Source organism: Fundulus heteroclitus, chromosome 12, assembly GCF_011125445.2.
Source record: "Fundulus heteroclitus isolate FHET01 chromosome 12, MU-UCD_Fhet_4.1, whole genome shotgun sequence".
Taxonomy (NCBI): domain Eukaryota; kingdom Metazoa; phylum Chordata; class Actinopteri; order Cyprinodontiformes; family Fundulidae; genus Fundulus; species Fundulus heteroclitus.
Window position 1 is genome coordinate 24171763 of NC_046372.1, and position 144179 is coordinate 24315941.

General features: G+C 40.6%; 5 protein-coding genes across 6 annotated transcripts in view; 3 read left to right on the forward strand and 2 right to left on the reverse strand.

The window, feature by feature from the left end:
- Positions 1-1688: 1688 nt before the first annotated feature.
- slc25a25a (solute carrier family 25 member 25a) lies at positions 1689-9570 on the reverse strand. The gene is made up of 10 exons (XM_036144331.1): positions 9409-9570; positions 7755-7881; positions 7583-7670; positions 6720-6831; positions 4700-4858; positions 4162-4314; positions 3961-4068; positions 3711-3878; positions 3475-3625; positions 1689-2695 (listed from the first exon to the last, which is right to left on the reverse strand). The coding sequence occupies exons 1-10, from the start codon at positions 9568-9570 to the stop codon at positions 2508-2510; spliced, it is 1416 nt and encodes a 471-aa protein (XP_036000224.1). The 3' UTR covers positions 1689-2507.
- Positions 9571-19683: 10113 nt separating this feature from the next.
- Positions 19684-65331, forward strand: LOC105928158 (protein FAM102A). The gene is made up of 12 exons (XM_036144332.1): positions 19684-19827; positions 19921-20234; positions 51679-51799; positions 53868-53897; positions 56518-56634; positions 57976-58022; positions 58847-59001; positions 60128-60238; positions 60975-61170; positions 61964-62085; positions 63260-63329; positions 64410-65331. The coding sequence occupies exons 2-12, from the start codon at positions 20092-20094 to the stop codon at positions 64453-64455; spliced, it is 1158 nt and encodes a 385-aa protein (XP_036000225.1). The 5' UTR covers positions 19684-19827; positions 19921-20091; the 3' UTR covers positions 64456-65331.
- A 28662-nt stretch (positions 65332-93993) lies between these two features.
- Positions 93994-96934, forward strand: LOC105928180 (C-X-C motif chemokine 10). 2 transcript variants are annotated; one of them, XM_012865323.3, is made up of 5 exons: positions 93994-94200; positions 95074-95191; positions 95352-95432; positions 96044-96103; positions 96648-96934. In XM_012865323.3, the coding sequence occupies exons 1-4, from the start codon at positions 94137-94139 to the stop codon at positions 96099-96101; spliced, it is 321 nt and encodes a 106-aa protein (XP_012720777.2). In that variant the 5' UTR covers positions 93994-94136; the 3' UTR covers positions 96102-96103; positions 96648-96934. The 2 variants fall into 2 exon arrangements, with proteins under 2 accessions (XP_012720777.2, XP_012720778.2); XM_012865324.3 differs by lacking the exon at positions 96044-96103 and having other exon boundaries at positions 94061-94200.
- Positions 96935-102453: 5519 nt separating this feature from the next.
- On the reverse strand, positions 102454-125539 carry cnot6l (CCR4-NOT transcription complex, subunit 6-like). The gene is made up of 12 exons (XM_036144333.1): positions 125366-125539; positions 120552-120673; positions 118736-118922; positions 115451-115536; positions 115202-115291; positions 115002-115070; positions 113284-113441; positions 111444-111598; positions 111203-111354; positions 110041-110268; positions 108955-109157; positions 102454-104187 (listed from the first exon to the last, which is right to left on the reverse strand). The coding sequence occupies exons 2-12, from the start codon at positions 120661-120663 to the stop codon at positions 103966-103968; spliced, it is 1662 nt and encodes a 553-aa protein (XP_036000226.1). The 5' UTR covers positions 120664-120673; positions 125366-125539; the 3' UTR covers positions 102454-103965.
- Positions 125540-126993: 1454 nt separating this feature from the next.
- mrpl1 (mitochondrial ribosomal protein L1) overlaps positions 126994-144179 on the forward strand; it is a 20053-nt gene continuing 2867 nt past the window's right edge. The window contains exons 1-8 of the mRNA XM_012865336.3: positions 126994-127093; positions 128808-128916; positions 128997-129264; positions 132078-132161; positions 133297-133368; positions 133463-133574; positions 136862-136962; positions 138723-138804. Of these exons, the coding sequence (XP_012720790.2) occupies positions 127063-127093; positions 128808-128916; positions 128997-129264; positions 132078-132161; positions 133297-133368; positions 133463-133574; positions 136862-136962; positions 138723-138804 (859 nt within the window). The 5' untranslated portion in view covers positions 126994-127062. The remainder of the gene's footprint in view (positions 127094-128807; positions 128917-128996; positions 129265-132077; positions 132162-133296; positions 133369-133462; positions 133575-136861; positions 136963-138722; positions 138805-144179) is intronic.

The window sequence follows — 144179 nt, forward strand, 5'->3', positions numbered from 1 at the left end:
AGTTTGGGGTCCGATTGGACCTTAAACAGCAGACGGTCCTGAAGGAGTCCACCATGAACCAAAGGGAGCCTGTTAAAGTCAGGACAGATAATCCTACAGCTTTACAGCTTAAAAGGAGAGTTTGTGTTTAGAGATAAAAAAAAAAAAAATCTGCATTTCTAGGTTGAATTTCTGGTTTTAACATCCATGAGAATGACTAGATTTTTCTTTTAGGAATGATCAGAAAACAGCAAAACTAAAAAAGCTACGGTACAGAGGATGAAATATATTAGATCAGTTTCTTAAACATAACGTGTTTATTACACCAGCTTTGATATTTATGAACTCAGAGCAAACGGTGGCTGAAAAACGAGGAAACCAGGCTAGTTTAGAGACGGCTCCAGCAGTTGTCAAGGCAAGGCAAATTTATTTATATAGCATAATTCAGTACAAAGACAATGCAAAGTGCTTTACATGATTAAAATATAGCAAAATAGAACAGAATAAAAGCAAGTAGGAATAAAATGTAGATAGAAAATAGAACAATAAAAAAAACACTAGTGGTGTTTCAGTTAACTAGAACAGTTGAAGGCAATCCTAAACAAATGTGTTTTTAATATTGATTTAAAGGAACTCAGGTTTTCCGCACCTTTACAGTCAGATTATCTTTAACCCGTCAGTGGACTAAAATAATCCAGAAATCCAAACGTGGAACAGAAAGTCGTCATGAGAGCCTTCCAGTGTTGTGAATATTTGTTTTACAGCTATTTTTATACTTTTAATTCACTTAAAGACAGATTATGGGAGGACTTTAGATAGTTTAAGCTTCTTTAATATTTTAATTATGAACCCTGAATGAATGTTTGAAATTAGATTTATTGTAAATTTGCTTTCATTGCAAATGATTTCATTTAAAACCCAAGAACAAAGTTTTTTTCCACTACTTCATTTAAGAATGTTGAACAGAAACAAGTTGCGTAACCTGGAGGACAAGAACCAGTTTTCCTCCTAGAGCAGCTCCTGTTTTTAGTTTTCCATTCCTGTTGGATACCTGAGATTTATTCTAGTATTTCTCCAGCTGTCAGCTTCTTTTTCCACAACAGATAAACATAAACATGTTTGTAGTTTTCAAGGTTAAAAAAATATAGAAACAAGCAATTCAAAACATAATTTAAGTGCAGCTTGGGCCACTTTATACTGTTTTTAGATCCAGACAAACACTGAATTCAAACTCAACCCTTTTATTTAACCAACTTTTTACCAAAACTGCAAGTTTTTAAATACATTATATTGCTGCTTTTCCATCCCTGTTAAAGTACCTGAGATTTATTCTAGTATTTCTCCAGTTTCTGTTTCCACTACAAACATGGTAGGAAAATAAAATAGAAAGGATACCAATAAAACAGAAATATTGATTAATAGATAATCATCAACCAATTCAAAACATAATTTAAGTGCAGCCTGGGCCATTTTATGCGTTTTTTTTAGCTCCAGAACACAATTAATTCAAACTCGACCCTTATTTAAACCTACTTTTTACCAAAACTGCAAGTTTTTACATATATTGTTAGGTTTTCCATCCCCATTAGGTACCTGAGATTTATTCTAGTATTTCTCCAGCTTCCGTTGTCACTACATATGAAAACTACAAACATGGAATTTATGTACAAACCCACAGAAAAAAAAAAAAAAAAAAGACAAACACAGACTTTATACAATTAGGTATTTATTTGCATCAAAATGGTCCATTAAAACAATACTTGGGCTTCCTTCTACACACAAAAGGTTCTCATCTTGCATTGATAAGTCATTTTTTCGGCCCTTCTAACGGTAATTAAAGTGCAAAATGCTGCTCATCTATTCCCAAACAAACATGTCAGTGAATCCATGATACATTTCCCTTGAACCTGAGGTGAACACCGTAGACAACATTCCTCTGAAAGGCACACACACACGTGCCAACAAACGTCTCCGCTCTGAAAATAAAAGCTCCACCGCGCCGCTAGTTAGTGTCTGACGGACGTTAAAGGCGATCGTCCGCACCGCCAAGTAGAAAAAGCACTATCGGTTCGTTCTCTTTTTTTTTTTTTCCTACTTAAAGAGAACAATAAATACAGTAGCGGTGAAAATAAATAGTCACATTCATTCATTCAGGACGGGGTGGAGAAGTTAAGACAGTTTGTGCAAAAAAAAAATCTTCTCGTTTCTCTCCAGAGGCAGAACTACGGAGCGCGTTAATGCTACACCTACAACAGCTTCACGTTTCACAGAAAACACAAACATTTGGTCCTTTTCAGCATTCAGTCGCCTTTCTCCTCTCAGTCTCTTCGTATAAATAGCAGCGATCGTCGTCGTCTCGCCGCCCTGAGCTCACAGAGTCCATAACTTCCTGCTCAGCCGTACGCCAGCTGACATTCACAGAATGAGACGGCCGCACGAACCACCCGAGGATTCCTAACGCGGGCCCTAGAGTTTGGAACAAGCAGAAGTACGAGGCGGTGGGGTGGTGGGGTTGTTATCGGGGCGTTTTAGCGCGATGTAACCCCCAGCTGGGACTTCAGGTGCTCGTACACCACGTAGCTGATGCTGACGGCCGGGATGACCTTCAGGAAGTTGGGGGCCAGGCCCCTGTAGAGCCCCGCGGGGCCCTCGTTCTGCAGGATCTGCCTGAAGACGCCGCTCATAGACGTCTGGTGCTGGTTCCCCTCCGTCACAGCTGCCAAAAAAAAACCAAGAACAATTAGCCTCAAGCTGCTAAACGTCGCTCAAAAAGGATAAAAATGGACCCGGCAGAACAATAACAGCTCCCAGGAGGCGGGACGATTTTGGAAAATAATCTAATTGCGATTTTTTTTCTTAATATTGTGATTTTTTCCCCAGTTTAATTTATCATGTCTTTTTAAACATATACAAACAACAAATCAATTTGTTTCTGTTCCTCGCTGTGCAGATTAGTTGCTAAAAGACCCACAGCATCTAAACTCAGAGCAGAAATGATTGCGTTCTGCCTACGATATATTTCAACCAAAATTGCAATTGTGACTTTTCTCTGCATTAACCACAAGCAACAAAAATGGCCTCTAAATAAAGATGTTTGTAAACAAGACTATTTAAAACAAGAACTTTTAATGTTTCTATTAATCAGAATATTATTCAAGAGAACAGCTTTTAGTTGATTTGGACGTCAATCCTTGTTGAACATAAAGTGCAACCAACAAGCAAGTCTATGTATTAAACTGATTGACCTGTACTTAATGCTATGTATGATTATATAAACTCTAAAATAAGTAATAAAATTAGATTATCTCACTGCTGCAACTGTCTTCCCTTCCATGTGGAGGCAAACCCACTTTAAACATTTTACCAACACCTAATGGACGTGTCTAATTCCCTAATTGTTACATAGCCAAAAATTGTAGACTCTGATTTGGAAATTGCGTTTTTTTTTTTAAAATCATGATTATATTGAAAAAGCGATTAATTGTCCAGCCCTACCTTGAGCCTGCATGCGGGTCCGGACCAGAGCCAGAGGGTAGCTGGCGAGCTGACCGCAGGTGCTGGACACGGTGCCGCAGGCCAGCAGGACGACCACGCCGGGGTCCGTGGCGTTGGCGCCGTACTGCTGCAGGTAGCTGTTCTTCAGCGTCTGCAACCCAGAGGCGGGAGGATTAACACCCGGATTAACACATAAAACCCACCGGAACCAGAACCAGACGGACGGACGGACTCACCTCGTACACGGCCAGGTCGATGCCGGCGTAGGGGATGATGCCCAGCATGTTGGGGACGTAGCCCTTATAAAACGCGCCCAGGCCTTCCCGCCTGAAGATCTGCTTGGCGCAGTCCGAGATCCCGGCGTACTGACCCGTTCTCCTCAGGGCGAGACGGGTCTTCAGAACCTGAGAACAGAGACGGGTCATTAAAGGCGGCGCTCCAAAGCTGCGGCGTGCAGCAGCGTTAAATAAATAAATCGATGCTCACCTCCATGGGGTAGATGGTGCTCTGGGCGATCACGCCGGCCAGAGAGCCGGCCACGAATCTCTCCACGATGCTCAGCGTCTCCTTATCGCTGCCGATCAGACGCTTGATCTGCAGAGAGAGAGAAAAAAAAAACACGTCAGTGAACGAGGAACAAACCGGAGATGCCGGTTCAGACGCCACGGACGGAGCCGCTGCCGGTACCTGCTCATAGGCCATGAACTTCAGGGCCGACTCGGGGGCGATCTTGATGACGTTGACTCCGTTGCCTCGCCACAGCGACCGCGTGCCGCCCTCCTTGATCATCTGCGTGAGTCCCGTCATGAGGCACATGTTGTTGGTTCGGGACCCATAAACCTGAGAGGAGGTGGGGAGGAGAGAAACATCCAGCAGGTAAATAACTTTAATTTAAACCGAGAACATATCAACAGGCCGTAAAACACGGTGGGGAACTGGTTTCTAATCAATGAAAAGGTCAAAGTCAGCTTTCTCTGACGTAAGCGGAGCTGCTGACGCGTCACGCTGGGCACAGGCCGTCCCTAATCTGCCCCATGGCAGGAAAACTTTGGAGCCAAGGGCGCGCCGCCCGCTGCTGAGCCCTGATTGGCTGACGGCGGACAGAGAATCAGAGCGTGGACTCTGCTCATCCAGCTCTTACACACCGACGGTTAAACTTTAACTCCTTTACGGTTTCCAGATAACCAACGGTTGAGCAACGGCTCTCTGGGTCGGTTCCTCTCACCTGCATCATGACTTTGAGGCGGTCCAGCGGGGCGGTGCAGGTTCTGGAGACGGCGCCGGCTCCTCCGCCTGCGACCAGATGCCTCCACCACATCCCCGTCTGCTTCTCCTCCGTGGTGAACTCGTCTGGTACCATCAGGTTCTCCCCCACGTCAAATATCTGCCAAGAGAAAAACAAGATTCATTCAAATTAATTTTAGAGAAACATCAAAAAAATCAGCCAAAATAATAAAAAAAAAAGACTCACTGAAGATTCACTGAATGACTCAAATCAGGGGTGAATCACATCTCCCGCTATAAATCATGACATCTAGGGCTGAACAATTAATCACATTTTCAATATAATCGCGATTTTAAAAAAAACCCAATTTCCAAATCGCAGAGTCTGCAATTTTTGGCTATGTAACAATCAGGGAATTAGACGCGTCCATTAGGTGTTGGTAAAATGTTTAAAGTGGGTTTGCCTCCACATGGAAGGGAAGACAGTTGCAACAGTGAGATAATCTAATTTTATTACTTGTTTTAGAGTTTATGTAATCATATATAGCATTAAATACTGGTCAATCAGTTTAATACATAGACTTGCTTGTTGGTTGCACTTTATGTTCAACAAGGATTGATGTCCAAATCAATTAAAAGCTGTTCTCTTAAATAATATTCTGATTACCGGTAATAGAAATATTAAAAGTTCTTGTTTTGAATAGTCCTTGTTTACAAACATCTTTATTTAGAGGCCATTTTTGTTGCTTGTGGTTAATGCAGAGAAAAGTCAAAATTGCAATTTTGGTTGAAATATATCGTAGGCAGAACGCAATAATTTCTGCTCTGAGTTTAGATGCTGTGGGTCTTTTAGCAACTAATCTGCACAGCGAGGAAACAAATTGATTTATTGTTTGTATATGTTTAAAAAGACATGATAAATTAAACTGGGAAAAAATTGCATTAAATCGCAATATTAAGAAAAAGAAATCGCAATTAGATTATTTTCCAAAATCGTTCAGCCCTAATGACATTTGTTAGCAAATGTCGACCAACCTGACTTTAAGAGGCTTAAATCTTAGCGATGTGGTAAAATTGGAGCTTTTTCAGAATATTTTTGTTTCGGGTAGCTAAGGGCGGCCATCTTTGCTGCCGTGACCTCCGAGGCTCCTTGGAGACACGGGATCCGGTGAGCGGGGAAAACCTGAGTCAGCATCCAGGCAGACGAGTCGAGCCAAGAGGCCACGACACAGATCAGGATTTAAAATGATTGACGGGATTATTACGAGGGCTTTGACGCAGATTTTTAATTCAGGTTCCTCGAACGGGAGCGCTTAGATGTGCAGGACGGCTTTCTTTAAGACGATCAAGGTCAGGAACCGTCTGCTTCCGGTTCTTAAAATCGACTCTGATCCTTTTAGCCGGAACCTGAACTGTAAGCAGAGCGTTCTGTGGACAGTAATCACAGGAGGAAGGGAGGAAAAAAGGCAATAATGAGGCGAGAATTTTACTCTGTTGCCTATGAACCCGTGACCGCTGTCAGGATTTACTGTCCACATACTTCACAGAGGGCTCGCCAGTAACTCACAATGTTCTTGGCCCTCCTGTTAAGGGTCGCCTGGCTCTATTCTCGGCTCCGGCGCGTCTTCACACGCCTAAAATAACCCCCAGCAGGAGCAGAGCAGCAGGTCTGCGCCGGTTCTGACTGCTGCCCTCATTTACATAACAGCTCAGCAGGTTGGAAGATCTTCCCAACATAATCCCCACGTTTCTTCCCATGGGCCTAACGGGGCTTAATGGTGACGCATTACCTGTGCAGACTATGATCTTTTTGCTCATCAGCGCCCTGCATGTCGCAGAAATCACCCTGATTGATTAGCTTAGCCTGAACGATAATGTACGAACGTAATGTGGCTAAAAACGAGTCACCTGAAAACTTATCCAACATGGGAAGAAGCAGCTCTTTTTAGGAATTAATTAGTTAAATTAACACTTGAACTGCTTTGCGTTGTTAAAAGTTACAGGCAGAATGATGAACTAACCGTGGAGTGTTTCCAGTAGAGGATGATCTCAGGAATGTTCTCGGTCTTCTCCACCGTGGCGTGTTTACTCCAGTCTTTACTGCCGATCGTTATCATGCCGTTCTTATCCATACTTTAAAAAAAAGAGACAAATATTAGAGTCTATAGACGAGGAAAAAGAGCATCTAGAGCAGGGGTGTCAAACATACGGCCCGCGGGGCGGATCCGGCCAATTTAGTCCGGCCCTGTGGCTAAATGCATTAACAATATAAAAAAAATAAAAAAATTCTTCCAGTGTCCTGTCTGGCAATAAGATGCCACAAAGAGCTCATCAGATTTGACTTTCACAAGTGGACAAGATAAAAGGAAGAGAATGATAAAACAATTATTGAAAAAAACATTGAAAATATGCGGTCCTATATTGTCCACGAGGGGCGCTGTGTTTTAATTAGCAGATTAAGCTTCAGGTGTGGAAAAATTCAAATCATTTCTTAATTTTTATCTGTCTGATGTATTTTGTCATGCAGGACAGTGTTTTTAAGTTCCAAAAAATGTGAATAAATGTTTTTCAACATTGTATAATCACTGTGATCAGTTCTTATGCATAATGCACAAGTAAATGTTTAACTGAGTAAAAGTATTGTTGAAATTGCACATACTTTGCTTAAAAACGCTGAGGTTATTCATAATATATTGTGTAAAAGTGAAATTAACTTAATATAAAAATCAACAACAAGTCCACATTTATTAGTTCTATTTAATCTTGCAATGAGTTTACTCGTGTGGCCCTCTTGAGATCAGATTAAGCTGAATGCGGCTCCTAAACCAAAATGAGTTTGACACCCCTGATCTAGAGGGAGGAAAAGTTGTTTTTTTATTATTACCTCTTAAGGACGGTCTCTGCATGCTGCAGGGAAATATGGACGCCCAGGTCACGGAGAGACTGCATCAGCTCTTTGGGGTCGATGCGGCCTAAAAACAGAAAGGAGGCGATAAGAAGTTGCTCAGTCAGAGCGAAACAAAAAGGCCAAAGCATGTGGAAGAGCGGCTGCACACCTGCATTCCTCCTGTCCAGACTCTTCACCACCAGCTTCATGTCTTTCTCGTGGTCCTGCAGGTAGTGGACGAACTCCTCAAAGTCCAGCTGCCCGCCCGCCTCCTTCTCTTCCCTCTGTAGACTTTTCTGCAACCACAGGTTAGGAGGTCAGGTTAGGAAACATCTTTTAAAAATCCAACTTTAACTTCACAAAACAGAGGCAACGCGCCATCTTGCAGGAACATCCAGAGCCGAACCGTTCGGTGAAACTAGAACCGGCGGATCGAAATGTACAGCATGTCGGACCGCTAATAAGTCGTGAAACTGGAGATTTCAGGGAGTCCCTGCGTCGACATGCAGCTCTCCTTCGCCGCCATCTATCTTTAACGGGTCTGGATCGACCTGCCAACCTGTTTTAATCGCGTCTGGCCTTGGGCCTGCTGAGCTATAACGGGGACGGCTAAGCTGGCTGTACTCCAGGCTGCTGGATGGGGCAGATATGTGACCCGCAGACCAAAGAGCGCAGGCATATGACTGTAACCATACCCTGCAGGGACATTTCGACCGGGCCCTGCAGCTCCTGCAAAAAAGCACGAGAGGCATAAATCTGAATCAGGACACGCCGCGGCATTGATTTCAGGACTTTATACAATATCGCTTATGTTCTGCAGGCCATTAATCTCGTTATCTTCAGATAGAAACTCAATAATGTGAGTCAGGACCATAAAAAAAAAGGAGCATTTCAAATTAATCATCTTCAACCCCATCTGTAGAAAGTATTGTTTCACTTTATACCTTCGCCAAAAAGATTTAATTTAACTGTACAAATGCATGTGTGGGACAGTAAAGCATTTGTAGCAAAGCAATAAAGTTTGTTTTTCGACTATCCAAGCAAACGAAACGCCTTAATTTTAAGTGTAGATGCACCAAAAAAAGGTCAGATTTTAATATTAAAAGCTTTGTGAAATAGTCCAGTTAATCAAGTAGTTTATGATTTCTTTACCTCGTCATTATTATAAACAAAAGACAATGATAAGTCATTTTCTAGATATTATCAGAGTAGGTGTGTGTAGAAAATAGCAGATAGGTGAGTAATACGGCCAGAAGCTGCGTGAAAAATTTTAAGTATGAGAAACATTTGTACAACAATAGCTGTAATAATAATAATAATAATAATAATAATAATAATAATAATAATAATAATAATAATAATAATAATAATAATAAAAAATTCCAGTGACTTTTGGGGGCATTTTAGCCTGAGAGGGAGGAACTGGCCTGACCCCGATAACCCGCTGCAGAAAATCCTCTTTTCCGCGAGGAATTTCCCGGTTAAACGAACAAATGTGACGTTTTTAATGGGTCGTTATCAAAAGGAAACCACATTTAGTTGAAAAGTAGCGAAAAGTAGTCACAATTTTACTTAAAAACCCCGATTCAGACCGTTTCATTACTTGTATTGGAATAGTTTTGTATGAGCTTTGACGCTGTGAATTTTCTAGAAACCGGGTCTTTTCCGCTTTGCGGCCTGCACTTCCGCCCGCCCAAATAAGGGCTTTGAAAAATGAATGTAAATCTAAAATCAGAATATATATGAAGTATACTCAGTTCTAAAGCGGGTTTCTTGTGTTTTTTAGTTAAAGTCAGAGAAACAAGTGTATAACTGCGTCGTACCTTTCTCCATTTTTGGTAGGTGGACAACTCCTCGGAGGGCAGGAACACGCTGAGTTTGTTGAACAGCGACTTGAGCTCCGACGGTAGTCCGTTAGATTCGAAGTATTCCACTTCCACCGGGTCCGAGTTTGACACGGGGACGTAAAGGCACAGGCCCAGCATGCTTTGCTTCGATTAATTTAAAATAAACTATAATAAATAGATAAATAGCAATCCGCGGCTTCTTCCTGCGCGGTCTGATACCAAATGCCGGTCACACGCTACACCGGCTTCTAAAGAATGTCACGAGGCTCCGCCCATTCCAGGAATAGCTGCACGTAATTGGCTAACCCCACCCCCTGGGAGACGTCACGTTACTACTAGCCAATCGTTGAAGCCCTCCATTGATAGAAGGGGGGCTGAGTCAGATGACGGCGGAAGGGGACCCCTATCTTGCGTAAGAACAGCGGAATCTGTTGACCAATCCTGTCATAGCTTATGGCTGTCACGTGAAAAATTGACCAATCAATAATTTTTATATGCCGGTTTAAAATGTGATTTAAAGAAGCTGCTTTGCACTACAAGTCAAAAAAGAAATGAGATAAAAATAAGACAGATTTAGGCCTAATAGTAAGTCTAAAATTAAATAAGGGGGAAATTATTGTTTTTGCATCAAGACAATTCTAAAAATATCTATATGATCTACAGATAAGATTATTACAAATGAAATGTTAGTTATTTAAATATGCTTTTCTAAATAGCTTTTAAAAAATCCAAACTACCAATGAATAGGTTATTTTTACTATTCAAATTAATAACATAAAGTTGGCTTTATCTGAATTATTTATGCATTTGAACAATTATGTATTTGAAGTTGTTTTTCAGTTTCTTACTAACAGTAGAACACTTAAAAGATGACACACATCCAAAATCTAAGAAGAAGCCCAAAACAGTACAACCACATTACTGCTGAGCTAATTACTTACTGAACTCCCCAGTGTTAAATTAAAACTCCAAAGTTTGAATTCTTTTCTATTTGTACTTTTTAATTTTTATTATTATAGTTACCCAAGTGAAAAGTTCCATCATTCTTTATCTACCAAAACAATATTTTACAACACAAAAACAACTAGGACTGTACAATGTTGCCAAAAAAACATAATTGTGATTGAGATTTAATTTTGACTTTTCTCTGCATTAACCATAAGCAACAAAAATGGCCTATAGATAAAGATGTTTGTAAACAAGGACTGTTTAAAACAAGAAATTTAACCGTTTTTTTTTTTTTTACTAATCTGAATATTATTATTCAAGAGAATAGCTTGCTGAGTTAAACATCAATCCAACTGAACATAAAGTGAAACCAACAAACAAGTTTATGTATTAAACAGTTTGACCAGAACTCTATGCTGTGGTGAGACTCCTGAAATTTTCTGGTAAAAAGTAAAAGTGAAAGTGAAATAAACTCTAAAATAAATAATAAAGTTAGATTATCTCACTGCTGCAACTCTCTTCCCTTCTACGTGGAGGAAAACCCAGATTCCGTCTGTACAGTCTTTTAAATCCCTCCTAAAAACTCACTTTTTCACTTTGGCTTTTAATTTCAGTTAAGTTTGAGACTATCGGAGCAATTAGGTTGAGATGTTATATCATGTAGCTTTCTTTTATTGGATTTATATTTTAATTGTTTGTGTTGGTGTTGATTATCTGACAGCATTTATTTTCATTTGTTTGCATTGCACTAGTCTGTAGTGATTCATACGCGAAGCACTTTGGTCAACTTTGTTTTGTGTTAAATGTGCTGTATAAGTAAAATTGACATTTGATACTTATTGGATGATTATCCAGAGCTCTGATTACCCCGTATGTTCCTAACAGAGCACTTCGCTCTCAGACTGCAGGTCTGCTGGTGGTTCCTAGAGTCTCTAAAAGTAGAATGGGAGGCAGATCCTTTAGCTATCAGGCTCCTCTCCTGTGGAACCAACTCCCAGTTTTGGTCCATGAGGCAGACACCCCGTCTACTTTTAAGACTAGGCTTAAAACTTTTCTTTTTGACAAAACTTCTAGTTAGAGTGTCTCATGTTACCCTGATCTACCTCTATAACTATGCTGCTATAGGCTTAACTGATCTGGGCTAATTGACTGGTGACTGAGGAGACTGAGCTGATTGGATAGTGGCTGATTCAAGAAAAGTCTGGAAAAGTCCAAAAAAAAAGAAAAATAAAAAAAAAAATCATGACACTACTGGTCTCTAAAAGTATAATGGGGCCTTTAGCTATCAGGCTCCTCTCCTATGGAACCAACTCCCAGTTTTAATCTTTCAGTAAGACTCCAAGACGAGGCTTTAAACTTTGATTTTTTGACAAAGCTTGTAGTTAGATTGGCTTGGGCTTCTTTGAGGACTGTTCTCCTTACTCTGTGATTTTCACTCTAAAGAGGGGATGTATTTCTGCTTATTGTCTTTAAGTTGGTTTTCTCTCTCTCTCTGTTAAATTTCTATTTAAAACATCCTTCTGGCCCGTTACTGTTTGTTTTTATCTCTTTTCTCTTCGTTAAGCTGATGCAGATGGGTTTTTTTAAGGTTTCCTACAATTATAGCAAGTGACTCTTTATCTACTGTATGTAATACAAGCAGGGTGCTTCCATCCAGGGAACAAACACTAAATAAATGACATTACAGCGAACTCTGGAACCTCTCAGAAATGTGGGTTTGGTTGTTTTCTGTGAGGTGTTGTTGTGTTTGTTGCTGCGGTTCTGTTTGTGTTTGGCCCTGATGCCAGCATGCTCGCCCGATGAAGGTTGTTGCAAGTAAACTGCGTCACGAGAAAAATGGCCGTCTGAAAACAAAGGGGGGGAAAAAAAGAAAAGGTGCAGAAGAAGTGTCAGGAGGTTATCTGAACAAGTCTCTGCATGTGGTTCCAGCTTCAGTGAGGCCTCATGATGACCGCCTTCCTTTACTTTCTGCTTCACTAGTTTACCTTCAGGGAGTTTCTCAGTAAAACTTTCATCTACCCACTATTACCTCGTATTTACACCTTTCCATCAAGTTGCGCCTCACTTCATTTCTGGGAATAACTTGCAGATTAATCACTGTTATTGAAACAGTACAAAAGTCCTGCTCCACCCTCGTTTCTTCATATTATCCCCAAAGCCGCCCGACTTTCTCGTAATCTTTCCAAGATACTACACATTCATGTCAATTTTCTTTACTAAGAAATGTACTCTGAGGATAAAAACACAGCTGGCCATTAAGTTATAGATTACTACTGCAGAATTTAATAAAATAAAACAGTTTTAACAACACTCTTAAGAAAAAGGTAGGTAATTATAATTTGTTTGTATTTGTGTCAGTGACATAGAGACAAATCGAGCCGTCCACCACAGATAAATGCTGTGGTGGACAACATTTGACAAATGTTGACTTGGGTCCTTAATGATTAGAGCGTCATTTCAGTCTCTCTTCATTTCCTGTTTCCAGCTGGTTTTATCCTCACCAAATTTCCCTGAGATGCATGCAGTGCTCACACATGCAACAGAAACCTTTTGCTGCACCTTCTGAAGGACGGATTTGATCAAAAACATATGAATCAAAAGGAAAAAAATAACAACATATGCTCAAAACAACCTCAATTAGTTGCCTTATGCCTTATGTGATGTCATCAGGCATGCAGACTTTGAATGTAGTTCTTTCGAGGGTAGATTTTGTTGTGATTAAATAAGGATTCACAGCAGAAATAAGGAGAAGTGGCAGACAACCTAAAACTTCCTATGTTACAAATAATATCTAATTTAATGTCAATTTAATGAAAAACTATTGCTTGTTTCTTTAAAATGTCTTCCTCAATAGATCTCCAAGCTTTATAAAGGTCTACTACTCTCTAAATTAGTGTTTTGTCCGGATTTTTCATAAAAAAATGTATTAAAATTATTTAAATTTTTAACCCCAGATTTTCAAAAAGGCCCTCAGAGCGCAGGACCCCCAGAAGAACCAACGAAGGGTAACAAACCATATTGAGCTATCCCTGAAACACCCAGGTCCAGGTATGGATATCCCAGAGGCCTCTGGGGTATCGACACCTGGACCTGGGTATGGTTTTAACATTTGGAGCACACTGTGCAAAAATGTCATAATGTTTAGAAGTAAACTTGAAACTATAAAAGTATGCAGGAAACTAAGAAATCATTGACCAAGATCGTTTTTAGAATAACATCAGAAAAGTATTTTTGGAAAGAAAGTCTTAAGAAAAGACGGACGACGCCAGACTTCCTGTTACTGGACACATAAACGAGAGAGAATCATCAGCCGTGGAGCACCGGCAATAAGGATCATTAGAACCAGAAACCATTTTAACCTTTCTTAAACGGGTTAAACCCAAGGACTTTCTAACTGCAAACAGTCTGAATCAGCGGCGGTTTGATGACGGTTTGTCCTACATGGGCAGCTGCCCAGAGCAGCATTAAAACGGGGGAGGCACATAAACACCGGCTAAAAGATGCTAACTCACCTGTCAGGTTACGCTGTCACTCGCTCTAAGGTTTCCTGCGTGTTGATTGGTTGTTGAATTGAACTGATTCTAAAGCTTCTCACCAAGAAGTTTGAATCTTCTGGGTCATATTTCCAAGAGCTCAGCTGAATCCACAGTGAGTGGCGTGACGTGACGGGCAGCTCGTGTTTGCCTGAAGGTTTTACCTTTCATGGTCATGTTAACTGAGGTTGGCTGCAGCGTTAGATCTGACAAGCTCTTCTTTATTCTGTCCCAGCAGCAAAGCAGCTAAACACCAAGGACTTTTCTCTATGTAAAAATATTAAACAAGTTTAAGGAAAGAAAAGCTTCTCAGATTCTTGAGATTTCCCTGAAACCTCAAATAATGTCTTCAAACCTGTTGTGGGGGCGTCACAATTTCTTCTTAATCTGCAATAAAAGCATTATTTCAGAGATTTTCTGTCTTTCAACTTTATTTTGCTTCTTTATAAAGTAAAATGAACTTGTTATAAACTGTTCACATACTGCATTACAAAACTTGATAGTCAGCAGTCAAAGTAAACCAGATTTAAACAGCCAAATCCTTTGATTTTAGCACTATAAAAGTGTTTTTGTGGCTCTTTATTGTAAAAAACAACTGTGGTAGAGTCAACACTGAATGCATATTACTAGAGAACAGAGTATAAGTTAAGCAGGTTGCAGGTTGTAAAGTTCATCAACACTGCAGTTAAATCCCTGCATGAAGACAAACATCTGTCTTTCTGCGTCAAACCTCAGAGGGCAGAATGGGGACAGCGGCTGGACTGTGTGCGACAAACAGGATTCAGGAGCACTTTAACCTGCAGGATCAGACAAACAAACCGCATCTAACAGGAGTAAAACAGGCCAGAGGTGAGGCGGAGAGGCGTCATCGCTCACAGCGGGACCTCAGTGTGCCACACTTCCTGGGAAAAACACTTTTATGGATGCCTAGTGGTTGCTGTTTGGATAGACGCTCATCAGGAAACGTTCACCCGGTTATCTCACAATCTGGGTCATAATGAAATCTAGAAATCAGCACCGAAATGTGACAAGGATCTGACCCTAACCCTGGTCTGCCATTAGGTTTAATGGCACTTTTTATAAAAGTGTAGTCTGAAAACACGAATGAGTCACTTTTCTATGAGTAATCGTATTCAGATTTAATTTAGAAATACGTAAATCTTTCAAATAATCCATAACTGTAATTTTAAATGTTGATCGTTGTTGTTCTGGAAACTGGACCTATCTCTATGATTCAACTGAATGATTACAGCATTGTAAAAAAAAAAAGTGTTAATCCCCTTAAACATTTCTTCTGTTGTTGATTTTTTTTTGGCACACTTACATGTTTCTGATAATGTTTTACTATCAGACAAAGATTCCTGAGTTTACCTTAGTAAACAAGAGCCAGTAAAATGATGATTTCAAACCCAATAAGTATTTTTTACACCTTTGATCACAACAACTACAGTCAAGCTTTTGTGATAACTGGCAATGAGAACTTTGAACCGATCCGTTAAGCAGAATTGCTTTGCTGAAGGTTGCGCCACCGACCTTATTTAAGTCCGGACTTTGACTGGGACACTAAATAGCTTTGCTACAATGAAAGAACTTGAAGACCAGATGTGACGGAAATCTTTTTCACACAAACCCCAAATGTATTCCACTGTATCATTCAAAAATAATAATAAGAGTGTTGTTCTTTTATAAGTCTTAAAATAAGCAAAAACTCATGAATACTGGAATTGTTAAGTATTTTTCTATATACAGGTAGTTTCACTGAGACACGAGAGACCTGTTGGCACATATTTAAAAACTCATACAGAACAACAATAGAAGAGTAATACAGTGTCACACAATGTTAAAAATAACAAATAAAAGTAACAATTATTTAGGAGCTTTCTGACATTGTTGAAAGATTCTTTAAACGAGTAATAAAACCACCAACAGACGTTAGATCTGGTAGATTCAGTTCCTGCTGAGGATGATTCCAGGTTGAAGGAGCAACGCAACAAAACTTTTGTTATCTAATTAATGTGCAATAATCTAATTAATACACTGGGCCACAACCCGTGCAATAATCCTGATGTAGTGACTTCTGCTGCTATCAACACCTGAACATATGTCAGTACACATGTATGTATGTATGTATGTATGTATGTACAAATGTATACACGAATGTATATGCACATATATACGTGTAGGTACGTATGTATGTATGTAGGCGTATAGGTAAATATATATATATATATATATATATATATATATATATATATATATATATATATATATATATATATATATATAATAAAAGTATGTATATATGTTTATATGCATATAGATCACTATGTATGTAAATAAGACATCATATGCCCATTCCTATTTCTTTTTGTATTTTTTTGTATCCTTTTTGATCCATTGTATATATGAAGATTCACTGTATATAACTGAATGCACCTTTCCTACTCTGCACCTCTGCACATCTTGTATGAACCGGTGTAGCAAGTGAATTTCTCCATTGTGAGATCAATAAAGCCCATCTTATCTCTTATCTTATCTTATAAAGCACTTTAAAAACAACACCGCTGACCAACGTGCTGTACACCAATAAACACAAATAAAATACAGAAATATAAAACTAATAGAAATAGATAAAAAAGAACTTCTCAAACTGAGTTAAAAGCCATGGAGAAATAATGAGCACACCCTCTCATGATTGCCAACTGCACAGTAGAGACTGGAAGACAGGAAGTTTGGTGCGTCTCTGGTGACCTCTTCTGGCTGAAGAACGCCACTGCAGTCACGAAACCGGCCCACTGCACTTTCTGAGGAAAACTTAAACAAGCATCCGTGCAGCATTTAACATAAAAATCATCTTCTTCTGACTATCCGTAAATACACTTTAGAAAACACGTTTTGACTAGTAAAAACTACATTTTGACTATCCTGAATGATACTTTGAGATGTCTGCATTTTGTATTCTGACGAGTAAGAAGAACGATTCAAGATATCTTCAATCACAATCATAATGCCCTTGGGCTGCACAGTGGCGCAGTGGGTAGTATCGAGCTCGGCATGTTACTTCTTCTTATCTCATTCACTGAAGGCCCGACTCACCCGGTTCGGAGATTTGGTAACAAAGGAAGAGACTAATTATCAGAGACAAACATTTAAAATATGCATATTTATTACCATTGGAACTCCAAGGGAGACAAAAACACCTACATTACCCGACATGTCACGGCATCGTCCTGTAAGCCCTTTGTCTGCAGAGCCCCTCCTGATGAGTTTGGGGGGCCAGACATTGAGGCTCCAGGTTCTATCTGCTCCGAAACATAAAGGAGACTGTTCTCCCATGGGTCTTCATGAAGTAAGGCTGATTCATCACCCACATGTCCTTTCAGGGGTCAACCCAGATCAAATGAAGAACCATAAACCAGCTTTCACCCCGTATCTGTTCCCCATAAAACTCTGCTTCTCTGTGCATGGCGTCTCAGCAGAGCTTAAAAGAATGTAATTGCAACGATCTTCCCCCTCGGTAGACTCCCCGACAAGGTAACTCTTTATGGATTAAAAATACAGGTGTAACACAAAAAAAGATTATATATTTCCATAACAGTAGGGCTGAAGGTCCAGGTTTAAGTCCTACCCCTGCTCTGGGTCTTTCTGCATGGAGCTTGCATGTTCTCCCTGTGCATGCGTGGGTTCTCTCCGGGTACTCCGGCTTCCTCCCACAGTCCAAAAACATGACTGTTAGGTTAATTGGGTTCTAAATTCTCCTTAGGTGTGAGTGTGTGTGTGTGAATGGTTGTCTGTCTCTGTGTTGCCCTGTGACAGACTGGTGACCTGTCCAGGGTGAACCCTGCCCCTCACCCATTGAATGCTGTAGATAGGAACCAGCAACCCTCAGGACCCCATTAGAGATAAACGAGTATAGGAGAATGGATGGATGGAAATGCCTTTTGAGAAGTCTCAAATGACGTCACCTGATTGGCAGACAGCAGTCACTTGCCTCGACTTTGTTGCACTAGATGTTGAAGATGTCTTCTGGTTGCAGACAATAAATCATCCGTGTTTCTTAATGCGTGTCGAGCACGAGCTGCAGCACTAAAAATAGCGTTAAAAACATGAGAATTAGCGCTGAACATACTGGATTTTGCTCACCCCTGAATAGCAAACGCCACTAAAGATGAAACTTTCCACCAAAAATGCCACATAAAAGGCATGTTTAGACTGGTCAGGATGATAATTCTAGATATCTAAAAAAAAAAATTCTCTAGATATCTAGATATGAGATATCTTGAAAGTAATTTTGACTAGACAAAAATACAATTCTAGATATTTAAAACATAGTTTTGCCTAGTCATTATTTGCTTTCAAGATATCTGCCATTCAATTTGCACTAGTCAAATTTTACTTTAAGATATCTTAAGATACATTCAAAATATCTTGAATAACAAGGTAATTTGAGATATCCTTAATTGGAGTTATGACTAGTCAGATCATAAACTGAGATATCTCAAATGTATCTTATGGCTAGCCATAAATTTAATTGTTGATATCTGAAATATATCTTTCAGATAGTAAGTAATGTATTGAAGATATCTTAAATTGGAGCCCCCATACAAACTAATGGTGCATCTGACGTTATTTAGACTATTTGTAAAAATGCAATTAGAGATATCTGGAATTGGTAATTTGCCCAATCAAAATATCGATACATATATTTTAATTAACTATTATGTCTAGTCAAAAATCTATTTTGGATATCTGGAACGTAAGTGAGGTGAAGCCAATTTTATGTTAAATCTCTCTGAACGTCATCTAAAGACGCCTCACATCTTCTCCATTAATTATTATTTTTGGTCTGATCAAGAGCAGAATGTCCAGACTGCTACACAGCTACACCGGTAAACTGATGCAAAGATATTGTTCCGCTTACTTTATGTTTTGAGCTGTTTTGTCTTTGTTTATCTTTTTTTTTTTCTCCCATTACAGGGCATTACCTCTTGAACATCACAAAGAAACGCTGTCCTGTTTTGTTATATACTTGCACAAAAATTACAATAAACTGATTTGATGGGATTTAAAAGAAAGATTCAGAGTTCCACTTAGACTTTTTAGCTCAATGGCTGTTGCGCTGACCCGGATAACTGAGAATTTGAGCAGACATTTAGCTCAATGCTGCCCTCTGCTCATCAGGTCCTTCATCAGCTTTCATATGAAGAAACATTCAGGATAAAAAAAAAAATAGGTTAAGGAAAAGGAAAGACTATAAAGACAAAACTACAAAAGGAGGAAAAGTTTATGTACCGGTAATACTCCTTAGAAACATCTCTTTCTTTATATTTAATCCAAGCACCCAGACTGTAATCTTTTAAAGTGGTCTTGATAAATGTTTTTTTTTCTTTTATACTTGAGCTGGTTTTCACACTAATTTTCACAGTACTAATCATTTTTGTCTGTTTTTTAAGACGCCCAACAACTAATCATTCATGGATGAAGGAAGCAAAATTTCAGGGGATTATTGAATGTTGTGTTGAGACAGAGACGTCTGAACAACATAGTTGAACTTTGAGCGCGGCGAGCGCGGCGCGCCGTGACGAATGTACGCGTTGCCATAGAAACCGCAAATGCGCTGCGCTGAACCCCGCGGCCAGCGCAGCGCAAATCGCTTCCTGTCTGAAAGGCCCTTTACTTTAAGGCCCTTTTACTCAGCAGAGCTGACAGTTGTTTACGTACATTTAGAATGTGAGCCTTTATTCTGAAAGGTCATAACCGGAAATCGGATAGCGCCCAGCGTTAGCTTGACGTAGTCCACGGATAACGGCAAAGTTTTCGCCGCAGAGAAAAGCGGAGCGAGTCGTCTTTTTTCGACACGTTAACGTTGCCGAACCGCAGCTGGTGGGTTTCAGAGAGGTCGACATGAATCCAGGTGAGCTTCTTCGGTCCTCCTCAAGCGCCATTTTCAGCGTTTTCTCCGCGCCCGTTGCGGTTCTTAACCGTTTAAATTTTATGTGTTTCCCAGATTTCAGCGCCGAGTCACGTCTGGATGAGAAGAAGCAGCGAAGTTCGGCCGAAAAATCCCCTTAAAGTGTCGACGGTTCGTTTTAGCTTCGCCTCTGTTTTTTTTTTTTTTTAAACCAGCGGTTCGTTTGGCCGGTTGTTTTTTTTTTAAGTGAGTTTCTACGGTGAAATCATGGCGTTCTTCGTGAAAAAGAAGAAATTCAAGTTTCAGACCCAGCTGACCCTGGAGGAGCTGACCGCCGTGCCTTTCGTTAACGGGGTTCTGTTCTGCAAGCTGCGGCTGCTGGACGGAGACTTCGTGGCTACTTCTACCAGGTAAAAAAAACAACAAAGATAAACACAAGAAAACTCCCACAGAACGCATAAAATGAGTTTAAAAGTCGTTTTCTGGTCTTCAGAGCTGGTTTAAACAGGTTCATGGTGGTTTTTATACTCACTGTTGCAGGTTTTTATCCAAATGTCTGAGCCATTCTGCTTTATTTTGTTGCTTTTGTTAATTAAACTGTTCCTAATATGATGCCCCTGTGCTCACCTCACACGGAGCAATTTATAAATTACTTAGTTATTTCTCTTTATGCAAAAAATTGAAAATAGAAATAAAATAAAAAGCTAGGAATGGGTCTATTGTAGGCCATTAACGAGTCATAATGAGCTGTCCCTGAAAGGATATTGAACTGAGCAATATAGATTTTAGTTTTACTGGCGCCTGGTAAATAAAATCTGGACTTTAATGAGAGCGTCAAGTCATTTTAAGTAAAGATGCTCAAGTCCAAGTCATTAGTATTCCAGTCGAAGTCCAGTCAAGTCTTTTCTAAAGTAAACGAGTCAATCTGAAGTCATTGAATCCACGACTGGTCTAGTCAAAGTCCGGCCGCTGCCAGATGCTGTTTCCCACCAGAAATGAGGAGAGTTTAAGCTCCTTTTCTAATAATATGACATTTTTCCTGAGGGAATTTTATTTTACTGTGTAGTTTGATTCAGAAGAGAAATATATATTTTTTCTTAATATAACTGTGGTTCAAAATGCATTTTAAAATGGATCAATCTTATTGCGTTATCTCTCGTTAGAATAAAAATATTAGTTTTTCTCCTGAAACCTTGGTGTTTTATATAATTCAGGTTACCACACACACAAACAAGAAAAACAATCCCTGAATTACAGACTGTCTGCCGTAGCGGGCATGAAGTGATTTTTATTCTCCGTTTGTTTCACACCACGGCTGCTTGAAGTCTTTGCAACAGAATACAGGGGGGAGGAAAAGTTTTTGCCACCTTCTTTTCTTTTATGTTTGTCGCTTCAAACTAATTTAAACATCAGACCAAGAGAAAAACAGATTAAGATGCCATTATAATATGGTGGCGGCGGTAGAGTCCTTCCGTTTGTGACGTCTAGCTAGGGCTGGGCAATATGGATTAAAAATAAAGTCTCTGGTTTTATTATACCAAATGCAGTTAATCAATTTTTCCCTCCTTTTTTGTTTCACAAAAAGAAATCCAAGAAATTATTTTTAAAACCTGCTTTTATGTTAAGCATAAAACTAAATCAAGTGCAACTAAATCCAAGCTGTGAAACAAGATGGCCGCCCTGCCGTTGTAAACAATGAAGATGTGGCTAAATGTTTGCTGCTGGTGGTTTTACACTGTGAGCTGAGAACGGGCTTCACTTCTATGGAGGACTTACTCTGACATATTCAAAAACAAATATAGAGATTATATAAGTATATAAAGAAATAAATACCTGCTCAGTAAATATACACGCATAAAATAAATACACAAACATACACCAAATAAATAAATGTAGGCAGCAGTTGTATTATACAATGAGACATACATGTAAATATCTCTTTTAATTAGCTTATTTATTTATTCCTCTTTTTAGTAATCACCTCATTTATTTATGTATTTTTCATTATAATTGTCAACTTTACTAATTACTTAGCTTTTAAATATGGGACGAATTTGCCGCATGAGTTAGGGAGTTCATCCTGCAATTGATAGGTTGCCGGTTCAATTCCCCGCTCAGACTGTCTCAGTTGTTGTGTCCTTGGGCAAAACACTTCACCTCTGTGGCAGCTTCTGTCAGTCCGCCCCAGGGCAGCTGTGGCTGCTAACATGGCTCACCACCGTCAGGGTGTGAATGACTGACTGTGATTTGGGGATGTTGGACTAGTTAAAGCCATTTACCATTAAAATGTATTTATTTCTGTCTATATTTTAATATTTTTGTGTATTTTATTATTTATTTCTTCCAACTCTATTTATTTGTTTATTTATGCCTGTCCTTTTGAATTTCTGTGTGCATTTTTTGCCTCATTATGCAAATGAGGAGGGCAATGAGGGCAGTGGCAAACTAAGATTATACAAAAATGTAATCTTAAAAAATTTTTTTATTGGAATTAATTGATTTAATTGATTCTACCTCTAGCTGAAGCGGTTTCTGCAGCTGGCCTAAAGCACACCAGCAAGTCCACCTCTGCATGGCTTTAGTAAACTAATAAGACGACTTCAGAGTGGCCTAGTTAAAGTCCTGAGCTGAATGTGGTTAGGATGCTGTGGTTTAATGAAAAGGTGGTTCATGCTTCAAACCCTCTAGCGTGGCTGAATTACAACAATCCTGCAGGGCAGAGTGGGCCAGAGTCACTAGTTGTTGTTGATGGTTGATTGCAGTTGTTGGTGCAGAGTGTGACCCAACCAGTTATCATGGATGGGGGCAGTTACTTTTTTTAAACGGCGCCATGTAGGTTTGGATTCTGTTTAACATCTTCATTTTGTGTTTTCTTTGCCTGATATTTCCATTTGTTTGGTCTAAAACATTTAGACAAATGTTTAGCTTTCACTGCGTCTCATCGTGACCCAGGGGTGTCACCTCTGATGGCAGCTGGTGGCGTTAATATTAGGGCCGGTCATCGATTCAGATTTCAAGAATCCATTCGATTCGAAGATTTAGAGTCGATTCTTTACGATCCAATCTCAAATTGAATTGATTCAGTTTAATTTTTATTTATACTGCACCAATTCACAACACACGTCATTTCAAGGCTCTTTCCAGAGTCAAATTCAATCAAATCATCCAACAAACTTGGTCATAAAGAAAACTTTTTGATCAAGTTTGCTAGTTTAAATTTTTTTTAGCTGTTACCCGAGTTGCATAACTGTGTAGTTATGCAACATATTGATACTAGTACTGTTGCCTTATTCCACCTGCAATCCCAGGTGGATTGCAGCTTACTCGTCGTAAGCTGTATGCAACGAAATTTCGTTCTGTGTGCACTCTGTACAAACAAAATGACAAAGTTGTCCAAGAATCTCTAAAATCTAAGATTAACACTCAACAGCAAATTAATAAAGTAATGGTAGTTAATGCTGGCTCACACATTTAACTTAACAGTAGAAAATGGCTTTTAAAAAAAATCGGTCTATGGTTATAGGAATCGATGTTTAGGAATTAATATAATCGATTCAGAATTGGAAAATAGATTTTATTTATTATTTTTATCTCCTTAGATCTCTGCTCATTTCATGGTGATATTTTAACATTCAGCCTCGTTAATCACCGCTCCAGTTGTTAATAGTTGCTCTGATTGAATATCTACGTTTACACAAGTCGCTTTTTCTGTGGCCCTTTGCTGACTTCTGGAGATGAACCAGCATCTGTATCACCTCAGAGCCATGTTCTCTGGTTTTTCCTATTTTGAAGGGTGACTAAATTAAATCATGACTTTCCCCCAGGAAAACCTCATGGTTTCCTAATTACACATTTTCTAGACCCTTCGATCAACTTCAAAACGTAAAACATGTGTAGATAAAATGCTTTAGAAGAATGACTAGGGATGCCTACATGTTTCCACACTGATTAAATATAAATTAGGTTTTCTGTGGGATAAAAGATGAACTTATTTAAAGGCTTTAAACACACATTCATCGGGGCGCCAATAAGTGGGAGAAAAGTTTCATCCAAGAACTCCACCTAAAAACGTCAGTCGCTGCAGGATAGTCTGGCTTGAAACGTTTGAGTTCTGTTTGTTTCTGCAGCTCAGGCGGCAGAACGGAGAACATTTGAGTCACGTTTAATGGCAGGGTGTTGTCCCGTTAAGCCGGCGCTCTGCCTGCCTGCGCCGGAGACTCGTGAACCTCCAGACACACTCAAAGCCAGCCTCTAAGGTCTGAGATGAACTCGGCTGGGAAGGTTTTTATCTCCTTGGCTCCAGATTTTCCTCCAATTAGATCCCAACATCTGCAGCTTTGAAAGTGTTGCTTTGGAAGATGTTCGTTCTGCGTCTGTTCTCAGATAAACGGACCCGCTGGGTGTGTCGGAAACGGTTTAATGTTTGCAACCCGACTCCAAATGAAGCTCCGGCACCGTCCCGGGCTTAGAAATAGAAAAGATGATTTATCTATAGTAAGTCTGGGTGATTAGTCTAAACGGGCCCCAAAACCTTTAGTTCTAGCTGGTTCTGCTTTCTTTTTAAAGCCGCTCTGAAGCACAGAACCAGGACTTATCCTCACCTGGTTCTGGTGATGCTGTCGGCGGGTTTTAATTTCCTCGTCTTCTCTACCAGGTTTGCTCTGAACAGATCTTCCTGTGTTCTAACTAAGGCTGGGCGATAAATCAACTTATCAGTTAATTAGAATTTATCATTTATGAAGATGTAACTTTTGAGAAAATTGAGATTTTATTTTTTTGGGCCTCCATGTAACTTTGCTCCAAATCAGTCCTGCACTGCAAAAACAGAACTTTAAAATAAGTAAAATGTTCTTAAAATATGTGTATTTGTCCTTGATTTGAGCAGGTAAATAAGATGATTTGCCAATGGAACAAGATTTTTGACCTTAAAATAGAAACAACTCATCTCCATCATCTTGTTTCAAGTGCAGAATGTCTAATTATCTTATATTAGGGGTCAAAAGATTTATTCCATTGGCAAATAATCTTATTTACCTGCTCAAATCAAGGACAAATACACTTACTTTAAGAACATTTTACTTATTTTTAGATCTGTTTTTGCAGTGTGAGAGGGGAAAATATTTTGGCAAAAGCATCAAATGTTGAATATATATTGTTGAAATGCTCTAAAGAAGATTTTTTTTCTAACCATAAGACGAGACACTTTATTTAGTTATTTTTATAAGTTTCCGTTACACAAGCCAAGTGTAGACTCAAACTGCCTCATTATGTAAAAAGAGCAAACAGTTTATTTTCCACTGTTTACAAAGGCAGAGCCGCCATCTTGTTTTGAGTTAACCAGCTGGTATTTGGTTACGCTCTGAATTTAGGTCAACTTTCAGGCAAGATGATTGCAGGGGGAAAAGCAAGTTTTTAAGCATTTTTTCTGTTTGTTTTTACAGAATGAAGGGGAGAGGGGAAAAAAAGCGAGTAATCGGATTTGTCGTAGTAAAATTATTCCTAGTTCTTACCGTTTTATCAGCCAGGATGAAGCTTCTCGGACTTATCACAGATCATCTCACCGACTTCTGTAGTCAGCCCATGTTTCAGCCATACAACCGTCGGCTTTTATCATTTGTTTATTTAATTTTTTTCATGTTAAGATTAATTTTAATCATGTTGAACCGCATGGTGGCGTCTCTTCTCTCATCATGTTTGAGATCTTTAGCTTCTTAACCACCGTGGGATGATGATGGTTACGGCGCAAAATGAACCCAGTTCACTCCAAAAAGGAAACTAAAAGAATCAAATTTTTTTTAAATGAGTGAATTTGTCCTTGATTTGAGCAGGAAAGTTTAAATAACTTAAAACAGGAACAACACATCTCCATCATCTGATTCCAACTGCAGTTTATCTGATTATCTTATTTTAGTACTCATTCCATTGGCAGATAATCTGATTTACCTGCTCAAATCAAGGACAAATACACTAATTTCAAGAAAACTTTAATTACTTATAGTTCCCTTTTTGCAGTGTTGGATTATAGTTTATTGAGTTTTCTGAACTTGACCCTTAGAATAGCAGTGGCTTTAGCTCCAGAATATTGTGTTGGTGAAGATTCTCAGTCATCCAGGTCACGATCAGTCCAAAAAAGGTTAAAAAATAAAACTATTTTATTCTGAATATTCAGAATAAAAGTTCAGTTTTATTTATTTTTTACTTTTTTGAACTCCAAAGTATTGCTGCTTTTGTTGTAGTTATTGTTGCTGTTAAAATCCTATTTTCTCTGTTAAACAGTTTATTTTCCATAGCTTTAACTGTAGACATTTGTACATATGTTGATTCTTGTGGCTTTTTCAACAAACTCGCCCCACTGAGCAAAAAACTGACCGGTGGTTGCTTGGTACCGGTTAGTTGTAGCGTCGACAGCGTCGACTGTGGCACCATAAATCAGAACCAGCTGAACTGGACCAGAGGAAAGAACCACTTTAACCAGAAGTTTGGTTAAAACATTAGGGTAATGTTTACAGTTTAAGTTTAACTGCTGATGAATGCTGTTTAAAGATCCGAAATGTCTACAAAACATTCAGGAACAATAAATAGGAGGCGGTGACCCTAAAAAATCTGTTTGCAAAGACGATAAAATGAGCCGATCCTTCACAGAACCCAAAAGTACGACAGAACAGACATTTCTAGTGATATAATACAGATGGTACTGAGCTGGTTCTCTGGCTGTGGAACCTTAACCGTTAATTACTGTTATTAATTATATTTTTTTCATTATAACCAGTTCAGAACTGTGTCTGGCACCAGCCTTGGTTTTGGGTGGGATACCCCCGACCATGTGGCTTCTAGGGTTGTACGTCTGGTTTGTGGATGCTATGGTCTGCTAACAATGACCCGATTCATTTAGAATAAATAGCTGAAAAGAAATTCATTGAACATATGATTCATCTTTGTGTCACGATCCAAAGCGATTCACGTGTTTTAGGGTAAAAACAAGCAGCAGTTTGATCCGTTTCAGTTTTAACTCGATGAGACAAAGCAAAGAAATGTTGCTACGCTGCTGAGGAACCTAAATAATAAAACAGCCTTCTACTAAAAGTCTCCTCTACCAGTCCTAGTGCTGTTTTATTAAACTCTGAGGCAAAGAGTTCAAACTTACCAGGCTGCAGATGTTCTTAAACACTCATTCAGTAACCCAGCTTTATAGTTTTTTATCCTGTGCAATAAATAAATAAAAAATAGTATTCAAAGACTTTTCTTTTATAAACATTTATTGTTGCTGCAAACTGGCACCAGTATCACTTCTAGCAGGTTAACTGTGATGACAGCGAGCTAGCTCAGCTGCACTGCAAAAAGGGAACATGAAGCAGGTAAAATCTTCTTGAAATTAGTATATTTTTGTTGATTTGAGCAGCTAAATAAGACTTTTTGCCAATGGAACGAGTATTTTTAACCCTTAAAATATGATAATTAGAAATTATTAGATAATTTAAGTGCAAAAATCTTATTCCATTGGCAAATAGTCTTATTTACCTGCTCAAAAAAGGAAAAATACACTAATTTCAAGAAACTTTTACTTACTTTTAGTTCCCTTTTTGCAGTGTGAGATTTCTTTTATGGACTCCGAGTCGAGTTATTGGTAAGAAGGACATGAAAAAAGCCGCTCTGAGCTTTTGTATCACGTTTGAGCCTGATGAAGGTAAAGCTGAAGAGCAGAAACGGCAGATTCACAGCATGGCGCCGTCTCCAAGTGTAATAAGGTTAGTTTTGTCTATTTATAGCTTCTGTTTGCATTTCAACAACCCCACCATCTTAACCTCGTCATTTTAATTGATGACACAGACCTTACTCAGAGTATAAACAGGAAAAATCTCGAAAGAGATAATTTGATATGTTTGATAAGAGCAGAGAGGAATTGTTGTGAAGTGGATCAACTTTTATCGTTGCTAGGACCAGAGAACTGCTCCATCTGGGGTGAAAACTGCATCGTTTCACATCTGCTCTTAACAATAAACTCGCATCTTGCCCGAGTCGATGAGATCAATTCATGTTAGCGTGGCTAGAGTTAATGCAGCACTTTGTATTTAGTTTTTTTTATGCATGAATTGGTTGTAGGGTGGCACTGAAAATAAATAATAATCACCCAAAGAAAAGTTTTTATAGGCGGTCTGAAAATCTGAAGAGCTGTTGGAATACAAAAGAAAGCAAAGTTGTTTTTTTTTACATAGTACCAGAGTCGAGATAAAAAAAATCTCTTTCCAGTTTTAGAACCATTGTTTTATAGAAATGCTGATTTTCAACACGTGTTTTTTCTCTTTGGTTTTAGTAAAATTAGAACATTAAACCAAGGGAGGCTAAGGGTGTAACAATACATTGATCCACACCGATGTATCGCTTAAATTATTAATGGGCCAATTGCATTAGTGTAAAATGAAAATGTCGATCATATCGTCATTTTTAAGATGCACGTTTGTTTTGAAATTCACAAGGCATGAGACTAAAGAGAACAGGTGATTTTATTTTTTTTAATTATTATTATTTGAAAATTAGAAGAATGTTGTTTTTGCTTAGAAATAAAATGGTCAAATCATTTTGTTTTTCATGAGTTGATATCAATGTAAATAATAGTGTTAGATGGACAGATATCGCATTATATCGATCGCATTGATCAGAAATTGTAACAGACTTTGTGATATCAGCAAATATCGTCATCCAGACGAGTCGATATAACATTGTATCGCGATAAAGCCGCTGATTTATAGACTAGGGCTCTGCAGTCTGTGGCTCTTTGGACCTTCCACAGCGGCTCTTAATAACTTTGGCTACAAATTATATTTTTATGTATTTAAATATAATAATGATAATAAATGCAGGTTTTATCAGTTTTTTTTTCTTGGATTAATTGCTTTTAGTTTTCATAACAGAAGAATCGTAAAAGTGCCAGTAATATTTAATTTTAAACCAATATTTTTTTCATTATGTTGGAAACTGATTTTTTTTTTTACATCGTTATCATTATCTTGCCCTAGATCAAGGGCCTGCAAACTTTAAAGTATAAAAAGCTATTTTTTCCACATTCCAGTTGAATTAAACTCGTTCAGAGCCGCAAATGTTGCCTGGCTTTTTGAAAAAAGACAAGTTCTAATTTTTGATAAAGATCTACTGTAGGAAATATGAAAGAAACGCCCTTTTATGTCTATTTTGAGGACGGGATGTTGATATTTGTGGATAATGTTAAAAAAAAGAAAATCATAGTTTCCAATATTATAAAAAATTTTAGATTTTTAAAATTAAATATTACCGGCAATTTTAGCATCATTCTGTTGTGAGAACTAAAAGCAATTATACGATGATGAACTTTATTGTCCAAAGGGAAATTTGTCTTGGATACAGACTCTGGCTGCTACATAGTCCAAAATATGTCACACTTCATTCACACATAAAAACACTACTATAGAATTTCCATTTTAAGAAAATAAATAAATACATAAAGAAAGTTACATTACATTCACAATAAAAAAAAAAAGCATAAAAACCCATGTTTAAAAAAACTGTTAAGACATAATGAATACATAACAGAAGCGTGTCAGTTTAGTTTATAATTTTGGATACCATTGCCTATTCCACTATTTACTGTTTGATGCCGTTTATTGCTTTAATGGAAAGCAGAACAAATGAGTTCTTATAGCATTATTCCAAGAAAAAACTGCTGAAACCTGCATTTATCATTACATTTAAATACCTTTTAATAAAAATCTAATTTCTAGCCAAAATTAAGAGCCGCTGTGGAAGGTCCAGAGAGCCACAGGCTGCAGAGCCCTGGTCTAAAGGGAAGGTGTGAGAATCAAGTGTCAGATATTCAGATATTCAGCTCATGTGCTCCAAATCTGTCAGGGAGTAAAACCCGTCTGATGAGACGTCTTACAGAACGGCGCTTCAACATTTACCACATGAAGCGGTTTGGTCGGATCCTTGCACAGCGTCACGTTTTCCACGTTTTCCCCCTCCCTGCCAAACGGTGATGTGGCGGTTATGTAACGCCTCTGATCTCCCTCCCGCCGCCGCTATCATCATCTCTGCTTCTGAAAACAAGGCGCTCTCAGAGGAGAAGGCGACGGCACGGGGAGGCTCACGCTGCTTCGTACGCAGGCCGGGGCTTATGTCACAGACGTGGCCTTTGTACGCCGGGCCTTGTTCTGGCCGTGGGTCGGCAGCGGCGGCGGCATGAAGGCGCTCCTCGTGTCCCGGTTGGCTGCGAGTCTGGATGGCAGCGCACACAGTCACATGTTGTGAATGTGACCCGCTGGTTCTCAGGGGAAGTTTGTTTGGCTGCTCTGATATCAGCCATCAGTGTCACTCACTCCACATAACACAGCTGCTGCTGCTGCTGCTGCTGCTGCTGCTGCTGCAGGAAAACGCTCCAGATTATCCCACCGGGCTCCTTCTGGGTGCTTTTTATCACTCCTGTCGTTTCCTGAGCTCCAAGGATCACAGGACTCGGTCTGAGTAATAATGAGGGAAATAAGAAGTGAAGGCAAAAAGAAATCACCAGAGATCATTTACTGAGGGGAAAATATCAAATGTAGCGTCTGCTGCATAATATCTGAATGTTTAAAAGCTCATTTATGTTAACTATGTTCACACTGCAAAAAACGGAACTAAAAATAACACACATTTTTTTTTAAATTAGTGCATTTATCCTTGATTTAAGCAGGTAAATAAGAGGATTTGCCAGTGGAATAAGATTTTTGCACTTAAAATAGGAACAACTCCTCTCCATCATCTTGTTTCAACTGCAGGATATTTAATTATCTTATTTTAGAGGTCAAACTACTCATTCCATTGGCAGATAATCTTATTTACCTCCTCAAATCAAGGACAAATGCACTAATTTCAAGAAACTTTTGCTTATTTTTAGTTCTGTTTTTGCAGTGCAAAATACAGCTGCCAAGCAGAACTACACTGCAAAAACTAATTTTCTTAAACTGAGTGTATTTGTCCTTGATTTAAGCAGGTAAATAAGATGATTTGCCAATGGAATAACATTTCTGCACTTAAAATAAGAACAGCTCATCTCTGTCATCTTATTTCAAGTGCAGTATATCTAATTATCTTATTTTAGGGGTCAAATACTCATTCCATTGGCAGCTCCTCTTATTTACCTGCTCAAATCAAGGACAAAGACACTAAGTTAAAAAAAAATTGACTTAATTTTAGTTCTGTTTTTTGCAGCGTACCTCTGAACCTGCCGACGGTTTCTCTCCTGTCCGGCTACATAAAGGAGTAATGCATAAAATCCTGATTCCTGAGTTTAGCTCACCGACCCACTTTTTGAAAACCTGCTCCTTTTTGATCGATCACTTCTGAAGTTTTGTTCTAATCCCGAAGCCCTTCTGTATATTTGTAACAATTAGTCATGAAACATAGTAATAAATTAGCCAACACTTCCATCCATCTCTCCAAATCTGAAGTCCCTCCCAGTCCAGAAGCTGTATTCTTCTAGTGGAGCTATCTCTATCTCAGTTCGTACTGGTTTAGTTCACTAGATTGGCCCCATAACACCGACCTCCCTGTACAGGAAGTCGCCTCCACCCTCTGAGGAGACTGAGGTCCTGCTGGGTCTGCAGACCTTTGCTCAGGACTCTGGGGGAGCCTCCGCTGTCCTCTACGCTGTCGTCTGCTGAGCCCCAGGCAGCACAGAGGGAGACAGGAAGTGACTGATCAAGATGGATAGGAGGGCCAGGTCTGTCCTGGGTGGCCCACTGGTCCCTGAGGAGGTGGTGGGGGAGAGGAGGTCGTTAGCAAAGCTCATGTCCATCATGGACCACACCTCCCACCCACCCCACTGTAGAGGAGCTCAGCGGCTCCTTCAGTGGCCGACTGAGACAAGTCAGGGCAGGAAGGAGCTAGAGCTGGGCGATAAATCGATTTAATCGATTAATTCAAATTTACAATTGTTTAAGATTTCATTTTTGGAAAATCTGGATTTTATTTTGCCAATACACTCATTGGGTTTCCATGAAGAGAACAGCATGTGATGCTGAATATATGTTTAGGCAAATGTATTGTCAAAATATTGTTAAGTGGAAACTTTTTTTTACCATAATACGAGGTACTTCATTTACTTATTTCCTTTTTTTTTACTTAGTTTGAAGTTCACAAGTGCAGTGAAGCCTGTTTTTAGCTCAATGTGTAATACCACTAGCAGCAAATGTTTTGTTATATTTTCATTGTTTATAATGGCACGGCTGCCATCTTGTTTTACAAGCATGTTTCACAGCTTGTTTTTAGTTGCACTTTGAATTCACGTCAACTCCCTGACAAAATGATTGACATAAAAAGCAAGGTTTTAAAATTATTTCTTTAATTTCTTTTCATGAAACAAAAAGGAGGAAAAAAATCGATTAATCGGATTTGGTATGATAAAATCGGAGATTTATTTTTTAATCCATATCGCCCAGCCCTAGAAGAAACGCCTCCGTAGGTCCTTCGTCCTCACCGCTGTCAGACTGTCCAATTGTTCTTTATTATAATTCATGCAATAACTCTATTTCCAAATACCTACAACCATTGTAACTTTAGCACATTACCTCCACTAAGTAGATAAAGTCATCATCTAATTTGCATATTTGTTTATACATTTGGGACCTTTTGGCTATTGCCAAGGCACAAAAGTGATTAAAAATAGTGATTAAAAGTGTTTTGAGCTACAAATGACCCTTACAAAATGATTTATGATTTTTAATCCATTGGCTGAATCCACGTTACATAAAACAAGATGTACCAAAAAGACATCAGAGGCACACAAAGTGAACGAGGTGAATAAGTGGTTGAAGCTGTGTGTGAATCAAATTCAAGGAATTATTGTAGTGCAGCAGTTTTAGAGACAAAATAGACTATTTTTTGAAAGAAAGAAGTAAAATGCAGCAACAAAGATGGATGTAGTCTCTAGTTTCCCTTCCCTCCTGAGAGCAGACAGGAAGGAGCAGGCGGTGTTGGTTTTTCAAAATAAGGTCAATTTTAACCTTTCATTATATTTCAATTAATTTCAGACTCTGATTATGGTTAGTATAAATAAGCAATATAGGCTATACATAATCTAGGATGTATATTCCACATGCTTTACATTGTTTTAACATCTATTTAAAACAAACCACTTTTTTCTGAAGGTTTCGCTGCTTTTATTTCACAATCAGTTACACATAGCAGAAATCCTCAACTCAACTCAAACTTTATTTATAAAGCACATTTAAAACAACCGGGGTTGACCAAAGTGCTGTACAGATAAAAGATAAAAACTGAATGCTAAAATACATAAACACAATGCAAAAAGAAAAATTGAAAGCAGATAAAATATAATAGGATAAATGTTTCAATTTAAATAAAATGTTAAAATATAATTTGACAAATGTCCACCTAGACTTAATTAAAAGCCAGGGAAAAGAAATATGTTTTTAGAGAGGATTTTAAAAACCTCCAAGGAGCCTGACGATCGAAATCCTGATACATCTTACTTTAGGAAGTTTATTTATTCTACATTTCTCACCTATTTGCACCTCTTGTTACCAGGAGCGGCCGTAGCGGATGAATTTCTCCGTTGTGAGATCAATAAAGTCGACATTATCTGAGGCAGGGCCCACCGTTCGGGGGAGGTTTGTTTCAGCTGCTTGTATCTAATCTGGTGTTGTTTCCAAATCTTATGACCGTAGGGGGATGTTGTAATGTTATTGGAGCAATAAGCCAAGAGCTTCAGCTTTCCTCCCTCTTCGTTATGACAGACCAGAACAAGCAAATTACTACAAACAAATCGCTGGCTTGACGTTAAAGAACACCCTGAGATGTTAACTCCCCCATGCTGAGGCAGAAATTCTTCCCTATCAACGATGAAACAGGAAAGCTGCTGAGAACGAGAGCTTTAGCGTTGGTAGAAGCTGCCTCTTCCAGGCTGCTTCAGGTCCAGGTTAAAGCTCGTTGTTTACAAAGGAGAGAAATATTCTTTACTGTCCCTCTGTGGCAAATGTCTGGTTTAAACGGAATGAAAGTCTGCAGACACAGAGCTAAAAATTATAACAATCCATTAAGAATAACGGACTGTACAGCAGAGACCAACAGACGAAAACAGGCAAAATGTAAAGATTTGACCCTAAGGTTCCCAATGCTGAGAGGAATTTTATCCCACATGAAGTGTATTTAAAGAATGGAGATATCAGCCCCCTATCAACGCAGGAGTCAGTCCGCGGCATCCAAACGGCCACATTCCCTGGTGGAAAATGTGTTTTCATTCTGTGCAGCTCTGAAGGCAGATGGTCTCCATCTAACTCTGGCAGAAATCTGGCTCTGCTGCAGCAGCGTCTTTATTTCCGTCACTCATTCAGCGTTTACATTTCAAACCTTTTTTTTCTAAACGTAGCTTTTAAATCTTCCTGAATTCAACATTTATCACTAAACCATGGTTTCCTCTAGGATTTTTTTTAATTTTATTTTGTGAGGGGGGGGGTCATCGTCAACAACTAATATGCATATTTGTTCATATATTTGGGACCCCGGCTGTAGTAGAGCTTTTGCCAAGACTAAAAAGTGATGAAAACTCTGATTACTGTATTTTTCAGACTATAAGTCGCATCAGTCAAAAAATGTGTCATAAAGAGGATAAAAAGTATGTTGCAGCAGACTATACACATTTATTTCACACAATCAAAGACACTGACATTTAATCTGACATTTAATCTGGTAAACCAATTTATTAAATCACACAGCTGTATCCACAACCAGCTGAATAACATGGAAAATACCTGGGAGGATGATTGGAGTAAATTAGCAACTCCAACCAGCGGTTTTATCCAGCGCATTTGTTAATTACGCCTAAATTAGACCGTGAGCGTAACGCTGCTACGTGCTAAGCTAACAGTACGACACGGATGTTTCAGAGCAACATAAAGCTCACGTTCATCAGAAAAGTTGTAAAACAACAGAGATGTAAGCTAGCGCTAACTGCTATTAGCTTCACAGACGGCCCAGTAACAGGTTCTGTCTTGGTCTGGTTCCTTAGAGCTGCACTACACAACGCTCTACTGTGTGAATGCAGACTGAAACAGTGAAACAACAAACATGTTTAGTCATTGTTGTTTATAAGTTAATGTTTCAATTAGTTTTTAAGTAGTACAGAAGCGGGATAGTTTTCACAAGGCTAGGGGACCCTCTTGTGGCTACAGACAGTAATGCTTAGTCCTTGGTTCATGCTGGTTAATATGAATTACCATTTTAAATTTTATATATAATCGCACCTGACTATTAAATCACAGGATCGGCCAAACAATGAAAAAAAGTGTGACTTAAAGTATTAAAAAAACGGTAAATGTGTTTTGAAAAACAAATGTCCTTTTATTCAATGATTGCCTGAATCCAAACTACAGAAAACAAAACAAAACTACATCAGAGGCACACTAAGTGAGCGAGGTGAATAAGTGATTGAAGCTGTGTGTGAATCAAATTTTGGGAATTATTTTAGCACAACAGTTTCAGAGACAAAATAGACTACTATAAATACTATATTTACGTCATATTTATTTCCCGCTTTGTAATCAGGGCGGGATCACCTTTGCATGCATGATTAAGGTGGTAACGTGTTAAGAGCAGCAGCTGTGGCGTGCCTGTGAGACGACGCTGAGGGAATTGGGAAATCCCTCGCTGCTGCCAGTGACTCTAGATCGATTGGTGCTTTAAACGTATTGTCACCATTATCACAGAAAATGTCGATAGACTTGTTGCTCACCGCTTTTTAAAAGACAGTCGCTAAATGTTGCAATAAAGACACTAAACGGCCTACACAGGACTGCCGTAGTCCTCATTAGCGCAGCAAAGACTAAAAACTACCTATAAATCAAAAGTTCTTTACATAAAGTATTAGTTTGGGACGTTCACAACATGTTGTAGTTGTTCTGATGCTTGACTGCTGCCCGTGAATAAAAACACATGACCAGGCTGATAACGCTGTCCCTTTAAATACCGAGCTGTGACCCACTCACACGCTACAAGTTATCTGTGTGGTTGGAAAGCAAATTAACTCAAATTTAACCGTTAAATTCTTCACGTTTTAATGCAGCTTATGTCACTGTTTCATTTTTGGATCCTGTTTTCTGGTTTTGTTTGTCGGGGTTGTCTTTATTTCCCAGCAGCTCTTTCATGATGTGCTTTTGGGTGGAGTTGGCACAGCTTCCGGATCGCCTATTGTTGACCTTTTTAGGAAAGTTTTCAGTAGCTCTATATGTGTAAAACACAGAGGGGGTGGTTTTCGTTGAGTTTGCTTCAAAGTGAGTCCCTACCAGTGGTATTTATGAAAGAATCACATTTTTCATCTTGCGTTAAGGAAATTCAGTCTGTACGGATAAAAGCGTATTGGCGTATTCTCAGATTATTTTAGAGATTACGTGTGAGGGAACCTCAGTGGATTAACTTTCTGTCCGTTTTAGTCATGGAGGTTTGACACAAAGTGAGTCCGAATGTCAAAGTGGGCGTTGGCTTAAGCGAATCAGTGGAAACGACAGCAGGAAGCCATCCCTGGAGGGCTTTTGTCCTTTCCACGGTTAAACTGGGAAGAAAGTGGCACTTTTTCACCAAAGTCTCCAGTTGTAATCGGGTTTAGTCCCTCAGAGACGAGGAACTGGACGCGGAATGAAAGACAGGAAGAATCCCAGAAAGGGAGCCAGAGTTGGTCAGGAACCGACCGGGACGATCCGCTCCTTCAGCAGCTGTTTCCTGTTTTCATCAGACTTTTCCAGCCGCCCGCGTTGTGATGAGACTTGAGGGAAGGCGAGGCGGTTGTTCTGGACCGGGCCCGGCCGGTGCCTGAGCAGGTAATCAGAACCAACTTCCTCCATGCTGGGGGTTTCCAGGGAAAGCGATTGTTAATGTTTGTGTTTCTGCTTTGGATGAAACGGAGCCTTGATGTAGCTTCTGATAAAATGGAAAAGCTGAAGATTGTTTCCCCGTTATTCATCATGCGGGAATATCAATAAATGGTGAAAATGTTTATTTTGTCCGGTTATTCTGTCTGAAAATGGATAATTTAGTGGTCCGGGTGTAATGAACAGGACGGACTGAAGGGCAGCTACAGACGATCCAGTTCGACCTTTAGTAATTTATCAATATTCATATTCTTATATATATATATATATATATATATATATATATATATATATATATATATATATATATATATATATATATATATATATATATATATATATATATATATATATATATATATATATATTAGGGCTGGGCAAGTTAACGCGTTAATTTCGCGTTAATTCATTACCCTATTAACGGCGATATTTATTTTATCGCGCATTAACGCATGTTGCTCACATGCTTTCAGTCAGTGTCAGTCAGCACGCACGCTGACTGCAGCGCGTTGTCACGGCAGCACTCTCCCGCTACCCCTCCCCTCTCGTACATGGCTCAGCGGCGCCAGCCAATCAGCACGCAGGCTCAGCCTGGCCCGCCCACTCAGCTTCACACAAACTTAATACACAAACAGCTGAGAGAGACCGCAGCAGCGAAAAAACACGACCAGAGGAAGTAGCACCGTTTGGCTTTATTTTAATACCGTAAATGAAATCAAGCTGTATGTTTTGTAAAAAGCCGGTTCATTTCAGTGGAAACACAACAAATTTATCTAAGCACGTGAAAAAACATGAAAACGTCGAGCCCCAGAAACGGAGAGAGGAGACGAAACTTCTCTCATTGCCCCGACAGACCCACATATATTAAAAAGTAAATTTAAGATAAGATAACATTAGCTAATCCTTTTTTTATCCCACGACGGGGAAATTTATAGGATTAAAGCAACAGGCAGGTGCACACAACACAGACAAAATTACATAAGGATTGAAATATATAAGAGGTGGATTAGCGAAAAAACACTGAACATAACATTATTATTGTTGTTATTATTATTATTATTATTATTATTATTATTATTATTATTATTATTATTATTATTATTTAATTGTAATAATAAAATAAAAACCACAAAACCCAAAAGGTCAACAGTTTCATGATACATCAAGCTTAGGGACTGGCTAATATACAGCAGGTCAAAAAAGGCCATATTTTGGCTGCAGTGCTGCTGTTCTCTTATGAAGAAAAGATCAACTAGTGCACTAAATTCAATAGATGGGTTGAAAATATCCAGTATAAAATAAGTGCTACAAATGTTACAACACTTTTGTTCATATGGCAGCTGAACATTAAAATAAAAGTGCTCTTTACCCTACTTTTGAATTCATTCTTGGAGTTTGTAAATACAATGCGATTAATCGCGATTAATCGCGATTAATCAGGGCGATTAATCGCGATTAAATATTTTAATCGATGCCCAGCCCTAATATATATATATATAAAAAATCACTGCCATATTGAAAATCAGAATTAACCCAAGTTTTACTCGTCCTGCCACTTTCTTCTAGGGCTGAACGATTTTGGAAAATAATCTAATTGCGATTTTTTTTTTTTTTTTTTTTTTTTATATTGCGACTTAATGTGATTTTTTTTTTTTTTTTTCCCCAGTTTAATTTATCATGTCTTTTTAAACATATACAAACAACAAATCAATTTTGTTTCCTCGCTGTGTAGATTAGTTGCTAAAAGACCCACAGCATCTAAACTCTAAGCAGAAAATAATTGCGTTCTGCCTACGATATATTTCAACCAAAATTGCAATTTTGACTTTTCTCTGCATTAACCACAAGCAACAAAAATGGCCGCTAAATAAAGACGTTTGTAAACAAGGATTATTTGTTTAACATTAAAACAAGAACTTTTAATGTTTCTATTAATCAGAATATTATTCAAGAGAACAGCTTTTAGTTGATCTGGACATCAATCCTTGTTGAACATAAAGTCCAACCAACAAGCAAGTCTATGTATTAAACTGATTGACCTGTACTTAATGCTATGTATGATTATATAAACTCTAAAACAAGCAATAAAATTAGATTATCTCACTGCTGCAACTGTCTTCCCTTCCATGTGAAGCAAACCCACTTTAAACATTTTACCAATACCTAATGGACGCGTCTAATTCCCTAATTGTTACATAGCCAAAAATTGCAGACTTTTTTAAAATTGCGATTATATTGAAAATGCGATTAATTGTTCAGCCCTACTTTCTTCAGTAATGTATCCACTCACCAGTGTTGTAGTCAAGTCACTATGCCTCGAGTCCGAGTCCAGGTTCGAGTCACCAGTGTTCAAGTCCGAGTCATTAAAAAAAAATCCGAGTCGAGTCCACTACTCATCCGAGTCAAGTCACTATTGACGTGTGATGTATGACATGAAGCAGTAACATTCCACTGCACTAATAACTCTTTCGCTGTAGTTACCCTGGTTTTACTCGGTAAAACTACCGCTTTTTCCAAGTCTAAGACGTCTCCTAACCATGGTTTTTAAACATTGTTGTTATGGAACGCGCAACAGCGACTCGAGGTACGCTGATAGGCCGCATATGAAGGATGTTAAAGCCGCAAGCGCCGTCGATCGGCCCTCGCAGCCAAGCGCACTCCGGCCTATTGGCCACCGCCGCGGTGCCGGCCGGCGGGCGGGGTTCGCGCACCGCCGGCCGCCCGCCCGACATATCTGGTGCAGATCGGTCGATGCAGCGAGGAGATACAGCCGTTGGATAATGATAATGCATTTGGCCACCGGGCCGGACTAAATTGTTCGGCGGGCCGGAAAATTTATACCGATTCCTGGACGGTGACTACAAACAGAAAGAAACGGCCATGAACGCCGAGCAGGAGAAAAACATCAACTTACCTTCCTATCAACTCGGCCCGTTTTTCCAGGCTTTCCAAGCCCTCGACACTCAATCCATCGTTTTAACTGAACGTTGGTACGTTGTTCCACAGTTCTACCAGTAAAATGGGCGCCTGGACATCCTCTTGTGAAAGTTTAACAGCTGTAAAGTCGGTCATATAGTTTTATCTGTTGCATGTGTAATGGCTGGTTGCTACGTGCGCTCTCACACTGTTTGCCCAACCTTAGCGGCAAGGGGCGTTGCTCATAAGATGGTGACGTCACGTGCGCGGTACGACATTTAGATATTAAAATCATACACCAAATAATATTCTAATGACATATTAAAATTATAGCCTAATGATTTAAAAAAAAAAGTCGAGTCTTTTTCTCAATTTCCGAGTCAGAATGATCTGAATGTAGGAGTCCGAGTCCAAGTTCGAGTCATCAGTGCGCAAGTCCAAGTCAAGTCACGAGTCTCTAAATTTAGCTAAAGACTCGGACTCGAGTTCGAGTCTCGGACTCGAGTACTACAACACTGCCACTCACTGACCACTTTTATTAGGCACATCTAGTTAATACAGGGTTGGTTCTCCCTTTGGACCTTCAGAACCGCCTTAATTAGTCCTGCTGCAGATCCATCAGGGTGTCGGAAACATTCCTCAGATTCTGCTCCGTTTTCACATGATGGCATCACACAGTAATGATCGGCTGATTTGGGTTAACAGTTAACAGTGAAAGTCCATCCAGGTGGTCCGATGTGCTCCATGTCTGCAGGGTTTCAGGATTAGAACCTGAACTATTCCCATGTTGCCTCTGATCGGGACGCCGGGTTGCGTTCAGGGTCTCTCCGCTGGCGCCTCGGGGTCGTTCGGCGGCCAGCTGACCCGGTATCGTCCTCTGCTGACTCCTCTCCTGTCCGGACGTCACCGTGCCCCCTGCAGGATCCCCACGGTCGTTTATCTGCGTCCCCAACGCGATCCGACCCCGCCGGGCCCCCGCCGGTGTTTCTCCAGCAGCCGCAGCCTTTGCGAGCAGCCAGGATGGTAGATAAGGATCCCGTTCCGCCTGGCTGCTGACATGATGAGCAATCACATGCCGGGGGCCATCGGTCATCACCGACGGCGTGTTTACTTATGGCTCGTTCTGGCTGGGCTTTAGTTTATCTTCTTCTGGCTAATCGGAGAGAACAGCTTTTAATTGATTTGGACATCAATCCTTGTTGAACATAAAGTGCAACCAACAAGCAAGTCTATGTATTAAACTGATTGACCAGAACTTAATGCTATGTATGATTATATAAACTCTAAAACAAGTAATAAAATTAGATTATCTCACTGCTGCAACTGTCTTCCCTTCCATGTGGAGGCAAACCCACTTTAAACATTTTACTGACACCTAATGGACGCGTCTAATTCCCTAATTGTTACATAGCCAAAAATTGCAGACTCTGCGATTTGGAAATTGCGTTTTTTATATTGAAAATGCGATTAATTGTTCAGCCCTACTCACTAAAGCTTTTCCGTGAAGCGGTCGGCCTTAACACGGGTTCACTGGGCCTCCACGGTGCCTGCGGTTCTGATTAGAGATGCAGAAACTGATTCCACGTGGAGTCGGGCTGTTCTGGGAAAACTTGTGCGCTTCTCTGGAAATCGCACACGACAACAAAACACAACTACACCGGCCAAACGTCAGGAAACTAAAGGAGAGAACAAATCAGCAATCAATCCTCTACAAAAACACAAATTCTTTATCAGTACGTTTATTTTCTAAAGTTTTTTTCTGTAAATTTAGGGGTTTTCTAAAGTCTGAAACGTCCCATAAAATTAGTTGCTTGTCAAACCTCATCGTTTTTGTCCCTTTCATCCAACTTTTCATCTTTTTAATCCTCTTGAAGCAGACTAAACACTCGTCTTAAACCATGTAGTTTCATGGTTTATTGTTGCTGGAATGAATCAGACCTTACTGATTAGCTTTCCTATAATAAAGGATTGATCAGGTGTTCCCTCAGATGAAACACGAGGCTTTGCTCGGTTCTTCGGTTGGGAAGTGCAGACATTTTCTGTTAGAAACGCTGTGATTGTGACTCAGTTTTAACACGATGACAGGATTGGCTGCAGGACACATTCATGGCAGAGGATAACGACAGGCTTTGTTATTTATTTCTCTCTCGTCTGACCTCAGTTTATGTGAAGGCTCTTCGCTTTTAACTCCAGTGTTTATGTGCCGTCAGTCTGTGTTTCTGTGATGTTCTGCAGAATCGGGCAGAATGTTGTTGGGTCTCAAACCTCAGTCTTCTTCTTCATCACCTGAATCCAATAAGCTTCAGCAGGACTCTAGCAGATGGTTGTATGGTGAGGAAGTTACATGGACCCGGGGCCAGATCTAAAAGAAACAGGGCGCCATCTTCCAGAGTCTGAGATTCGTAGATTTGACTCATTTTAGGGCTGGACGATAATTCAGTAACAATATATATTGATGATAGACTTATATCAATGATAGAAAAAAAAAAAGGGTCACTAAAAAGTTCAATAGAATAAAAGTTTTCCTTCCTTTTGCATTCTAGCCATGTAGGTTGATATTACAGTCATGAAATCCTCCCAACCAATCACAACACAGACCAAGGAACCAGGCTCCGCCCCCTTTAGAGAGTTCAGAGAGAACACGTTCTTTTTTTAATTTTTTAAAAGCTTTCAAACTGTTTTTTTACAGTCAAATCAATGAGTAACTAATTTAGTTTTTCAAAGGCACAGGCTCATACATTTAAACTTGATTTTTATCCATTTCTAGCTTTAAAAAATTTTACTACTTTCTGATGTCCTGCCTGTAATCTTGGTCTTCAGAGGGTTCATAGAAACGGTGCGATTAGAGGAAGTGATACTCTGCTTTAAATTCATCTGAATCTGGAGAGATGGAAAAAAAACTGTACAAATACAACGTATTACATGTTCTTTGTTTGCTCTGAGAAATCTGCACAATATTTTTAAAAAATCTGTTTTTAAAAACATGTTAACAGGAAGTTACAGATGTGTTTTTTACATTCCTTTATCCCTGGTATATATAAGAATCTTCAGATTCATCTTTTATTGCAGAAATAAAATCTCACATTTGAAAGTTTTAATAATCTAAGCGTTAATGGGAGTAGTTTATTTCAGTGTGAGGAAAAAGCTTCAAATAAACAAAATTCCTGTTCAATAGAATAAATATAGTTTCCAATATAGCTTTTCATTTTAAACTAACTTTAAGTTGATTCGTGTATTTAGGAATTACTAACTGGTTAAACATGAAACCATACACTGAGATGTTCTTTTGGCCTCTAGCTGGATGAGGAACCATGTTTATCTTGGCAGGACGCACAGTGGGGAGGAGACTAAGGGCTAAAACAAATCTCTGAAGCTCACAGTGGAAGAACTGGAGCAAAGACTGGCATCTTAAAGACGCCGAGTTTCCACAACAACCTTTAGATGCTGTCTACATAGCAACTGGTTGGGAGAGATGCCAGGGCAAAGTTGTTTTTCTGTGTCCAAAATTCACAAACGTAAAAGCAGAGATTGCTCAGATCCACTGGGACTTTACTGAAAAGGACACGATTCCAGTTAAAGTGGAGGATCTGTGATGTTGTTTCTTGTCCAAAGGTCCTATGAACCTTAGGGAAATCGTGAAGTCTTTGAAACGCGGGACATTTTAAAGCAGCACTGTGTAACTTTTAGCCACTAGGGGCGCCGTTTACAGGTTTAGCGCCTCCGGAGGCCACTAGCAACACTGCACTGTTGCAAAATTAAACACTCTCCTTCCGGGTTTTGGAATCTGGTAGCAGACCAGTTTGCACCAGCAGATTGAGAAGTGCTGGAGTTTCTCTTAAAGACAAGACCTCATTCACCTCTAGATTAATGGAGGATTAGATCCTCCATCAGAGAACCAGAAAAATGTCTGACCAGGTAAGTGTCACATCTGTTTTGTGTTGTTGTTACGGCAGTCTGCACTCAGAGTGATGCAACCTAGAATGGGTCATGTGACCTAAAGCGGCGCTGTAGTTCACATGAACCATTTCAGTAATGGGTTTGTTCCTCTTAAGTTACAAGTTATTAGAACAGCAGCCCATGTGGAGCATCGATACACACCAAGAATTTAATATATCTTAAATTAATATCAATTAATTCTGTGGTCAAAACTTGCACAGTGCTGCTTTAAAGGGTAACTCACCCCCAAACCAATTTCTTTGCCAATAAACTGTTAACATGGTGTTCTTAGAGTACTGTCTACATATCCCGGTCATTACTTTGAAAAATTAGTGCATATTTGTTAAAATCCTGCTTTTGTGTCTAAACCCGTCAGTGTGGCGCCTCCTGGGGTTAAACGGTGGTCTCTCAGTGAATTTTTAACTAACGTTGCTTTCGTTTGACCTGACGTGATTCTGATCTAGTGACGTTGGTAACTCTGCCGCTGTGGGCTATAAAAGCAGCTCGGTCTTAAAATACACAAACGCAGCTCCTCCCTCCAGCTTGTGCCTCCATAGCAGCACTGTTGCACTTTTCAAACCCTCTAGTGACTTTTATATTTTAAATAAATGACTAGAAACAAATCTACTAACTTTTCAGGTGTTGTTGGTGAATTTACGTTAAATCAATAGTGTCTTCTTGCAGCCGTGAAGGGGCGGCTGTGAGACCGCAGTGAAGTTGGTATCAGGTTAGATGTTAGCGCTGCGTGGCTCCAGCAGGAGGCAGACGCTGCTGAAGCCACAGAGCTAGAACTACCAACCTAGAACTGACTTCACGGCTGTTGCTGTGAACTTCCCTCTGTAGATCCACCAGGCTCTGTGTTCACATTACAAATGAATCAAGTCAGGAAATAAATATGCTGATGTATAACTGGACCGGTCCTGTCCTCCACTGCCTCGGCAGCACCGGCTTTGGGCTCCACTGAGTCAGCGCCTTGAGGCAGCAGCTCACACTGATGTGGTTCTGACCCGCTGGGCTCCACAAGCCTCCCTCACCTCAAAAGGTCGAACCGTGGCGTAACTACCAGCATAATTCTGTTCACCCTCCATGATTCAATATGGAAAATCAAGCTAGCAGCTGCTTCCCCTCATCATGAACAACCCCCCCGTACCCCCGCCCACTTTGATGGAGTTTTTCACATTTGTCTGGGGTGGAAATATGCTTTCACATGGGGGGAGTTACACTTCATGCAAAACTCTGGTGGCCTTTTACAGTAAACTGGAAAAAAGTCGTCCTGATCCAAAACAAATGACCAAATACACAGAAAGGACTCCCTGGTAACCAGATCAGCCCTCCGCCAGTCTCACACCCCAGACCTCACCTCTGGGTCTGGAGAAGAAGCAGATGGAGGAAACATGACTGTGGAGGAGATATAGAGATGGTGCTAAAAGTGGATATTAATTAAATATCAATATATATCGCTATATAACAATATCCAATAAAGGTGATATGACATTTCCAATATTTCAAGATGCATTAGTCTGTCATTACAGTATTTGTCACTGAATGACGTTCCAGAGATATTATCGTTTTTTTGTGTTTTTTATATTTTAAAGCAAATGTTTCTAAAACGTTATAGTGCAGAAGTTTTATAAACATGGTATGCCATAAATTTCTACAGGCATCTGTTGTGGTACAATTTTTGGAACTTGTTATTTCTAGTGAAGTGAATTCGTCCTCCAGCTTCAGAAAGTCGTCGAAGTACAAAGAAATTACCTTTTTTTTTAAATAAGTACTGATTAAAGCCACAGTGTAGAATTACAGGAACGGTTGATTGGAGGCAGAATACGAAGAAATGAAGGATGACTCAAGACTGTTGCGCAGCACTTTATGTGAAACGGACAAACTCCCTGCAGCTTTTTGTTTCACCATCCGAGGTCAGACTTTAACCTTGCGACTAAAGAACCGCTGCTAACGTTTCAATAAAAAGTCCTCCGATGGTTTAAAGGTGGCGACCGGCTTCTAAAAAAAACCAAAAAAACGTCCGGAGCTGAAAAGTGAAGGTCCGGTGTGAGCGTAGCCTCCTCTTCCTCAGAGCCTCTGGCAGCCCGTCGGACTTCAGGCCGAGGTTTCCATGGAGCGTGAACAAAGCCATCTGGGCTGAGGAATGCGGTTCAGGAACGCTCTGACGGACGCGCTGGAGCAGCGAAAGCGTGGGGGTCCTGATAAGAGCCGGGAATGAGTGCTGTTGGGTTTCAGCTTCGTCTCAGAACCTCTCTACCATGTCAGACATCCTCCCAAACAAGGACAATTACACGTCCTTTAATTTTCAGCGTTTGTTTCTGGGCTAAGCTGCTTAAATATACGTGAGCTTTTACGTTTTATTGTTCATACTGGGATTGGTTTCATTTAAAGATGGAGGCAAAATAATGGTATTTAAATTGTGTAGCTGACAAAGCTCATCTGTTCCTTGAGAGCACAAACGACTCTTTTAGCTTCGGAAAACAATTAAAAGAAATTAGAGACAAAAATAAACCCGTATCCCATCATGATTACGCTTCCTTCCTCTGTAACGGTCTGCAACAACACAAGACCTGGGAATACGTTTCCTCAGGTCCTCATTGAAGAGCCTTTAACGTAAAAACAAACACGGAGAAAAGATTTTACAATCACCCCCCCACACACACACACACACATTTCATGTGGTCAGATCAGAGCGTATAAAATCTAAAACTGAGGCGTCTGCACATGATTCAGACTTTAATTAGCTAAAAGGTGAGGAAGAGGAGAAACCAGGAGGTAAGGATCAGTGCACGCTGTGGAGAGCTGGTGGATAATGAATAACTGGGAGGGGGGGAAGGGCCTGTTTGGAGCAGCTGCAGCTGCAGCTTCAGCGCAGACCGTTCATAACAACTTTTATTAGAAGAATCTGTTCAGAGGTTCAAACCTTTGTGCTTCGTCACGTGGAGGAACGGCTCAGTTCATGCTGCCCTGGTTCTGAGGTTCTAGCTGGTGCTTAGAGCTGGTTCCTTCATACCGACCCGGTTTTTATGCTCGTATCTGTTGCACAGACCTGTAATCAAGTCCATTCCTCCTGGCCTGCTTCGTGTGTCTGCCACAACAAGAAGTGTATGGAGGGTTTTCAACCAACAACTTTATTGTGAAGATGCCGACTGATTAAACCTGCTGATTGGGAAGTAAAGACAAAGTTATAAAGCTGAATCTAAGGCTGCACGATATGTGAAAATCCTGCAATAATAATGGTAAATATTGTGTTGATGTCAGCAGTTAAGGTTGTCATGATAGTGAAATTTCAAACACAATAACGACACTAAGAAAAGATGAGATTAACATTTCTTTGAAGGTGCAAGGTTATATCTGGTTAAGGGTACAAAAAAAACATTAATTAGAAAATGACAAACTTGTTACTTTTGACTGAAAGGACAAGTCAGACCTCGTTTAGAGAAATGTACAATTTAAGTGTTACTTCCCTGTTTAGTAAACCATTTTACCAGATAATACTAAGTATAAAAGTTGAATTTCAGATTCCCATAGTTTTATTTTAACAGGAAAAAGGTTATCTGGCTGAGAGAAGGACTTTTCAACAAGCCAGTTTATTTAATGGGCAGTAAGGCTAAACAGTCCACCACTTGGAGCCATAAGGAGACGAGGTTACAGATCTACTGCTTGTTTACCCGTAGTTTGTCATGAAAAGCCATTATAAGATGTTTTAGACGAGAAAGTGTGTCTTCAATCCAGGTTATTATCCGATTCTGAGTTAGTTTTTGGACTTGTCGGGTGCTGCAGACTACCGCTGACAGCCTGGTCTCTCCGGGGAGGTGCCGCGGTTAACCGGTGTCGCAGCAGCGTTTAGTTGCCCGACCGTCTGATTTCCTGCAGACTGGATCTGTTCGTCGTGGCTGAAAATATCAAATATGATGATCTTTGCCAGAGATTTTCAGCATTTGAGGTTAATTAATTGTAAAGTTTTTCGCCACAGTTCTGCAGCTCTGCTCTCTGCAGCGGCAAACACAGAGAAAGGAAGAGCCGAATCATCACAGTGTGAATATCTAGCATACGAAAATAACTTCACTGCGGTCAGAAGTCCGTGGTTTTGTGCTTTAAAGTTCATCTTGTCGCCTGTTGCCTCATAAAGCCCCAGATTTCAACTCCATGAGGCAAACTTTGGAGCAGATCAGATGGTTTTGTCTCCCCTCTCCCACCACCACTGCGGCTTTATTCCTGTGGAGGCACAGAGAAGCTGTGCTTTATTTTTATTTAGTTATGCCAACATGACTAGAATAGAGGAGCGGTGCAGAGAGGGGCTGGGAAGAGGCTTCCAGCATCCACTGCAGGTTCACCAGGTTCTGCAGCTTTTCCCCACTGCCATCAGACTGTTGAACTCTAAACTGGACTCTGCGTCACTCGTGCACAGAACTGAACTTTATGGCCATTTCACATCATTATTTTGCACTGCCAACGTTGCTGTTTAAATTTAAAATACACAACTGAACGTTTACTGCATTTTTGCACCATTATCTTGCACTGCCAACACGGTGGAACATTCTTCTGCACACTTTTTTAAAAACTGTCTTCTCCTGCATTGTTACATTCTTATCACTGCTGCACTTTATATTGTAATGATTGCAATCTCATTACATTGTCGTTAGCTTTATGCAACAAAATGTCGTCTTGTATGCACAAAACGACAAAGTTTGTCTGAGATGTATCGCCATCCACAGAACCAGTAACGTTGCCTGCAAGATGAATTCTCGCAGTATTTGTGCGTTCACAAACACATAAGAGTTCGTTATGTTTGTGTCTGAGCCAAACACGGTTCTGGCCAATCACGTTGCAGTATTGAGGTTTAAGGCGGGACATATCAGCTGTAACAAACATAAACATGGCAGCTGCTGATATCACGTCTGTTTAAGAATCCACCGTTTCTTCTTTGATAGAACAGCAAGAAGCGCCTTTACTAGCTTAGCTGGTTGTGGTTTCTCATGGCGTCTGCTGCTCAGATTGGATAATACAACTTGCTGCGTTTGGAAATCACGCAATAGTAAATAAAGTCCAGCTGAGGTTTGTTAGGGCTCATAGGAGAACAATCAGCATCATGAAGACCAAGGAACCCTTCAGACGGAGCAGGGAGGAAGTTCTGGTTCAGTTTAAAGCAGGCTTTGGTTCTTCAACGACATCTCAAGCTCTGACCGTCTCCCTGAGCTCCTCTGATCTTCATCTGGACCACCTGCAGACCTACCAGGACATGGAGGTCCACCTGGACTGAGATGTTTTAATTAGGGAAGCAGCTGAGGGGCTCAGTCTGGAGGATCTAACTCTGGAGGAGCTGCAGAGAGCACAGCTCAGGTGGAAGAATCTGTTAGTCATGCATGCAACAAATGGAAGAGTAACAATTAGAAAGCAACCCTGCAAAGATAAGTGGACGTGAATAAAAATATTAACTATTTACTATCCTACATTCTATTACAGTTACATTAAACTAATCTGTTTGCGTTCTCTGGTATTAAATGCGTTCTACATTCCTCCGTTTAGCTAAAAACAAAAGACCCGAGTCTGCTCCGTTCTTCCGAATGGAGCGGCCGGTTTTATTTAAGTTCGGAACTTATTAACAAAGCTGAAAACACAGGAAGACAAACTGAATAATACATATGGGATGTGTGGTTTCACAGATAGTGTAGCGTATTGAGTATACGATACAGGAGACAGTATAGTTAGCAAAGAATATAGTTTAACTGAGCATTTTCTCCCTTTCTTTGAAAGTCGTGCCGAACTACGGGACTGCAGCCAAATGCCACAAATACTTTAAGCCTCTGCAGACTGAATTTCAACACATTGTTGATCCCTGCAGAATAATCTGTGGATGGTTCTGGGTTGGTTTCTGCTGTAGTCCTCTCCGTGTTACTGGCACCGTCTGAAGGAGGCTGCAGCGCTCATGGTGTGGTTGTTTTGATGATGTTAGTGCGCACGCTTTGGTTTTTAAGCTCCTGCACGCTGCGGCACGCCTCTGATTTACATGTGGTGAAATTACGACGGCGTCTCAAAGCTTTAGTGACGCCAGGAACATTCGCCGACTCAGCTTATTGACTTCTTCTCAGCGGGTCGTTGAAGAGAATCTAATAAAAGTTGTAAAATCTCGCTTTGGGCGTTTTTAGAAACCCGTTCATTACTTTAGTTTTGCTGTTAATTGGTAGGACGTTTGGTAAAATTATGGGGTTCTTTACCGGGAATGGCATTTAGCTGAAATGATAGTTATTCTCCAAACTGCAGTTTGCAACTACTCTGTAATGTTAAAGACGACTGTGTTTATTTTTAAATCGAGCAACTTTGAAGCTTCTGACTCAAAATGAACTAAATGAAATCAACATGATGCATTTACACTTTGACTGCTTTGCATTTGGTGTGTTTTACATTATTTATTTGTCTGATAACTTGGTTTGTTCTCCTTCTGTAGACCTGGGACCTCCTGGTTAAATAAATTAGTGGAGTTTTATTGCTTTGTGACGTAATTTATTTAGAACATATGTGGCTGAATTTGAGTGATGGGGGGTGATTTTAATATTTATTTCTGGATTATCAGTGGGAGATCAGGGTGTTTCATTACATCTTTTTTTGATTTGCTGTTCTCTTGCTCTGATATTTCAATTAAAATCTACTTAATATGAAGTTAAATAACATTTCTTCCTTAGTTTTTATTTAGTTCTGGTCGACCCGTGTTTTTTGGCGTCTCCCTGACGTATTTTCACTCCACGCCACGTTAAACTAAAAAATGTAACGCTGCTCTGAGAGGCCGATCATCCATCGGTCTGAATCCTTCAAAATGGGTTTTCTGCTGGTTTGATCAAAGCGGTTCAGGTCAGGCTGGAGGTTTAGTTTTTTTATCTTTTGCTTCGAAGATATCAGGCGGCAGAAAATTAACATGTTGCGTTTTCCACTCGGCTCATAAGGACCCGGCGCTGCAACGACAGCCTACAGCAGGGGTGTCCAAACTTTTTTGCACATGGGCCAAAATCGTCAAGTCAAAGGTACTCGAGGGCCACAAAATGAATCAATAAATAAATAAATAACCAGTATGTGAATTTGTTATTTTTTTTTACCTGTTCTACAAAGCATGATCATTTTATTTAAACAAATTAGTCAGAAATTCAGCCAGAAAGGGATGTGTAAATCATTGTAGATCCAAACACTGCAAAAAGGGAACTAAAAGTAAGTAAAGTTTTCTTAAAATTAGTATATTTTCCCTTGCTTTGAGTAGCTATATAAGACTATTTGCCAATGGGGTGAGTATTTTTACCCCTAAGATGAGATAATTAGATATCCTGCGCTTGAAATAAGATGATGGAGATGAAATGTTCTTATTTTAAGTGCAAAACCCTTATTCAGCTGCTCAAATCAAGGAAAAATACACTAATTTCAAGAAAATTTTACTTACTTTTAGTTCCATTTTTGCAGTGAAGTTATCAGAACAGGATTTGGTTAAGTATTTCTTTGAAACTATCAATAATAATTTTGCCCTAATTGAAAATGAAAAGTTGCCAACTGGATCAGCCACCTTTGCTGGTGGACCAAATCTTTCTTAAAATGGAGTTGGAGGGCCGCACAAAACCAGCACAGGGGCCGCAAACGGCCCCCACGCCGCACTTTGGACACGCCTGGCCTACAGGAACCTGTGGAGCCGGCGATCAGATCGGTTGTTGTTTTCAGAAGCCAACGGGTCAGTCGGGCGGTTTGTTTTCTCACAGACGGCTGCAGAAATACGGCTGCAGGGTCGCTCCCTGGCTTTTCTCATGAGGTTTGCACCAGTTGATGTTCGCTGGTTGGACATAATGTCCCCAGGCCTGAAGTCTCCACTTTTTAAAATGTGTGCAGTGAGTCTGAAGATGGTTTCGAAATGGAAAAACTACATCTCAGCCCCAGTGCGGACACACCGGCTCCAGGCCCGGTAGAAAAACAGCCTCCTGTTGGTTCCTATTGGTTAAATGCTGGAAAAAAGGTTGTGAACCAGATGAAAGTAGGAGCAGTTTGAGGATTTGTGTCAGCAGAGTCACAACCTGATAGACGTAGAGGAGATAATTCCTCCGTTTGATGTTCTCCTGTTTTTGTTTCCTTCTAACAGAGAGGAGGTTCATGAGAACTGCGTCCGCTGGAGGAAAAGGTTCACCTTCGTGTCAAAAATGAGCGCCAACCCCCACACCGGAGTCCTGGATCCATCCGTCTGCAGGGTGTCTGTCAGGAAGGTACGAAGTGTGAAGCTTTGGGAGGGTTTTATTTCTGTAACACTGTTTATTGTCTTTCCCCTTGGTTTGGGTATGGATTGTGGGAGGCATCTAGAAGCAGCTAGTCAAGCTATGCAGACACCATACTGTGGATTATGGATATTATTTACTTTTAGATATGACTGATTAAGGCTAAACAATAAATATCATGGATCGCAATACGCAGATCGCAAAGAATCGCCTGCAGTGCTATAAGTGTTAGCGTATTTCGGACTGTAAGGCGCACCTAAAATCCTTACATTTTGTCAAAAATTTACAGTGCGCCTTATGATCTAGTGCACCTTATGTATGATTATCATACTGATGTGTTTTTGTGGGTCACAATGCGCTCACAAACCTGTTAAAATGCGTAAGCACGACTTTGTCAAGCAACAAAGCCGCAGCAGCGCTAGCGGGTCTCTTTTATAACTCGTGTTTATAGTCGCTTTAAAGCCCAAATAAGCGACTTCACGTTCAGAAAAGGAACCCAGAAATCTGCGACTCACAGAATTTACAAGCAACTTTAACCAAAAAAAAAACAAGCTCAAAGTCTCTTATGTTAAGCGGACTTGGCAATAATACAAAAAAAAAAACATTTCACATGAGAAACGTAGCTATTAGCTGTTAGCAGCAGTTTGTTACCCAAAACACAGAGGACATGTTGACATCGTCACATTTATGTCACTCCGCAGCTTCTGTAGCAGCTATTGAGCGCTTAACGTAGGGCTGGACGATAATTCAATACGATATAAATCGATGATAGGAAAAAAAAATGGTCGATAAAAAATTTAGTAGAATAACAGTTTTCCTTCCTGTTGCATTCTAGCCATGTAGGTTAATATTACATCATTAATTCTCCCAACCAATCACAACGCAGACCCAGGAACCAAGCTCCGCCCCCTTCAAAGAGTTCACAGAGCACACGTTCTTTTTTCTTTTTTTAAAAAACTTGCAGTTTTGGTAAAAAGTTGGTTGAATAAAGGGTTTGAATCCAGTGTTTGTCTTTATCTAAAAATAAGTCGCTAGGCAAAAGCATAAAATGACCATGACTGCACTTAAAATCTACGTTTTGAAATTGTTGATAATTATCGATATCGATCAATATGATTTCTATTTTATCAATGTTTTTTTTTTCTATATCGTCCAGCCCTAACTTAACGGCGAGATTGTTTGTAGTTTATTTATCGCACCACTAGATGGTGCACCAGTGTGTAAATCCTACACACTGAAGAAGAAGAAGGTTTAATATTCAGGGGCACCTTATAGTCCAAATAATATGGTAATTATTTAAGCACCCTGCCTTTTTTTATGCAGCCTAAAAAGTTCGAGAAGGTAAAGTTGATAAGAAACTACAGCTAAATTGTTTTATTGCCAAAACATCACAGGTCAGCCAGAAGCAACGTTTTTATTAAAACTTTGTGTTTGAGATGGAAATGATGGATGATTTTGTTTCAGTAGCTGATTTACTTCTGATTGTCTGGGGTCTGTTTGCTGTGATCCTAAAGCAGAAAGACAGAAATGCTTTAATTTTTCTGTATTTATCACAAGTTATATCATCATCACAGCCTTTACTAATATCATGCAGCTCTACGACTAAATATTATACAGGAATGAATTCAGGGTTCCTAAACAGTGTGGAAATATTTAATGTTACATACTTTTATTTTAGGGCTTTTTTTCTTCTTTTTTTTTATCTTTGTACTTATTTACTTTTCCAAAATATCAATTATTTATTTGCTGACCTCTTTAATTACGGCCATCTTTTTTCTTTTTAACCGGTAATTCATTTAGTTCCTGTTTTACCTACTTCTAGAAACATTAGGAGATTTGACATGAATAACATTCAGGAGCCATAATGCTAATAACCATTGTTAGCATTATGGCTTTGAGCCGGACCACTCCACAGGTGTGTGTGTGTGTTTTTCTTTTTATGGAGGGGGGGGGGCTCAGCCTTTGGTTTGAACCGTTTGATTTGGGGTCTGTAGTTGGACGCTGCCCTAATCAAAGCTGAACCGCTGGGTTCATTATTGTCTTCCTGTTTTCCCCGCAGGAACTGAAGGGAGGAAAAACGTACACGAAGGTAAGAGCTGACGTCCGCCTCCTGCTTTTCTAAACACATAGAGAAAGTTAGAGATGGGCCTGGGTCTGTTTCTGTAAACTCTAATGCCATGTCATGTAAATATTAGCATTTCTGGCCGTGCTCTGACAGCTAAAAACCTCAGACCGGGTGCAAACATGAATCAGAAACCTGTCCGCCTTGCCTTCCCTTTTGCCAGGAAGCCGGGGAAACATCCTGGCAGCGCCTCTCTGAGCGTAGCGCCTCCCGGCAGAATAGTCACGCAGCGAGTCCCTCAAGCACTTAAACTCACGCCCATTCTTGGACGATGTTGCACGACAGGAACCGCTTCCTCTGTTGTTTTTTTACCCGTTCTCCTTTTAGATTTCCGTGAGTTAAATTTACTCCACTTCCCTCCTTAGAGGTCGACTTCCTTAAACGTGCACCTATGAAAACAGAAGCTACCCTAAAGAAAGGAAGACCTGAGGGACGAAGAATGGGAACGTTAAACTTTAGCAGCAGCATCACGTAGAGCTTAGATAACGGGCCGGATCCTCCTGGTACCAAGGGCTGAGGTTAAAGTCGAGTGATGGGGGGTCCTTATCTGAGTTATTTGTGACGGTGTTGGAATTTAGAAACTCTTCAGAGGTCAGAGGTTTTACACTTAGCAGCAAGCGTCGCATTCTTGGATCAATCAACCTTTATTTATAGAGAGTTTTCCACCCGGAGAGACCAGACTGCTGCACAGCTTCATAGAATAGAATCTATATTAACCAGAAAATAAGCCATATACAGTAAAAAATGATAGAATAAGAGCAGTTAAAACAAAAAAAGATAAGAAAAATAAAACAAGGCTGATGCTCCTTCTCACCGGAAATTAATTTTACGTCTTTTAAAAGATGTAAAATAATTCCAGGTATCGGCCATCTTTAGTGGAAGGTCACTTCAGAGAGCCGCAGCAGAGGAATCTATTTCTCCTCGGCTCACAAGGCGCGTCTGAGGAGCGTCAAAAAGAGACTTCAAGGTTCTACTGGGAACGGGCGTTATCAGGTGCTTGATCGTTTAAACATTTAGAAACCAAAAGTAAAACCTTAAAACCAACCCTTAAACGTTCAGCCAGCCGGTGCAGGGATGACAGTATGCTCACGTTGCCTAGAAATAATAAAGGCCACTGTTAGTAGGGCTGGGTGTCATCTAGGATGAGCCGATACGATTATCTATAAAGCTCAGCTTGATTTGATTTTACTCCAATATCGATATTTATTACTTTCAAATTAATGCTCAAAGTCATTCAATCACCAAAACCAGCCAAATATTATATTCATGGTTAATTTATTGAACACTGATATATTAACAGGAACATAAAGTTAATTTGGTTCAATGCGTTTAACGTATCACAGAAACCAAAAATGTGACCAAACGTCTGATTATAGGGATGAAGGAGCTTCTAAAATCCTGTCGGCCGTTCAAGTTCGTCTCACTTCCTCGCTGTGAACAGTAATGGTGCGCTGTAATAACGCCCCCTAGGGGATGGGAGGTATATCGATATTGAAAGCCAGAATATCGCCATTAAATCGCTTTTCAAAACATCAACATTAATCTTTGTATCGTTTTTATGCACAGCCCTACTGTTAGGTAGATAAAGTTTGACTTTAGTGATCAACTACAGATGGAAGAAGCTCGGTCGGATTCCTGCTTATCAAAAAATACCTCAAGATTCCAGACAATGAAAGAATGTCTTTACTGTCATCAGTAGCAGGCTACAGCAAAATTAGAACTGCTGCTCAGCTCGTTTGATTATTTACTGCTGCTATGGATCCTGGAATAAAACTCTTCCTGAATCTCAGGACCTGGGCTCTGTGGCCTGATGGGAGAAGCTGGAGCTGGCAGCGTGTTGACGGTTCTTTAAAATGTTCCCGGCTCTGCTGAGCCAGCAGGACGGTGCACAGCTGTCCAGATCAGGTAGAGAACTGAAGATTTTCCTCTGCAGTGGGAATTAAACGCCGGCAGCTCTCCTTCCACACAGACGATACACCAGGAAGCTCTCTGGTGCAGAGCGACCAGGAGTGTCTTCCTCAGGTTCTCTTTTTAGCGGTCTAAGAAATGCGGAAGCTGCAGTGGTGTTAGTCCGGGACAGAAATTAGTTAAATGTGATTCACAAAAGCGTGGAACAACTTGTTCTTGTACTGAACGGTTCACCAAAAGCCCCAAATTAACGGCATCCCTGCTGATGACCGCTGGACTCAAGCTTCTGTCCAGAACGGATGACTTTAATCTAGCTTATCGTGTGAGGCTGATGATAAATGTTTTACTTTCTTTACTTTCCTGCTCAGAGTCCCGCCTTATCGGCTCCAGTGATTCTGAAAGTGAGAGAACCTCCAGATTTAAAACAAAATGTGACAACGTCCTGCCATTAAAACGCATCTCCAGTGGTAAAAATAAACTGAGACCACATCTGTAAAGACCGGTGTGTGGTGTTTGCTCCCTGTCATAAAGTAAGACGCAGTGAAGCGACTCTGGTTGCTAAACACTGGGCGTTCCAGCGTTCTCCCGTTTCTCAGCTCGCTCCTGAAATAGACGGCAGTGATGAAAAGCCTTCATCAGGGAGTCTGGAATTAACCCAAACTCCTCTTCCTCCCCCCAGCTGGGCTTCACAGACCTCAACATGGCCGAGTTTGCCGGATCGGGCTCCACGGTGCGCTGCTGTCTGCTGGAGGGATACGACACCAAGAACACGCGGCAGGACAACTCCATCCTGAAGGCAAGGAGACGGCAGAGCTGCAGCCATCAGCGCTGCTTCCATCCTCTGCTGTTACATTTCAACTTAAACCTGTTCTATCTTTATCACCTAAAACCCATTAAAGATTTGGTTTTCCAGACCAGGCTTCTGTCTGAGGTTTATTTTCTTTATCACCGGCGGGTTTGTTTAGATGACGGGACTTTTATTTAAATAAAAGAAAAGCTTACAAATTTGTGGCGTACATTTGTATTAAGCCTTCGATAGAACCGCCTTTAGCTGAAGTTTCAGCTGTAAACCTTTTATGGTCTGACATAAACTGCAGTGACATAAACTTTGCACATTTAAAAACATTTTTGGTCATTCTTCTTTACTAAACAGCTCAGACTGGACCGAGAACAAGGCCCAGAAACAACAGTTTTGTCACAGATCTTCAGGTAGATTTAGTTCTAGACTTTGACTAGGCCATTCTAACCAATGAACCATCAATCTAAACCATTTTATTTGGTTCAGGAAGATGTGACTTTAAGTTTAATGTTTAAAGCTTAGGATGTTGTTGCTGAACCTGATCCTGTTTAAACTTCTCCAGAACCTCCCTGACCTTTCTGCTGGGTTCTTCATGATACTGGTTGTTCTCTAATGTTCTCTAAAGAACCTCTGAGGCCTTCAGAGAACAGCTGCGTTGATACTGGGATGAAATCACTGCCAGGTGCATCCAGTTTACTAACGAGGTGTGCTGAGTGGTTTTTAATTAAGAGTTAGGAGAATACAAAGGGATGGGTGTGATTTAGTTTTAACAGGCATCGTTAAACACAATCTGAAAATAAAATAATCCAAATTTATTCCTATAATTTCTGCCTTTACAGAGACCTGTTGGCATTGATTTCTGGGCTACTGGTTTATTTAGTTATTAAAACTGTTTAGTTCGTCTGGAGTTCAAGATTTTCACACAAAAAAAATGTATTCCTGCAAAATATTTGAGCAAAACCCAAATAAAAAAATGCCATTTTATTATCCAACACCAGTCTTGAACTAATCTTAGTCTTACAGAAAATTACTGAGCAGCAGATTGATGGTCTCCATCTATTCAGGGAGGAGTCTGGGAGCTCTACAGCGCCACCTAGAGACGCCCAGAACACACTGCTCTGAAGCAGAAAATGAGGCCGCAGAGGTTCAGGTTTATTTCACCTACTGGATTTAACCTTTTATATAACTTCACATTTTAAACTGTGACGACAGAAACACAAAACTGCACCAAAAACCGAAGAGAAAAACAACTTTTATGACGTCAGGGTCACTGTAACCACCTGGGAAACATTTTCCTTCATGTGAAACTAACAGATTTTTGTGTTTGGCATCTTGAAGGTGATCATTGGAATGACTCTTCTTTCTGGAGATCCCTGTTTCAAAACGTAAGTAGGAGCATAATTACGTTTTTCTTCCCGTCGCTGTGACTTTGTTTAAATGATGGAACCACAGAGATTATAATCCATGCCTCCTGAAACATTTTAGTCCACATTTAAATAATAAAGATTCAATTAATGTAACTTCAACCTTTTCTATTCAGTTTTAAAATACTTTATCTCAGTTTTAATTTATTTTGGTTATATTTTTACTGTTGTCCCTCCAGGTGTGTCTGAAACCTTTGTTGCTGCTTTTCAGCTGCTGGTTGTCTTTGATGCATCTGGTCACAGACCTGAGGAGGGATGTTTCAGGCAGCCTGTTTTTAATATTAGAAGCTGCACAAAGACATTTTTCACTTCTCTGTTTTGCATATTGGGGGAAATACCCCGGAACATGTGTATTTATTGTTTTATATTTGCTAACAAGGATTTATCACAGCTGCAGGCTTACATCACACAACAGGCCAAATAGGAACGTGTTTTTGTGAATTAAAACATGAACCCTCAGTAAAAGTTCACCTACTTTCATAATACTAGCGAGTCTTGGTGTTACAAAAAGTGGACTCTGTGATCCAGTAAATGTTTTTCTGCTTTAATCAAATGAAAACTGGTTCAGTCTTTCTGGTTTTCTACTTTGATGCGTTCTGTTTGAGGTTTTTCTGTAACGAAAGGATGAAAACTTTTCTAATCTTCAGGCGTTTGTTGAAACAATGACTCGTTTTTTCCTTCGGTCGGTGAAGAGCATCTTATCTGCCAAACGTACCAGAACTTCCTGCTCCTTTCATCTCTGCCAGACTGATAAAGCTGTCGCATTGTTCCCCCCCCCACTGCAGCCCTCCAAGCACAGCAAAGTCCATCTCCATCCCGGGACGGGAACACACCCTGCAGCTGGACTGCAAGGGGGAGGGGACGGCCGAGGGAAGCGGCCCGGCTGGAGGGGTTTCCCTGGGCCGAGCCTCCAAACCTCGGCCCTCCATCATCAGCTCGGGTGGGTCCACACCTTCAAAGCCTCACGTTTCAGTAAAGCCCACAAACTTGTTTTTGGTCGGTGAAATGCTCTATTTGAGCAGAACTGGGCCTCTGGATCAGCATCGGGTGGGCGAGGGTTTGACTCCCGTGGAAAATCTGATGAAATTTTTAAAGGAATTTTGTACAAGGTACAAAGATGTACGTTAAGATAAGGCATCAACATCTCCTAGATGGCAAGTTTTTATTATTTAAAGCTTTTTATTCTTAATGTTTCTTATTTTTGCAGAAAAGAATTTGCTAAAAGTTGGATTCATTTCAACTTTTTATTCAATCTTGCATTTAATCTAAAACCAGACGTTTTTCTCAGGAGTTAAGCTCAGCTTGGATAGATGTTATGAGGGATTTAACTGGATTAATTTAGTAATTTCTTCTTGGATTAGGATTCAATAAAATATTTTTTTAACTAGATTTATCCCTGTTTCTCCAAAGGATTTCTAATTTAACATGAAATTATGCAAAGATGGCATACAAACAGGTAAAATGTGATTATTACCCTGATTTATTTGAACAAGATATTTTTCAGTGTGCTTGGAAACGTTTTGTTGTTTCAGTTTGAAACCTTAGAAAATGGATCCTGTTGAAAAGTCAAACAGGATTTTAATGAGGAGCTTCACTGCAAAAAGGGAAGAAAAATTAAGTAAATTTTTCTTGAAATTTGTGTATTTTTCCTTGATTTGAGCAGCTAAGACTATTGGCCAATGGAAAAAGATGTTTGCACTTATAATAGAACAATTCATCTCCATCATCTTATTTCAAGTGCAGTTTATCCAATTATATTATTTTAGGGTTAAAATACTCATTCAATTGGCAAATAGTCTTATTCAGCTGCTCAAATCATGGAAAAATACACTCGTTTTTAAGAAAACTGTACTTTTACTTCCCTGTTTGCAGTGTGAGGAGTGATTATTTTAACAGGGCGGTCAGAGCTGGACCGGGCCAGGTCTCGGTCCAGATCCATAAATTACATCCAGTTCTGCTTTCCTGCTGGCGTGAGCGTAAACAACGACCGGCTGGAGCTGATCTGTCGCCTTCGTCCCGCCCACGCACGGCTAACTGCTCCGTTCTGCTTCCTCTGGTGTCTCCAGGTCTGCTGGACGACTCCGACACAAATCAGAACCAGTCGGGTCCGGCGGACGTCTTCCAGTCCGGCCATTCCAGGAACTCCAGCTACGCCAGCCAGCAGAGCAAAATCTCAGGTACGTTCAGGTCCGAGGCGTTGCTGCGTCTTCATGGACGATTCAGATTTATGTTGCTGTGCGGCCTTAAAAAGAAATGTATGGATTTTTTTTTTTAAAGAAGGTCTGGATGGTTCTGGAAAAACAAAATCCAACCAATAGTGGAGAACTTGTTCTGTAAATTACCTTTATCTAAATTTAACTGATTCCCTTCATCTTTGATTCCTCATTGAATTTCTGACTCAAACACCACAGCTGATGGCAAATAAAAAAAAAAAACTTTTGAGTTTCTAAACAACTTTAAGTTATTTTTTAAACTCCTTACAGTTTAAATGTCAAAGCATGAAAACCGCTTTAAACCCTGAAGCAGAAAATCCACCTGGAACGTCCTTTGGTTTGTGAAGCAGGACAGCGATCCAAAACACTCCAGAACGTCCACCTCTGATTGGCTTATAATGGCCTAGTTAAAGTATGGGCCATAATCTCATAGCGATGCCGTAACAGAAAGTTAAACCTCCGTCTGATAGAGAAATTAGTTTGCTGTGAAGGGTTAATACCCGGGCTCTGAAGCTCCAGTCTGACCTGGTTCTGCAGGACGCCGCCCATCGAGGGCTGGAGTTTGACATCAAAGTGTCACAAAAAAAGCCCCAATCTGCTCCTTCACTGCTTCTGTTGGTTCCTAGTTCCTGCAGACCTCCCTGTCAGTGCCTCCTGCATAGCTAACCTGCTCCTGCTGCTCCTCCTGCTCCTCCTGCAGGCTACAGCACGGAGCACTCCTGCTCCTCCAGCCTGTCTGACCTCACGCATCGCAGGAACACCTCCACGGGCAGCAGCGCCTCCGGAGGCCTGTGCTTCTCTGCCGACACGCCACCAGAGGGCGACAAGGACGCCGGACGTCCGGAGAGACCCCCCCGGCCCCCCCGGCCTGTGCTGCCCCCAAACCGACCCCCCAGGTACAGATGGAGAGACGAGAGCAGTTTGGTTTCTGCATTTAGGAAGCAAGTGTAAAGAAATGCTAATTATTTCAGCCCCACATGACCCGGCACTGATAGACAATGTAGGCAGTACATTTTTAATTTAGAATACACCTAGGTAGATTTTTTTATTTGCACTTGTTTATATAAATAATGAATAACCTATTTTTTCCTGGTAGCTGAAAGTTAGGGCTGTGTGATTTCAGAAAAATCTGCAGATAAAATAGAAACCATATCGATCCATATCGACAAATTCAAGTGCAGCTCTGGATGTTTTTAGCTGTTCCTTAATGACTTTTTAGAAAAAACTCAAACTCTGAATTCAAACTCAACCCTGTATTCAACCAACTTTTTACCAAAACTGCAAGTTTTTAAAAAAGAAAAAAGAACGTGTGCTCTCTGAACTCTTTGAAGGGGGCGGAGCTTGGTTCCTGGGTCTGTGTTGTGATTGGTTGGGAGGATGTAATGATGTAATATTAACCTACATTGCTAGAATGCAAATAGAAGGAAAAGTGTTATTCGATTGAGCTTTTTATTGGTTTTATTTAGTTTATACTTTTTATCGCACCACATGTCTATCGATCGATATATATATCGTTATTGTCCTACGGGATGGACAACCGGGTGTCCGGGGAAAAGAACACTTTTCAGTTATTGGTTTGTTTTATCAAATATCGCCACTTACATCCATATAATCCCATTTTATGCTGATATGTAGCAGTCCTGGTGAAAAGGTTTCTGTCAGCATCGTTTGCTGTTGACTGTGTTTCAGGAGGAAACAGGACTCTGTGGAGAATCACCCCACCTGGGTCAACGACACCCGTATGGATGCTGATGACATCGTGGAGAAGATCGTGCAGAGTCAGAACTTTGCGGATATCAACAACACTGAAGGTACGGGGGGGGTCAGTCAGTGCAGAGCGAGCTACAGGAGCTTAGAGACGCTTCTTGTTTGTCTGAGAGGTAATTAGACCCTCAATATAAACGAGCAACGCTCAACTAACACTTATGCCCTGAAATTCTATTTGCGAAAATCAATCCCTCATACCGAGCATGCATGAAGCGACAGTGGAGAGGAAAACTCCCCTTTAACAGGGAGGAGAACCTCCAGCAGAACCAGAACCAGGCTCAGTGTGAACGCTCATCTGCCTCCACCCACTGGGGCTTAGAGAAGACAGAGCAGAGACACAGAAAGCTCAGAAGCTCACATTGACCCAGGAGTACTTTCTATGTTAGATGGTAATAGAGGATGATCTGCCTCCCCTGATGATGTCACAGCTAACAGAAAGCCAGACCAGGTGTACCTTCTATGAAGAGAAAAATGACAGAGAACAAAAAGTTAAAAGATGAAATAACAACAAACAGTGCAGATTGGAGAGCAGTAGGAGAACTCAGCAGAGAGAGAGAAATAGACCCTGATGTCGTCCAGCAGCATAAGCCTATAGCAGCATAACTATAGAGGTAGCTCAGGGTAACATGAGCCACTCTGACTAGAAGCTTTGTCAAAAAGGAAAGTTTTAAGATTAGTCTTAAAAGTAGACGGGGTGTCTGCCTCACGGACCAAAACTGGGAGTTGGTTCCACAGGAGAGGAGCCTGATAGCTAAAGGATCTGCCTCCCATTCTACTTTTAGAGACTCTAGGAACCACCAGCAGACCTGCAGTCTGAGAGCGAAGTGCTCTGTTAGGAACATACGGGGTAATCAGAGCTCTGATATATGATGGAGCTTGATTATTAAGGGCTTTATACGTTAGAAGGAGAATTTTAAATTCTATTCTTGATTTTAACAGGAAGCCAATGAAGGGAAGCTAAAATTGGAGAAATATGATCCCTCTTGTTGATTTTCATCAGAACTCTTGCCGCAGCATTTTGGATCAGCTGAAGACTTTGAACTGCATTTTATGGACTTCCTGATAGTAAAGAATTACAATAGTCCAGCCTTGAAGTAACAAATGCATGGACTAGTTTTTCAGCATCACTGCTGGACAGAATGTTTCTGATTTTTGCAATGCCTCACATCTGTTAGAAAACTACAGCTCCAGTAACGTTCTCCTGTTCTCTGTCTGCAGACAGCAACCTGCGGCTGTTCGTCAGCAGGGATGGAACCACCGCGCTCAGCGCCATCCGGCTGGGGAGCAGGTGAGACGTTCCCTGTTCTACCGTCTGTCAGACAGCAGGTGTGGGTCAGCATGGAGCATCTGGGCGTGTTTGTCCTGCGCTGACGCCGCTTCTTTAACCGCTCCTGCGACACTGAACCACTTCCTGTCTGGTTTCTCAGCAGTTTGCCAACGATCTAACGGCCGCCGCAGCTGTTGTGTAAATCTGTTCTAACGGGTTTGAGCTCGGCGACAAATCTCTTTGTTGTTCTCGTTAAAGAGGTTCTGGAAACGTTCTTGAAAAGAGAAAATATTTGTTTCCAGATTTTTACATCGGCCCAGTTCTCTAAAAGCTTCAGTCCATTAGTTGTTCCTTTGAACATTTTCTGGATTTTGAGTCAGAAAACGTTCAGGAACGTTGAGTTAAATGAAGAAAAGCCTGAATGCAGATTTTTTTCTTTCCCTCTTTGGGTTTAAATCCCAGTTCAGGGTGCTTGCGCAAATCTTGAAAGTCTTAATAAGTATGGAATTTTGAAACACTGTTTTCCAGACCTTGAAAAATCTTGAATTTTGTGTGAAAGTCTTAATAAAGTATGGGAAAAAATGTATGGTAGAATTTTACAGTATGCTCAAAGGCATTGTGAAATGAAAAATAGGAAGGTAGGCTATAAAACTATAATTTTACCAACTGGTCATGTACTGTATTAGCCTAATGGAATCAAACACTTGTTTGATGTGAAATTCATGTACTTGTGATTTTCATGTTTTGAAACGTTTTCATCAGTAAAAGCATAATTTACTGTGAATAATGCATTTATTCATTGAATACTAGCCTATAAAAATTAACATTTCTAATAAACAGTTTGTACAATCTCAACCAATGAATAGGCAGTAGGCACACAAGTATACAAGCACATCAATTTAAGGTCTTGGGGGGGAAAAAATATCAGTTTTTAAAAAAAGTCTGGAATTTTAATTTGGAAAAAGAGCAAGCACCTTGGAGATTGTTTTTCTCTGAATCGTGCATGTTGCTGCTTGGCGTCTTCAGCAGCGTTATTCTGTTGCTGAAGGTTTATGACGTGCTTCCTGATGGACGACGCTCTGCCCTCTCCTCTCCCTGCAGGGTTTCTGCCGGCGGCTACGAGCCGGTGGTGATCGAGAGCCATTAGAGCCGCTCAGCTCCTCCCTGGTTTTACTGGAGCTTCAGCCGGTCTGACGCCATGAGAGGGAAAACCACGTCCGTTTGCACTTTATGTCCGGTTCACGCAGCCTTGCTCTGCTGTAGCTGTGTCGTTGTGTCGTTGTAGGGAATGCACACGTTTCAGAAATCCCCCGTTTGTCTCCAGCCTTCTGTTAAACCAGAGGCTGAAGCTGATTAGAGGTGGATGTGATCACTAAAGGCGGAGAGAGGTTTGATAAAGCTCTAATATCTGACATTTATAATAGGAAAACAGGCTGCCTCCTCCTTCATTTTCCTTCCACTGCAGACGGGAAAACCCTCTTGTTGTTATTTTTAAGCTGAAAATAAATGAAGAGTGCAGCTGGGTTTGACCCGTTCAGGGTGAATATTGAAGGTCTGACTGCAGCTCGAGCCGCAGATTCACAGTTTAATCTTTTACTCTTTCTGGCACTTTCTGCACACTTTGTTCTGTAAACCTCGTTGCCTTTAAAGCAACCTTAAAGTTCCCGCTCTCACGTTCCTAATTACCTCCTTAAATCATGGAGGAAAGGCTCGAATCACAAGTTGAGCTGAATGCTCCCAGTAGGAGACGCCCTGTGGGTGAACTACGGCTGGATGGATGATAAAAGAGTTTGTTTCTGTTAAAGTGACAGATCCACTATAAACTGAAAGCTTTTTTTTCTACTCGTGATCTGAATCTGAACCGTTTTTGTCAGTTTTTTTTCTGTGAAGACGGGTGAAAACGTGACTGCAGAATGTCTCACTTTACTGAACACACGGGTCACATGGGTTATTAGAAATCTGGTTGATTAATCCTGCTGGTTGGGATTCCCGCTCATCAACTGAAGCCCAAAAAAAAAAAAAAGCAACCCGGGTTTCAGCAACGTTTCACTAAAGCAGAATAAAAAAAACACCTTCATTAGATTAGAAGAATGTACCACGTCCAACACTAAAAGTCTCTGAGGGTCGATGATGAGCGTTTTTCTCCCTGTGGATCAGGGAAGCTGCCTGTAAAGTTTCTCTCCAATGAGCCGCGAAGCACCATGACCACGGCTGTAGGAGTGCTGGACGGTGAGGAGAGAGAAGGTTGTTCCATGAAGGACTGGGTTCTGAAAGCCACCCGGATCAGCTCTGGGTTCCGCTCGGCCTAGAACCCGTCCGGATCCGTTCTGCCTGTTCGTTGGGTCCAGCTGCAGGGGAGAAAGGTCTCCGTTGAGCTCTCCGTTGCCCCCTGGTGGAGCGACGCTGCACCCGGTTCCTGAGTTTACGCTGACGTTTTCTGGGAAAAGGGAAAATTTGGAGTAAACGTCGCTGAAGGATTTACAGTTTTTAGTTAATCTGCCAACTTCCTGGAGAGGATTGACACTATTTGTGTTTGGAGGATTAAAATCCACATGTTCTAATTGTGAAAAGTTGTTAAATATGCTCATAAAAGCTCAAAATGCTGCTGCCAACGTTTTGGTTCTACTTTCTAAAAAATTAAGACTTTTCTGGCATTTTTTTTTTTTTGTTTTTTTGATTGAGAGATTTTCTAATTATATTTCAAGCTTTAAAATAAAAACAGTCCTTAGAGTAGAAATTCCATCTTCTGCTTTCATTATCATATATGAAGCACCAGAAACATTTTATCCTCGTTAACGCGGCTCGTTTTAAGCCTCTCCAGCGTCGTGTTGCAGATGTTTTTGTTTTTCTCACTTTTGGGGATGAACCACTGAAAGCTTAGTCTCTGTTCTGGTTTACGTCACCGCCTCATTTTATTTTCTTTTAAGACATTTATTTAAGTGTTTTAGTTTTTTTTTTTGTCCTCTGGAGGTTGTTATAAGCTATGCACACACCTCGCCTCCCTGAGCTTATTTTTTTCTTTTAAGTGATTCTAACAGATTTTATAATAACGTGGTTTGATCTAAAGTTTATAGAAAACAAAGATGGAGCTGACCTTTCAGTCTCCAGATAGTTTTGTTTTTTCCTCCATTTTTTTCCAAACAATATATATTTGTGCAGAATTGACTTTTAAACAATAAAAATGCTAATCCACATTCATCTGTCTGATCGTCTTCTTTGAAATCGGAGTGATTTATATTTAGTTCTAATATTTATTATTTAGATGACAAGATAAGCAGAATAATAAAATATTTTAATGTGTATTTTGAATTTAATTTGCTGTAGGGTCTCTAAAGAAACTTGGAAGAATTAAAAAGGGTTTTAAATGTTTAAGTTTATAATTGACTCCAAGCTAATTGTAATTCTAGACACCCACCAGCAGGGGGCGGTGGACACAAGGTAATCTGATATTAAAGTTTCAACATTTGTGCTGGTTTCATAAAAGATAGGACAAGGAGAAGAATGACTCATTAAATGTGGTATAAAAGTAAAAACTTGTATTCTATTTATTTTTATTTTTTTGTAATGCGGCATAGCAATACATCCTCTGCAGATTTGATAAATAACGTAGTTTGATCAAAAGTTTATAGAAAACAAAGATGGAGCTGACCTTCCTGTCTCCAGATAGTATTTTTTTCGCCCTTTTCTTCCCCACAATATTTATTTGTGCAGAATTGATTTTTAAACAATAAAGATGCTAATCCACATTCATCTGTCTGATCGTCTTTGAAATCCGAGTGATTTATATTTAGTTCTAATATTTATTTAGATGACAAGAAAAGCAGAATAATACAATATTTTAGTTTTGTCGCTTTTCAATTTAATTTCTTGTAGGGTATCTGTAAAGAAACTTGGAACAATTAAAAAGCCTTTTAAATGTTTAAGTTTATGATTGACTCCGGTCTAGTTGTAATTCTAGACAACCACCAGCAGAGGGCGGTGGACACAAGGTAATCTGACATTAAAGTTTCGACATTTTTGCTGGTTTCATAGAAAATAGAAAAAACAGAAGAATAACACGTTTTTTTTGTTTGTTTTTTTTGTCTCACCGACTCATTAAATATGCCATAAAAATTAAAAACTTGTACTTTATTTTTTATTTTTTTGTAATGCGCCCTAGCAATAAATCCTCTGGAGGTTGTTATAAACTATGCTCACACCTCTCCTCTCTGAGCTTATTTTTTTCTTTTAAATGATTCTAACAGATTTTATAATAACGTGGTTTGATCTAAAGTTTATATAAAACAAAGATGGACCCTCCAGTCATTTGTGGCACCTACATTTGTGTGTAAATGTAAATAAAAAAATAGGATATAAACAGAAGAATGAAACATTTTTTTGTCTCATCGACTTATTAAATATGGCGTAAAAAGTAAAAACTTCTATTTGATTTATTTATTTTTGTAATGCAGCCTAGCAAGTAGTTTATCCTGCTGTTGACCGTTTGATGCACTTTATTTGTTGAATTAGAAGTTTGAAGAGACTAGACATCTTCCTGAAAACTTTTTTTTTATTCAGAAAGGTTAACCACAAACTGGATTTTAAACTTATCTTACTGTTTTTAAGTTCCAAGTGACAGATTTGTGATACTAAACTAAAATAACAATCTGAAGTAATTAAGTGAAATTTTACCCCAGTTATGGTGATCTTTGTATAATAGCCTAAATAGCATTTTGCAAAAAGTGAAACGCTTTTTATTCAGTTTAAATGAATTCAGTTAAACTTGTGGATCGTTGATTCAATTCAATTCAATTCAATTTTATTTATATAGCGCCAAATCATGAAACATGTCATCTCAAGGCACTTTACAAAGTCAAGTTCAATCATATTATACAGATTGGGTCAGATTATACAGATTGGTCAAAAATTTCCTATATAAGGAAACCAGTTGATTGCATCAAAGTCCCGACAAGCAGCATTCACTCCTGGGGAAGCGTAGAGCCACAGGGAGAGTCATTTGCATTGTACATGGCTTTGCTGCAATCCCTCATACTGAGCAAGCATGAAGCGACAGTGGGAAGAAAAACCACCCATTAACGGGAAGGAAAAACCTCCGGCAGAACCGGGCTCAGTATGAACGGTCATCTGCCTCGACCGACTGGGGTTACAGAAGACAGAACAGAGACACAACAAGAGACACAAAAAAGCACAGAAGCACACATTGATCTAGTAATCTGTTCTACATTAGATGGTAGTAGCGGGTGAGCCGTCTTCTCTGGATGATGTCACAGTTAACAGAACGCCAGACCAGGTGTACCTACTATGAAGAGAAAGAGAGAGAGCAAAAAGTTAAAAGCTGAAATGATGACAGTCATTTCAATGTAATACAATGCAAAACTGGAGAACAGTAGACTGAAGAACAGTAGAAATCAGTAGAGTGAGAAAATTAGACCCTGATGTCCTCCAGCAGCCTAAGCCTATCACAGCACAACTATAGAGATAGCTCAGGGTATGAGCCACTCTAACTATAAGCTTTGTCAAAAAGGAAAGTTTTAACATTAGTCTTAAAAATAGATAGGGTGTCTGCCTCACGGACCAAAACTGGGAGTTGGTTCCACAGGAGAGGAGCCTGATAGCTAAAGGATCTGCCTCCCATTCTACTTTTAGAGACTCTAGGAACCACCAGCAGACCTGCAGTCTGAGAGCGAAGTGCTCTGTTAGGAACATACGGGGTAATCAGAGCTCTGATATATGATGGAGCTTGATTATTAAGGGCTTTATACGTTAGAAGGAGAATTTTAAATTCTATTCTTGATTTAACAGGAAGCCAATGAAGGGAAGCTAAAATTGGAGAAATATGATCCCTCTTGTTGATTTTCATCAGAACTCTTGCTGCAGCATTTTGGATCAGCTGAAGGCTTTGAACTGCATTTTGTGGACTTCCTGATAGTAAAGAATTACAATAGTCCAGCCTTGAAGTAACAAATGCATGGACTAGTTTTTCAGCATCACTCCTGGACAGAATGTTTCTAATTTTGGCGATATTCCGGAGGTGAAAAAAGAAAACTCTGGAAACCTGTTTAATATGGGATTTAAATGACATGTCTTGGTCAGAAATAACACCAAGATTTTTTTTACCTTATTACCAGAGGCCAGGTTAATGCCATCCAGATTAAGGGATTGATTAAGAACTTTATTTTTTTAAGACTCTGGCCCAAAGATTACAACTTCTGTCTTGTCAGAATTTAAATGCAGGAAATTTAAAGTCATCCAGCTTTTGATGTCATCAAGACATGACTGCAGTCGAAGTAACTGATTGGATTCATCAGGATTTATGGATAAATATAGCTGAGTGTCATCAGCATAACAGTGGAAATTAATCCCATGCTGTCTGATAATTTTGCCAATCGGAAGCATATATATAGTATAGATATATATATATGATCTGGTCAGGTCAGCACTAGAGGGCGCTGTTCTGGTGTTCATGAAATGAACATCTGTGCTCTGTTTCAGAAAACTGGGTTAGTGAATATTCAGAGTAATTTCTGGGGTAAATTCTCATCATTAATTGCAAATGTTGATTATAGCCAATTAATGATTTAGTTGAGTACGGTTAAACAAGAAAAACGTATAACTTAACCTTATCTGATTAAACTGTATTTTCATACTTCATGATTTGCTGCCACACCCGTTTGACGCCTTTCGTAATCAGTGGGAGTATAATATGTGCCAACCTCACTTTATATTAATCATAAAGGCCAGGGGTCACCAACCTTTTTGAAACTGAGAGCTACTGGTGATGTCATACGAAGGACTTCCTGTACTGACTTTGAACTAGAAGAGTCAGAGTTCACCATAACTTTATGTAAAATAAACGCATGCTTTTCATGCTAGGTTATAGATATTGTCTTTTAAATCTATAGAAATGCAAGTGTGAATAAACAGGAAGAGTGACGGAATAAGATAAAGTTTTACATGCAGCTGACTGGTGGATTGGGCTTATTTTTAGAACAGGATCCTGGGCCCCATATGTGATCCTCGGGGGGGCTACGTGGTGACCCCTGCTGAAGGCTATATTTATATTTTAAGCTGAAGTAAAGGCGGTATTATTTAAGTGAAGAGATGTGCCGTGGAGTTCTAACGGTGTTGGTGGGGGTGAAAGAAATACATGAATGTGAAAATTAGAGCTACCAGGTACCAGGATCCTGCTGGACCTAATCCTGGAGCAGCGGGTCCTGGTTCCTCCTGGTGGATGATGATGATGCCCGGCCTCATGGGGCAAGAGTCTGCAGTCCGGTCCTGGAGGATGAAGGAACCGACACCACTGACCGGTACGCGGTCCTGACCTAAACCCAACAGAACGTCTCCGGGACGTCACGTTCAGGTCCAGCCGCACTGCAAAAACGGATCTAAAAATAAGTAAAATGTTCTTAAAATTTTTGTATTTGTCCTTGATTTGACCAGGTAAATAAGATTGTTTGCCAATGGAATAAGTATTTTGACCCCTAATATAAGATAATTACACATCCTGCACTTGAAATAAGATGATGGAGATGAGTTGTTCCTATTTTAAGGTCAACAATCTTGTTCCATTGGCAAATCATCTTATTTACCTGCTCAAACTAAGGACAAATACACAAATTTTCAGAACATTTTACCTATTTTAAGTTCTGTTTTTGCAGTGTGACAGCACCGGGTCGGACCTCAGGCTGTCCAGGAGCTCCATGATGCCCTGGGAGGAGATACCCCCCAGTTCACTGTCGTCATCAGGCAGAGGCAAATTCAGATGAAGCCCAAGATACTGAAACAAAGACTGACCGTCAAAGGCCAGAACCTCAGACTGTCAATATGAATACCCATAAATAACAGCTCCTAGCTCCTGTTCCTTGACCTTTCATTAGATCAACAGTCAGAACTCTATCATGGGGAGGAAAGGAGCTTCAGACTGCTGTGCTGAATTCGCCTTTAACTCCGACGTCATTACATAACAGAAACGAGAGTCAAATCTGGGCCTACATCCTTCCGAACATGAACTACAAAGTACCGATCTCTTCTCTCCGGACGTTGTCATTGATTTCTGTGAGGGGCTGTGCTGATTCATCATCTAACATAAAGGATTGTGGGATACCTTAAGGCTTGTTGGCACCGGTACGAGACATCGCGGGGTTCCTAGGCTAAACTAGCCGTGGGAGGAAGCATTTAGGCTCCTTTTCCTACCTCCTTCCTTACGTACAGCACTGACCATGGCGACCGCTGACGCACTTCTGCTTTGGCTGAAGAGTCCTTGCTGCTCTATAAGGGTATCTGGATTGAGCCTTAGAACTGTGCACTTCGTAAAAATTAAGAGTAATATTACGGAGGACAAGGATAAGAAGTTGGAGAAAACCTACAGTGTCAACGCATCTTATTGAGACGTGTAAATCTGCATAAACTGGAGCTTCACTTTCCTGCATCAATCCGAGGCTTTAAAGCTCCGCTGCACCTGCTGAGACGCTGCGGGTGAAACATCCGCCGTGCTTAGTCTTCACACTGAGACGTGTGGTTCTACCCAGTGAAACGCAGCCTTTTTGATAAATGATGCAAAACGTTATTCTTTGGAAATCCTTCAGAGAAAGTCGGGAGATCTAAGGGAGGAACTGTTTAATCTCTCGGTTTGATCTGGACACACGTGAACGTGCTTTTTGGGATGAAAGCTCAACAACGATTGCCTCACTCCCATCTCAGTTTAATTTGCTGACAGTGGAAAAAAGCAGACGCTTTTAAACCCATTTTCTGGTCAACGTTTGCTCACTCAGTCACTCTCGCCCAAACGGTTCTGAGAACTCAAAGAGAAGAGGACTTCTCTGAATAGCGTCGCTACCAGAAATACGTTTCCTCAGGATCCTGCAGCTGTCTCTGCAGGCTGGCACAGAGGCGAGGGATTTCACGACAGATGTCAATGTGGATGGTCCCAGCAGAGCGCTTAGCCTTTAAATATTAGTGCAAAATATCTTCATTTGATGCTTTTCAAAATTTGTCCCCCTTACAGACACAAAGATCAATGTGTTTTATTCAACTCAATTCTATTTTATTTCTATAGCGCCAATTCCAATCGTGTCATCTCAAGTCTCTTTACAAAGTCAGATTCCATCAGATCCTCCAGGTTGGTGAGAAAGTTTCCTCTCTAAGGAAACCCAGCAGGTTGCATCAAGTCTCTCCAAGCAGCATTCACTCCTCCTGAAAGAGCGTAGAGCCACAGTGGACAGTCGTCTGCATTGTTGATGGCTTTGCAGCAATCCCTCATACTGAGCATGCATGAACTTACAGGACTGTCTCAGAAAATTTGAATATTGTGATAAAGTTCTTTATTTTCTGTAATGCAATTAAAAAACATGAAATGTCATACATTCTGGATTCATTACAAATCAACTGAAATATCGCAAGCCTTTTATTGTTTTAATATCGCTGATTATGGCGTACAGCTGAAGAAACCCAAATATCCTATCTTAATATATTAGAATATTTCCGCAGACCAAGTAAAAAAAAATTATAACAGCAAAACAAAATCAAACATTTGAAAATGTCCATTAATGCACTCAGTACTTGGTTGGGAATCCTTTTGCACAGATTAGTGCATCAATGAGGCGTGGCATGGAGGCAATCAGCCTGTGGCATTGCTGAGGTGTTATGGATGCCCAGGATGCTTCAATAGCGGCCTTTAGCTCATTTGCATTGTTGGCTCTGGTGTCTTTCAGCTTCTTCTTCACAATAGCCCACAAATTCTCTATGGGGTTCAGGTCAGGGGAATTGGCAGGCCAATCAAGGACAGTAATGCCATGGTCAGTACACCAGTTACTGTGAGAATCTGATGTCGTCTCTTAACCACTACCATACTTGTGATTTAGTTTACTGAACCAAGCTGAGTGTTTTTCAAGGCTCAGGAAACCCTGCAGTGTTTCCAGTTAATTAGACGATTCAAGTGATTAGTTGAGTAGCCTACTAGTATACTTTTTCACGATATTCTAATATTTTGAGATAGGATATTTGGGTTTCTTAAGCTGTAAGCCATAATCAGCGACATTAAAACAATAAAAGGCTTGCGATATTTCAGTTGATTTGTAATGAATCCAGAATGTATGACATTTCATGTTTTTTAATTGCATTACAGAAAATAAAGAACTTTATCACAATATTCTAATTTTCTGAGACAGTCCTGTATTAAGTTAAGCATGTTTTGACAAACGGTGTGGTGGGTCTGGATGCCTGGTAACTGTAAAGCAGATACCGGGTTCAGGCAGCAAACAGGTCGGTGTGCAGCAATCATAGAGAAAGTACAAAACAGGTAGCGGGAACCCGGGGGACAATGGTGACAGAAAACCAAAATGGATTTTCCTGCAGTACCGAGTCGTGGTGAAAAACTGGAGCGTTGAGGGGGAGAGATACAATGTGGACTGCAGGCTGAAAAGCTGAACAAGAACATCAGCAGAAAGGCTGTATTCTGTCAATACCCCCAAAATTACCTCCAATGCCAGCAATTTCCCTGAGAAGTGACTCATTACTGGAGTCACAGGGGCACCGTATGACTGACGGAGGCCTAAACATGCAGTCAGAGCGACAGCAGACCGGTTTAGAATAAAACAACGGAGGATTTTCTTTCCAATTGACAGTCGGGTTTGTCACGTACAGTAAGATTCAAATCGAGTCCACTGGTGTTTGTGGTGTGCAGCGTGACAAAATCAGCAGGTATGAACACTTGTGCGAGGCACTGAAAGTGATTTCTGTCTGATTCACACCAGACCCGTGGTTAACACCCTGAGACGATGACAGCTTGGATGTTTTCGCTCTCGCCGTTGATGTAGGAACACCTCCGTGCCTCGGCAGGCCTGATCAGAGGCGGACTCTTTGACAGCTTTAAAGCGGGCTATGGTTACACCGAATCGGGACAGATGTGTGATGTTTCCGGGGGAACACGTCAGACTCTGTGCTGCAAAGTTTCCTGTAAAACACAGAAACTAATCGCTTACATTAAATCCATAAAAACAGCAGAGCGGGGAACACCCATAACATCATAATGCTGAGTTGGAGATGCATCATTTTCTACATAAAATGTGGATTTCTCATTTTTCTTTTTTGTCTTTTGGGGGATTTTGCCTTTGAATGGGGATACAAGATAAATCACATTAAAACATCAACGCGATAAGAATCTGGGATGAATTAAGAATATAAAATGCCTTTGAGTTCATTTTGGAGGGGACATATTCCAATCAGCTAGTTAGAATGCCACATTGATGGAGTGATGCTAGCTGGACTCTATCTACCTTCACCTCTATGGATGATGTGACGCAAGGCAAGGAAAGTTTATTTATAAAGCATTTTTCAGTAACAACACGATTCAAAGTGCTGCACATGAAAGATAAAACACACAGAGTTAAGAATAGCATTACAGAGGCAAGCTCTTTACATTGGACCAGCAGCAGGTCAGATAAATAAGACAAGTTGGACTAAAAACTTCAACATTAACATTTAAAGGCAACAAACAGGTTTAAAACTGTTGTGCAATTATACACTGTTTAAAGTTATTTAATGTTTCATAAATAACTCTCTGTCTGTTAAGTATTGTCTGGTGATGATCGGCTCTTAAGCTGATATCAAGACAATGGTTGAAAGGGGTGAATTCAAGCACTAGCGATCTTTTAACAGCAAAACCTGCACACACATAGAATATAAAGGAGTGACAGCTTCTTTTCAAGTCCAAGAATTTAATAACAGAAATAAAATGAACATTCAGAGAACATCACTATGTAATGTTGTTTATCTGAATTAACACAATATTTGGATTAATAAATCCTCTCTACTAGGCTAGTGAAATTTAACTAAACTACTAAGCAAAATGAAGATAAAAAGAAGCTAAGCTAATGAACTATTTACATGCAAAAACAAACAAAAGACAAACAAAAGTGGTTGATCATAATCAGATTAATTCATTGAATCCATGTTAACTACAGATCTGATTTCAAAAGCATGGAGTGGAGTTAAAACATCTGCCATGTATTTCAATCCATTCACAATGCAAAGCCCAAGTTAAACAAAACATTATTTGTTGAAATAATATTCTGAGGACTGTTTATCCTGTAAAATCATTTAAACCCTTACGACCGAGTTTGTTAATGCGATTCTCCCTCCGGGCGCATGGGGTCGCTGTGGCAACTCGGTGGCTAAGAGGTTACAACATAAAGTTGCCAAGATTGCCTTGAAAACCGGCATTAATATACCATATTGATGCAGGAATAAAGCTTATAACACCATCGGAGGATGGCGGAGCAGAACAGTTACGCTTTATGCTTTAAAACGGACTCCTTTTGAAATGTCCGAAACCGGATGTTAGCAAGGCTAATAGCATGTTGGCTAGCGAACGCTGGGCGCTAACATGGTACCGAATGCTAACAATGCTATATTGTTAGCCTTTTGTTCTAAAGCACCATGTGTACAAAACGGCTTACAAAACATTTCCTAATAAACCTTTTCTTCACCCTCAGCCCGCTACCCAAACCTGTCCTTTTCTCGTGTCAGTTCTGTTCAGTTTGGCCATTCACAGAAGGGGTGTTGAAGGAGGAAGTTGTTGCTTTTGTTCTTGGCAGGCTAGCGTTTAGCCTTGCAGCATGATGTGGCTAATCACAGCGTGGGGAGGGAATGTAGGCCTGGTCTGAGCACGTTCTCTGAACCGGTGGCAGTCCGATTTGAGCAGATTTCCTCAGAATTCCACAGCTTTCCGCTGACCTCCTGCTGGGAAAAAGGGCCGTCCAAGCCTTGAGAGTCTCGTGTTACGGGTAGAGTGGAATTCCTTTGTGATCCTTCTACTGTTCAGAATTCAATCTGAGATCAATTATTTTGATGATCCTGGCGGCAATATCACAACATTCCCCCCTTTAAATCAGAAAACGGCAGATCCAATTCTCCATTTTCTGATTTACCAAAAGTCCATACGCCATGATCTGGAATGACAAAAGGTTCCTGTGGACGAGAGGTTAGTCATTGAAAGTTCAGTTCCTTGGGAAAGCGTGTCTCTTGGAAGGATTAAGGCATGTTGGGCAGGGAGCTGTCCCTAACTATAAAATATTCAGACATCCATCCCTTGGATGTGCCACAAATATTTAGACATACACCAAAATTCCAACCCAAGGAAAAACAAAAACAACAAAACAATACAAAACAAATTCTAAACACCGTGGTAAACTGTTGGTTAACCTCCACTTCGTAAGTCCTAGAATAATAAGAAAGGGTTAAAACAGAATAAACCGTGCTAGAAATTATTTTTGACCTTATCAAGCTGAGGCATGATAAGTTGCGTGGTTGCTTTGGACTCGATCAGCTCGCCGTTTAATCTTGTTAAACATGCGACAAACTCGGTGAGAAAATCTCGGCAGATACTTTCAAAGTGTTTCTTTGTGATCATTTCTTTGGAATGGTTCCACTTTTTACCAATATGACCTTGGGATCTTGCATTGTAAAAGAGTTGACCATCTTCTGGCTGCCTAGGCTTTCGTGGCAGCCTGTCCACACACCTTTTGGTCTGCTGGATAACTGGAGAACTGGCTTTGTGTCTTTTCTTAGGCCTGTTCCCTGTCTGAAGGTTTAAGACTCTACGCTTGCTTTGTTTCCTGTCACATTGCAAACGAGTGTTCCAAACAAGCTGGGCATATCTGCGGATTTCCTGCATGGAAAAGCTACTTTCCCTGCAATGCATGGTCACTTCATAACGTACTTATGAAGGAACAGAGACTTAAAGAGAGGGTCCTCTTCGGGACCTGGAGAATAAACGTTCCTTAAACAATAGTAATAATCTCTGGGTGTTTCATTTTCCTGTTGAATAACGCTGAAAGAGTCAAGAGTTATTGAAGCCTGATCCCTGTACACAGAATATTTGTCTCTTAAAGCTTTGCAAAGAGCTGAATAACTGTCACGAATCTCTGGAGGAAGAGCTTTAATGAAAACATGAATGCTTCTAGCTGTTGTTTTCCAAATAAGCTTTAGTTTCTCACGAGATGAGGGAAATCGCAGGTCAAAAAGACAGCGTTCGACTTCCTGCAGATATTTATGGATGTTGGAATCATGATTATCTGGGTCGAACTGTTCTATGTCGTGAGCAAGGTACTCAAGTTGGCGAAAACGGAGACCGTTATTATGAGGTGGCCCTGGACCACCTGGGAAGTCAAATCGGTTATGTTTGTGACCTGATGGAGGTCTGTGAACTAACTTTTGATGTAAGGAAGAATGTTCCTGATCTAACTGAGAGTTTTCCAGGGTGTGAACTCTGACATGTGGTGGGGGTTTAGGTTGGCGTGGACCACCTGTGTGACTCTTCTGGCCCTTAGGGGGCGGCATGGAGTCAGGACAGGTGGTGGTATGAGTCAGGTGTGATGTCTGCTCATCCCTCCAATCTGAACCACCTGTGTCTGCAGAGTTGTTTACCTGGTACTCTTTGGGGCTGTCCACTGCAGCAGGGTGAAGCAGGGCTTCATCATGGACAGTCTGACTTCCGGCATCTCCCATGGAGTCTGTGGAAGTACTTCCTGTAAACTCAAAATTTAGAGATTCCGTTCTAAACTTTGGCGAGACTGGCTCTGTTCTAGTTACCTGACTCCGCCAGATAGATTTGCTCCGCATATCCATCTGGAAACCTTCCGTTGAAGTAATTTTGGGAAGGGGCGAAAATACTGGTTAGCTGATTGGCCTATGTTGGTGATAGACGGGCCAAATGAACCAATCAGATTCGTCGTCGCTCTGTTACGAGCGACGACGAAAACACAACCACAAGCCAAGCTACTGTTGCTGCTGCAGGTAAAGGCTCGTTAGCTCAGCAAAGAAATACTCTGTAATTCCGATAAAACTTGCTCGATAGCCACGCTAACGCTAGTTTCATCGGCTGAAGCCGCCATGTTCTTTAGACTGAACTGTTGCGCTTCTCGTTGCGTCACACCTCAACCCGCCTCAAAGCCAACGCTGATTGGACGTTCGTTTGGTGAACGGCTCCAAATTTTCTTTAACGGAGAGTAGCCAGACTGATCTGCGAGTGAAACCTTGAAAGCTCGCGAGATCAGGATGGTCTCACGAGGCTACTGTTCTAGGTGCTGCATTAGAAACTGCAGAGTTGTTCTGTGATTCCAGCTCCTGCAATGATTCAACCTGCTGAGGTTGATCGTGTGAAGATATCACCTGAAGGGTGGAGGACTCACTTCTCTGGTGAGATGCAGCCTAGCTGACATCAGGAGCTTTGAGGTCCTTGGTCTCAGCATCAGCTTCCTCCATCCTCACCTCGGTCTTCGAGAGCTCACATCTGGCAGCACTCACTCTGTCTAAAACCATCTGATGCTCAACCTGTAACTGAAGAAACTGTTTAGCTTTCAGTTGGGATCTTTGCTGATGCAGCAGGGTAATCTGGCAAAGAACGTCTGTAATCAGAGCATCTTTAGTTGGGTTTGCAATAAAATCCATTAGTTCCTTAATCATTTTATCGCATTCAGCAAGGTTAAGACTGTTTAAATTATTTAACTCATCTGCAGATAGGTTGATGAGATCAGCAACGACAACTTTCTGCCTCTCTATGTCTGCTTGGTCCACCAAAGGTGTAGCTTCAGATGCAAGATGTTTTGGCTCCATCTTGCTAACACAAAATGAACACAAGTTATGACAAACTTTCAAAATAACATAAGATCCAGTCGGTGCACGCTAAGCTATGCTTTTATGTCTAAACATACATTTTGCAAATACTTATTTGTGTGTGTAGAAACAAATGTGCAGGTTGACTGTTCAACGTGCCACTTATGACGACACTATTCTTTCAGTGTTAAGAACGCTAAACCTTTAGGACTTACGAGCTCTGTAGCGACTGCTTACCTTTCTTTAGGGTTTACTAGCTTTTGCGAAAGGCTTCACCTTTTAAGGAATTACTAGCTTTTTAGCTTATGCTTCTCACCTTTCTTTTAAGGGAAATTAGCACTTTTAGCTTTAAGAGCACCACCCCCCTTTTCCACATAAATAGGGTGGCACCTCAGATTAACTAGGAGTTAAATCTGGAGATAAATACGTTCTACACAACACATGTAAGCTTTTAAAATGTCTTGTTGGACAAATATGCAAAGCATCTTAGGTTAGATATTTGAGCATCTAACTTTCCTGGACTGAAAGTTTATTTTGAAAGCGCATAACTGTGGACTTTCATTTAAGACTTGTGGTTTAAGCAAACATGAGGATAAGTCACATCATCTGGAGACAGATGTGCAACAAATTTTGTTCAGTCAGTAAGCCTAACTTTACAGTTAAATCCACTCTGGGACTGTTGGTTATACCAGATACCTTGATTGATTCAAGCATCTGAATTTAAGCTCTTTGTAGTAAAGTTTATTATCACTAGCTGAGAAATTTTTAGTTAACTTTTATTTTCCTAAAAGTCTAAAAATGTCACAGGTGATATTCTGATGTGTGTGCAGTTCAAGCTGTATTTACGAAGGCCCACCCAGGGACGCCATTTATGTTGTGCAATTACACACTGTTTACAGTTATTTAATGTTTCATAAATAACTCTTTGTCTGTTAAGTATTGTCTGGTGATGATCGGCTCTTAAGCTGATATCAAGACAATGGTTGAAAGGGGTGAATTCGAGCACTAGCGATCTTTTAACAGCAAAACCTGCACACACATAGAATATAAAGGAGTGACAACTTCTTTTCAAGTCCAAGAATTTAATAACAGAAATAAAATTAACATCCAGAGAACATCAACATGTAATGTTGTTTATCTGAATTAACACAATATTTCGATTAATAAATCCTCTCTACTAGGCTAGTGAAACTTAACTAAACTACTAAGCAAAATGAAGATAAAAAGAAGCTAAGCTAAGGAACTATTTACATGCAAAAACAAACAAAAGACAAACAAAAGTGGTTGATCATAATCAGATTAATTCATTGAATCCATGTTAACTACAGATCTGATTTCAAAAGCATGGAGTGGAGTTAAAACATCTGCCATGTATTTCAATCCATTCACAATGCAAAGCCCAAGTTAAACAAAACATTATTTGTTGAAATAATATTCTGAGGACTGTTTGTCCTGTAAAATCATTTAAACCCTTACGACCGAGTTTGTTAATGCGATTCTCCCTCCGGGCGCATGGGGTCGCTGCAGCAACTCGGTAGCTAATAGGTTATGACATAAAGTTGCCAAGATTGCCTTGAAAACCGGCATTAATATACCATATTGATGCAGGAATAAAGCTTATAACACCATCGGAGGATGGCGGAGCAGAACAGTTAAGTTTTATGCTTTAAAACGAACTCCTTTTGAAATGTCCAAAACCGGATGTTAGCAAGGCTAATAGCATGTTGGCTAGCGAACACTCGGCGCTAACATGGTACCGAATGCTAACAATGATATATTGTTAGCCTTTTGTTCTAAAGCACCATGTGTACAAACGGCTTACAAAACATTTCCTAATAAACCTTTTCTTCACCCTCAGCCCGCTACCCAAACCTGTCCTTTTCTCGTGTCAGTTCTGTTCAGTTTGGCCATTCACAGAAGGGGTGTTGAAGGAGGAAGTTGTTGCTTTTGTTCTTGGCAGGCTAGCGTTTAGCCTTGCAGCATGATGTGGCTAATCACAGCGTGGGGAGGGAATGTAGGCCTGGTCTGAGCACGTTCTCTGAACCGGTGGCAGTCCGATTTGAGCAGATTTCCTCAGAATTCCACAGCTTTCCGCTCCACCTTGGCTCGCTTCCCTGTATAGGCTGAGAAGAAATACACAGAGCTGTTTCGCATGCAGGATCTTTGCTCCTGCTACCGGTGATGATGTTAAGACAGCAAACTTAGCTGTGTGTTTGCGCAGACATGTTGTTTGTCCGGATTCAGTCAGGTCCTCTGCTGAAGCAGGCAGTCGAATCTAGCAGACCCTGGATCAAGCATGGCTGGCCCAGGCAATCTCCCTCAGCTGCTGGCTTGTGTGTGGGTGAGGGCCGACCAGGCCTTCATGGTCTGGCCTTCTTTGTCTGCTCTGAGAGAGTTCAGTAGAGCTGGGGTGGTCTGCAGAAGAAACTGAAGTGATCTGGGAACTCTTTGTCTGTGCTGTGTCTTATCTGTTAGGAGGGCTCACAGCCGACCTCCTGCTGGGAAAAAGGGTCGTCCAAGCCTTGAGAGTCTCGTGTTACGGGCAGAGTGGAATTCCTTTGTGACCCTTCCACTGTTCAGAATTCAATCTGAGATCAATTATTTTGATGATCCTGGCGGTAATATAACAACATAACCTTGATTTAAATGAACTCAGGCTTTCAGCACTTTTACAGTTTTCTGGAAGTTTGTTCCAGATCAGTGGAGCATAGGAACTAAATGCTGCTTCTCCAAAATAAAAAAATTAAAAAATCAAGAAGGAAGAAAGTACTTTTTCTCACCGCTGTGGCTATTGGCCGAGCTTTTATTACAACTCTCTGTGCTCGCTTTCATCCTCTTGACCTGAAAACTGGCTCAGAGTTTATCTGCTCGGCTGTGTTTCTCTCCTAGATGAAGCTACTGCTGCCATCACCCTTTAACTTTTCTCTAACATAGAAAGTACTCCTGGGTCAATGTGAGCTTCTGTGCTTTCTGTGTCTCTGCTCTGTCTTCTCTAACGTAGAAAGTACTCCTGGGTCAATGTGAGCTTCTGAGCTTTCTGTGTCTCTGCTCTGTCTTCTCTAAGCCCCAGTGGGTGGAGGCAGATGAGCGTTCACATTGAGCCTGGTTCTGGTTCTGCTGGAGGTTCTCCTCCCTGTTAAAGGGGAGTTTTCCTCTCCACTGTCGCTTCATGCATGCTCAGTATGAGGGATTGCTGCAAAGCCATCAACAATGCAGACGACTGTCCACTGTGGCTCTACGCTCTTTCAGGAGGAGTGAATGCTGCTTGGAGAGACTTGATGCAACCTGCTGGGTTTCCTTAGAGAGGAAACTTTCTCACCAACCTGGAGGATCTGATGGAGTCTGACTTTGGAAAGAGCCTTGAGATGACATGTTTCATGAATTGCTGTTATATAAATAAAATGAATAAAGTTAACAGATAATATTTACAGAAATATGGTAAAAACAGGTCCTTGTTCTTAAACTCTGAAGATGATTTGCAGTGAATTGATTTGAATCTGATCATTTTGTATAATAATCCAAAAATTAGATAAGCAACAAAGCCACAAAGTTTACAGAACATAAAAAAAAGATTTACATGCAAGGAAATCTATTAAAATGGCATTAGAATAATAATTCACAAACTGACTAGAAAATGCACAAAGTTAACAAACAGTTTAGTTGCCTTTGGCAGAGGGTAAAACAGTTTAAGAGTGAAAGTGAACCTTCAGACTGCAAACCTTCACTTGTTGCAACTGAAACTTACAAACTTATTATCATCAGAAATGGACGTATTTCAGTGTTTAGCAGTAGTATAATCTTAGCTCAGTGGTCTCTGTGGGACAACAGTCTTTATATGGTGTTGAAATTCGGGAAATTTAAATTTAGTGGTTTCCTTTATTGGCAAACAGATGGCTCTCACTTGTAGATGGTGCAGGGTGCTAAAAATGACAGTAGCAGATTGCAAAGTTGGCTCGTTTGGCAGAAGCCACCCTGCAAACAGGAAGTCTGTTTCTTTGTTCTTGCAAAAAACAAAACAAAAAAAAAACTTTGGAGTTCCTTTTGCTTTTGCAGGAAATCAGAAGAAAGTTGAAGGTGCGTTTCATCTTGAAGCTCAGGAGAAATGAAAGTAGCGTGTTCTTTGATTTTGGGTTAACTTTAAACCACAGAAATGTCTCGCATGGTTGCAGACAGGCCTCGTGTGGCTCTGAGCAAAACGAAACGAGATTTTAGTCTGAGCCAAAGGTTTGGTTCAGTTTCCATTCAGGACAAACTCTGAAAACCAAAGTTTAAAGCTGAATCTTTGAAATATAATGCTGAGTTTCTTCCTGCCTGACCTGTCTCCATCGTGGCTCTGATGGCAGGAATCACCGCGGCCCACAATCAGTTTCTTTTCTCTTCAAAAAATTCTTTAAAACTTTAAATAGGTTTCCTTTCTTTATCCTGATCCAGAACTGAGCCGCAGCAGCAGAGACCGTCTGTCTACCTCCCTGTTCCCCGTTTGAAGCTGCATCTTTTACCATTTTTAAAATCTTTGGTTTCTCTACATCCATCTGGCCCAGATCTACGTCTTGCGTGACTCACGGTGAAAAAGCTCTAAACCAACGAGTATTACCTGATAACCTCCTTCCACATGGCTGGACATTCTTCTAACCGTTAAAATTGTTAATTTGTGGCAAACATTGCCCCGACATCTTCTAATGAACAAATCGTAACACGTCGGCAACAAGAGACAAGGAGGCAGAGCTTGAAACCATCTCCAGTCAACACATAACGATCCAGAAGCCGAACGTTAACCTGCAGTGAAGTGTAATCTCTTTTTAGGTCACACCCCATATGTTTGGTTCTTTAAAGTCTATTGATGTGGAGACACGAAGTTGATTTTCTTTTTGTATTATGTGTATATAATGAATGTGCTAATATGTGCCTGGTATACAACCGCCAGTGACTTTAATGCAGACGACACACAGCTCTACATCACCGTGTCACCAGGTGACTATGAATCAGTTCAAGCTCTGAGGAAATAGAAGAAATCAATGCCTGTGTGTGCCAAATTTTCTTTAATTGAATAAAAACAAAACTGAAGTAATAATCTTCGGGACCAATAGAGGAGAGATCCAGAGTTAGCACACAGCTTCAGCTGCTTCAGCTAAAAACCACTAATCAGGCCCGAAACCTGGGAGTAGTGATGGACTCAGACCTGAACCTTCAAAAGCATCTAAAGACAATTACAAGGTCGGCTTTTTATCACCTGAGGAACATTTCTAGGATTAAAGGACTGATGTCTCAGCAGGATCTGGAAAAACTAATCCAGCCTGCTCTGCAGAACCAGAACCAGAACCAGACATGGAGAAGCAGCATTTAGTTCCTATGCTTCACTGATCTGGAACAAACTTCCAGAAAACTGTAGAAGTGCTGAAAGTTCCTTTAAATCAAGATTAAAACCTGTTTAGGATTGCATTTGACTGTTCTAGTTAACCTGTTTTACTGAAACATCATTAGTTCAACTGTTTTTAATGTTTGCTTTTAGTTTCTATTCTCCCATGTTCTATTTTGTTTCTACATTTTATTCCTACTTGCTTTTATTCTGTTTTCCATCCATCCATCCATTTTCCGAACCGCTTTATCCCTCATGGGGTCGCGGGGGTTGCTGGTGCCTATCTCCAGCGTTCACTGGGCGAGAGGCGGGGTACACCCTGGACAGGTCGCCAGTCTGTCGCAGGGCAACACAGAGACAAACAGGACAAACAACCATTCAAGCACACACTCACATCTAAGGACAATTTGGAGAAGCCAATTAACCTAACAGTCATGTTTTTGGTCTGTGGGAGGAAGCCGGAGTACCCGGAGAGAACCCACGCATGCACAGGGAGAACATGCAAACTCCTATTCTATTCTGTTTTATTTTCCTATATTTTAATCATGTAAAGCACTTTGCGTTGTCTCTGTCCTGAAATGTGCATTACAAATAAATTTGCCTTGCCTTTAACAAATTCAGAGATTCTTTATTATCATCGCCTGTTACTGTGGTAGAATACATTTTTGGCCACTCTGGCTAAGAGTACGCATAAAAAAGAGAAACAAACAGGCGATGAACAAAGGGTTACAGTGGTCGCGTTCAAAAGAAATTAAAAATATGAAGATTTAAAAGTTTGTATGAACTAAAATTAAAAAAAATACTAAAAAATCAAATAAAAGATCTCCAGTGGGCCAACATCGGCCGTTTGTTGCATCTTGAATATGCTAGAGAAATAAAATCCAGCAGAGACGCAACCGGAGAGAAGAACTTCCTCCAGGATCTGCTGCCAACCAGATCTTTATATTTTACAGGTTTGGTAAACAAACTTGAATAAATTGTGTCTCTGAAAGGCAAAGAGTTAAATAGCTCCTCTGTTGGGTTTAGGAGCCTTATTCCACCCGAATGATGTCGCTGTTCTGATGAACAGACAAAATTAACTTTCCTCTGAATACGGTCAGAAACTGGACTGAAAGTCCAGAGGAAAACTTTTTAAAGACCTTCAGAAAGTCTGAAGGAAGACGGATTAACACCGGCTCAGAGGTGCAGGAATAAAAACCCTTTTTTACTGTACGGGTTAGGGTTATGAAACCTTCAGGAGCCGACCTCCAGAACCTGGACCATCTTTTGCTCTCATCGTACTCTGAATCCAGCTCCATCTCTCTGCCTGTCGGTGCCGTTGTCGGCTCCTTGCAGCAGGAAGGTCCTGGATTCGGGTCGTGGTCTCCCTGTGCATCTCAGGGTCGTCTCCCTGTCGGTCCAGAAACGTTTGCGTTACGCTAACAGCTCACCCTACATGGTGTAAGCATGCGTGGTCGGGTATCTCTGCGTTTCCCTGTGATTCACTGGCACTTTATGAGGGTTTCATTATTGTTTCAGCAGAAGTCTTTGATTCAGCAATTTCTTGCTGGAAAAAAAAACCCCAAACCGTTTTCCCCCCTTCTGCCAGAGCTCAAACTGACGTCAAGCAGTTTCCTTTGGTTCTCGCACCTTGATTCATACCACAATGCATCAAAGTCAGCAATTATTTCAAAGTAAACAATATTAGCGTCAGATGGGTCAATTTTAACTACAGCACGATGCAAAAGTTTTAGGCAGCCTTGCAAACTAAGAGAAAATGCAAAGGGAGCGAACAAGAGAAAACCCTAAATCACATCAATAACTGGTGTTACTGCTCATTGCCTTCAACCCAGCTCCGATTCTTATAGCTACACTAGCAAAACGTCTGGGTTTGTGTGGGTCTGTCTGATCAACAGGTGCAGACGCTAATCAGCATCACCTGGAGGTTGAAGAAGTCGTTAACTGAAACAGAAACGGATTAAAACTGGGCGAGCAGGAGCAGGAGCCCAGCTCTGCTGCCAAGGTGAGGCTGAGGAGGACGGTTTCGTGTCTCGGATCAACCGCCACGGCGAGCCGGAGCAGAGGAACGAGACCCGAGGCGGTTCTACTGCCTCAGCAAGATCTCCGCCACGGAAATACTCAGCAGCAGTCTGCAGTTTCCACATGTGCTGTCAACGCTCTTTTGAGGAAGAGGCCTGTGGAGTATAGCAGTTGGTAGTTGTTCTGCCTTGCAGCAAGAAGGTCCTAGGTTCAGATCCTGCTGAGACATTCAATTCAGTTTTATTTATATAGTGCTAATTTATGACACACGTCATCTCATGTCTCTTTCCAAAGTCAGACTCCATCAGATCCTGCAGGTTGGTGAGAAAGTTTCCTCTCTAAGGAAACCCAGCAGGTTGCATCAAGTCTCTCCAAGCAGCATTCACTCCTCCTGAAAGAGCGTAGAGCCACAGTGGACAGTCGTCTGCATTGTTGATGGCTTTGCAGCAATCCCTCATACTGAGCATGCATGAAGCGACAGTGGAGAGGAAAACTCCCCTTTAACAGGGAGGAGAACCTCCAGCAGAACCAGAACCAGGCTCAGTGTGAACGCTCATCTGCCTCCACCCACTGGGGCTTAGAGAAGACAGAGCAGAGACACAGAAAGCTCAGAAGCTCACATTGACCCAGGAGTACTTTCTATGTTAGATGGTAATAGTGGATGATCTGCCTCCCCTGGATGATATCACAGCTAAAAGATCAGCGTTTATTGCTGGTTGTGATTGCTTGTGGGTAGAAGGTATTGCTTAGTCTGCTGGTTTTAGTCCAGGATGATCTGTAGCATCTTCTTGAGGGGAAGGGGGAGAAAAAGGGAGTGTCCAGGGTGGAAGGGGCGCTGGATGGTCCTGCTGGCCTTCAGCTCCAGTCTGTTTGTCTCAGAGCGGTACAATAATGAGTGTCTGCACGCGTCAGTGAAGCACGGCGGGGTTCCTGGCAGGTTTGGCTGGATTTCTGCAAATGGATTTGGAGACTTGGTCGGGATTAATGGTGTCCTCAGTGCTGCAACACTGGCGGACACTTAACCATCATGCAACACCATCAGGGAGGTGACTGACTGGCCCCAGACATACAGCCAAGGTAATCAGGAACCACCTTCAGCGTAAGGAAGCACAAGAACTCCTGGAGGTGATGGCATGGCCCCTACAGAGCCAACATCATCCAGCGTGTCTGGGATCAGACGAAGAGTCAGCAGGATCTGAGGAAGCCCAGAACCACAGAGGGTCTCTGGTTGGTTCTCCAAGACGCTTGGAGCAACCTACCAGCCGAGTTTCATCAGAAACCGTGTCCAAGGGAACCTAGAAGCGTCAAATGTTGGTTTGATTTGGATCTAGTTTCTGTTAATTCAATGCATATTTTGTTAATTGATGAAAATAAACCATTAATGCTTTTATTACATTCTTAGTTCACAGCATAAACTTTTGCACAGTTAATTTTTACAGTTGACCCGTTGTTCCTGTGATCAATCTGATGCTGTTTTAAATCAGTGAAGGTAAAGACTTTCCTCCATATTAAGCCCCGTTTTTTTGGAAGTTTGCTGTAATTTTGTCACCATTTCATGATATTTTAATCATTTCCTTCACCAGCCATGTTGATGCTCTGCATCAGGATGTGGCATATCAGCACTTTATCAGATTTCACACATTTCTTGCTTTAATCAGTAGGCTTTTTTCTTTACTGTGACGTATGGTGTGAAGTATCATTTTCACGTTGATGCATCTGGGTGTGAATGACTCAGTCAATAACTGCTGCCATGGGCATTATTACTGGCACTGGTGGGGCAACTGTGATCCTCTCCTGGAAGGATTTCACTTTCTGCCATTAGTCAGCGCAAGATAGTTTTGGCTTTTTTCTTGTTGTTGCTGCATTTATGCAAACGGGTCTTAATGTGTCCAACAGCACGAACTGGGAATTGGCATATTTTTGGTTTCTGATATCTTCAATGTTGTTTCTTGGAGGCAGACCAGAACTGCAGAAAGGCCAGTGCAGACGCCAGACCCTCCTCTTCCTCAGCTTGGTTGGTTTTCCATTGCCTTGGAGTAAAAATGTATGAAAGTTCCTCAAAACAATGTGATTTTCCTCTAAATTCTCTGATGGACTTGTCTTCACTAATGTTGCCATCACAGAAGTGGAAATGAGCTTAGCCAAGGACACCGAGAGAACCCTGTACCAAACTAGGCTGCTGGTTGTTGATCAAGATGACTTGATAATTTACAGATCTATATCTAATCTTCTTTTCCTGTCTAAAATTCTTGAGAAAGTAGTTGCTAATCAAGTATGTGAACATTTACAAAGTAATGACCTACTTGACGAGTTTCAGTCAGGCTTCAGAGCTCATCATAGCACTGAAACAGCTCTGGTGAAGGTCACTAATGATATTCTCATGGCCTCAGATAATGGACTTGTGTCTATACTTGTCCTGTTAGATCTCAGTGCTGCATTTGATACAGTTGATCACAATATTCTCCTACAAAGACTTGAGCATACTGTAGGGATTAAGGGGAAAGCATTAGGCTGGTTTAAAGCATATCTGTCTGACAGATTCCAGTTTGTTTGTTAATAATAAATCTTCTTCAAACTCGGCAAGCAGGAAAATGGAACGGCGCGTAACCCCTGACAAAGGTTTTCCAAAATGTTTCCTTGTCCGTTTGGTTCTGTATTCTGATGACAGTTCTTGATCCAGTTCTCTCTCAAGGATCTGACATCACGGTTTTCCAGCTTGGGTTTCCTCCCTCATCCTTCATGATCTCATATTTCCTCCAATTTCTTCCACATTTAATGATATTCAGTAGGGATGCACCGAATAAAAAACTGGGCCGATATCGATATCCGATATTAATATTGCTATTATGTCCGAAAACCGATAATTAATGATGTGCGTGTCATTTACGTTTCTGGGATTATCAAATTTTGCACAGTTTTGTACCGACTGAAAACTATGCTATGCTAACTGAATTTTTAAATGTGGGTTATAGACTAGACCAGTGGTTCCCAAACTTTTTTAGCCGCGCACCCTCTTCTGTGTAAGAACTGGGTTGATGAACCCCCTACCCCCCACACCTTCATAAAAAACAAAGTGCAACAAGCCTTTTTATAGCCATAATAAAGGTAGCATATACATATTAATCATGCTCAAATGACCAGAGAACACATAATAACAAAAAATTTATTATTGGTATTTGTGAGAATGAATGAAGGAGAGGCCACAAGCTAGGTGCGCATACAGTACAAAGCGTAGAAGAAAACTTCTTCTATGCTTCATTTTTAGATGAAATATATAAGACTTCTTCCAAATTCGTACATTTTTCTTCTGAATACATTACTTATTAAAATTATAGTTTTTGATTTGAATTTTTACAAAGGAAATGTTTATTTACACGTCTTTATTGTGCGGGAAAAGACACTGTAATTCTGTACACTTTTCATCTTGTGCACCCCCTAGTGGCGACTGCCGCACCCCTGGTGCTGCTTTTCGTACGTTTTCTCTTGACACCATGGAAAATGACCACACTGCTGACTTTGCATCTCTGCTTCATCTAAAAACCCCACAATCCTGGCTGCAAAAAACACATAAACCCCACCCACCCACCCCTCCTGAAACACTGGCATAAAGGGGAACTAAATGGAAATAAACACTGGTTGTTAATATGGACCCAGTTTTACTTATATGATGGATTCCAATATGTTAAAAAATGACAAACATTGGCCGATACTGATGTTAATGCCGCTATATTGTGCATCCCTAATATTCAGCACCTAAGAGAGAGAGAAACATACAAATCTCTACTCATGGTTCTTCAAGAATCAGAGGTGGTCTTCCGGCTGTAAAGCAACAGCGCCCATTTAGAATATCTGGAGTATTTTGTATGTTGAGGTAAATAAGATCATTGTAAAGTCCGGTCTGCTCTTTCTCTGCTGAAACCAGGAAAATCCCGAGTTGATCAGGTGTTCCCAACTTTACCCAATGAGACTTCGGTATTTTCTGGTACACAACTCATCTGAGCTCGTTTTAAAATTAGAGCACGCATCTTGCTTTCCTGTATGGGAAGTATGCTCTCATTTGGCCAGCCGGGGGATTACTTTCACTCTAATTAACCACTTACCAGAAGAGGAAGTGGCTGAGACCCCTGAGGGAAATACAGAAGTGTGGGCCTGCTTCAAGCTGGTTCCTGGTACGCTGTAGTAACATCCGACAAGTATTTTCTGTTCCTGATTCTAAGTGGGCTCAACCCTAACTGATGTTAAAATTATTTTTCTGTGGTAGACAACTAAGCCTAAATTGCTTTAGCTGAACTAGATGTTACTTAATATCTGTATGAATAAACCATCTACTCCTCCTCTACTCCCCAGTAGTGGGCGGGGGAGTAGCACGGTGGAAAGATGATGTCAGAATTAGAAAAATGTCCTGTCATGAATTTGGTTTGCATCATTTTCGCTGCTGAATGTAAAATACTGTAGAAAATACCCACGACTGTAAAAATAGCTAAAACTCTGTTTAGTGATTCACTAAAGTGTAAAAAGGTGTATCTGGGAAAGTTTGACTCTTTTGAATATTTGACTCTCCAGTACGAACTAGCTTCTTCAATGTTTACATGCCTCCTAAGTCCAAATCAAACTTTTAAAATTTCAGTTTTCACCTTTACAACCCTGAAGACAGAGGTGCAAAAGAACTGTCTGAAACACTTAAGAGATTGTGGTTTAATTCAACATGTTAAAGGTAGAGTCTGTGATTTTTCCAGAAGTTTCCCCAAGTGCCATTTTTTACCATCTTACCTGTTCTTGCTCTCCTCAGGGGGATATCGTGGAAAAAATCTCCCAAACCCACTCTGGTCTTATTTCTTTCTACTGAGGCCTTCCTCTTCTTCTCATAAACATGAACACGGTTCGCTTCTTGCGACTCTGAGCCATGTTCAAAGTCTACGGTGATAGCAGTGGAGCTACAATCCACAGCTATCACTGAAGCTAACCGCTAAGCTAATTGCTAAGCTAATGGGATACATAAACACTAGCAGTGCTGCATGCACAGCCTGCAAGCAGAAACTAACAAGGAACGAGCACGAACAGTGGCGTTATGAGAGCGTGTCAGAATGATTGGCCTGTGGGACAGCCAATGGATAAAGGAGATAAACCCAGAACTAGAAGGACAGAGGAGACTGAGATCAGGACCACAACTCTGAATGAATTCAAAAGTAGTGTAAAGAGCACTTTTATTTTAATGTTCTGCTGCCATATGAACAAAAGTGTTGTAACATTTGTAGCACTTATCAGTAACACATATTTAGTGTAAAGCTCAACTTAAACATGTAAAACAAAAAATAGCAATAATAATAAATTAAAGCTTATTGCCACTGACATGGAATTCTCTTTATGAGGAAAAAATCTACCAAAAACAGGCAATTTCTGAGGTAACAGCTGGGAGCAGCATTACCATTTTATGTTCAATACCAAAGTTTAACTTGGCAATGCTACAACTAACTTGTTTCTGTCATATTCGTTGCTGGAAGAACTTTAAACTGAAATGCTTGCTAACTCGATATGCTTGCGTTTATTTGACGTTAACACGCGGTTTTTTGTTGTTGCTTTCTCGCGCGCATATAGTGAATGGCAGGGAAAAAACAGGCAAAAACACATGGATACTTTGAAACGAGAAGCGACTTCACCGACGGTGTCGATGCAGACCCCCGCCCCCAGCCCCCCCCCCCCGCTCCGCTCCGCACAAAATTTGTTCCGTTCGCCAACTCACCGCCTCGCCTAAGCAAATTCCTGCAGGAAACACCGCCTTCCGCATGTCGGCTTAGTTTTTTTCCGGCCAGCACCTTTCTTACTCTGAATCCGAGGTTTGGCTGACAGCGAGGTTATTGGCGCATTATCGCCACCTACTGTTCTGATTCAAACCCCTACACCGCAGCAACAGACCTTCACAAAATAAAAGCATGTGAGCAACATGCGTTAATGCGCGTTAAAGAAAATATCGCCGTTAATAGTCTAATGAGTTAACGCGAAATTAACGCATTAACTTGCCCAGCCCTATATTTTATACTTGATCATCACTTAAGGTCTAAAACATTTTCAAGGTCCATGTATGATGTTGCCTTATCTGATCAATTTTCTGTTACCTTTGAAAGCATCATTTCCAGTGACTCATTTAGCCAAAGGGATGTCATAAGAAAACGTACCTTTAAGGACAATGCCACAGAAACCTTTATTCAAGCTTACTCTGCTACTTCAACTTTGTCCTGTAATGCAATAGATGAACTAATAGATAACTTTCATTCTAAAGTCTCAGACATCATTGACTGCATTGCTCCAGTTAAAGTGAAGGTTGTTTCTGGGAAGAAAAAATCTCCTTGGAGAAATGCTCCAGCAGTTAGAGGTGAAAAAAGGGAATGTCGAAAAGCTGAACGCAGGTGGAGAAAGAATAGACTCCAGGTTCACTATAACATCTATAAAGAGAGACTTTACAGATATAAATCTTTCTTCTCTGAGATCATCAACAAAAACATTATTAATACTCATGACTTATTTACCACCTTTGTCCATGGCTTATGAACTCCACTCCACCAGGGCCTGCAATGAATTTGCCAACTTCTTTACTGAGAAAATCATAAAGATTAGAGGATCAGTTTCTACGTCTATATCAACTCCAGAACCAAAGCTGTGTCCAACTACAATTGATTTTGACAAAATGTCCCAATTCAGACAAATAAACTACAAACAAAAAGTGCAACTGTGTAGGTTGATTTAACAAAATGTGCAAAATGTGCATGTACAGTGATGTTCAATAAATATTATTATTAAAAAGTAATTTGTTTCAGTGACCCAGTTAACTAACACATTTTATAGATTCATTACTCATGGACGGATGTTTTAAAGCCCTTATTTCTGTTAATAATGGAAATGTTTTTGTAAATACGACATTTAGGGTTAGAATATTACATCCAACTAATAAAAAATACATACATTTTAGTACAGAAATATGGGCTTTATATAAAAAGTATGTTTAATATTTGCTTAAAGTTGCTATTTTTAAAAGCAGATAAATGACAGCATTGTAAACCATATTCTAATTTACTGAATATGACCATGCATAAAAAACAGCAGCAATAATGATTACAAAGAGATTTTATCAGTCAAATCATTCTATTAGGCCAAAGAAACACAAAACATAGCTAAATATTAAAGAAGAGAACAGTAATTATGAAAAGAAGATGAGACATATGTTTTTTTGGTAACCTTTTGTTTCTGGTAATGGTCAAATAAATTTATATATGTATACAGTCAATGGTGCATAAATAGCTTTTATCATTCAGCGTTTTAGTGGCAAAACCACAATAGTTTTTTTTTATTTCACATTTTTATTGTAAAACTTTAACTTTGAAATTTAAATGTATTCTTTAAATTTGCGTTGATGTGTTTTGTAATAATCAGCTCATCTCAGTATATCCACAGCTCGTATATAAATGTATAAAATAGCTGCACCTTTTTCCAGCTGCTTTGCTGCTAACTTCTAAAGTTTATATCTTTATTTTTGCCTGTGCAGCGGACAGAAATGACAGCAGATGCATTTGTGTTAAGATCAAATTAACACAAAAATAAACCCAGAGAAGAAATCCCCAAACTAGTTAATTCAGCAAAAAACCCAGAAGTAAAAAAAAAAAATCAAGATGCCACAAGATTTAAATGTGTTTTTTTTTTTCCTTCTGCGTTCAGACGGGAAGAGAGCAAAGCGTTTCCGACACTCACTTCCTTATTCACGGCTTTAAAAACCCAGAGGCGACTTCATTCACTCACACTTCCATCCCACATCCTCACCGGTGCTGAGAAGCCAAAAACCTCTGAAGATGAACAAAGCTGTGATCCTCCTGGTCGCTCTGACCCTCTACTGCTGCATCCCTGAGCTGCATGGTGAGAAAATACTTAGATATATATATATATATATATATATATATATATATATATATATATATATATATATATATATATATATATATATATATATATATATATTCATTTAACATTTTTCATTTCATTCATTGTATTCAAAGAAAACAAGCATTCTAAATTCCTGAATGAAAGGGAGCAGAAAGAAGATTAATCTTATGTTTTCTGACGGCTTTACCTAAAGCAATATATTTACAAAAACACTTAAATTACAAAATCATCTCTCCAGCCGTATATTTTTTTTATTTTTAGCTTAACTTGGCTTGTTTTTGTTGACATCTTTAAGGAAGTTTATTGCTTTATTTTATAATTACTGGTTTAGTTGTGGGCTGCACAGAGGCACCTTTGCAGAAATTAGGTCCTGGGTTTGAATCCCAGCCTGGGGCCTTTCTGCATGGGGTCTCCCTGTGCATGGGTGGGTTCTCTCTGGGTACTCCAGCTTCCCCTCTAGACGATGAATTGATTGCTTGGTTGACCTTTTTTTGTCTTTAGAAAACATAATCTACATTTATTTAGTGTAGTTGCTGCCAAATGTGTGAATATCGGCAACATAAAGGTAGAAACTGAAACAAAAATCATCAGATTGTATCTGTGAAAACTGATAGTTAGGAACCACAAGCTAAGATAAAAATATAATTGTTATAATTATAATAATGAGTGGTGTATAATGGTTAGAAAGCAGGGCGCTTGTGTCCTGGAAAGGCTGCAGGTTCCTCGGTTCAAATCCCACAGACTGCCCTTCTGGGTCCCTGTGCAAGAAGCTCAGGTCCAGATTGTGTGTAATTAAAATAAAAATGATTTATTTATTCATTTTAAATGTGATTTGTTTTCCTGCAGCTTCTTCCAGGTCAGGATGTCGGTGCTTAAGATCGACGTCTTATCGAGTCGCCCCCAGCACCATCGCCAAGGTGGAGGTGACTCCTCCATCGGGACGGTGCCGCCACGCAGAAAGAGTGTAAGTCTGTTCGGACTCTAACTCAAACTAAAACGGGTCGACGGCTCTGACCTCCAGAACCGCCCCACCGGATGGGTTCAGACGCTGAAAAGTGATCATTTATTGTCATTTCCTGGGTTCAGCTTGTGATGATGTTTCTTTTCTTTTCTCTCTCTCTCAGCATCATCAGGAAGAACGGCTCCAAAGTTTGCATCAGCCCAAACGCCGAGTGGTTCCCAGAGTTTCTCAGCAAACTTGACCAGTAAGAATAATTTTGTCTTTGTTTCTACAAACCTGAACACGTCACAGAAACCTACACAGTGTTTCACATGTAAACCCCTGCAGTTCCCCTGTTAGAACCACCAGACAACCTCTGAGTCCGGAGAGACAACATCTGTAGACTTCTCAGGATATTTTAAGGGAAGGGTGGATATTTCAGCACATTTAATAATAATAAAAAACACGTTTACTGCTTACTGATGTTCCAGGAGGTCTTCATGAGATGTAACAACAGATCTGAGTGCAGCTAATATTCCTGTTAGGTTCTGAAGCTGTAAACAGAGACAACTCCCATAAAGCCCAGACAATATTTAATCAAAGAAACCTTAAACTTTGTGGTGCTCAGCCTAAAACTAAAAAGCGGTCTGCTTTGTTTAGCCTCACAGGTTCATCCATAAATACTGTCCTCTGATTTTAGTGGTTTTAGGAGGATAAACGTAATAAAAACCCAGAGCACAGGCCCAGTAAATGTTTCCACTGCCGCAGGAAAAGCTTGACCATAGAAATCGGACCATCACATTCCTGAAAACAATTTAAATCTCACATTTTCTTTGCCCTCTGTGTGAATTCACCGATATGTTGTTGTGTCCAAAGGATGGGTTGTCGCAAGGCAGGCGCCTCGTCTTGTATTCGCCGTCATTTAGTACGATAATGGTAATAACCTAACATTTGTTCTTTAAACATTTTCCCATGCATGCCCTGTGTTTACCAGCGTATCCTTGCAAGCAGGGTCTGAAATTAACACTCGCCGGGCGCCAAATGCGAGTAAATTTTACGTTTTTTGGTGAATAAATACCAGAGGGCTAGCTAGTTGCTACATGGCGAGTAAATGTTTGCACCAGATAAGTCGTGTTTTTCAGTCACACTCCCTCATGTGACGAGAGAACAACAGCAGCTACGTCACGTACGTTTGCTAACAGCTAGCGTTTAGCTTAGGCTAACTATGTAGCAGGATTATATGGAGATATTTAGCAGTCAGAATTAATATTTAGGCTGGTAAAAAATAGGTTTGGCCGGTTGATTTTTACAACTTGGCCGGTGAATCAGGAGGTTAATTTCGGACACTGCTTGCAAGGCAGTGGAGCGTAGAACTGGCGGTTCTCTCTTTATGCATGTCTGACCTGCAGGAAGCCGCCGTTAGCTCCTGACTTTAGCGGACGCCATGTTTCATTTCGGTCTTTTCTCCTCTGAATTACAGGGACTACGAAAACGTCAGTTCTACCACCGTCTCTGCACCGGCCTTCTGATCATCGTCCTGCCCTGGAAGCTACTTCGTCTAACCTCACGCCACTGATTTCGCTGAGCCACTGTTTGATCTAGTTTTATTGTTTTTTTATTTCTATATTTTTATACGGATTCTTGTCATTGGTTGTACTCTTCACTTGTTATGACTGAAATGGACCTCCTGGATTGTGAAAAAGCTATTTGCTCATGTAATATTTTTTAATGAATAAATAAAGGAGAGATGAAAAGAACCCATAAAAACTGACATTTTATGACTGGGGGTTGTGATACAGGTGCTGCAGACTGTGTTGGGCTTCAGTTCTTATAAACTCCAGATGAATCCTCGTTTGTTTGAGCGAAAGTAATTTAAAAAGCCGCTTCATGGCTGAAGGACTTCCCTAAAAATCAGAGAAGGGTTCATAAATGGAACGGGTGAAATGGAATCTTGACTGTGAACAAAACAAAGGAGATGATTGTAGATTTCAGGAGAAACAGGATCAGATCAAAACCAATTTCCATCATGGGAGAAGAAGTGGAGGAGGCTGAGGAATATAAATAGCACGGTATTTATAGACGCAACAGTGAAGCCGTCTACAAGAAAGGGACAAAGCAGACTGTATTTTTTGAGGAAGCTAAAATCCTTCAAGGTTTGCAGCAAGATTCAATTTCAGTTCAATTCAATTTTATTTATATAGCGGCAATTCATGATACATATCATCTAAAGGCTCTTTCCAAAGTCAGACTCCATCAGAACCTCCAGGTTGGTGAGAAAGTTTCCTCTCTAAGGAAACCCAGCAGGTTGCATCAAGTCTCTCCAAGCAGCATTCACTCCTCCTGAAAGAGCGTAGAGCCACAGTGGACAGTCGTCTGCATTGTTGATGGCTTTGCAGCAATCCCTCATACTGAGCATGCATGAAGCGACAGTGGAGAGGAAAACCTCCAGCAGAACCAGAACCAGAACCAGTGTGAACGCTCATCTGCCTCGACCAAGATGCCACAGATCTTCTCTAAGTCTGTTGCTGAGAGCGTCGTCTCCTCTGTCGTCATCTGTTGGGGCAGCAGCATCAGAGCCAGAGACCTAAAAAGGCTCAACAACCTGATAAAGAAGGCAGGTTCTGTTCTGGAGACGACGATGCAAGGAAGGATTTTGCAAAAAATCAAGAAAATTATGGACAACCATGAACATCCTCTGTATGACATCCTCGCTGGTAAACAGAGTCTCTTCTGTCAAAGGCTTCTCCGGATTGGTTGTAAAACAGACCACTACAGATCTTTACTGTCCACAGCCGTCACCGTCTATAATCTATAACTATAACAAAATGACTTACATCAACATTTAATTCCCCTTTGAGATAAAGATTTTTTTAATTACATTTGAAATTAACCCAGAACTGTATTTAATTTAGTTTGTATGATTTGATTGAATATGACCTGAGATGACTTGTTTCAAATTGCCGCTGTATAAATAAAATTTAATTTCCATCCGTCTGTTTCTTTTATCTGAGATCGGGTGATGGGGCCACAGCTCCTGCAGGGAACCCAACCTCCGTCTACCCTGCAACCTCCTCTGGCTCATTCTGGGGACCCCAAGGTGTTCCCAGGCCAGACGGGACATATAGTCCCTCCAATGAGTTCTGGGTCTTCCTCTGGGTGGAACTAAAAGTAGCCGCCCAGGGGGGCATCTTCATCAGACGTCCAAACCACCTCAACTGGCTCTTTTCCATGCGGAGAAGCAGCGGCTCTACTTTACCAGTTGTATCCAGGATCTCGTTCTTTCGGTCCTAATCCAGACGTCATGACCACAGCTGAGGATCTAAAACAAGTAAATTAAGAGTTTGGCTTTCTGGCGCAGATCTTTCTTCACCACAACGGACCGGATCAGCGCCCTCATTACTGGAGAATCCCCGATCCGTCTGTCCAGGTCCTGCTCCAAGACACCGAGACACTAAAACTCCACCTGGGGCAGAGTCTGACCCCTGACCTTTCCTTTTTTCTTTTATTTAATTACAGAAACAAAAAATCTACCAAACAGGATACTTTACTATCCTGCAAAGTTACTTTATTTATCCTATCCTGCCAAGTTATTTTATTTTCCTGGCAAGTTATTTTATTTTCCTGCCAAGCTACTTTATTTTCCTGCCAAGCTACTTTATTTTCCTGCCAAGCTACTTTATTTTCCTGCCAAGTTACTTTATTTTCCTGCAAAGTTACTTTATTATCCGGCAAAGTTACTTTATTTTCCTGCAAAGTTACTTTATTTTCCTGCAAAGTTACTTTATTTTCCTGCAAAGTTACTTTATTATCCGGCAAAGTTACTTTATTATCCGGCAAAGTTACTTTATTTTCCTGCAAAGTTACTTTATTTTCCTGCAAAGTTACTTTATTATCCGGCAAAGTTACTTTATTATCCGGCAAAGTTACTTTATTCTGAAATCCACTGCAATTCACTGAAATTCTCAAGCTGTATGCAAACGAAATTTCGTTCTGTACGCACTGTGCATACAAAATGACAAAGTTTGTCTAAGTCTAAGTCTGATGATCATCAGCATAGAAATAAACATAATCCTCATTTAAAAAAAAAATGCCTTTTCTGATTAACTCTGATATTAAAACTAGTTTGATGATCCGAGATGTTTCTATGTGATGAAAATGGAAATCTGCAAGGACCAAACATTTTCACCGCTCCGTACGTACAGAGTGAAAAGAATGACAGGAAAACAATTTCTGCAGCTTCTGTCGTGTTCATTGAGCTTTTATTGAGCCACAAAATTCAATGTTTAAAAAACCTCTTTTGTCCGAACGCCAAACATGTCGTTCCGGTGGCCGAGCACGGCGCCGTAAAGCAACCAAGGAGGAAGGAACAGAACGGATCACAGCCACAGGGCTCGTACATTCAAAGTGGTTGGTGATAGCTGCTAATGAACTGACTGGTTGTCGGGTTAATCTCTGAGGGTCTCGGTCGCATGGGCAGTGCTGCTGTTGGTGGACCTGTAGAGACTAGGCACCGTGTTTAAAAAATAACAAAACAAACATTAATGAGGTGCGATGTGGAGGGTCAAAACAGATTTGGTTCGTACAGAGGACAGAAATAGTTTAAATAGACGGCTGAAGATGTTCTGTGATGAAGGTATCTACAAAAATCTGCTAAAGGAGAGCAGGAAACATTTAGCAAACTGTGCACGAGGTTCAAATAACTCTTTATTAAAACCTTGGAAAGGGATCAACGGTTCTCCAGGCTGCCTGAGGATCTGTCAGAAAGTTTCGTTTTTTTGGACTTTGGCTTCTTTTTTTATTCAGTTAGCGCTCGTTCTCTTTGCCTGTTTCATCACTAAAATGCCATTTCTGGTCCACCAAATGAAGAAATGGGAGCAAATTACATTTATGGCAACAAAAAGCCTAAAGAGACAACTTAAAACCTGTTTTTATGTCTCATAATACCACGGGTTTATCGCTTGTGTTTAGGACTTTTTTAACCCTTTCCATTCCGGCACGACACGGACCGTGAATCTGCAGGATGCCTCAGGGTTATTCACAGGTCGCACTGAGTGGCTTAAAAAAGAAACTTTTGGGCACAAAAATGTTAGTTTTTCTGGACTGAAAATCATTAAAAAGCAGCCAAAGCCCAAAAAAACAGAAAACCTTTTCAGAAAGCCTGAAAACCTGACGATCAACAGCTGCAGTAAAAGGTTAGAATAAAGCCGACGGGTTTCTGCTCGGTCCTCTCAGCGCAGGAGTAGAAATAAGTAGAAACTGCGTTCAAACCTAAAATATTTTTTTCTAGTGTCACAACATCCCTTTGACCCGAGATGAGAAAACTAAACTCAGGGTGAGACCCCCCCACCCCCCCAGATCAACAGAGAGGCTGAGATCATCTCCAACAATCAGAGCTTCGTCTTTCTACTGATTTATCTCAGTTTAGACTCGTTTCCTGCGGGAATAATTCGGTTTAGTTTGACATCCTCTAACTTATGGGGCCGCCGGCGGAAGACGTGTGAAAAAAAAAAAAAAAGCCTTAAATTATAGATTTTTTTTATCATACAGCAGCATAATCCCTCACTGAATTTCACATGAAGAACTGCGTTTCTACCTAATCTACGTCTACGTCTGTATCTGGACCATCCGGACTCCCTTCAGCTCGGCCCGCGGCTTTTTCTCTGAGATTTCTCTCCGTCTGATGAATCCCTTCTCTGTTGATCTGAATCGTTATGCTGCAGAACACTTCCTGATGGAGGCTGGAGTTTTTTTTTTTTTTTTTTAAAGAGCCCCTGACGTCGTGCCCTCGAGCTAACGAGGTTCCCGGGGGGGTCTCTGGAAGCGAGGCAGACCCGCAGCATCACAGGACCTCCACCGTGCTCAGCTGGGTAAACACACCTGCAGCATTTCAGAAAGTCCACATATTAAAACATGGAGTCCCTCCAGAAGCACAGTTGGGCCTCCAGACATTCTGCATGGCAGCTGGTCCTGGTCCAACACGTCTGATTCGCCTCCTCAGTCTGTCTCCAATGTCTGCAGAGCCAGACCAGACAGCCGGGTTGGACCAGGACAACACCGGCCCATAGGGACTGACTTTGGACCCCATGAATGGGTCATAAGGTTTATGGAGAACGTGAAGGCCTGCCGATGACGTCCCGTAATCATTTGATGAAGCGGGTGAGCTAAAGGCGGTTCCTGAGGAACCCGGTGGTGGTTCTGGAGACTTTTGGAGCACCAAGAGGTCCACTTTATGCTGCTAGTCGCTAGAAATGCATTTTAGTTTCTGTCCCTTGGGTCCTCGTTAAGCTTTGCGGCTAAAATGAGTATTACGCAATAATTAAACCTTAGGCTGGACGATAATTCAATAACAATATATATAGATCAATAGACGTATGTTGATGATAGGAAAAAAAAAGTCAATAAAAAGTTAAATAGAATAAAAGTTTTCCTTCCTTATGTATTCTAGCCATGTAGGTTAATATTACAGTCATTAATCCTCCCAACCAATCACAACGCAGACCCAGGAACCAAGCTCCGCCCCCTTTAGAGCTCAGAGAGCATGCGTTCTTTTTTCTTTATTAAAAACTTACAGTTTTGGTAAAAAGGGTTAAGTTTAAATTCAGTGTTTGTGTCTGTATCTAAAAATAGGTTGCTAAGCAACAGCATAAAATGTCCAGGGCTGCACTTAACATATATGTTTTAAATTTGTTGATATTTATCAATATCGACCAATTAGATTTCTGTTTTATTAAAAGTTTTTATTTCTTCCCTATGTCGTCCAGCCCTAGTTAAACCCAGAGGAAACAGAATGTCGGGGGATTAGTAATCATTAATTAACAGAGACACTGATTTAAATAAAGTAGAAATTTCAGGAAAAATGCTTTAGTTCTATTTTATCGGACTTTTTAAAGGTACCAAAAACTTTAGTGATTTTCTCTCATTATGCAGGATTAATTTTTAACCCACACCACATCGCTGTCCTCAGGCTAACGGTTGAGTCGATCATGCTGCTGCGATAAAAGACAAATTAATTTAAAGGTTTTTCACACATCTTTGCTCGGCGCGCTAATAAACTTGCACTGAAAATACCGCCTCTGGTCACTGGTTACTGCTCGTCTATGTAAATTAGCTCCAGATGTCCTGCAGCAAACTGTGAGCCGATCACTTTTTAACGCCGGCCTTAGATTTACGTTTTCTGCTGGCAGATCTGCTCTACGTCCCGCGCCGATCGGGGAGCTTCCCAACACGGAAAACGTTAAAGAAACGGATTAATCCGGCGCAGCATCCGACAAAATAATAATAGCGTTTTTTTTTGGCAAAGAAGGAAAGTTGCACCGCAGTTTCTTTTTTGATTTATTAAAAATGGACAAAGACGTAGGAAGAATTATACAACATCGTGTACGTGTGCAAGAACAAACATCACCTGTGCTTGTCCAGAAATGTCAGAACCACATTTTATCCGTGTAGTTTTAGTCGGAAAACAAAAGTCGTTAGTGTGAGAGGTACCTCAAAGCCCTGAGTTATAACTTCCATAAAGGGCTTTTAGTTCGGATCTTTGTTCTACATTCTGCTCAGGAGTCGCTAACCGGCACCGGTAAACCGCCGTCACCCCCAGTAAAGACAGATTATCACTCGTTGGACGAACCTTTGGCCAATCAGAGGATGAGTTGAACCACCCCCCACTCCAAAAAAACGAACTAAATAAAAAAAAAAAAGGAGATTAATCAGAGAATTATCAGTAAATATCAAATATATTTTAAGTCTCACGCAAAAAACAAAGAGTACGGGACGAACCGGTGTTCAGCTGAGAGAGTGAAGTTTGCATCACTGGTAAAATGAGGGGAAAACCCCAGATTATCAAAATAAATACTTCTATCTGGGAGGGGGGGGGGCAGCTAGTTTACATTAATGCAGCACTAAGAGGCATCATTCGAGGGGAGATTTACCGGCTGACGTGACAAAAACAAACCAGAGATTATAATCCCAAAAGTGACGGTAAAATCCCAGAAACACACAGATTATGCAGATGAGAACCCCCCCCCCCCCCCCCCCCCCCCCGCCTGAAAACGATGCATTAGCGAGACGAGATGTGCCGAGGTTTTACATTCCGCCTCCCACATGTCGGGTGCTACTTATAAAAACAACGTTTGAACATTTTCTATCTTAAAAACCCTTGACCATACCTCAAATTTTATTAAATTACATATTTTGGCATTTCTTGGCTCATGAATTTTTAGATATGCACCAAAAAAAAAAAAAAAAGTTACAACACACCGGATAAACTTGTGCAACTCATAGAAACAAATCTGTTTTATAAACTGAATATATAGCCCAAAAAAAAAAAAAACAACAACAAAAAACAAGCGAACAATTTTGGGTTTTTACTGTTAAACTACTAAAGTGTGTGAAAAAGTAAAAAAAAAAAAAAAAACTGGATCAAATGTCGGTTCTGTGGTAAATCTATCTTAAAAGTCGTAAATCTGCCGAGCTTTCATGATCGAATCTAAGGCAAAACGCTGGAAGTCACTGGAACAGCTTCATCCCAAGCCCAATTTTTTTTTTTTGGTATCAAGCTTCGATTAAAGGGAGAAAATAAACCAAAACACAGCGTGCAAAAAAAACAAAAACAAAAAGAAAAAGTATGAAAAGGAGGAAACAAAACGGCAAATACTTCACTCCCTCTGGGCGACTCCGGACACGCGGGGGGGGGGGGGCCGGTGAACTGTACAGGGTCCTGTAGAAAGCTTGGGGCAGTGTTTAAAATCTGGGCGGGTGAGGTCAGAGGTCAGAGGAGTGGGCGGGGCCTCCGGCAGGCTGCACTACCTGTGGACGGGCAGGTGCAGCCCGTTGAGGGGGTTGAGCGGGTGGGGCGGGGGCGGGTGCAGTTCCAGCTGGGCCAGCAGGGAGAAGTGGTCCGAGGGGATGTGCGGGTGGGGGCAGCCGGTGATGTTGTTGTCCGCCAGCCACTGGCTGTCCAGCGGGCCCAGGACGCCCAGAGCGCTCATGTGCGTCCTGGAGAAGAAGATGTAGTCGATGACGCCCTGCGGACACAGAGACACAGCTTCAGAACCCGGCCGACATCTGCAAAGACGGATGAGGATCTCCCAAACTAGGGCTGAACAATTAATCGCATTTCCAATATAATCGTGAAAAAATAAAACGCAATTTCCAAATCACAGAGTCTGCAATTTTTGGCTATGTAACAATTAGGGAATTAGACACGTCCATTAAGTGTTGGTAAAATGTTTAAAGTGGGTTTGCTTCACATGGAAGGGAAGACAGTTGCAGCAGTGAGATAATCTAACTTTATTACTTGTTTTAGAGTTTATATAATCATACATAGCATTAAGTACAGGTCAATCAGTTTAATACATAGACTTGCTTGTTGGTTGCACTTTATGTTCAACAAGGATTGATGTCCAAATCAACTAAAAACTGTTCTCTTGAATAATATTCTGATTAATAGAAACATTAAAAGTTCTTGTTTTAAATAGTCCTTGTTTACAAACATCTTTATTTAGAGGCCATTTCTGTTGCTTGTGGTTAATGCAGAGAAAAGTCAAAATTGCAATTTTGGTTGAAATATATTGTAGGCAGAACGTAATCATTTCTGCTCTGAGTTTAGATGCTGTGGGTCTATGTGCTGCAAATAAAATAAATCATTCTTTAATGATTTTCTCTGTAAGTAGAGCTGAAACAAAATGTTCGGCTCTCATTAACAAGGAGCGAACCTCAGACGGCTTTGAACCCCGTAAATAAAAAAAGCGGTTAAATCTAATCAGGGGCAACCTTTGGCGTTACATTAAAACCCAGTTTTCTGTTTTAGGTTAACTTTCCCCTTTAAGTGTCCGCTGATTCTGTTTGGCTCTGCGTGCGCTGACCTTTGACCCGGTTCTGGAGACGGCCGAACTCTGGGCAGCAGCCAATGGATGAGCGGATGTGGAGCATTGGAGATCGGAGACAGCCTTTTTTAACGAAACGACGAGAACTTGTGATGAAAACTAAACCCAGAGCGAGAAATCGAGCTGCAAAGGATGATTTAACGACTCGGTTTCTGTCGCTGCTCAGAACGGAGATGAACCGGTGGACGCGAAATATTACAAAAACCACAAAGTTGTGTCAAAGTCGGCGTGCGTGACTCATTCCAAGGCAGGACCGAAATGTCACAGAGCACCAAAACTAGGAGGCGAGTCGAGATTCAAAGGCTTCACCACCAACGCGTAAAAAAAAAAAGAAAAAAAAAAGCTTTATGTGTCGCGTCTGACAGCAACGTGAAAACGGCGCTGCCTTGCTAAAAGGTTCCTTCCTCACTATTTTCAGCGATGAAAAGTTTTTCCACACGCATGACTGAGACCGACGGCGGATCCTGCAGAGGATGTGCTGTGTTCTTTGTTTTGTTTTTTGGGTTTTCCACTCTGTTATGATTATTTAAGATCATTTAACCGGAACCGGGACGTTTTTTTTTTCTTTCCAGTAATATGTGCATTTGAAATGGTTTGTTTGTATATATTCAAAGTGGGGACAATTTACAGTAAGAATGAAAGATGCAACATCTGCTTGGGTTACAAGACGGTACGGAGAAGTTTCTAAATACCTTCACTTTTCTTAAAATCTTAAACTTTTAGTGTTTCCTACCATGTAATGTTTATATAACAGTTTTTTCTTTATATTTTCCTTCCAAGCTCCAGGTCTTTGTCACTTTCCTTTGACAGGAGTTGCTTGTTCTTCTATTTTTAGTTCCTAACCCTGTTTCTTTTACTTCATTTTGCCAAAACCAAACAAAAAAAAAAAAAATGTAAATCTGGATTCAGCGTCTGAGTAAACCTGAATTCTTTCAACAAAAATCAACTAAATGTTCACACTTTTGCTAGGTCACAACCACAAATCTCAAAGTATTTTAATGATCAGCTCAAAGTAGAGCTTGAATCTGGATAGAACAGAAAATACAACAGTTTTACTTCCACTTACGAGTTTTACGAAACCACATATATTTTTTTGCTTTGACTTGAGAGCTAAACTTTGGCCTCTGAGCCAGCTTTAGACCTCCCACCACTAGAGGGCGGCACTGTGAACGCTGCAGCAAAGCAGCTACAGACGCAGCAGTTCTCTCTACAGGAAACTTGGGAATGTGGGAGAAATTTTTCAGGCTTTATTTAAAGGAAAAAAGTTGCAACTTAATGCGTGCTGATGCCTTTTAACGATAATTGTTCAACTGATTTCAGAGAAACTGTAAATGTAAATATTGAATATTATATCAGTGTGTTCTGTAAATAGGCTGGAGTTTTTTTTTCCACTGTAATAGTTTTTTCCCCTTTGTTCAATATTTACTCTGGTATTTCTATTTCCTCTTATCTTCTACTCTTGGTGTTTCTTTCGAGCCAACTTTAGATACTAGTGGTTTGCTCTTTTTATTCTTCTTTTTCCCTCATTGCTAATAATTGTCCGCGTGTTTGCTGCTGTCACACATGAATTTCCCCATTTCGGGACAATAAAGGAATTCCTATTCTTATGAAAGGGAGGATGAAACAGAAGAAACTATACAGACTTTAATTGAAAATCCCTGCAGATGAAAGCCGATTGTAAACAGGGTAAAAAAGTGAATAACTTATTCAAGTTCAGCGCTTCTCCTCCACCTAACAGACGACCTTCATGCTGTCTGATCTTCAGAGTAAATGCTACACATATACTGTAGAGCACGTAATAAAACCGGTTTATTTCACTACATTCTCTTGTAATGTATTTTTATATAATATTCTTCATTTATAGATACAGATTAAAGGATTAATTGGATTCAATTTCAATGGTAAAAGTGAGGGAGAGAGGGATGCACCGAAAAGAAAATTTGAGCAAATAACAGATATTTACCAATATACATTTAATAAAGCTGGGCAATATATCCATATTTAAAAAATAATTGGGATTTTTTTATAAACAGACATAAAATGAGACTATATCGTTTATATTGAGATGGTCTGAGCTGCGGTACAATTATACTTTATTTAAAAAAACAAATAATTATCTACAGCCGTTTGTGTTCCATGTAAAATCTGGGATAAAGCTTTGATTATGAGATGCATTTTTATGATTACTTTATGAAAAGAAAAAGATATAAAGATAAATATTGGATGTCTGCATTCAGCCTAGAGGGATCAATAGATAAACGCATATACACAGGCATATTTTACTTGTGCAATCATACATGTTCTTCTCACGTCACTGTGTAAATCAGCTGCTATACTTGAATATTGCATTTTTCTGACTATGGCGTATTATCACTAATTATGCAATGCTTTCTTTTTATTTCTAGCCTGTTAAATTTATTCTTGTCGCTTTGAAAGTTAAAGGAGCTATGAGTAAAATATTTACTGTAAAACCAACCTAAATCATTCTCATTTCTCACCCAGGATGGAAATAACATTCCCTATAAACAATCTCCTCTCCATCAACAATGTCTTAGTCACGTTTTCTCCTTTCAAACCTAAAGGTACGGTCCAGAACTACGTCGGTTCACAATGTAGCCCGTGTTTACTTCCTGGTTCCTGAGCCAATCATAGGAGAGTTCCCAGCACAGATCACACCATTTGGTATTTTATCTTCTCAAAAGAGCAGCAACCAGTAAGAGAAGCAGACCAGAACACAACATCATCCATCTATCCATCCGTTGAGTAAATGGCAGAAAGGCATTGTGTGTTGTTGCAATTTTAACCACTATTAATCATTTAATCACTATTCTTTATTGGTCCTTTAACTTCAAACTAGCTTGTTTTTCCATTTGCTGATCTCTAGTGTGATTCTGTGTGTTTGTGACACTTTTACAGCTGAATTTCCCCCCTGTGGGACTATAACACTGCTGCTATATACAGGGTTCCCACACCTTGGTGAACATCAAATTCAAGGACCTTTCAAGGACTTTCCAGGACCAATTTCCTCAAATTCAAGGACCACACGTGGCGGCATTTACCTTCTGTGACCGCTGAATAGGTTATCATATTTTAATACAATGCAAATTCAATAAAAGACTAAACGGCATAGAAGTTGTTGGGTCAGAAGCAATACAAGAAAGTGGACTTAATTTATAGCCTACATTGATATTGATCATATTCATAGCCTACATTTATATCCACAGTACATGGCTATGCCATACTACATTACATATAAGATGTACATTAGCCTACCGTTTCATGGAATTTTATGGAAAAAAGTGCAGCATTGAGATGTTCAGAATTATATCAATTTGTTTCACTTACTTTCATCTTTGATTAAGCTAGTTTTTGACTTTGACTCTGAAAAGTCGCTAAATATAGAGACAAAGTCGCTGAGTTGGCAACACTGCGTAAATGTAACCTATTGGACGCTCGTAGGCCTAAACCGTAGCCTAGCAACTAACGAAGAAGAGCGAACGTACTTTTGCAAATTAAAAGATTGTGGAATCAACATAATTTTAAAAGATAGTGTGGTAGTAAAATAATGACATGAGTCGTCATCCGTGTGAACTTTCAACCCCACAAAAAAAAATTCAAGGAATTTCAAGGACCTTGAATTAATTTTTTTAGATTCACAAACTTTCAAGGATTTTAAGGACCCGTGGGAACCCTGAATACAACATCGCTGCTCTACGTCAGTCAACGGGTCCCAATCCTACGCTGCATCACTATCATGCCAAACACCACACGACCAGGCCCAGGCGCTGCTAGCCGCGCTGGCGACCACTAAAGAGCGTCTCCAGATGTTTGCACATGTGACAACCAGCCACCATCAGAACGGCCATCCTACTGAGCCGCCAGCACCGGGGAGGAGCAGCTTTCTACCTTGAAGTCGTAGGTGTAGTTGGTGTAAGGCATCAGGTTGCTGTCGTAGGCGCTCTTCAGCTGGAAGCTGTGGGTGATGCTCCCGTCCGAGTTGCCGTTCTTGCCGTTGCAGTTGAAGTTGGTCAGACACTCGCTGTAGCGCAGCTCCTTGAAGTCCTTGTGGTTTTCGGCCACGCCGCCGTCGCTCAGGTACTCCACCACACCTGCACGCAAGAACATGCCGCATTAACCCAGGAAAAAGAAAAACATGCGGTTTCTGTTCGATTCAGAGGGAAAACGGTGAATCTGCACGAGAATCGTCGTTAGATGTAGGGATGCATGATATTTATCTGACCGTTAAAATATCAGCCGATTTGGTGGAATTTTTTATCGGCCCGATCAGTACATTTTTCCGATAAAAATAGGTGATAAATTAATTAAATGTGGTGGAATTTTATTCAGGCAGAGACCTGTGGATTTGGCGTTCCACCTCATTTTTGAGGATCCACTTTTATTGACTTTATTGAATTTTTGGAACCGAGGCGGACCTGCATATGGTACTACATATAATTTCATGTTTGAAAATTATTTGACTTGACTCCACAAATACCTTTGCAGATAGTCTTCAGAACATTTAAGAAGTTGCACTTTTTTCTTTGACCTTTGCTGTGGTTATTTTTGAGGGTGCACTTTATTTTTTGACTTTGACACGAATGCCTTTGCGATTAAGCCGTAGATCTGTTCGGTAATTTTCAAGGGATGCACTTTGTATTCTGAATTGATTAGTGCCTTTTGTTATTTAAAGCAAATTACAACTTTTTTGTGTGTGATGGCATAAAAAAAAGAAACATTTGAAGAGCCAAAACGTTTTGTTTGCTGTTATAGATAAGAGTTACTACATAATTAGTTTTTCATAGCTGCATCCAGCACACGCTGCAGATTATGCAAAAACTATATTGAATATTAACTTATCGTATCGGTCATGAAAAGCAGAAAATTATCTTTTTTAATTTTTATATCGTGCATCACCAGTTAGATTCCAGATTCCAATTATTTTAACAGCATAAAAGAAACCAAGGCCCTGTTGACCAAAAGACGGAGTCCTACCGGAGTCAGGCAGTGAGTTGAGGTCAGCGCAGAGGACGATGGGGATGGACGACGGGTCAGAAGTCGGCGAGCCCGTCGTGACGGAGCCCGAGGCTCTCTCAGCGATGCTCTTCAGCTCCGACAGAAACATCATGGTTTGGATCAACTTCACGTCCGAGTACTCCGGGTCCCAGTGCATGTGGGCGTTGGCCACCAGGAGGAGCTGCCTCTCCTGAGGGGGCTTCATGCCTGCAGAGGAGCCGGCAGAGCCAGGATTACAGCATGAGCAGCATTAAATCAGACCAAAGACTTCTGCAGTTCATCACACATCAATTTATATATATAAAAAACATGAATCCAGCAATAACAGCGTCTAATGAGAATAAAATGGGTTACATTTCCCTAATATATTTCTAACGTGGCCTGTTTGGTGCAATGAAGCCTTAGAAACTCTGTGAGCTCAGGACTGTAGATAAACAGAGGAAATAAAATAACTGACTGTAAATCACCGTGACGTAAATAGAGTAAAAACAAGAAAATTGGGGGTAAAACTGAGCATCAAATGCATAAAATCTGGATAAGATCTAAAAAGCAGATGGACTGTGACAAAACATCAGCAGAAACCCCCTTTATTAAAGGCTCTTTAAGCCTGTAAAGCTCCATTAAACAGAATATTGTTCACTTGGTGATAAATCAGTTGTGACACCTTGTGGAAACAACGAGTACTGCAACTATTGTTGATTTTCTTTTTTTCTTCTGTTCTGCACATGAACTTCCCATTTGCTTGGCCGTTTGTTCACACACTGCAAAGAGGAACTAAAAGTAAGTAAAATATTCTTGTAGAGAGTGTATTTGTCCTTGATTTGAGCAGGTAAATAAGATTATCTACCAGTGAAATGAACTTAAAATTGGAACAACTCATCTCCATCATCTTATTTAAAGTAAATATATCTAATTAACCTATTTTAGGGATAAAAACTCATTCCGTCGGCAGATTATCTTATTTAGCTGCTCAAATCAAAGACAAATACGCTAATTTCTAGTTTATTTTACTTCTTTTAGTTCCCTTCTCGCATTAATCGGGTGTAATTGACGCACCAGGCTGCAACACATCGGGTCACATGATTCCAGGACATTATTTCTCTCAGTCTGCAGAACCGACGGTTCCCTCGGGGGATCTTACCAGCGGAGAACAAGTCCTTATTGACCTCCAGCAGCACGGCCACGCCGATGTTGTCTTTGGTCATCACTCTGTTCAGCATCACCTCTGAGCCCTCAGAGTTGGCCATGGCCACCTGATTGAACTCCACGGTGTGTTTCTGGACCAGAGTGAACCTGCAGACGTCAGTAATGTCCGGTTAGCTCACGGCCGACTCCCACGTTCCATCGGGTGGAGCTTCGCCAAACGACGCGCCGAGACTCACTTTTCGGTCTTGAAGAACACCGCGCAGCCGTCCACGTGTTTCCGCTCCTGCTCGGAAACCAGTTTGGCACGTGATTTGGGACAGAAGTAGCCGTCGTAGCCGCGGTCCTTTAGCGTCTCCAGGAACAGCGTGTAGTACTGCTCAGTCTCCACCTCCTGCAGAAACACACGAGACGGGCTTTCAAAGAACAGGCCGCACAGCGTTGGACTCAATACCGCGCCCTCAAAGCACCGCGGCTTAGATTCAACATTCAGACGTGGTGAAAAGCTGCAATAGTGAGGCGGAGAACGAGTCGAGGCAAACGTATTATTTAACTCTTTCATATACGTTCCAGCTCTCACCGACGGTCTGAATGAAGGCCAAAAGAACTAAACACACTGCAAAAAAGGATCTAAAAATAAGTAAAATGTTCTTCAAATTTGTGTTTTTGTCCTAGATTTGAGCAGGTAAATAAGATTATCTGCCAATGGAATGAGTATTTTGACCCCTAAAATAAGATAATTAGATATACTGCACTTGAAGATGATGGAGATGGATTGTTCCTATTTTAGGTGCAAAAGTCTTATTCCATTGGCAGATCATCTTATTTACCTGCTCAAATCAAGGACAGATACACTAATTTTAAGAAAATATTACTTTGTTTTAGTTCCGTTTTTGCAGTGCACCGGGTACGAGCAGCAGAAATGAGCATGCATACTGTGAGAAGTTGTGAGCAGAGCTGCTGGTGCTCGGCCAGATATAAAGGAGCAAATCACGGGGCCTCCTGGACGCCTTCAGTCATGTCGGACGGTGAGGAAACTCCGGGGCGGATCCAGAGTTCCCCGAAAGGGGAAATTATATCGCTTCCAATTTGGAAACATCTCTGGATCCTCTAGAAAGATCTGGGTTAAGAATCCGTTTCCCTCCTGGATCTGTTGCCTCTCGGACACGATAACAAACAGAGGGAAGAAGCCGGGCGGGTAGATGGATATAAATAATCTGTTTATACGTCCTCATTAAGAGGTTCTCAGCATGAAAACGCGAGCCGGTCTCTCTGGGTCAGTGAGTCTTTGTCTCAGGTGGAGGAATGCCAACCATCACGGAGAACAAGCTTGCCGTCCCAGAGGTCTCAAGTAATTAATCCACCCATCATCAAGATGGATGGACAGCTACTGTGTAAACCAACGGTAACAAAAGCAGACAAATGTTTTTTTTTTATTGGACTAAAAGTTTATTTTAATCCGTTTCTTCCATCCTGCATCTTGTTTCCTGCAGGGATTTACGTCTTTCTGGCATTAAAAGCCTAAATATGCCTAAACTTATTTTCAGATCTGACATTATGGACCAAAACCAAACTAACTGGGACAGCCGTGTAGATAATCTGTAGCTCTACGTTCTGATCACCATCAATCTGGGACGGCCCCATTTGAATCCGTTTGGGGAAAGGAGGGAATTTCAGTAGAACTCTCTGAGCTGATTGGGCGAAGCGACATCTAGCACCCGCCGACCAAAGGTTGGTTTTAACCAATCACGGTATCAAATTAAAACCTAAGCAGCAGGGCGCCATGAGAAACCACAACAAGGTAAGATAGTCAAGACATTTCTGGTCGTTCTTTCAAAGAAGAAATGTTGAATTCAGACCAAACAGAAGTGATACCAGCAGCTAAGAGTGTGTCCTCCTGCTCTGCCATGTTTATGTTGGTCCGGCTGTCGACTCAGCCGCTCTTGCTTTTGTCGCAATGTCCCGCCTTAAACCTCCATACTGAAACGTGATTGGCCCCAACCGTTTTTGGTTCTCTTGTGTTTGTGGACGCACAAAAATCATGAGACTCAGTCTTACAGGCGAGTTTACAAACTTTACCTGCAGGCTGATGATGTCGGCGTCACAGCCGGTGATTTCCTCCATGATGCCCTTCTTCCGGTACTCCCAGTTCAAGGCCCAGGACGGACAGTAGCCGTACAGCTGCCGCGTGGCGTACTTGTCGCACAGAACGTTGTAGCACATGACTGTGAATGCAGCTGCAAGGGAGGGGACAATAACATTCAATCACGCAGAATGGAAAAACCTACAATCGGTAGTCTAAAAGCTAACAGTTTCTGGGTAATTTTCAGAACGACTGCTGTAATTTATTAAAAAAGAAAACTATTAAAGTGAGAGCCACTAGAATTGACAAAGACTCCTGGATAGATGTCGAAACGACTTCAGAAAGAAGTGAACGAAAGTCCGGTTGGCTCCGATTTAAGCCTGTTTGCTGTTGCGATGACCCGGATAACTGAGGATTGAGGGTACAAATCACTCATTCATCACTACTTTATATTCCCAGGTCAACTGGCATCATTATCAATCCAACTCCCAGTTTTGATCCTTGAGGCAGACACCCCGTCTACTTTTAAGACTAATCTTAAAACTTTCCTTTTTGACAAAGCTTCTAGTCAGAGTGTCTCATGTTACCCTGAGCTACCTCTATAGTTATGCTGCTATAGGCTTAGGCTGCTGGAGGACATCAGGGTCTATTTCTCTCTGCTGAGTTCTCCTACTGCTCTCCAATCTGCATTGTTTGTTGTTATTTCATCTTTCAACTTTTTGTTCTCTGTCATTTTTCTCTTCATAGAAGGTACACCTGGTCTGGCGTTCTGTTAGCTGTGACATCATCAGGGGAGGCAGATCATCCTCTATTACCATCTAACATAGAAAGTACTCCTGGGTCAATGTGAGCTTCTGTGCTTTCTGTGTCTCTGCTCTGTCTTCTCTAACATAGAAAGTACTCCTGGGTCAATGTGAGCTTCTGTGCTTTCTGTGTCTCTGCTCTGTCTTCTCTAAGCCCCAGTGGGTGGAGGCAGATGAGCGTTCACACTGAGCCTGGTTCTGGTTCTGCTGGAGGTTCTCCTCCCTGTTAAAGGGGAGTTTTCCTCTCCACTGTCGCTTCATGCATGCTCAGTATGAGGGATTGCTGCAAAGCCATCAACAATGCAGACGACTGTCCACTGTGGCTCTACGCTCTTTCAGGAGGAGTGAATGCTGCTTGGAGAGACTTGATGCAACCTGCTGGGTTTCCTTAGAGAGGAAACTTTCTCACCAACCTGGAGGATCTGATGGAGTCTGACTTTGGAAAGAACCTTGAGATATGTATCATAAATTAGCGCTGTATAAATACAATCGAATTGAAAGAGTTGAATTTAACCGTAGCCTCATGCATTGGTCCATTTTACTCTCTAAAGAAACCGTTACCTCCTTCATTATCCTGTATGTCAGACAGACCAGTCACAGAACTCGCTCTCAGGACTTTATCTCCTTCGGCGCTCCATTGATACCATCAGAAATTGAAAAAAAAAAAAAAAACAGAAAAACATTTTCTTTCTCAGCTCCGTGAACCTGAATGTCTCTACAGCCGAATCTGAAACTATCCATGTTGATTCTTCTGGGATGATTTAAATTTATGTAAATACACATTACTTTATCTTATTTAATCTGAGTCCAATCTTGTATTTATCTGTATTATTACCGTGTTTGTAACTTTTTAGTCGTGTTATCAGAACAGCGAGTCGCTGAGCTCTTGGATCGCTCATAAAAAAACTGACCTGTAGGGATCATTTGGTCTCGCTCCTTCAGAGTGATCCACGGTCTTTGGGGGAGCTGCTCCGGGTGAACTGGAAACGGGACAAGGAGAGAGACGATTGGTGCATCACCATGACGGTGCAGGTTCTCACAAACCGGCACCTCGGAGGCTTCCCGTTAAACCGTCGTTTAAATATTAACGGCTTCAGACAGACGAGTTTACCTGCCAGATTGTCGAGCATGAAGTTCAAAAGCTTTCTGGTTCCGTCGGGCTCCTGGTAGAGATTGAGGATGTCTTGGGATAACGGATTTCCTGCAAAACAAACAGGTTTGGAATAAAAGCAGAGATTAATAAATGTCACCATGTACAACAGAATCCTATCGTCCATGTGTAGCTTTAAGGAAAATGAATGAAAGGACAAATAAGAGGGCCGACATCTGAATCGGCCATTGCAGAAAGGAGAAGTCTCACCTTTCAGTCCCAGAGTTTGAAGCTGGAAAAGCCGACCAAGTTCGTAAGGCAGAACTCGTAAAAGATTGTTGTTTAAAAGCAATTCCCTGCAAAAGAGACGACAGCCAAGCATCAGTGTTTGGTCCTCAGCTTGTGTTTCTCCCTCTCACAGATCCTCTCTAAGTCAGGATTTTCCTGGGATGAAGCCTCTGCCACGGTGTGTCTCTGCTCCGTATCGGCGCTGCTGAGGCGTGACGCCCGTCAGATAAACACGCGGCGCTCCATTGGAGGAGGAGGGTTTGATTAGCGAGTCTGAACCTTGTGATTCCTCTGAGCTCTGAGATTGTTCAGAAACTAAATCCTTGAAGAAATGTAAACAAAATCTCGGATGTTCAAACAAATGAAACTGTGTCAGGGCACGGACAAATGAACTTGGAAATTATCAAAGTGGCCTAAAACGGCAGAGAGCTGCTATATTAGAATTTAATTAGAAACTAACCCCATCTTTACAGATCAATAGAAACTGCATAAACTGGTAGTTTGCACTAGAATGTGTTTAGATCAGAAGGATTTTACCATTTTAGGAATCTACTGAACACATTTAACAGAAAAACAACCTTCAGAAAAAACTACAACTTTCTCTTATAATGAAAGAATTACCTCCGACTTTCCAGATTCAGGTCAAATCAAAGTAGTTTTATGGTTTCTCAATGTGTACATTTGGAGATAATTCCTAATATTTATTCTTAAACAATAAGTAAAGTAAGTAAGTAAAAATTTATATAGCACTTTTCTCAGATAAAAATCACAAAGTGCTTCACAGTAAAATACAAATACAAAAAAACAGTATCACACAGTATACAGCAATACTAAACAGCATTTGGTTGCAATGGTTAAATGCTCAAGAATGTCTGTCGTACTTACATACATACATACAGTTGAATTTTTTTTTTTATGTGGCCCTTGGAACGTTTTTTCCTGACCTAAATTCAAGAGGGGAACAAATCTGGCTCTCCAGCACAGATAATAGATTCAGACTGACACAGTTTGTAATTTTCTTTATGGTGAAATTGTGAAATCTTCTTAAAATGTCTTATTAGCCCCATTAGTTAATGAGCAGTTGGACCACAAACATCCAGCAAAGAAAGGGGGAAACTCTGAAGTTTGACCCACAAACTGTAACTATTTACAAGTTTAGATTTTTTAAGATGACTAGTTCTTTTCAGGAGTGATAAAACTGGGATCATTTTATTTTCAAGGTATTTTATTTAGCCTGTTTTATTTCTTGGTATGGAAAAAGAAAAGAAAAAAGAACAGCGAGTTCAGTCTTAGTAAAATAATGGGCACTGAACAGCGCCCCCTGTCTGAAAGGAACTGAACTTTTCCAGGAAAGGCTCGCTCCATGATCCATGCGAGGTAGATCATGACAATAGACAAAATAATAAAATCTATTTTCTATTAAAATCTAGATATGTTGTTTCATTAAAAATGTAATGTTTAATCTACTTTGAACTGGAATATCAGCTATTTAACTTTAATTTGCCTCTCTTTACCTGATTTCAAATCTATTTGCCAAGATTGTTGCTACAGATGAATATTTTAGGATCAATTAATTTAATACATGCCAGGATTAGTTTCTCATTTTCTTTCGTCTCATTGTTTACGCAGGAAATCTGTTCATGTAAATAACATTTCGAACCTTGTTGATTTTGCTCAATTTGTCCCGTGAAGGCTACCGTACTGGTCAGGTCTAGCTCTGAAATGGGTTCCTGGTTCAGTTAAACACGTTTTTGTGTATTTTATTTGTTTATTTGTTTGTTGGGGACCTCGCTGAGAGCTCGGGTTGGTAACAAGATGGTCCAGAACCTGTTCCGGTCGGGTTTTCTGGTTCGGCTCGGTCACACCGTCCTAACCTGGGTCGTAACCCTGGTTCTGTTCCTGCACAACACAGGTGAGCTCCTTTAAACTACCTTTACCTGAACGACGGCATCAAGTTAGCTCCGTTAAATCTGTTCCGCTCCTCTAAGGCAGATAAATGTGAGTTAAGCTGATCTCCTGTTTCCAGGGGCGCTGCTGCTCCCCGTTAGGGACGTGGGTCACCTTTGGTGGCAAGACAAGTTTATCTGGATAACACATTTTAGTACAAGGACACCGCAAAGTGCCTTACGTGATTAAAATATAGGAAAATAAAACGGAAGAAAAGCAAGTAGGAATAAAAAATAAAAAGATAAAACGTAGGAAAATGCAACTAAAAGCAAAAGCGTTTAAAAAACAGTTGAACTACAAACTTAAACTAATGCCTGAACTGGTTCATAGTCACCTGGTGACATGGTGATGTAGATCTGTGTGTCGTCTGCATAGTGATGGTAGCTGATGTTTTTGTTTTTTATTATCTGAGCTGGAGGAGCGTGTAGATATTGAATAGGAGGGACCCCACATGTGATTTTTGTCGTCTCTGATGTAAAGTTACCTACTGACACTAAAAGTCCCTTTAAGTAGGAACCAGTCGACTTATTGAGCGGCTTCTCTTTAAACAGCAAATAAAACTGGCCTCAGCCTAAGCTGTGTTTTTAGATCACAGCACAGCAACAGATGTTAACCAACGTGTTGAAAAGATGAAAAATAAAACGTAAAACTGAAGAATAATGTGTAATCAGTACATCAGGGTGTGACTGCAGGCTGCTTGTTAATGCAGCTGCATTCATTTAGAGGTCAGTAGGAGCAGAAAAGCTCTAGAGACGTTCAGTCCAGCAAGAGATTCTAGGCTGCCAGAAGTATTTCACTCCCCTGCCTTGATTCACATATCAACTTCAGTGACAGAGGTCTGAGATGTATGGTCTATGCAACAATTAATGGATCAGACGCGTCATTTAGGTGTCAGTAACATGTTTAAAGAGGGATTACCTCCATGTGGAAGGCAGGAGAGTTGCAGCAGTGAGATAATCTAATTTTATTATTTGGTTTAGAGTTTATATAATCATACATTTTACCAGAAATTTTCAGGAATCTCACCACAGCATTACGTTCTGGTCAAACTGTTTAATACATAGACGTGTTTGTTGGTAGCACTTTATGTTGAACAAGGATTGATGTCCAACTCAACAAGCTATTTTCTTTATAATAATATTATTCTGATTAATAAAAACAGCTCAGTTTCTTGTTTTAAACAGTCCTTGTTTACAAACATCTTTATCTACAGGCCATTTTTGTTGCTTGTGGGTAATGCAGAGAAAAGTCCAAACTAAAATGGCAGTTTTGATCATTGGTAAAATGTTACATCCCTGGTGTAGAGCGGGACGTTCCGACCTGAGAGAGACCATGTTGCCCAGTTCGGCGGGCAGACTGCGCAGCTTATTGGACGACAGGTTCAGGTAGACCAGGTGGGGCAGCTTGGCGATGTCCGGCGGGATGCGGCTCAGGTTGTTGTCGTTGATGTGTAGCGCGGTCAGGTGCGTAAGCGTCCATAACGAGCTGCTCAGACTCCTCACTCGCCCTGATTAGAGACAAACACAAACAGGGAGACATTAAAAAAGGTGATTCTGTCTAAAAAATGGATTTGTGCATTTGAGTTGCTGCGATAATTCAGAACTGCACACATGCTCTTTAGACCAAGGTGAATTCCCAACACGCTGCACGTCTGAAGAAATGATGGTTATGAAAAGACTGAGACAACAAATGTGAGCTTAGTTCCCGATGTGACAGATAATATTTGACCTTTAGTTTGTGAAATCTCTACAGTCCTAGAGAGGAAATTTGGTCCACTGCAGCAGGAATGACCCAGAAACCTCAGTAGGCGGCTGTTTGTATCTTTGGAAGAACTTTTTCTCAACAAAACTGACAAAAAAAAAAAATGTCATTAAACTATTCAGGCAACATATAAAAAATAGTTTAAAGAAGTGTGGATTCTGTTGCTCGGGTCCTCAGAAAAAACACCATTTGTCCTCCATTTATGGATAAGACGTCCACCTTGTTTATATTCATTCAATCAGAATTCAGTTAAAGACCTTATTTCACACAATAAACTGTAACACAAAGTGTTTTATAGAAGGTTAAACAAGGAAATTAGTCTAAAAATAAAAAAAGATCACAATAAAAAAAATGCTAAACTAAGTAAAATAAATAAATGATAAAACAAAATAAAACGTAGAGCTTAATGAACGCGATAATACGAGCAACAGATAAAAACATTAAATCAACATTAAACAGAATCTGCTTTAGCCATAAATACAGACAAAACCCAACATTACTTTTTTATGAGGAAATCTAAAGTGTTAGTGAAAACTGGATAAAACAATTAATAACTAATATAATTAAAAAACATAAAAATAAAATTTCCTAAAATTAGACAGGCATAAATGAGAAACGAAGGCGTATTTGAGTTGGAATGTTTCCTATTACTATTCTCCCCTGAAATAAAGTGGCTTTTTGGAGGCTCAAACGTTTTAAAACTCACCAAATTATTCCACCAGTTAAAGTGTAACTCATCCTCAAACAGACTTGGGGTGAGATCAGAATAAAACTGACCAATCACTGCCCTTCGGACCGAACGGCAGCGATTGGTTGATTTGGAACCGGCCTGCAGCTCCCATAGAAATTTTTTTAACCTTTTTTTTGTGAAGAAATAATTAGACTTAGACATTTTGTCATTCTGTATGCACAGAGTGTATACAGAACGAAATTTTGTTTGCATACAGCTTGAAAAATCACAGTAAATAATGTATTTACTACTTTCAGGATGGAGAGACCATTTTACCCAGTATAACTAAAGTGTTTCTGAACAGGATTACCAGCTGTAGCTTTATCAACAGAAGATCCTGTATTTTCTACCCTATTTTTAGGCACCAGCTAACATCTATTGCCCTCTTGGTTTTCTTTAAGCTCTCGGTCATCCAGAACATCCTGAGTGCTTCACTAGAAGGGAACCGGACTTCTTCTCTGCCCTGATTCAAACCCAAGAAGCCTTTAGGGTGACGGACGAAACATTTTCAAAAAGAAGAAGAAGAAGAAGAAGAAGAGTGGTCCAGCTGAACTTTCCACTTTTCTTCAGCCCCAGACTTTGAACCCAAAGGGTCCGTTGGGATTCACTGGTTAACTGGAACCAGTGGGAGTCGGCTGGACTAACCAGTTATCTCGAGCTCGTTCCAGTGAGACTTCTTCCCACCAGCCGCATCCTCAGCTGACATGATGGTGTAACATCTGCGGGGATCTGGAGGATCATATTTTTCCTTTGGCATACCTGTTAATCTGAAAAACAAAGAACACGGATTACCGTTTGCATTCGGAGTGAAAAAAAAAAACACCTTAAATTCAAAGGGGGGGTGGGGAGTTGTTCTCTAAGAAAAGAAAAACATCTGCTGGTTCTCTATTATTGCGATGTTGTTGTTTTTCCAGTGACACATGATGACGCATAATGCCTCTTAAACTGAATCACACATCTTGAGGGTGGAAGTGTAACTTTAAACAGCTGCTTTCAGAGACGACCTCCTGCACATATGAAGTCGCACCTCAATCCATTTCATCTAATTTAAGTGAAGCAAGGTCAGTTTGGCCAACGATGAGCCGGTCAACAACCAGAGAAAGGCTTTTTGTTCCAGCAGGAAATTCAACAAGAAACATGCAGAGTCAATGATCCTGAATAATTTTAATCAGATGGTAAGAAAAAAATGTTTAGGGAGTCTAAAACATCACATTTTGCGTTTTGAACCATATTTCACTAAGGCTGCCATTTTATTTGCTTTCTTGTAGCACAGATGTATGAATGTGGAGATGAGAAAACACGACAGAGTTGACAGTCTGATTTTTTTTCTGGTCCTGCTTCCATCATTTAGGGAGGACCTCCAGAGGCACTGCGGTGGTCTCTACCTGCTAAGTATACGCTTAGGCTGCTGGAGGACATCAGGGTCTATTTCTCTCTCTCTGCTGAGTTTTCCTACTGCTCTCCAATCTGCATTGTTGTTGTTATTTCAGCTTTTAACTATTTGTTCTCTGTCATTTTTCTCTTCATAGAAGGTACACCTGGTCTGGTGTTCTGTTAGCTGTGACATCATCAGGGGAGGCAGATCATCCTCTATTACCATCTAACATAGAAAGTACTCCTGGGTCAATGTGAGCTTCTGAGCTTTCTGTGTCTCTGCTCTGTCTTCTCTAACATAGAAAGTACTCCTGGGTCAATGTGAGCTTCTGTGCTTTCTGTGTCTCTGCTCTGTCTTCTCTAAGCCCCAGTGGGTGGAGGCAGATGAGCGTTCACACTGAGCCTGGTTCTGGTTCTGCTGGAGGTTCTCCTCCCTGTTAAAGGGGAGTTTTCCTCTCCACTGTCGCTTCATGCATGCTCAGTATGAGGGATTGCTGCAAAGCCATCAACAATGCAGACGACTGTCCACTGTGGCTCTACGCTCTTTCAGGAGGAGTGAATGCTGCTTGGAGAGACTTGATGCAACCTGCTGGGTTTCCTTAGAGAGGAAACTTTCTCACCAACCTGGAGGATCTGATGGAATCTGACTTTGGAAAGAACCTTGAGATGACGTGCATCATGAATATATGAATAAAATTTAATTGAATTGAACTGGCGGTAGATTGGAGCAGGAAATCATTAGACAAACTGGTGCATTTCCTTCAGTGATGTCTGTGTTATTACAAGGCTAAGATGGAAAGACATCAGCAACGACCACAGAGAAGCAACTGTTGCTTCGTTTATATCAGGGAAAGGTTTTAAGGCCTTTTCAGCCTGTGAACAGAGCGCAAAATGCTCAGAAATCACCCAAGAGCTCTAGCTCAGACACTACACACCTCAGTTTATATGTCAAAAATTATGATTGATCAAAGGATGATTTTAAAAAAAGAACAAGACTAAGGTTAGCAGAGCTGCAGCTGAATGAACTGTGAGCCTTCTAGTCCAGATCAGATCAAAGCAGAGATGGTTGCTCACAAACCAAACACAGAATATCAGGACTGGTGCCTCAGACCGACTTTTAAGCACGGAGGTGGAAGAGTGATGCTTCGGGCTCGCCAGGAGAAAAAGGGAGCCATGAACTCCTCTGCATGCCAACCACTGAGCTATATAATACACTGGAGTGCTGATTTTGCCGAAAAACTGAAGTCACTGGCCGCCATCTTGCTCCTCCCTACTCTCACAGAATCTCATAGGATTTGGTTGCAACAACAAGCAGTTTTCTGGCTGTGTGAAAACGTTTCACAGGTAATTCTACAGTCAGTGGATGTACTAACACTATCAACTACTAGGAAATTAGGTGCTGAAATATTTTACATGTTATTCATATTAAATATATACATATATGTATATATAAGTACGTGTATATGTATATATGTATATATATGTATACACATATGTAAATATATGTTTTTGTATATTGTTATTTATATATTTATAAATGTTATATATATATATTTAAATGAATAAAATGCTAAATATTTCAGCACATGACTTTCTCAGTACTTGATATTTTTAGAACATAACATAAAAGTATATGGCATTTGACATTTTAAAAGTTTTAAGCCCCCCCTGAACATGAGAAAATCCTCGTTATTCGATGCTGTAGCGCACATATTCCTTAGTTACTGGGGGGAAATAGGGAGTACCAATATGGCGGCTGGTGGCTTCAAAGTGACTCGTTCTAACAGACGGCGATTAGCACTCCAGTGTATAATAGAGATCAGTGATGCCAACGCATTTACGAGTGAAACGGCGTGGCTGTGTGACAGCTGAAGCTTGGCCAAAACCTGGTCCGAAACACAGCAGCAAATCTGAAACACAGTGGCCTAGTCCAAGTTCAGACCTTAACGGGATTTAAACACCACGGTGGGAGCTTAAAGAAGGAAGCGAAAAAACAAATGTTAGCAACGCTCTACGACACGAAACAATGGTGGAAAAACGAAGAGTGGGTCTGATTACCTCTACGACGTGAAACACGACTTTCTAATGAGTTATTAGGTAAAGATTGTTCTTATTTTTTGAGTCTGATACAACAGTTTTTGACAATGTGGAGTTGTTGTAAATTTGAGACAAAGCTCTCAAAACTTTTAATGGCTGATCAGGGTTTTTTTAATTTTGGTTTTTAACATTACCCACTAGTACTGGACGATAATTCAATAACGATATATATATCGATTTGTAGACATAAATCGATGATAGAAAAAAAGGGTAAAAAACAATTCAATAGAATAACAATTTTCCTTCCTCATGCATTCTAGCCATGTAGGTTAATAATACAATCACTAAATCCAACCAACCAATCACAACGCAGACCCAGGAACTAAGCTCCGCCCCCTTTAGGATTAGAGAGCATGCGTTCTTCTTTCCTTTATAAAAACTTGTAGTTTTGGTAAAAAGTTGGTTGAATTATGCGTTGAGTTTGAATCCTAATATATATATATATATATATATATATATATATATATATATATATTGTTCTACATGTTTAAGTTGAGCTTTACACTAAATATGTGTTACTGATAAGTGCTACAAATGTTACAACACTTTTGTTCATATGGCAGCAGAACATTAAAATAAAAGTGCTTTTTACACTACTTTTGAATTCATTCTTGGAGTTTGTAAATACAATGCGATTAATCGCGATTAAATATTTTAATCGTTGCCCAGCCCTAATATTATTATTTATTATTATTCCTTTATTTAACCAGGAAAAGCCCCATTGAGATTAACAATCTCTTTTTCAAGGGAGTCCTGGCCAAGATAGCGGCAAAAGATTACATTACAATTTACATTACAGTTTACAATAACATCAATCTAAATTAGAATTTCATAAAACAGTTACAAACCATAGATCTCATTTCCAAACCTTTGAGCAATCGTTTAAAATGTCCAATCGGAATCAAATCCTTCAACTTCCAGTCTATATATATATATATATATATATATATATATATATATATATATATATATATATATATATATATATATTGAATTTGTTTATAATTATCGATCAATATAATTTCTATTTTATCGATATGTTTTTCCTACATCGTCCAGCCCTATAATAACCAGGCAGTAAAAACTTAGAACTGAAAGGTTTACTTTGGTTTTAACACCTTGCTGTAAACATCCCACCTTGCTCCAAGCAGAACCCAGACGTTTCAGGAGGTGTTCATCAGAAACTGTAGGCTTAGCGTGGCAGAGCACAGGTAAACACACCTGTAGGCAGGAGGAAGTGCTGCAGAACTCCACGCTAGGGCGACATGCAGCAGCAGCAGCAGCAGCAGCATGAGGCTGACCGAGGTGAACAAGTTTGGGAAAGAATTGCATAACCTGTTTACACACCACTGGGTCACAAGCGGCTGCGGGATGACATGTGGCCTGCTGGCGTCTGATCCCAGCACAGCTACACGCAGAAGTGCAGAGAATCCACACTTTCATCAACAACCGTGGGAGGATTTCCACAGGTCCACTCTGAGCCACAGCTCTCCTGCAAACCCACGGAACGTGTCGCCCTGAACCCAGAGGCTCCTATTTTTACAGGCGTCTCTAACCGGGGAATGCCGTCTGCGGAGAGACAGCTGAAGGACGAGTGTCCAAACATAGTAGTGTCAAAAGTAGCCGGACGGGCCCGTCCAGAGGGGGGGGGGGGGGGGGGGTTCGGTTCGGGTGGGCAGCTGTCGCACCTGACACCCGCCCGAACACACCGACAGGAGGGGAGGTCCGATCGCAGCTAACGCGGACGTCGCTTCGGTCCACATGGCGTGAGAAACGCGGCACGCAGCCGCGGGGGACCCCGGGGTTCGCCTCCGAAGCAGGGGGCTGGATTTGTTTGGCTAGCGGCGACTCGGCGCGCGACGCCCGGGCTCGCTGCCCGGGGGACGAGCCGCCGGGAGCGGGAAGCGAACGGGAGGCTCGACGTGAGTCGGAACCGAACCGGGAAGAGCGGCTCCGAGAGACGGCAGACGGAGGCGGGGGGGGCTTACCTTCATTCGGGGGCGGTAGTCGACGGCTTATGGGGGAAATTGGCAGCGACATGCAGACGCGCCTCTTGAACTCCTTCAGACCCTGAACGTGTCGGAAACAGAAGGAAGAACAACAAACGCAGCTTCCGCTCGTCCCCGACGCCCGCAGAGCGCGCGCCTCCAGGGTTGCGCAACATTTCCAGTGTTACCAAATGTGATTAAACTACAGCGATTAGGAAACAAACATATAGGAATTATTATTATTATTATTATTATTATTATTATTATTATTATTATTATTATTATTATTAGTAGTAGTAGTAGTAGTAGTATTGTTGTTGTTATTATTATAAATATTATTATTATTATTATTATTATAGGGTTGTTGTGCAACATTTCTAGTGTTACCAAATGTAATTAAACTTTACAGCAGTTATAAACCAAACATACAGGAATTGTTATTATTACTATAATAATAATAATAATAATAATAATAATAATAATAATAATAATAATAATTATTATTATTATTATTATTATTATTATTATTATTTTTTTTTTATTATTATTATTATTATTAGTAGTAGTAGTAGTAGCAGTAGTAGTAGTAGTAGTAGTAGTAGTAGTATTGTTATTGAGTAATGAGCTATTTATGAGGACAGGCTTACACATGTTTCTTTTGCAAAGTACAATAGTTTGAATGTTTTTGCACAAATCAACTTTTATGTCCTGTCCACATGAAAATACAGTTGTTCTAAAATGGTTGGTGTAATTGTCGGGTCCACAAATAAGCAAACAAACAAACGAATGAAAAAGGTTGTTAGAAACTGAATGACTCCTGTTCAAGAATCAAACCTCCGTCACTGTGAGCTGACAACAATAATTTAGTCCAGATTGTGGCCGTTTTCGTAATTTAGATTTTGAACTTTAGTTGATCAAAGCCGTTGTAGTTTAGTTTATACTTTATCCCATCAAAAACCTTTCAGCTTCTGACCCACAAAATGATGGTAAAAGAGATGTGACCCTGACTTTGAGCAAAAATGCAATGCTTTGTTTTCACAGACACCAGAAAGTTTTCAAAAACTCTTTTATTATGAATTTTCAGATTGGGGGAAAAATAATAAAATACCTGTAAATTGAGATCCAGCAGTAATAACATCAGTGAACGTCAAAAACAATGTCAAAATCCAGACAAAGAAATGTATATAGTTGGCAAATGAATTAAATTAAACATTCAGCTTTTAGATGTCATCATCTGTATTTCTTGTGATAAAAAGATAAACATTAAGAACAAGCTCTCATTCACTTTTGTTTTTATCTCCCCATACATTTTCTTTCCCCTTCATCCATATTTTTATTTATAGATGGAATTTCTTTTAAAAAATGAAATCTAAAAAAAATATTACAGCCCTGTGGTTCCTTGTTAAAACTAATCAATAGATTCAGTCACGTAAGTTAAACGAGGGTTGGTGGTTTTAATATGCAAATTAAATAACAAATATGAAAACGTTCAATAAATAATTTATGCCGAATTTAAAATCCTAAATGATTGATTATTTTAAGGTAAGTGACTTTCTATTGAGTGTTTCTAATAATCTAAAGTAAATTAACTAAAATAGCCTTTAACTGCTTGTTTTGTTTAAATTTAGTTTCGACCCTTTTGACAGGCGGAACCTTCGACCCGGTCTGTGTTTCCACACGGACAGCCAGCTGCAGATATGGCAACCTGCACGCGGACTGTTTGGAAAGGTCAGTTTTCTTTTTCTTGGTTCTGATTCTTTCCGGATATGTTTCATGGTTGTTGTGTTTCGTGTTGTTTTCTGGTGCGTTGTTCCGGTTCGGGGGCCGGTTCGGGGGGCGAGGCGTTCCTGCTGCCCGGTTCTGTGTTCTGATCCAACAACGCCTCCGAGGTTGCACCGCTAATGCTAACAGATGATGTGTGCTGCCGGATTTTTATTCTTGTTTTATTTTTCGTCCATTAACTTTTCTATTTATACATCTCTTGTAGTCCTGAGCGGGTAAATTTCTAAAGAGTTAAATTAAAATAATACAAATTGCTCTGACGTCACAGCGTTAGCCGTCTGACCTCCACTTTGTGTAAATAAACACAAATTATAGCTTCTGTTTAAACGAGTTGTTTCGCTCCCTGGTCATAAAACAGGTTCACATTATAAGTATAATTAATTATGGGATGGAGAGATGATTAAATACAGACTCTGGTTTTATCGCCTGTTGGTTCTGAGTTCTTTTATGTGGATTTTTCTTCACTTAAGTTACAAAGGAGACAAATTTAGATTTTTGTAAATATGCTTTGGTCGTGGGAAACGGCAGAAGAGGATGTTTGTTCGTCCATCCATCCATTATTCCACCCATCCATTATTCCATCCATCCATCCATCCATCCATCCATCTGTCATCCATCCATTATTCCATCTATCCCTTCATCCATCCATCCATCCATCCATCCCTCAATCCATTCATGCATCCATTATTCCATCCATCCCTTCATCCATCCATGCACCCATCTGTCATCCATCCATCCATTATTCCATCTGTCATCCATCCATCCATTATTTCATCTATCCCTTCATCCATCCATCCATCTGTCATCCATCCATCCATTATTCCATCTATCCCTTCATCCATCCATCCATCCAATCATCTGTCATCCATCCATCCCTCAATCCATTCATGCATCCATTATTCCATCCATCCATCCATCCATCCATCCATCCATCCATCCATCCATGCATCCATCTGTCATCCATCCATCCATTATTCCATCCATCCATGCATCCATTATTCCATCCATCCATCCATCCATGCATCCATCTGTCATCCATCCATCCATCCATCCATTATTCCATCTATCCATCCATCCATCCATCCATCCAATCATCTGTCATCCATCCATCCCTCAATCCATTCATGCATCCATTATTCCATCCATCCCTTCATCCATCCATGCATCCATCCATCCATCCATTATTCCATCCATCCATCCATGCATCCATCTGTCATCCATCCATCCATTATTCCATCTATCCCTTCATCCATCCATCCATCCATCCATCCAATCATCTGTCATCCATCCATCCCTCAATTCATTCATGCATCCATTATTCCATCCATCCAATCATCCATCCATGCATCCATCCATCCATCCATCCATCTGTCATGCATCCATCCATCCCTCCTATAGTTTTAAAACTACGGATGCTGAGCTGTCCAGCTTATATTAAACTTCCAGTATAAACCAGATCAGTGAAAATGTTTAATATTCTCTGCACTTTAAAATAAACTCCAGGTTTTTGTCTCTCTGGTGCATTTTTGGAAAAAACAAGTTTGTTGTGGGGTTTTTTTTTTTTTTTTTTTTTTTTTTAAGTCTTGAGTTGTCGTCAGGTCTGGGTTCAACGTCTCCGCAGCAAATCTCCATTAATTTCTGTGTTTTCGCCTCTGCTCAGTTTTGTCAGGATGCCAGAAGCAGCTGCTGAGCGCCGGCGGTCCCTTTCACGCTGCCGTATCACAGACGGCGCCGAGGAGGCTGCCCGTCCGCACCTTCGCTGCCGTCAGGTAAGTCAGAACCCCGATTAATAAACCAAACGTCTCAGCCCCGGGTCGTCGGGTTTAAAACCTCTGCTGCTGACCGTCAGGGCCAAGAAGAAAGAGAAAAACGAGGAAACGAAGAAGGAGGCCAAGAAGGAGAAGGTTGCCATCGACGACACAGACAGACACAAGCCTTTTGGCAAGACGGCGTGGGCACCCGTGGATGACGTCTACGTTACGCGCTTCTATCCCAGGACCACACACGGCGCCGCTGACAGCATCGAGATGCTGAAGAGATTCCAGGAGCTGGACTTCACTCCGCCCAATCAGCCCGTCTACGTCGACCTGAAGCTGGACATGAAGCTGGAGAAGAAGGTAACAGGAGGAAGCTCACATGAGCAGCAGTTATCCCAATAAAACAGAACAACAGAAGTCACAGTTAATGCTGGCAGCACTGCGTCCAGCAGCTTATCGTCTTATTCTCACAAATAAACCTTAACGTTTTCTTTTTCAGCCGTTCGGTTGTAGATTATCTGCTCTGTGTGGGATCAGTGTTCTGGGCCAAGCTCCAGCTGTCGGGCAGGAAGGTCCAACGTTTGATCAGAACCGGCCAGAAGCGTCGGCCTCTGATGCAGCTGGTTTGGCCCGTTTAAAGCTAGGGTCGGCGATTTATTTTTTTTATTTATTTATTTATTTTCCGGAAGTTTCCCCAAATCCCTTTTACTCCGTTATTAGTTACTCCGTACTTGTGTATCCTTCTTACTGAATACTTTTTTTACTCTTGTGTAATTTCTTGGCTCACTACTTTTTACTTGAGTAAAAATATGTTGAAGTAGTGCTGATCTTACTGAAGTACAGTTTTTGGCTGCTCTGCCCACCTCTGGTAATACGCTGGGGGAAACCCTGTGTACGCGTTCTGATTGGTGCCGTATTTTTCAGACTATAAGTCGCATCAGTCAAAAAATGCCTCATTAAGAGGAAAAAAAAAAAAAAAAGCATAAGTCGCACCGGACTATACACATCAGTGAAGTTGTAAACCGCCTGAACAACAGAGCTGTAAGCTAGCGCTAGCTGCTATTAGCTTCACAGACAGCCCAATAACAGGTTCTGTCTCGGTCTGGTACCTAAAAGCCGGGTGTACACTGTACGATTTATTTATTTTTTTACCCTTTTTGGGCCCATTCTTCAGTCGTGCGAGAATTTTTTGGATCAGGCCGAGTTTTAGCTTGATCGTGCGTCGTGTTGTATCTAGAGGGTAACGAGGGACGCTTCGCCTCTCACCACCCCCCCCCCCCACCCCCATCAGGAGTTGTACGGTCGGATGAAAATTAAACATGTTTGAAATTCAGTCGGCCCTCCTGAGGTGATGGTGAGCGCCTCCTGCTGGTGAAGCAGAGCAACAATCCTGATTTCCCCCAATCTCGCGTACTGTGAAAAAAAAAGTGACTTATAGTCAGAAAAATACAGCGGTGGCAGCCCGCCAGCTGATTATCAGTGAGTTTTTAGATAATGGATCAGGAAACGGATGCATGTATCGGCCGATATATCGGTGGACCTCCACTTTTTTATTCTATACACGGGTTAAAACAGAAGGACAGACATAAAACCACAAGAGGTGCACACATTAATAATGATCAAACTAAGTAAACAGAGTAGAAATGCTGATCATGTTGATAATAAGACGATGGAGAATGAAGAGAGGGATCTGTCTGTGGAAGCCGTAGACGACTTTAGTCTCATCTGTTCAAAGGACAACGACGGCCTACAAGCCTCGTTTCATTCAGATGCGACTTTAAATGTTTAAATGTTCTGTCCTCTTTCTTTCTGAGCTTATCCGTAGTTTTTCAGCAAACCTCTAAAGATCATCAGAGAGCGCCTGGATCAGGCGTGTCAAACTCATTTCTATGCTGGGCCACTTTTGCATCATGAATTCATTAAAAGGGCAGGTTCCACGTGTATAGATGATTCTTTTGATTTCATACTTTCATTTCAGTTCACATAGAAATATAAAAAAAAATGCACAGTAACATAAAAGTAGCACCTTGGGCCCAGTTTATACAGTTTATCAATAAGAAAAAAAGTTAATATCGGGGTGAGTTACACTTTAAACTCATCATTCTGCTTCACTTTTTCTCTTTTTGGACATTTCTGGGTTGTTTTAATGTGTTGTGGGTAAAACTGACATCTAGTGGCAGGATGCTGTTCCTACACAGTTAAAACATCACCTTTCACTACAGGAGGCACATTTTTAGCCACTTTAAAAGGATATATTCCTCTACTTTATGACATAATGTGCCTTTTTTGGCTCCTGAGGGCCGTATAAATTGCCTTGACGGGCCGCAGGCCTTGAGTTTGACACGTGGTCCGTATTCATGCTGTGATGAAATGACACGCTCTATTTGCTGATAAGGTGACTTCTAAAGGCTGATTTTGTTTAGGGACACCAGAGTAAAGGAGTCTAAACACAGACGCATGTCCCACTTTTAACCCTTTTTTCTGTAAAATATTTTGAACGCCCTGCATCATTTTCCTTCAACTTCACAACAGTTTGCCACTTTTTGTCGGTCTGTCACAGAAAATCCCAATAAAACGCGCTGAAGTTTGTAACCTTGACGTATCGCTGCTTTAGGAGTCTCTGCAGGGGCATTCATCATACTCGCGCTCTTCGCTGCACCTTTTGGACAGTCGGGTGTTTTCAGGCTTCACATGCATTCATCTTGTAGGAATCGTCCCCTTGCTGATTTGTCTCCTAAAAGAAAAAAATCCCAGCAGCTTTTCCAAACTTCTGGCTTTGATGGAGAGCCCTGATCACGTCGGTTAAACGCTAACTCAAGCAGTCACACACGGCAGCTTTTTTTGGGATTTATTTCCTCTCGTTGCTTTCGCCGCCGTTAATCTGAGTCACGCAGCTGAAGCATCAGTCATTGCGACGGGCGGCCGGCCGCTTGGCTATAAGCGGCGCTGCACCGCGCAGTAAAACCCTCAGAGGTTAGTTTCTACGCCGCAGGACTGCAGCCGATTCCACAAAGACCTCGCCTGGTTCCCCAGACCTGATGTTCCCACAGGTAATAAATCAGGAGCGCTCCAGAGAGATGAAGACATCACGCTGTCCTCCGCTGCTTTCCCTCCTAACTTCTCCTCTCCCTGCAGCGTGGCTCGCTGCTCATGATGTTTCTGTCTCCTTACAGAAAAGAGTCGACCCGTTCGTCAGCACCGTCCACTTACCCCACCCCTTCAAGGCCGAGATGAACAAAGTTTTAGTTTTCACTGAGGTAAAGACTTTTATTTGTCAAATCTCACTGAATATTTATAATTTTATGATTGTTTCCACTGATTTTGGGTCCGCATGATTTCCGATGTGCAAAAACAGCAACTTTTTTTTTTTTATATTTTATTTTTATTTGTTTTTAAACATACAGGTACACACAATCGAACATGAGGGCAGGTAACAGGCATTACAATTTTACAGACATTTCACTGTATGGAGTCACAAAATGTAAATACAGAGGAAAACTCCCAGGTGATTGTCTGAATGATATGGAATAACAAAAATAACTGTTACACACCTTTGGCAATAAAATTATCCCATTTTTTCTCCCAAAGTTTCTCTCCTTTCTCCTTCTTGAGTCATATTGTAAAAGTCAACTTTTATTCGTCATGCGGTTTTGCTGTCACTGTTGTTTTAGTCCAGGGGTGTTTCCAAACTTTTCGGTACGTGGGCCAAAATTGTCAAGTAAAAAGGAACTCGAGGGCCAAAAAAATTAAAAAAGTTTTTAAACCGAAAAAAAATTCTGTTAATTTTTCACCTGATTTACAAAATATGATTTTATCATACGATTATCATTTTAAATTATTATTCAGATTTAGCGAAGGGATTTAATGTGAAAATCATTGTAGATCCAGATTTAAAAAAAGGGTTTTACTCATTTGTCAAATTAAAAGATGGTCATCCAGTTTGCAAATTATTCTTAATAATTTAATTTGACTTTTTAACAATAACAAATTTAACTCTTTTTAAGAACAGTATTTGGGTCAGTTGTTCTTTGAACATATTTTCTGTAATTAGCCAGTTTTCATAATTGAATTCAAAGCAGATTTTAATGCACCAAAGTCTAAGTAATTAAATTTCATTGGACAGATGTTACTATGAAATTAAAGAAAATGTCAAAAGTGTGTTTATTAAAAGATGAGTCCTTTGTGTTGTACTTAACATTTTCAGTTGTAGGATTTTAACTTTCCTGTAATAATTTTGCCCTAAAAAAAATTAAAAACTAAAATCTGTCTGTTTTAGTCTATGTTCTGGGTTTATAACCTGCATGCACATGTTAACCTAAGCGAAGTATTTCTGCTGAGAAGTTTTGGCTCATCTAAGTCAGAATTAAAGGACTCGCTGGTCTGTTTCTGCAGGATGCTGGTCAGGCTAAAGCTGCTCGGGAGAACGGCGCAGCTTTTGTTGGAGGAGCGGAGCTCATTCAGCCGGTGGGTTGTTAAAATAACCGTTTCCTCTCTGAATTATGAGCGGCTTGCAGTCTCCGCTGAAAACCTAACGTGATCTGTTAATTCTCATTTGCAGATTCTGGACGATGAGATTTCAGCCGACTTCTACGTGGCGGTTCCTGATATTCTGCCGAAGATTTTAGCCCTGAAAAACAAACTGAGGAAGAAGTTTCCAAAGAGCAAAAGAGGCAAGACGAGAGATGCAAGCTGATAAAGTTTAGAGCTTTAACTTGATGCTCAGTTGTATGGAAGCAGAGCGACAAAGGCTGTCCTCTTTGAAATGCGGTCGCAGCTTCATCCCTCCTTTTTTTTCCAACTTTGACATTTCTGCAGCAATGTGGCTGTTAAATCGTGACGTATCTACCAGTTCCTCCAGGTCCAAGTCGGCCGAATCCGTCGTTTATTCAATATGCCGCTGTGATGTGTTCTGTGCTGTCTTAATAGATCAGAGACAACAAAAACAACTCCAGCTGTCATTTGATCATTTCCCGTGCGATAGGAAGGAGAAGAGGAGATAGCTGCATTTGATAAGTTATTCTCCAGGAAATTATTAAAATGGTGCGATTTTGCTGACTCGCTGCGTTAGCATCAAGCTAACCTGTCGCGTATGCTAACTACAGTACATACAACGTTAACGTTTGACATTGTAAAGCGTAAATAAAGGTTTGAGAATTAACCGTAAGCATAACCCACAGTGTCACGTACACCCAGTGTCCGAAATTAACTTTGTTATTCACCGGCCAAGTTGGCCGGTAGATGTAAAAATCAACCGGCCAGGCATATTTTTTACCGGCCAAAATATTAATTTTGACCAGACCTCAACTTTTATAAAAATTAAGAGTGAAATTATGTTAATTATGGGGGGCGTGGCTGACTGGAACCTGGAAGAGAAATCTTTGTTTCCTGAATTTAAAAAAAATATATATTGTAGTTGATTATAAAAGACACAATATGAATTATCAGATTCACATCCAGGCGATAAAAAACTCTACAGAATATCATTATTCTATCCATGTTGGTCTTATTTGTGAATGAGGCAGAGTTTCATCAAGCCAGTACGGTCAGTGGGGGTTCTAGACCAAATGTAGCAGGGGGGGTCAGGGTGGGGCCAGTGTTTTTTCACAGGGGCACAGAACAAAAGATTTTGGGGGGGGGGGGGAACTTAACAGGTCAACATTTCATCGTTTAAAATATTAAGTAAGCCAAAGAGCCAATTGCAGGTTGCAGACCCCTGATCTTTTCTCAATACAGCGGGAGCTTAACGTGAAACAGCTTGATTTTAATTATTGTTATTTTTTTTATATTTATTTTTTAATTATTTTGTTATTTTATTATTGGGTAAAACCATAAACGAAAAAAATGCAACTGATCCAAATGACCAGTCAGTCACGTTATCTTTGTCAGCATTTATCATCCTAAGAAATTTAACATCATGTTTTTAGTACAGGGGCCAGGAACAGTTCTACATGGGCATAGGCCCCTGTTGGCCCCTGTTCAGATCCGCCCCTGTGTATGGTTCAAAATTTTCCCCTCAGCTGCAACACTTAAAGCACTCAGGGTTCACGCTGCGTCTTTACGCTGATCTAGCTGCTGGATTTTACCCTCGTGCGCTGCGCCCCCGATGTTACAGGTTACATGTAACGTAATTTTGCGCACCTGAATTCAAGCGCAACGCACCACGCCCACCGAAGCACCGCTGGTTCTGTGTCGTTAAAAACAAAATAGCATGAAAAACAGTTATCGACTCTGACTTTAATTGGGACATTTTGGTACGAGTGGAAGGACATTAAACGTAGCGATTCATGTTTTGAAGGCTGGCCGCTGATAAAAGCACCTTGCTCCGAGAGGGGGCGGGGGAGGCGTAAGAGCGGTGAAGCACAGTGCCGCAGCGCAGGTAGTTAAAAAAAAAACAGAATAAATAAGAACGAAACTTATAAACAGACTAATTGGCGTTTTAGACATCTGTATCTGGTTAGCAGATCTGTTTTCTGATCCAGCGTTCAGCCATGACTGGTTCTGAATGTGAAAGAAGCTGAACCAGCTCCGCAGAAGGCGGGTCTAGACTGAGCTCTGGATGGACAGAGCTGTGAACGGATCGTATGGGTTTTATTATTTTTATGTTACTTTTATTTTATTTGGTACAAACATTTACTCGCCATGTGGCAGCTAGCCCTCTGAAATTCACTCGCCAAACGGGAAATTGACTCGCATTTGGCGACTGGCGAGTGTTAATTTCGGACCCTGCGTACACCTGATGTGGACCCGGACGTTCACCCGTGATGTCAGAGTTAACCGGATAGATGCAAAAGAGCAGTACATTTTACAATGTAACAATTAGGTTTTAAAATCTGGTGAAAAACTTGGTAAAGCGATGCTTTGACTTGCTGGATTAAAATTAGAGTTGCCGATTTCTTTCCAGAAATCTAGGTAAGAAAGAAAACGCTCAATAACTGACAACTTTGTAATTTTGTATGCACAGAATGCGTACAGAGCGCACGCACAAGACCGTCTTACCTGCTCCTCAGGGGGATTGTGTGGAAGAAAATCTCCCAAATCCACTCTGGTCTTATTTCTTTCTACTGAGGCCTTCCTCTTCTTCTTACAAACATGAACGCGGTTCACTTCTTGTGACTCTCAGCCATGTTTAAAGTCTACAGTGAGAGCAGTGGACCTGCAATGAACAGCTAACACCAAAGCTAACGGCTAAGCTAACAGCTAAGCTAACCGGATACATAAACACTAGCAATGCCGATACGTTAGCAAGCGAAAACTAAAAGTTTTTAAATAAAATCTGCTTTATTAGACAGGCGGTTATCATTAAATAGAGCTGAGGAGACGCACAGCTCTCCTCAACTTTTTCTGGGAGTTTTGTTATGAATAAAAGCTGAAAGTTTCTCCCACATTCCCAACATTTCCTTTACCTCCGTGACGCCTTTTTCTTGTAAATACCTTTGTGCTGCTGCGGCATCTGTTGATGCTTTGTTGCGGCATTCACTGTGGCGCCCACTAGTGGTGGGATGTCTGGAGACACTCGTAATTCAGGGTCACAAAGACCATTGTTACATTTGGTGGAAAAGGCGGAAATCTTTCAAACCCCATTTAAACTCCAAAGAATGCGGTCGCAGCATCACACTGTGTCGCCGTTTGGCTGCAGGAGAAACTGAAGTGCACATTTCATTATTGAAGTGAAGTATCATCTCAAGACACAAAGAGACGTGAGGAGGTCTTCCAGATGGACCTGGGCCCATTTTGTTGAAAATGTCTAAATGACAAAGATTATTATTATTATTATTATTATTATTATTATTATTATTAAAACTGCCCTAACACAGGAAAAGTTAGTCTGATTTAATGTCTGAGATTTTTTTTGTCTTTTTTTAATCAAGCGTACATCAACTTTAGATCCAGATGCCTGATTTGTAATTTCATTGTTTTTGAGAGCTGAGCGATTTTATTTTTCTGTGTTTTGACTCAGGTACGGTCAGCAATAACCTTTCCAAGACGTTGGAGTTGTTTAAAACGGGTCACGAGTATCTGGTGGAGAGCGACTGCTTCATCCGGACCCAGATAGCCACGGTACGTCCCGACGCTGCAGCCGATGGCTTCAGAGGAGACCCGTGTCAGCATGAACAGTTTCCTGTCAGCAAACTCTGCAGGGCCACACTGCAAAAAGGGGATGGAAAGTATGTAAAATGTTCCTGAAATTAATGTATTTGGCCTTGATTGGAGCAGGTAAGTAAGATTATCTGCCAAAAGAATGAGTATTTTACCCCTAAAATAAGATAATTACATATACTGCACTGGGAATAAGATGATGTAGATGAGTTGTTCCTATTTTAAGTGCAAGAATCTTATTCCATTGGCAGATAATCTTACTTACCTCCTCAAATCAAGGACAAATATACTCATTTCAAGAAAATTTTACATTTATATCCTTTTTTGCAGTGAAAGCAGTCACTGGTTCAAGGTTAATTTTCCATGTCAACTTTAGGATGGACAAAAAAAAAAGTTTGTTCCAGATGCTCTCTCTTTTTTCTAACAGAAATTGCTTTTTATATGGAGTTATAGTTAATTGTCATGCTTTTATTTGCAACATCAGAACTTGAGGTACTGAGAATTCACAAATAAATAAGCATTCATTGGTTAATTGACTAAAGCAGCATTTAGCAACTTTTTTCCTCCCTCCTGGCATCAAAGATTTATAGGAAAGGCAAGTTTATTTATATACAACTTTTCAGTAACAAGACTATTAAAAGTGCTTAACATGAACAGAAAAACATTACAGAGGGAAATATTACACAGGAAAACCAAAAACATTACATTAACAGAGGAATACGCTAAGTAAATACTTCACTGGAACAAGCTTAATCACTAATGTTCAAAGCTTAATTGTTTTTATTCATACATTTATAAACAAAGTATAAAATCACATTAACTAATTGTTTCTAATAATAATAAGAAACAAACTGATCCCGTAGTTCCTAAAATGGGTCACGTTTTGGCATCATACAAAGCAATTTTACAAATAAAATACAGGTTTTACAAATGACAAACTATTATTCAAATATCCATTATCCAGTCCAGATCTTTTTAAAGAATTTATAATTTAAAATTAAGCGATTCTATTGTTAGTTTGTCCAGAAACTAAACAGGAGTCAAATGTCCTTTACCACTTTACCAAAGTGCTGTTTATTGTTTCAGGATAAAAAAAAAAAAAATACAGATAATTGGTAAAAGAACCAGAATTATCATTTTGAAAATGTTCAGAATGTTTTTAAAATATTCAGGAAAAAAATAGTTTTTTTAAACAGAATTTTCAAACATTTGTTGGATTGCTCCGATCATATTTGGGTATCATTATTGTTAATTTGAGAGCACTGACTGTGGTGTTGAAAGAAAGCGTATGTTTTATTAGAAAATAGGAAATATTCGCATAAGTAGAGGATCTGCTTTAACACCCATTTGTGCAGGTCTGTAGAAGTTTTAGTTTTTATAATTTTCACACAGAACCCTGAGCTACGGATTAGTTTCTGTTCACTTAGTGGCAAAAATGGTGTGAAAATAATAGAAGGTGTTTAAGAAAAAAATATGTTAATGTTGGTGGATTTTAGGAATGCACCGATATGAATAATGGGGCCAATATCAGCGTCTGATGCTAATGATGACGTCATGGAAAAAAAACTTGATTTCCCTAAAATGTTAAATTTTTCTGGTTTTTATTTTAGTTGGTTTGAAACATTAAAATCTCAAAGTTGATGTGAATCCTAGAATAAATAAGCAGAACCCAAATACTGACTGGGAATTAAACTGAATTTCTTGCCCCCCCTCCCTCCCAGCTGGACATGCCCAGTGAGCAGATCTTGGCCAACCTGCAGACGATCCTGGCCGACGTTTGTTCACACCGACCGACCAGCCTGGGTATGTACACCAGAAGCATCAAATAGACACTAGATCCCCCCCCCAACACTTCCTCCACTCCCTCATCTGCAGCAGATGTTCACCTCGCAGCTGCTGGAACATCTGGCCTGGGTGAAAATCACACATTTTCTGATTGATTTCTGGTCGGTAGAAGAAATCGAATCTCAGCAGCTTTAACTTCCAGGTGGGGTTTAAATTTCACTTGTGGTTCAGTTTACAGTTCAAGCAGATAGGAGCAGGACATTTAGCCACTTCCAAGACTTTGTTTTTATTTTCTTACAATTATAATTCTGCATTTTGATTTTATTTATTTTTTTAATGGAGAACAAAATTTGCTGAATTCAGGTAAAATAATATAAAACAGAGCCGTATTGGTTTCTTTCAGTCTGTATGTATTTCTGTTCCTTTCTCTTTTCGGTTCTATATTTCAGAGCTTCGGATGGGCTCCTGTTTGGTACAAATAACATATTCAACATTTCCCGTGTTCTCTCAGTGACTAACAGATGTGTTTAAAGTATAGTTGTTTTGTTTAGAGCTAATGCAATGTTGTTACCTCTAATTTAAGGTAAGATTGCGCGTTCTGCATGTTCATGTGTGGGTTCTCTCCAGGCGCTCTCACTGCCTCCTGCAGTATGTGCACCATAGGGCACACAATATATCGCATATAAATCATCATCGCAATAATTCTGTAACATTAATATCGCAAAGGACTGTTTGGAATGCAAAAATTGTTGGCAGACATATTCCATATTCCAGGTGTTTTTTTTTCATGCTAATGTGATATTTAGCCACTTGGACAGAGCGTCATAAGTGTGTGGTTAGGGCACACACATGGTTTTAGTGGGTGACCCTGCACTTAAAAGAGAGTATATATTGGAAAGATGGATATATCAATATATATGGTGCTAAATGCGCTAACGGTGCTAAATGCGCTAACAGAGCTAAATGCGCTAACAGAGCTAAATGCGCTAACAGAGCTAACTGCGCAACAGCGCTAACAAAGCTGAATGCGCTAACAGAGCTAGTGCCTTCGTTACACACGCCTACTATTTTTAAGAAGCATTTTAAATCAACATTCTAATTGTTTTTACTTAAGAAAATGTTCTTGCTTATTAACAGCGTTCCAGTTTTCTGTCTTTTTTTTCTGCATGGTCTCTGGAGGGATTGCAGCCAAAAATGTGCTAATGTCTTTAAATGTGGCATCCTGGGTCAAGCTCCCATGGTTTGAAGTGTGAATAATTATTGTCGCTAACATGATTTGTCATATTAATATGTGGGAAAAAGAATAAGACATTCTCAGACATTTTCTTATTATGGAGCTTGAAAGTAGAAACTAGAGCGGTTCTGCTCCAGAACATCCCTGTACTCAGCACCATCCATTTTCCCTCGACTCGGACCAGTTTCCCTGTCTCTGCTGCTGAAAAACGTCCCCAAAGCATGATGCTGCCACCACCATGCTGCACTGTGGGGTCGGTGTTCTTGGAGTGATGTGTTGGGTTTGGGTCAGACGGCGGTATCTTGATTTATTTTTAGTAATGGGCTTCTCTTTGTTGTTGGAAGAGCTCCTTGCCATAACCCTAATCTTCAGCTTCCTTCATTCCCTAACAGATTAACAACAGGATCTGTCTCCCAAAGTCATAAGATAAAATTAGAAGATCAATTCAAAGTTAAATCAGGCGGGGGTTAAGAATCATTTTGGGCTTAACTCTCAAGTGTGAACAGAGGTGGAGCTTGTCTATATTGTGGGAGGAGCCAGACACAGGTGAGTTTTTATTATTTTGAAACTGAAACCTTTCTCCAGCTTTGAAGTCGTTAAATGGTTTCAAGTCTTCATCAGACCATAGAAACCCAGCAGCAGGTCTGGCTGCAGCCACAGATGCTCAGAGAAGTTTGGTCCTGATGATGGATTCCCCGTGGAGCTGTTCCCGCCGCGCTGACCCTGCTTTGCTCCGTGGAAAGCCTATGGCAGTTTCCATCACCTGGGAGGTGCTCGACAGCGCCGGGCCGAGCCACCCGGGCTCAGTCTGCCGGTTCTGTCAGCAGAGACGCGGATCTTTGAGCTTACGCCAGCAAACATCCCACAGCAATTCAAAGAGGAGAGAAGCGAAAGGACTCTGCAAGGATTTTAATTACCTCTGCAGACAAAAAGGCAGCGGGAATACCTGCAAGACTTGGCGTTAACTTGTTTCCTCTTCTGTATTTACTTTAATGTCTTCCGAGAGTGGTTTTGGCTGGCGCTAATGGCTGCTGTGTGGGCAGAAACAAGAGGGAGGTGTCACGGATGAGCGCTCAACGCAGAGGAAACGAGCGTGGAAAGGCAGCGTGTGGGTGAAGGGAGGAAAAAACACCCCGGGGGGATTATGGAAATTATTTAGACAAAAAAGCACAACACGCTGATGAGCAAAGAGACCGAACAACAGAAAACAAGCGCTTGTGTGGAAGATGAGAGTAAATTTGGGAGCTCGTGCGAGCGGAGGGGGTTAATGTCTTCAGATCAAAGCAGCAGAAAGCAGCAGGGAGACGGAGATGCTCGGCCAGATCTCTGCATCAAGCTCGATTTTTATTGCGCTAATGATTAATTTAGGATTTAGAGAGGCTTTAATGTTCTGAATAACGTCTCACGGCTTGTCTTATACACCGGTTTCGCAGAAATGAGAATGAGCTGAGGAGGAACAAACTAGGGCTGAACGATTTTGGAAAATAATCTAATTGCGATTTTTTTTTTTTTTTTTTTTTTTTCTTAACATTGCGATTTAATACGATTTTTTTTTCCAGTTTAATTTATCATGTCTTTTTAAACATATACAAACAACAAATCATTTTGTTTCCTCGCTGTGCAGATTAGTTGCTAAAAGACCCACAGCATCTAAACTCAGAGCAGAAATTATTGCGTTCTGCCTACAATATATTTCAACCAAAATTGCAATTTTGACTTTTCTCTGCATTAACCACAAGCAACAAAAATGGCCTCTAAATAAAGATGTTTGTAAACAAGGACTATTTAAAACAAGAACTTTTAATGTTTCTAATAATCAGAATATTGTTCAAGAGAACAGCTTTTAGTTGATTTGGACATCAATCCTTGTTGAACATAAAGTGCAACCAACAAGCAAGTCTATGTATTAAACTGATTGACCTGTACTTAATGCTATGTATGATTATATAAACTCTAAAACAAGTAATAAAATTAGATTATCTCACTGCTGCAACTGTCTTCCCTTCCATGTGGAGGTAAACCCACTTTAAACATTTTACTGACACCTAATGGACGCGTCTAATTCCCTGATTGTTACATAGCCAAAAACTGCTGACTTCTGCGATTTGGAAATTGCATTTTTTTAAATCGCGATTATATTGAAAATGTGATTAATTGTTCAGCCCTAGAACAAATCCTTCGCACAACCTTTTCACCATTTCAAAGGTTCAGAGATTGACAGCGAGCTTTTGGACGTAGATCTGGACACCGAGGAGGCCGCTGCAGTTCAGACACGTTTAAAGCCAAACGCACACTGTACGATATTTTCAGTCGTTTTTTACTCGGATGCAGCTCAAACTGTATGATAAAACCGGAGGGTTTAAAACTTCACACCTCATCATATCTGTTCTGTACGACCCGACGCTCTGATGCGACCTGACTGCTCACGCTGTACGTCTAAAACGTCGGACTCAGCCCCGTAGAGAGATGGTGGTAGTCGGACTCGTCTATCCGGAAGCCAAACGTAAACAGTAGAAGAAGAAAAAGTCGGAAGTGTCGATGCTCTCTGTTAAATATGAGGCTCACTAGAACGAAACGCGCTGCTTTGACTTTTCTACGAGTCGCTCCTCCGTAGTTTGACTCCATGTCACACGTACCGCCGTCATGCTTCTCTCCTCTCCTGTGTTTTCGTCTGAGACCAAGAATTTCCTTGTCTGCACATGCTCAGTGCGCGAGGTTGGGGGAAATCAGCTTGTAGCTGTGCTTCACCAGCAGGAGGCGCTCACGGTCTCCTCTGGAGGGCCGACTGAATTTCTAACATGTTTGATTTTCATCCAACCGTACGATTCCTGATGTGGAGGTGGTGGTGAGAGGCTGATCGGCCCTCGTTACCCTCTGGATGCTACAGGACGCATGATCAAGGTGAAACTATTCTCACACGACTGAAGAATCGGGCCAAAAAGGGCAAAAACCCGTACAGTGTACACTCGGCTTACGGAAGCAGTCTAAAGGTCCATTCATACCCTACGTTTGGCCTACACGTCCGTATTTCTGTCCGTACGTTCTATCCGTTGACTCCGCAAGTCGTTCCTCGAATCCCGCCATTGTTTAAAGCCCAGAATTCTAACCTCCTTCGTGATTTTGTTGACATTTTGTACTACAAACTCAATAGCGCCCCCACCGTTTCCGGTAGTATTGCTCCGTATTGATCCGTTTTGTCCGTAATCGTAAGCTCCCAATTTTCGTGTCAAAATACGGACGAAATCGACGGTTAGAACGTATGAAACACTCCACACGTATCCGTATCCGTCTTTTACGTGAGGTATGAATGGGCCTTGAGATGATCTGACGCCAGCTAAGCTTCCTGAACCGTTGGTACCAGGCAGGAAGGGATTCTTGCTGTCATCGGTCACGCCCATATCTCCGCCGACCGCCTGAATGTCGCAGCTGAAATCCAGAGCCATCGGACCAGGAAAGGTCTCACCGGTCTGGTATTGTCCAGGTCTGATGAAGATGTAAGATGAAGCTTTGGTATCCGGTCAGCTGAAAGGAGAGGCATCTGGCTCTGATCTAACGGACGGATGCTTTAGCTGCTGTTGGCTTTATGTCGCCTGGAACCGCTCTTCCCGCTCACCGCCGACATCAACAAGGCGTCTTCATCCGATTCATACAAAATGCTCGCTTCGTTATTTCTTCTGTTTTAATTAATGTGCGTGGAATATCCAAATTTGATAATCTGCTGAAATGAAAAATTTACCCTTTTTGAGCAAGAATTTGTCACATGAAAACTTTACTTTGGATTAAAGCTTCTTCTCCTTTAAAGTTGTAACGTTTAACATCAGACAACCGCAGATGAGCGTTCACACTGAGCCTGGTTCTGGTTCTGCTGGAGGTTCTCCTCCCTGTTAAAGGGGAGTTTTCCTCTCCACTGTCGCCTCATGCATGCTCAGTATGAGGGATTGCTGCAAAGCCATCAACAATGCAGACGACTGTCCACTGTGGCTCTACGCTCTTTCAGGAGGAGTGAATGCTGCTTGGAGAGACTTGATGCAACCTGCTGGGTTTCCTTAGAGAGGAAACTTTCTCACCAACCTGGAGGATCTGATGGAGTCTGACTTTGGAAAGAGCCTTGAGATGACGTGCATCATGAATTGGCGCTATATAAATAAAATTTAATTGA

Coding starts and splice junctions, on each gene's coding strand:
- slc25a25a (XM_036144331.1), bottom strand. CDS start 9,570: ATGCTGGGCCTGTGCCTTTACGTCCCCGTGTCAAACTCGGACCCGGTG. Junction 4,315..4,699: donor GCCTCAAAGTCATGATGCAG/GTGAGAGGAACC, acceptor ACCTCCTCTCAG/GTTTATGGGTCCCGAACCAA. Junction 2,696..3,474: donor GACCCGCATGCAGGCTCAAG/GTAGGGCTGGAC, acceptor TTTTTTTGGCAG/CTGTGACGGAGGGGAACCAG.
- LOC105928158 (XM_036144332.1), top strand. CDS start 20,092: ATGGCGTTCTTCGTGAAAAAGAAGAAATTCAAGTTTCAGACCCAGCTG. Junction 53,898..56,517: donor GAGGAAAAACGTACACGAAG/GTAAGAGCTGAC, acceptor TCCTCCCCCCAG/CTGGGCTTCACAGACCTCAA. Junction 59,002..60,127: donor GCCCTCCATCATCAGCTCGG/GTGGGTCCACAC, acceptor TGGTGTCTCCAG/GTCTGCTGGACGACTCCGAC.
- LOC105928180 (XM_012865323.3), top strand. CDS start 94,137: ATGAACAAAGCTGTGATCCTCCTGGTCGCTCTGACCCTCTACTGCTGC. Junction 95,192..95,351: donor TGCCGCCACGCAGAAAGAGT/GTAAGTCTGTTC, acceptor TCTCTCTCTCAG/CATCATCAGGAAGAACGGCT. Junction 95,433..96,043: donor TTTCTCAGCAAACTTGACCA/GTAAGAATAATT, acceptor TTGTGTCCAAAG/GATGGGTTGTCGCAAGGCAG.
- cnot6l (XM_036144333.1), bottom strand. CDS start 120,663: ATGCCAAAGGAAAAATATGATCCTCCAGATCCCCGCAGATGTTACACC. Junction 115,537..118,735: donor GGCAACATGGTCTCTCTCAG/GTCGGAACGTCC, acceptor TCTCTTTTGCAG/GGAATTGCTTTTAAACAACA. Junction 115,292..115,450: donor TCAAACTCTGGGACTGAAAG/GTGAGACTTCTC, acceptor TTTGTTTTGCAG/GAAATCCGTTATCCCAAGAC.